We start from the raw sequence: 144,179 nt of genomic DNA, 5'->3' as shown, positions 1-144,179 counted from the left end.
TAGAGATGGACAGAGTTAGCGACGGAGCTAACTCTGGTTATAAATGGCCCTCAGAGTGCAGTAATGGGTTTTCAAAAAGGATATTGGAAGAATCGTTGGCCTCCATCACCCCATACTTCAGACAGGCTTCGATGAAGAGGGCGGCACGATCAAAGTGCCTCATACTGCCCAGGAGACAGAAGGAGGAAGAGAAAGGCACAGACAGAAGGAGGAGGTGAGAGCTATTGTCAGAAACCAGCACCATCCCTGCCTCGATGTTAAAGCATACATCAACCCTGTCGTCCTGATGCCACTCTTATTCTCTGCGAGAGCATTTGTCGCCCGAGGTGTCTCATAACACGAGCTGTCAAGGAGGAGGAGAAGGAGACCAACAGCCGATCGATGCTGCCGTTAAAAATACAGGGTCAGACCATACACTGTGAAGTGTCCTTCGGCGTGCTTGGGGGGAAAAGGAGACGAGGGGACTGAGACTTAAGTGCTGATGAGTGTGGATGAAACAACACTGGAGTAAAGGAGATGAAGGTCAGGCAGTATAAAGTCGCAGGGTAAATAAATGGAATTTGAAGAAGCTGTGTTTGTGTTTCTCATTCTAAAACTCAATACTTTTAAAGACCTCAGTCTAACTCTTGCACATTTTTTACAGTCTGAATCTATACAGTTGGCATCAGTCCTGCTTCATACCTGTGGAGCATCTCTCCCACTTTGTAAAAGCAGCCCAGGGAGAGCAGCACCAGGATGGCTTTGGACTTGTGGTTGACCTGCGTGGAGCACAGGTGCTCCGCCCAGCGCTTCAGCACATCTGAGCTCTCTGCTGGGCTCAGCCGCACCTGGAAACACACGCAGCAGAAACTCAAGCGTACGCATATACAGTATGTACACCCACCCGCCACTCACATGCCCACACAATCACAAACTAACATTACACAGTATCCGATGTTTCCCGTTGATGGACGGCGTCATGCTGAGTTACCTTAGCCAGCCAGGCGGCGCGGTTCCACTCCCCGTAGGTCTGCAAGTAGCGGCAAGCATCCGCCGCCTTGTCAATCAAACACAGCAGCTGTACTCCCTCTGACGGACAGCATAAGGGGAGAATGTACAAAGATGTGAGACTAAGAAATGAGGGCGATCACAGTGCAAGGGTGATGATTTCATAATAGACTGTAAATCTGCTGCCAGTAGCCACACTTACTCTATAATACATGGATCAAGTCCAGTCTAAAATGCTAATCTTAAATAAAAATAGCTAAAAAAAATAGCTACAAACATTTTAAAACCTTTATTAAACATATCTTATTTGAAGTTCATTTAAAAGCCTATTTAAAGATATTTTCAGGCACTTCCAAGGCTGCAGACACCCACATGATGAATGCTCGTTGCTAACTGCTATCACACACACAGTAGCACTACCTGCTAGCTTGCCGTTGGCAATCATGTTGGTGGCCACTAGTTTGATGGTTGATTGTGAGGGTCCCGAGGAGGTGATGGTGGTCACGAGGCAGGCCTTGAGCGAATCGCAGTAGTAGCTGGGGTTGTCTGCGCTCGTCTCCAACAGCAACTGCACTGCCCGGTCCGTCTGAGAGCGACAACAAAGAGATGAGAATGTAATTACAGAGGTAGCAGAGAGAGAGACATGGCATTAGCAGCTCAGGCAGGTAACCACTGTGTGAGCTGAACAACACAGAATAACGGGGGAAATTATGTTTATTATCGTGCTTTTTATCTGCTGGAGATGAAGGCTCGCGCCGGGGTCGGCCCAGACTGTTTGTTGGAGGTCTGCACCTGTAACTAACAGCCGGCTGATTGCAGCCTATGATTAGAAGGAGAGTGGTGACATTGGGAAGGGAGAGGTGACTCCGGTCCCCACAGGCTGACACACCAGGGAGGACAGAGGCAGCACTTATCGTCCATCTTGCTTCATTAGGCTCCACAGCACCAATGACCCATTTGCCATGATGACAATTTGCCCATATGCACAGCTAAGGAGTGTGAAGGTGTTAGTGTGCATTTGTGTGAGAGAGGAGGGTAGCACATAGTCTGGAAGATGTAAGTTTGAAACAGGGAGGTCTGTTTAAGCCAAGAGTTCATCCATTCACGTGTGAGATAAGATTAGCGCGTGCTAACCACGGTGATGTCGACCATAAAAGACTCTGCGCTGATCTGAAAACTGGAACATCTGAGCAGGAGCTCATCTCATTTCACCCCCATATGATACAAATGCAAACATGTGTGTGTCGCCCCCCTAGCAGTGTGGGTAGTGTAATACTTACTTGACCCAGCAGGAGGAGCTGGTCAGCACATTTCTTAGTGTGTTCATAACTGGAGCGCTTCACCTCCTGCAGGTGAACCCGATCCAACTGGAACTTCTGTGGAGCCGTAAAGGTGGAGTCACATGTTAGTGTACTGTCTTTTTACACACATTGCTTCCAAAGATCCATAGTTCAACCTTGTATATGTATGTGTGTGTGTAAGAGAGAGACTGAGATGCAATGAGTTGGCACACATGGACTCTACACTAAGGACATTAAAAGAATAGTGATGAACAAAAAGGATACAGAGGACAATTATAGAAATACAGAGTCAAGAGATGGAGAGTGTAATTATAACATCTTTAAAATATTCAGGAGATTTCAGTGGTGCCAGAGACTCCCATACTGCCTTTCATTACTGGTGGCTTTTTCCACATGAATTTATTACATGTTCCCAGATGGGAGATCAGATTTCTTTTCAGCGGGCAAATGATAGGCATGAAACATGAAAACAGCAATAGCTATTTCAAAGTGTGAGAGCTCATCAGCTTTATAAGAGGACTAGAGGGGGGAAAGACACAATGAGGGGAGAGATAACAGCATAGGAGAAAATTAGTTACATAGGCTGCATGTGTGTCAGTGTGTGTGCACACCTGCGTGTCTATATATAACACAGAAACTTTGCTTTCTTGGCACTTTAATATGATGAATTCTTTTGTGAGTCACAGCCGTGGGCATAAAATCCTTGCAGAGATACCAAGCGAGTTTTGCAACTGTGTGCTCTGTACCGGAGTCTTGGATATTAGTAATTACAATCAGACTTCTGCCACTGGAGCTGCTTTATGACAACAGGAGCCGAATGTAGCTGCACACTGGCTGGGTAGCTCTTTGACAATCTTAACTTTGTGATCACTGCATGGTCCCTCATTAACAGGGAGTAGAACTTTCTCAAAAACAGAACGGTGCATAATCCGTTAAAAAGAAAAAAAATTACAGGCTCATTTGAGACTATCGACTGAACTTCGACAGTCCATTTAAACTCTGCTACTTCAAACTTCAATGCTAGCTAAAAGCTACTTGACATTTTTCAAAACTGACTAATCATCTGTCATCCAAAAAGGTGAATGTTCCCTCCGTCTCTTCTCCTCTGCTTTCTTGGGTATATTGATGTAGCCTTGTGGGGAAAAAGACCAAACCTGCTAAAAGCCAGAGAACGTCTGTCTTCACTTGCACAGTGTGCCAACTTTTTAATTACTATCCACACTATTCCTCTAAACTGAAGTCCACAGATGTACTTTCTAAAGCCTGGGGACAAAAACAACGTGTGGTACATCACAGCCACAAAACGGAAAACATAAAGCTTTAACGAAAAACTTTCACATTCACAACGGCAACATGAAGGTGGATGACTTTGTTCAACGGGCTTTGTGGCTGCCATGCCGACGAGCGGAGTGATGCGGCAGACACAGCAGACCAATCAATGAGCGTCTTCTGAAGAAACTTTTCTAACACCAACTATGTCGATAATTGAAGTTGGGGGGGGGGGGGGGGGGGGGGGATCCGAGCATCCCGGCGCGGGCTAGAATCGCTGTGAGGAAATGTTGGGGGAATTAAATGTAGTGAAGGCGAAGTGAAAGATAGGTTTGACCTCAAAGACTTGAACGTGTGAGCTGTGAGGCTGAGACTAAGTGAGAAAACAGAGGAGATACAAAATGTCATTAATAATGGAATGAACTGTGTGACTGGGGCGATGCTGCTGACACTGTGGATGACAAGGGACAGGATGCTGTTTGTTTGTGCGTGGTCTGACTTGAAGAAGGTCTCTGGATGAGTCGTAAAGGAAGGTTTAAATGTTGACTGCTGGGATTATTGTCTCTGTTTACCAAAGAGAAAAAAAGCAACAAACAAAACACACTTTGCCTTCTCCTCTTGTTTCACTGACCTGGAAGTACGAACTCTCACACAGGACATCGTGGCAGATGTCCAGGTGGTTCTGAGGAGTCGGCTGGGTTCCTTCACTTTGGGCCTGTCCCTCCGCAGTTGACACACTCAGCTGACGGGCCTGGGCAAACGACTGGAGGTAGTGGGACGCCACTGTCCAGAAATGAAGATCCGACTCATCCCCGAACAGCCTGCGGTTTACCACAACAACTGATCAGCTGGGCCCACGGCGGATAATGCTCTCTCTGGAGCATTCAGTCAAATTCTTCAGCCCGAATCAACGTGCTGCTTGGTTCTTCTAGTAGTTTGCTCACTAATGCGCTAATGGACCATAGTTCCTGCATCTTCCAGCCCACGCCTTGCTCTTTCAGCAGGCCCCCCCACCTCCCTCTCACCATCCTTCTGCCTTTTCTTTCCAGCCTCCTTTTAACACATCTGCACAAGCACACAGCTGTTGCTAGGCTACATTGCCACATTATCAGTGGCATGAAAACTTGGACAGACAGATGCAGAGACATAATCGTGAGCTCTCCATGAGAACGCGGTCATAACATTCGCCTTACAAATATGGTCCTCGGGACTTTCCAGGTAAATCATGACTTTAATACCAGGATGTAAAAAGGGGAGGGGGAGGTTGAGATATTGCATTTCCGCTCAGACTGGCTGTTCTAGATTTGTCAGATGCTCGAGGGAAATGAGAACTGGAGCAGAGACGAGATCAGAGTTGCTGACACCAGCTCTCATGTCTTTTTTGGCGGAGGTACAGAATCGTGGCTGTACAGTTACGGCAAACGTAAACCCAGTCATCTCGGCAGATAATTTGACAGTTTTAAAACCGAAATGATTCGACTCACAATATGACATCACCTTGTTTATCATTTACAGTTAAATCACATATGCAGAATTAAGCAAAGTAAAAAAATAAATAATGGCTGTGAAAGATATTGAAGAAAACCATTGAGCACGGATTTCTGTAGCGAGATCACTCACGATCACCTAATCACATCCTGCTCGGCTGAATTATATCCTGAGCAATCAGTGAACAACAAGGTTAACAAGCAGCTTGATTGCAAACCCTGTTCAGCTTAGTCATTGTTACAAATAGACCCAATCTACTGTCGACATTAACATTCATACTGACAGGAAGTCAGTAGCAGAAGTTAACATGTTGAGTCAAAGACAGGTTTAACATGTGTTCAGTGATATGCAGTGATTCTTCTACATTGGAGGGATAGCAGCTTGTTATATATTCTTTTACAGCTTATAGATATTATGCTTTTGTCAGCACTAAGTATCTACAGACTTGGATGTACTGCAGGTGTACTGTATGAATGTTACCAAATCAGCCCTGCTGTAGCACCAGTGAACCATCATTAACACAGTACAGTCTGTGCAGACAACAAACTGGCGACTCCATGCTGAGTTTTAACTCACCGTGAGACCAGGAGGCAGCGCTGAAGCAGGCCGAGCTCCGGGTCCTGTAACACACTCTTCATATCACTGGGGAGCCAATCAGACACAGACAATCAGAACACAGTGAGAGCCAATTACACTTCTCAAACACAGCAGGCCCAGTGTGGCTGTTAGGGGAGATTCCTCTTATCTGTCAACCCGCAGACAACATGCTCTTTGGGCCTGCTGTCTAAACAAAAAGGAAACTGGGACACGACTGCAAGCCAAAAGTACATAAACAAAAACTGATACTTGGCACAGACACACACATGCATCAACATCTGATCGGTGGTATTTGCATCATGACAATAATGTTACATTTTCTAATAATGTGAGCTACAGTACAGTGTGTAATCATTACCATTAGACAGTGCAAAAACTCACTTTGACAAGGAGTTGAGCTGCTCCTGGATCAGGCCTTTTATCTCATCTTTCTCATTGTAGTCTCTGAAAGAGAGGGATCAAACTCAGTCAAATGGCTCCGCTCACGTCTCCCCAAAATAAAACCTTACATGATATTAAATGGGAAACTGAGAACCTGCGGAAGTTGATCTGTGCTGTCAGGCAATAACAGATAAGTCTACTCTTACATTTCTGCTGGGGCCAGGTAGCACCCTGCGAGCTGTTAATATAGCTGCCTGACTTACGATTAGACAGCTGTGTGCGTTTAATGGAAGAAAGAAAGTGTCGCACTGAGGGCTCTGTTTATTGGGGGCATAATTACATCAGGCTATAGTTAAATACAGATGTAACCGTCAGAAAAAACAAAAATTCAACTCCTCTCTCAGGGTAGCCTCTATCGGCTCCATGTTGACTTGTTTACAAAGGTGACTTGCTTGCAAATTGGATACTTGTTTTTATGAAGGCAATAAAGAGGGTGTTTGGGTGGTTGGCAGATGGTATGGTGGTATAAGAGAGCACATCAAGTCTTACACCTTGATGGTTGGTAATTCATTCAATATTTCATTGATGCTGATCCTAGAGGACAATTCAGTCTTTCAAATCTGCTTTACTTACAAACAAGTTTGTAACGTAAAACTGCACTAAAATCAGCCTCACTGTGACTAAATAGCCTATAACCAGGTCTACAGCAAAATTAATAAAGCAAAACAGATAACATTCAGTCTGTTTGGAAGCTTACCACTTCTTACTGATGCATCAGAGTTTTGAATGACATACTGTCTGCAACTGTTGTTAACGTCGACACAAGATTGACAGCCTGTCTTCATCAAAGAGTTCAACAATGTGTGGTACGTAAGTTAATATGCAGTTTAACCTAAAGCAGCTCTGCTCAATCACTTCACTGATGCATGCTGTGTGCATATCAATAATTGAAGCCCCTGGCCACTATCAATGTGCTGCTCTGCTCTGCTGGCTCGCAGCAGCCTCTCTTTCAGGATACAGGCAGGCACCAGTATTTGGTCTTTATCTTACAGCTGGTAAGATCGCCCCAATAAATACAGGTTTGGAACTGGTTCAGTCTTTACATAGCTGATACAAATAATTAAAAAAATGCAGCGGTCAGCCCTGATGCTGATTTTGCAGACTGGCTCAGGGCATGTCGAGCAGCACCAAAAAGTCTGCTCATGCAGTGCTGTTTTATTCTTCTACAATTTTCACTGATCAGGTTGCTTACAAACTGGTTTTAGCAGAGGGCATACAGTACAAGAAAACAAGAAACAGGCTTATAAAAGATCTTAACAAGGTCATGCCATGCATTTTCCACTTTGGCCCCAGTGTGGCCTTCATGTCAGACATCTTCTGGGAGCTCTTGAGTTCATCACACAGTCCAAAGACACGCAGGTCAGCTTAGGACACGCTGAGGTTGAAGTAGAGTGGACACACTCGCGGTGACGCAGGCAGAGCTGAGACTTACACTTGAGTGATGTCCATGGTGAAGGTTCCTGACCAGGGCTGCAGCAGGAGGAAAGCCTTGAGCGTGAGGGCAGCTCGGGGCAGCAGCAGGTAAGGACACCACACTGGATCTGAACATATCCCCCACAGATCGGAAAGAAGACGACATTAGGCCATGGCTGTTGATGCCATCATGAGGCGTGTTACATCATGTGCTCTTACGTAATGTGTTATTGGACAGATATCTAAAAACCAAATCATTTCTTACGAATGAATCCTTCATCCAATCCACTTCGTCAAACCTCTATATGCAATTTCTCTTTCATTCCTTCACACTCATTGTTCCCCGGCTCACCGGTCAGGTCTTGTTCATCCATGCGGTAGCTGGCGGACTTCATGGCCATCTCCAGCACTCGGATACAGCCGTCGTCGGAGGCCAGCACAACCTTGTCTGAGGTGCACCAGTCAATATCCAGGATGCGGTAGTTCACGTTGCGACCGATGCGCATGCTGCTCACCATTTGAACCTGCAAGAGAGGAGATATATTAACCTTGGTAGTTCATCCCAAAGTGTCACCTAAAAACCTGTTTTCAAGCATCTGCAGCAACTCTAGTGGGATGGTGGGAAAAAGAACATTTCTCTACACACTCGAAAAGGGAGAAAAACACAATACAGGACGATTTTTTGATTCAACAAAAGCCTGTTGTATCAACAATGAGGCAGCAACTGTAAGCTAATTTATGTTGAGTACAGCAGGATACAGAACGGAAAGCTCAGTGGACAAACATCCTTTTCAAAAGGTGTTCTCCAAAACCTCTCTCCCTCTGGCTTTTTATGTGGCTGAAAGGGAGTCAGTGCAACGGAGCTGTCAGGAGAGCACTGAAGCATTTCGGAGATCCTCTCCTCTCTCACTCTCTCTTGCTCCTCCCTCTCTCTCTAGCCCTGTTTTCCCCAAATCTATGGCTGTTGCTTGCTTCCCTCTGCAGCTTGATCCATCTGTTGTCTGGCTTTCACAATTGGGGACTGAAACTGTGCCTTATCTCGTTTCCCCTAAAGAAAACACATTCAGACAATGGTGCTCCGGTGGGAGCCTCTTACTCCCCCGACGCTGCTTAATACTCCAGAGCATCTATCTGTGTCCCCATTTATCTGCTTTTCAATTTTTTAACACTTTTCTTTTAACAATTGCTAATAGGTAAGCTAACAAATTGTGGCATTGGTATGGACAACAGCATAACCCCCCACCCAGAAAACATAGTCCAGTCTGTGACACTGGATCAAATGATGAACTGGAGCTCAAACTAGCTGCAAGGTTCCTTAAATGAGGTAAAATGAAGACGGTGCAGTGAGAAAACTTTCTGGATGATCACGACTTCGGTAAATAAAGTTAGAGAGGAAGCGAGGATGCACGCCGCTTACAGGAATCAGGACCATCCATCCTGCTACGGCAGAGCTTATATATGTCAGCGGAAAGCTTTTAAGGCTTGTGTATGTGTACTTATACAGTGCACTGTAATGATTCTTTAATAAAACAGAACAATTACAGCGGATATGCTATTACCACAGCGTTAGTTCGAGAGAGGACATTAAATATACCCCACCGCAATATTGCGGTGCTTCAGTGATTACAGTGCAAGAGAAACACATTAATTCTGCCACAGTAAATCAGTTAGAATGCAAACCGCCGCTACAGTAGGAACCTGCAGACCGTTGCAGATTCTTTCCCTTTATTTGAGTTATGCTGAGCAGTCCAGTGATGCATGCTGGGAATTTAGAATGTGTTACAACAAACCAGGGAAAGAATCGTTTGTCACGGTGACATGTCACCAGCAAGAGTTGGTGTGTGGAGGCTCACCTCTTTGGTGTCCCAGACCTCTGCTCCATCTGTGTACATGACCAGCAGCTTCTGGTTGCCCTTCCCCGGGGCGAAGCGAATCTTCTTCACCCAGCCACGGTGTGTCGGTATTCCCCTGGAAACATCCACAGCATTGGTAGTTTTGGGACAATTTATTCCTTCCATCGACATTTCTTTCCCATTTATTTAACCATTCTAATCATTATTTTGGCTAACTTTGTTTACCATGCATATGTGCAGTTCCAAACATAGATCTTTTCCTGCACGGCACAAAATCTTTAGGTTTAGCTTATTACATTTTAAAAAATCTAAACTAAATGAATATATAAAAACCAAAACAAAGCACAAATAGATGCACAGCATCTATAGGTACGGTACCGTGCAGCAAGTGGCCTGAAACTTTTAGCTGTTACCTGGACAAACGAGCCTTGAGGTCCCAGAAGTTGAGATTGCCGTCCACGTCCCCAAGCACCAGGGTGTCGCCTTTCCAGGCAATGCAGGCGATACTGCCCATACTGCCCTGCAACACAAGAAGAACGCACGTATTCAGTGAGAGGAGCGAGAAAATAACCACGCATTTGTCCTCTGCTGAAAAATGGCTCATTAAGTAGTATATTTGTTTGGGTTTTTTTTGCATGCATGGATTATAAGCATCTGGCCTTTAGGGATTATTTTTCTTTACAGACACAAAATTCTAAGAATTACACTACTTTCTACTCATGTCACTACTGAGTTACTGTAGCTGTATCCTTCAAGTACTGAGATAAGCTGTGTCAATCTTGAAAAATCTTCAGAATTCCATGATCTTCCTCCATATAATTATAGGACAGACATAAAAACAGTGATGTCGTGGTGCTAATAAATCACGTCTTTAATACAGCCACCCGATGGGTAGCTAAAAAGTGCAATCCCAACAGCATAAAACACATTTTTCTTTAAAAACATCATACTGACTGGCACAGGAAAATAAATTAAAAATATATATGTGGCATCCGAGCGGCGCACAAGCACGACATCAGAGTTTAAATAAGGCTGCGCCACAAGACAGAGCGCTGATGTGAAGACATTTAGTGTCAGCTCACCTCCGCTGGTGTGTACGCAGTAGATGATAGGACAAAAGTTTTTAGGAGAGTTTCTGTCAGTTTCCTGACAAAGATGTGAAGATCTTCTATCATCCTTAAAGGACTGTAAAACCTTTTGGGGTATGCAAATCTGTGAGCAATGAATCTGCAGCCGTCACGAAGATAAGGCTTTAGAATCCCCAGGTGAACCTCTAGTGAATAGATGCAGGTAGTGAGGGAGCAAAACAGAGTCTGTCTAACAATCCAATCTGCTGTTTAGAAATAGACTTGAGAATCTGATAAACTATGGCGGTTTTCCTTTAGAAATGCTGTATGATGCAAGATTTTGCCATCTTGCATGAAAAGATGAAATAAAAATGGATGCATGTTAGTGAGTAGGTATGAAAATGTGCTGCGTTTGTTGATAGAAGTGGGCAGTCAACAACAATCAACAGAAGGCGCTACTCTGTAACATGATTCAGTCTGACACAATTACAAGTAATTACTAGACGATGAGAGGGAGAAAGTTCCTGAAGCCAAAGTCTTCCAAAGCACTTCTCCAATAATAGCTTCAATTTTATGGTACTTATAAGAGAAATGGATGCTTGTGCAGCTAAACACATGACTTTAATCAACAATCAAATGGTTATTTGTTACTTGTAAAGTAATGAAAACATGCTGCTGCTATGATGTTACCACCGCATACTGTAGTCATCCAGGGGAAAAGAAATGCTGTCTTCTGTAACAGCTTGTTTCTGTTTACCAGCCTGGTCATTTTGCTGTCAGAGCAAATTCATAGCTAGATTACCATTACAGGTAAACACAGTTTGCTTTTTCCCCTGAGCCTGAGTCAGGCCCTGAGAGAACACGTGCAAAACCTTATCTGGGACAAACTAAACTGTAGAATCTGTAGAATTTGGTTGAAAAGCCTTCACCTTGACTGCATGCAGTTCATTACTAATGAGTGTGGCATATTAGCTCGGCCTCTTTCTGTTGCAGAGCCAACGTCTGTATCATCCCCCACACAACTGCCCCCAAAAAACCTAAAGGACGCACTATAACAGAGGCTGCACAATGATGGATGTGGAGCGATGAGTGAAGGTGAAGTACAGCGTAGGTTACAATACTGACGGAAAGTATTGACTGATAGATTTGACAGATGACAAATAGGTGTATATAAGTATACATTTACAGACAGAGGAAAGGAGAGAGTCAGAGGTTGCAGTAGTGATAGGAGACATAGCTACGTCTGCAGAAAGTAAACAGGGAAGAGAGATTTCGATCTCCGTGTACAGAAAGGATTAAGGCAACATGAAATCGAATGGAGAGGGAGAGCTATCAAATGGGTAGGAATAACTTTGTGGAAGGAGCAGTGTGGATGACCTTGAAGTGGTTCAGGATGATATGAAGCAAAAAGAGACATAAAAATGACACATAGTCTCTGGACTCACATCAGGGGGAATTCGTGCTCCATCTTTGACTGTGTTGCCCTCCACGGTGATGTGGTAGACCTGCCCGTCTGTGTCAGTGAATACAAAATGCTCCCTGGCTGAGATGGCCTGGCTCGTCTCCGACTTGCTCTCTGCATCTTGCAGGAGACTGTAGTGGAGAAGCAGGTCAGGTTTTTTTGCACTTTTTCCAGTGTGAAATATTCTGGCTGGACTTCTTGGTATTCTGCTGCTGACAGTGGCAAAGCCAACCTGGGGTAGTTGCACCCCAGGGAGATTGAGGTTGAAATTGATATAGTTAACTAAAAGTAAGAGATAAAAGTTTGTAATAGATTGCTCAAAGTATCCTCGTAGATACATTACTAGAATAGATAGCTAAAAGTAACAGTTTGATGGCTAAAATAGCTAAAAGTTATGAATAAACGGCTGAAAAATCCAGCCTCTGCCACTGCTACAACTGTAAGCTTGACCAACCTGATCTTAACAGTGAGTAATCAACTGTTATATAAATGAACAAGCTTGGAACATGATATTCCACTGACATGTGTGGAGCTACATTAGGTAAAAAGGCACTCATCCAGCCCGTGTTATCCATTTTTGGGGCCGATACTGATAAACACACACGCTCACATGCCTGCACAGAACATTTGAGGGATCATTTTTGTAATGAACTCTCAGAGGATTTTACATTTACTGTCCAAAAAGACATCAGTGCATTCAAATAGTCAATTTCACTGGGAGCTGAATTAGATAATTATCTTTTTCTTCATTATCTTCTGTAATTAAAAAAAACAAAAACAAAACAAAACACTATGAATCTACAATAGGCCAACAATCAGCAAATAAATTCGGCCACAATATAGCAGGACATTGGATTACCTGACTGTTGATGTTTGCGAACAGATGATGAATCGATAAAACATAATATGGGGAATAGGTATGATTAACTGTTAAATAAAAAAAAAAAACATTTCAGATGTAAGTGTCACCAGTTGCTGTCTACCACAGTGTCTTTTTTTCTATCCTTAAATAGTAGCTTTGAGCCACTTATCTACTGGGTCAGTTTCAAAAAAGTGCACTAAAATTGGCTTAAATAATATATTGTTTTTACGCTACGACAAAGGATGTCTACTAGCCTTTTGCCAACATGTGAACAAACCAGTATATAAGGTAACCATTTCTACTACTAGTTTCCACTTTACTACATGACTTTACCAAAAGATTGGATTTGAAAATACAAGTTATCGTGGTGGTGGTAGTGGTGTTGGAGGATTTTACTGAAAAGTCTGTCTGAAAGACTTGGCACTCTGCCTTCAGGCTTTCTGTCCTGCCAAAAAGCTTCACAGAGCAACATTTTTCTCTTTCTAACGCTGACCTGATGACTGAGGATTCAACGCTACTCTGCTCAGCGTCCGACACCGTCTGCCGAGCCATGGCCTCCCTCGCCGCCATCTGCTTCTTCTTTAGGCTCTTCAGGTTGTGGGACGGCGACCACTCCTGTTCACACACACACACACAAAGAGGGTTGCCGTTACAGCGACGGACTGAGACAAAGATCCAGACACAAACACATTAGCTGACTTAACCGCAGACCATTACAAAAAGCAGACGCATAGAGACAGAGGGAACGGGGAAGTGATTTGCATGTACAGTGGATGCTCACATAAATGAAGCTAAGGCCCACAGGAGAGCTGTTTTCCCCCGCCCTCCTGTCTAACTTCGGGAGCACCACGGCTGTAGCCTGGCTGACTCGAGGTTGTAATCAATATGGAAATGAGACAGCAATATGGGGCTGGGGGAGGCCAGCATGTATTATTAAGGTTACTGGCATTTTTATTTGCACTGTGGAGGATTTTACAACCCCACTGTAAAGTTTGTCCAGCATAACTCTTCTTTTATGAGCATTTCTCTGGTCTAATGAAGCCACTGTTCTTTGCTGAGCTTGGGGAAAATTTCCAGACTAATCTTTCAAATGGCCCACACAAACACAAGAAGGGAATGGGGTCAAAAAGTGTAAGAGACTATTAACAAAGGGAAGAGTCAACAAAGGGTGCTACTACAGCACTGACTGTGTGTCTTCTTACAGCAAATATGGAAACTGGAGATGCTCAGATATGTCTATATCTAAACACCTGTAATTTCTACAGTATTCTTTGTATTTTTTTCATTGTGTTTCACTAGCACCTCAGATGTAAAGATTGGTAAAGGCCCCGGCTTTTATTAGTGGGTAGATTTGTCAGTACCAGTGCAGTAACAGTCGGGAAGTTCTTTGCCATCTCCCGGAGAAGCGTCCCCGTCCTGATGTCCCACAGCTCCAGAGGTTTGTCTCTGAACACCACCACCAGGTACTGTCTGAAGACATACATCACAAACACACGCATTCAATCACAACATAATCCTGCCCACTATCCCACTATAAGGTTTGTGGTTTTTACATCCAAAAAGTGTCAAACTCTGGTTGCCATGCGGCTTGGAAGCCTAAAATTAGCAGTTAATGTGTCCGATTACCAATTCATCTCATCATGTTTCAGAAAGAGCCTAAAAGCAACAAGGATGAGCTTTGTGTTTAACTCATTACTCATGTTCCTTGTTTACAGCAAGGAACAAATGAGCAGCATGAACAAGAATTTTCTTGCACACACAGTATTAAATTATTCAATATTACATCTTGCAGCCTGAAGTTTGCCACTCTGTATGCCCCAATGAAACTAAATCTGGCCAAGTAACAGGCTCCCCTTCTTAAAAACTACCATGCAATTGCTCAACAGTAAATATCTAACCTTCAGCTGCTGTAGAGGAGCAACACAGAACTGAACAGTGCAGAAACACTACAGCGCTGGGCAGCTCCTCAGTGAGCTGCAGCATATGAAAGCAAGCTACACTCTCTCTCTCTGGAACTACATCCCCCCAGGCATTTGTTATTATAAGACTGGAATCTGTGGCACCCTAGATAATGCAGATAAAAAAGATTGATATGATACACTGCCGAGAAATTACAGATTTGTTCACCTCCTGTTGCCTCATGGTGTGAGGTGCAGAGTGGAGCACTTCAGCTGCACATCATACATTCTACTGTTTATCTTACAAGACTGCCTGGATTTAAGCTTTTAAAGTAAGACTACGCAACTGTTGCCGAATAGCAGTCAATGTGGCCATAGCGAGTTATGGAATAATACTAAATGTTAAACTATTAAAACTATGATTTAACACTGAGTCGCTCAACTGGAGATGAGTCATAAAGTCAGCAAATGAAGCTAACGGACACACCAGACCCAGCACGGCTTTAGCAGCAAAACCCCTGAGTGTACTGAGCGGAGCAACAGCGCATTCCATCACTTCTGAACCGTGGAGGTACTCACATCTTTTACTTCTGTTAAAGTGGCAAAACCACAGTGTAAAAATACAAGTAAAGTAAGTGCACTCAAAATGTTATTCAAGTAAAATTACAAAAGCATTAGCATCAAACTATACTTGAAGTACCAAAAGTTAAAGTGCCAAATGGCCCATTTCAGAATAATACAGTATATACATCATATTAATGGATTAGAATTATTGATGCACTGACGTGAGCAGCTGGTAAAAGTGGGCCTGATTTTAATTACTTTATATACTGTTGGGCAGCTAAATCTATTGTAATAAATCAAGTTAATAGCTGACTTTTAGTTGACACTAATAATTTTAATGCACAAAGTCACTAGTCATAACGAAAGTTATCTCATAAATGTAGTAAAAATGTATTGCAGTAGAAGTATAAAGTATAGTTTAAGCATATGGCTTGTACGCTGACCCTTTATTACTGTATTGTATTGTGTTGTATTGTATGTATTCATTTCCTGCAGCACAGCCCACATATTTTTTAGTCTAGAGAAAGGGACACTTGTTGCTATTAGCGATCAGAGGTGTCACTTTGCAGGAGAGCACATTGAAGAGAAACTTTGCTGATTTCTAACCACCTTTGCATCATCACAATGTGGGCAGTATATGTAAATGAACAGTGAGCTCCCTGCTCAATTGACACTGACTTTCGCCGTCTATAGGGCTGTTTTTCAAACTATAGATTGTACGTCCACATTTGTGTATACCCGCCTCCACGGACACAAAGAGTAGAGAAGTCAGACTGAGAGAGAAAGCCACCCCTTTCTCTCCTTTCAGATCGAAAGAGGGGCGGCTGAACACAAAACTCAAACCAAAATGTGAAACTAAGCAGTGTTGATCAAATATGAATTCAGATTCTGATACTGCATTGCCTGTTTGTCGTCTCAAATGCTTTCAGAAACATATTTTAGTGGACTGTTTAGCTGTGATAGGAGAGAGTGTGTAACCAGGCTACCCTGGCTGGAAACCGAGCCAAAACCAGCAAAAGATAACACCACAATCCTTTCTCTGTTTTCTCTGATCATGTTACAGCAACTTAACAAAAATATTTGCATCTTTCTACTGCATAGACACCCCACTTTTATGAAAGGAACATCTTTCCAGCAGCGAAATACCCCCTTTAACCACCTAATCATATTCTAAATGTATACACAAGGGGAGGACTTGACAAGAGCTCTTAGCAAAATGTGGTGCTTTCAGCATGTCAAACACACTGACAGCAACTGAGAATACAAAAGACAGCTGCTATCTGATAACCTTCGGAGTCGTATAATTTAGCAAAAAAATGTGTGATGACTGTAAATAAATGCTCTTTCATTTTTCTGAATATCACAGTTCCATTAAGAGATGCAGCAATGATAAATACGTCAATAGAAAATTGCTGAACCAAAGCCGCACAGCATGAATGTGTGAAGGCTGTTGGGCACAATAATAAATACGCAACATAATTAATGCCAGATCGGTGCTTTACAGGACTTCGTGCAGACTATTCATTGGGTTCTAGTCAGATTATTACAAGCAACAGCAAACAGCCCTTGAAAACAATGTGGGGTTAAAAGTTCAGAGACGGACGGACAGAGAGACAAAGGTGCAATGGCTCCAGGCAGGTACGGTGAAGGGACGTGTGACGGTGCAAACGGTGTATGTAAATGTGCAGTTTGTGTTTAAGTGTGTGTGTGTGTGTGTCTGCGTGACGTTGATGGTATTTGGTTTTGTTGGTGGCAGAAAACTCACTTTAGATGAGACACTTTAATCATCTCAATGGGTGGCTCATCGTTTCCTCGCTCGCCTCGAAATGCAAAGCATCTGCCTGCAAAACACAACAGACAGAGAGAGAGAGAGAAAGAACGTGAGGAAGAGATGATGGAAGGCAGGAGACGGTGTCTTTCCTTACGCCTGTGATTCATCTAGTCTCACGTAAGTGCCAGGGCGTCCCGTTTCATCTGTTTTCGCCGGAGAGGGACAACCAAACTGCAGACAACTTGTTCCCACCACCTGCTCGAATCCCTGCTTTTCATTCGCAACTACCGAAGTCGACATTATGCAGAGCATCAAGGTGCCCCTTTAATCAAAACAAGAATACCCTTCAGGTGTATGCTATCACATTTGCCTAAGGAAGTGCTGATCTGATTTTGAGGAGGACACAGAAGAAGGTGGCCTGTTTAAATGCACAAGTGACAGATCTGCTGGTGGGTCGGGGGAGTGATGGGGGTGACCTCAAACAGTTGTGTTGAGACTGCAGTTGTTGTGTACCAGAGGGGACATAATAGCAAAGCATATGGTGGAGAGAAAACTTGGAAGACCTGTGGTTCACTCAAGGCACACGCAGCCCTCTTCACCATTTCCTCTTTTGTTTCCTCAGTCATACACAGCGGGAGGAGTCGCATGATTGCTGAGTGTCAATTATGGCGCCTCACTCGACAGATCATCAGCCTACAGGCTCTAATAACGTGAGGCATGTCTGTCTTCACAAAAACAACAGAGGTGATGTGATTACTGGAAATACACTACGAGTGTACGAGACACCTGCCATGATTATGCGTGGATAAATAATAACGTTATTCGAAGGTGTAATTACCATCTGCACACATACTAAATATTTATACTGTGTGTGAGCAATGCAAAACCGAGTTCACTATAAATTCTCAACACTAGCATCCCACAGTCACTGCTACACATAACAAATCCTCTCATAGATAAAGAATACATCCATCAGAGCAGCTGCTATCGTTGCTGCAGAAACCAGGTATCAGTTCTCCACATCCTATGCTTCAGCTGTAAAGGCCACAAGGTGTCTGCCTTAGTGGATTAGTCCTACAGGTGAAATAGAGAATCCTTAAGTACAGAACTTACTTCTCTGCTCTTCTATTTGAGAACTAGTACATGCTAACTTTCCTGGAATAAATAAGAAACTCACAAATGCCCGTCACAGAAAAACAAAATTGTGCAAATGCGCCTGCTGTCTCACTGAGTCTGGTCCAGGATGTCGAGGTGTGGCAGAAATTGAAATGCTGGATAGTATAACTGTCATTTAAACATGTAAGTAGGCAGAAAAGCAGTATCCCACAACTGTAAAAAAAAACAAAAGTCTCATCATTACGTGCTTATAAAAATACAACGTCTTGTTTGTTTTTTTATTTCTACGAGTGTAGTACAAGTAACCTGTAAACAAGACATCTTGAGAGTTGTTGAAAGCCGCATTTTTCTGTTTTGATGGAGCTTAGCGACTTGTTTCCCCCCGCTTCCCTTGTCATCTTGGTGCTATGCTAGGCTAAACACGTCCCAGACCTATTGTATGTCTGTATTGAATACACACAGATTAAATTGATATTGATCTCTCCATGTAGCTCTTGGTAAGACAGACAAAAAAAAAATGTATTTCCCAAAAATGCTGTGACTGTAGCATACACACAATGACACACACCTGCGTGCGTGCGTGCATCAGAGATGCAAGGCACGACACTGAGATCCCCAGGGCCTTTGTGACGCTGCCGACAGCTACATTTGCAGTCAGGGCACCTTGGAGGATCTCAGTCACATAAACTCGCAAAAAAAAAAATAAATAAAAATAAATAAATAAAAAAATAAGTATATGTGTGTTGGAAAATGTGTGGCCCTGTAACAACAGCTAATGTGATGGACTGTTAACTTTGATGACCGTGGTGCTTTAGAGAGAGTCATTAAAGAAGTGCCTTACCCTCCACATTGTCCTGACAAAGGCTCTGTGACCTGTGACCTCTGTGTATACCTTTCAGTGTGCCCATGTACATCTCTCAATCCAAACACATTATGTTTTACATTTATGAAGTAGACATGACACATGACAAAAACAGGAAGATTTCTGAAAATGATAGAAGTGCTAATTATTAATTAATATTCAAAATTGCCTATATATTAATTCTCATCAAGATGATGTCATGTAAGTCTCATATATTCTAACAAAAAGAAATCATTTCTCCTCCTGACCTCTTATTACTGCACCTTCAGGTTACTTTCCAATTCTGCTCTGTCTTGAAAATGTAGCACTGTATACTTCTCACTCCCCGGAGGAGGTAGAAACACACAGTGGCCACCGCTGGTGCAGTAATTCTATAGACTGATGGGTCGATGGGCTCAGGCAGGGATATAAGTCGCTCTGCAGGAAGTCATGATAGGATCTCATTTTCAGAGCTAGGCAGCCCTTGGTGGTACCCTAACACTGTTTAGTTTGGACCTAATTTGGAGGAGTGTGTAAGTATCCCTTGGAGGAGAACAAGAAGAGTCTATTCGAGAACCACATAGACACAAAGAGAAAAAAAAGAGAAAGTCGGAGAGACTGAAGAGTCTATTTTCTTTGTTGTTAAGGCTGCAGGAACCCAAAGCAAAACAGACACCTCAAGAACAAAGGTCAATGTAAAAGTACTGGCTGACACCCTCAGGTACAGGTGATCAAGTATGTGTGTGTGTGTGTAGTTGTAGTATGTATCTGTATGAGAACCCATTTGAGTTTTAGACCTTTCAGACTTGGCTTTAATGGTTAGGTTAGAACTAAGTTTAGGTTAGGGTCAATGTGTGTGTTTGTGTGTGTGCAAGACTCTTACCAGTGGGCAGATCAACATACTGCAGCTCATTGCGCACCAGGCCCATGTTGTTGGGAGCAGAAGTGGCAAAAGAGAGGAAACTGCTCAGACTCACCCATTCAATCCCCCTGTGGAATAAGAAAGCACACACACATACACACAAACACAAACACACACACATATATATATATATATATATACACATATACATACATACGCACATAAGTTATATTAATCTATATTTGCAGTGTAGCTGTAAAATATTCCTCCAAATAGACACCTAAAACTTTAGAAAGTGAAAAAAAAGCACAACGAATCAAGCCAGCAAGTGTCAGATATGAATATTTTTGAGAAGTAGGCCCAGCTCAGGGAGCACAAACTCTACCATAATGAGATGGTAAATAGCCACATGATTAATTAGTCAATTTCCCCACTAAATGTAAATGAGATGCTAAGCAGCCAGGCCTCCTTTGGCTTGGCTGTGCTGGGGCAAGGGCTGGTGGGCTCATTTCCATAAAGCACCTCTGCTCCCACCACCACAGAAAACACACAGCTTTGAACTTAATGTTGCGCGTCACGGCAGTGCTTCGCACGCGCCTAAGCAGGAAGATGTAAAATCCAGCGGACGCGTTTTCAAGAGGAAGCCCTGATCTAACGACACGACTTTAATGTGAATGCCTGGTCGAATGCGCTCGCACATGAGTGTCTTATTCACTTATTCCTATATATTTGTCCTTTTCATGCTCTGCTTTTGATAAGGCCGTTTAAGGAACACACGGCAAATACACCAAGGCAGTGTGCTGCATCAAGCAACTAGACAGTGTGTAAGTGCTTACATATGCTAAATATTACATGCAGTGTGTCAGGATAAGGTAGAATGGTGTTGGGTGAGAGATGATGAGCAGATGAAGAGACGGCTGCCGAGTGTCATGACAGTAGAGCAAACTCACAGTGACAGAAAGCAGGGAGAGAAAACCATTGGCTGCTCACTTCACTCCACACATGCACACAGGCAGAGGGAGCTACAGACATTTCAAGTAACTAGTGCTTGTGTTGCATTGCTCATTAAAGTTTGTTGGAGTTCTGCATTTGTGGATACCAACTTCTCTCATTAAAGGAAGCCTGGCGCTGCTTGAACGGATGGTGTTTGCTCCCAATCAATCTCTTAACAGCCTTAATTGATTCAATCTCGTGCTTAATTAATCCTGGTGAAATAGTATTGCCGCTCATTAGAGAATACTAACTAATGAAGCACAGCCTGCTCTTTGCTGATGTTTGGGCTGTTGCACTGTGGGACGCTCGGAAGGTGCTGCGGCGTTCTGAAATCACCCCTTTTCAGTGCGGTCCGCCGCGGACCATAATTAACCAATTCATTGTGTAGAAGCACAGCAGGACAACAGTTTGTACAAAATAAATGCACTGGAACAAAGGCAGATTTAAGGCAAGCACATTAGAAAAATTGATCCTGAATGGACTCATTTTGTCCTAATTAGAGTAAATAACTTAAATACTTGATATTAATTTTGTATGCTAAATGCTTTTTTTTTTTTTTTTTTTTTTACTTGATATGTGATGTTGGGCAAGGCCAAGTTTTATGAGTAATGTGGACGTTCTGAAGCTCCCGGCTTTGTAATATCATTTTCTGGGCTACACAGAGAAAGATATGGTTTAAATTTTTAATTTCGGGATCAAATGCCTGGCTAAAAGGAGGAAGCCTCCTAACATAGACCACTGCTTTCCCTGAGCGGCCCCTTTGAAGCGTTATTGACAGATTCATTAATTAGCCACGTAGACCTGAGGGAATGATGGAGCGTTCAGAGGTTATAAGAACATTACAGGAGAAGCCTGAGCATTTGGTTCGATTTCCACCATAAGGAAAGTAGGTAATTTATTCCAAGTGACAATGGAAAATGATATTTATATGCAGCATGAATTTCACCCAGAAATCAATAGTCCGTTCAGTCCCAGCAGGTATTCAGACTCGTCATAGCAAGAAAAATGCTTTTGAAACTAATAACATTAACAATGGCTCTGCTCTACTCAGTCTTTCCAGTGAGCCAGCATGCACAACACCACAGCCCTACATCAATGTTATTAGTTTCACCTGTGTTTTTCCTGCTATGAGAAGTCCAAATGTCTGCTGAGAGAAAGGTAGAAAATGGGCTTCTGTACTTTTGCAAAGGTAACAAGTGATTTTTTTTTACTTATTCTACCATATTCCTCACCTTTCACAACCTACAGATATCTGCAATTTTGTCATCAGAACACATAGGATGCTGCCCTCATCTGCTGCTCTTCCTGAGGTTTCTGCCATCTTTTCCTTATTATAGGCCTTTTTGAGGGTTTTTTCCTCATCCAAACTGAAGGTCTGAGGACAGAGTGTGTCTGACACTGTAGAGACTGCGAGGCACCCTGAGGCAAATTTTGATATGTGAAATTGGGCTATATAAATAAAGTCGACTTTACTTCCAAATTACCAGAATTGGCAGATAGTATTTTTTTTACTATTGACTGAGCAAATAAATCACTACATTTAATCTATAGAGGTTTCATCTGCTGCTTTGGGTAGATACTGCATCTAACATTGGACATCACTAATCTGACACATCGTCCTCGCTTTGCCACAAAAAGAAAGAAAAAAAAAACGCACGCAGAGTAAATATAGGCCTACTAATGCCATTTATTGGGTTGTTGTGATGAATTGATTTGGAGGGTACGCAAAGCTGGCCCTGTTTTTTCATGTGAATCTAAGCTCCCTCTGTGTTCACCCACACTTCAGGAAACAAACTCACAATTCAGTTACTTGTTGGGATAAATGAACGAAAGCAGCTCTGCGGTATTTTCGGCAGCTCCTGCAGACTGTGTCGTGTTTTTTAAATATGCTCTGGCATGATCACATAGTTTGTGTTGCCAGGATTTCTCTGTCACCTTCCCCACTGTACATCATTGGTAACCAGATTGACACTAAAGCTGCATTTCCACGGCATGGTGCGGCTCGCCTCGACCCGCTTTTGTTTCCCGGTACTTTTCTCTACTTCATTTTCCACTGCAGATGGTAGTCCCGCAAGGTAGGCAGGATTCTTAGCTGATCGTCATAGCAACGCCGTGCCCCCTTCACTTTTCCAGTGGTTGGGAAACCACACGGAAGCTCTACTTTGTCAGTGAATAAAGGCTGCAGCCCCTCAAGACCAAACTGTATTCACTGCTGAACTGATAACTTCACTGCTAACCTTTTCCTCTGCTCGCATTCACTGTCACTCTCCGTCAACCACACAATCACTATGCACATAACGGCGCTACACTACTCTCATAAGGAGGATATCAAAGGCATGGTGCACATCGCCTTTAAGTATCAGCTCAGCTTGTTTTTATTTTATTTTACTCTATTATCTTTATTTTATTTTATTATCTTTCTTATTACCTTGTTTCAAACACGAGGGTTGCAATGCAAATTTCGTTGACATGTCCATGCTCAATGACAGTAAAGGCTATCTTGAATCCTGAATCTTGACTCTTATCTGGGTCGAGTGGCGGTCGCTGTTGCTGGTAGCTTGGCTATTTAAAAATGCTGTGTTTGTGCAGAGTGTCCCATGGTCCCAGGTCACACGAGTGACGAGTCCCCCTGTCCAATCGGTGTTTTTGTTAATTTGAGTCAAGCTGAGCATTACCATGCAGTGGAAAAGACCTATGACCTGTATGATTTAATTAGCCTACACTTACTTACTACCATCTTGATGTCTGGCCTTAAGCTAAACTAAAATATGGTGATCTGGATGTTTTTGGTAAGGTTTGGTGTCCAAACCTCGGGTTTCCTTTGCAGGATGCATTATTCAGTATGCAAACCTTGTAAAAATCTAGATTGTAATACCTTTAACCACTATCTCCATGTCCATTTGGAGTCTTTTCATTTTGCTTGTTGTGCTTTTGCCTTATTTCTTTGAGCCAAGAGTTCTCAACTCAGCTCTAAGAAGATATTCAGATAAAGCCCCCATAAAGCAAGCTAAGGAATTCATTCTCTCACACACAAGCTGACGTGGCTCTCTAAATCTCTGATTGCCCCTGCAAACTCTAATGGGCCTGAAAACAATCAACAGAAAATCAATCCCCCTCGAGCTGACTACCAGCAACAGGAGTTCATCTAACGAGTCATTTTACAGATACTTCATCCAGAGGGTACCATGAGTGAATACTCTTGCTCAGCAGTGGGAAATGAACTGCTGATGGTGGAAATGCTTTGTTGCACAGATGTAAGTATACAGAAGTAGAGATCTTACCTGACTTCGCAAGAGTGGACACTGAGTTCTTTGTGGAGAAGACCACTGGTCAGGTTATAGACCAATACAGAGCCATTACTGGTGCCTGAGAAGCGGAGACAGAGACAGAGAGCAGTGCACAAGATATATGAGATAGACTGACGCAGAGAGACGAGAGGTCACAAGCCATACAGTTACTTATCTTAGCAGCATCTACCCTCCAGCGGGATCAGAGAGACGCTGTGTCAGTGTGACACCTCTGTCTGTTCCCTGTCACCGCAGTAGGTGTGGATAGAGGCAGCACATCAAACCCTGTGTCACTCAGCCTGAAAACACTGCACTGTTTCATCTGCTGCTGGGGAAACAGCACAACAGCTCCATCCCTCCCCAAACTCCCCCTGATTAAATACTGCTGGTGACATCTGACACTGTGATCAGAAGCTCTGAGGCGCTCTGACAGAGTGGTGTGTTTTCCACATTTGTTCATACCGAACTGTAATTTTTTTCTGATGTTTTCCAGTTTCTCACTACAAAAAGTTAAAATCAACTTAAAATCTACTTACAACGTTTTTTAGCCTGTGCAGGGAACACTGATGCTGTGAATTGATGGCCGGGTTCACATTCAGAGCTGAAACACTTTTATCTCTGTGCCTTGCTCAAGCGTATCCTGGCAGTGATGATTTATTGATGTATGCTATCCATAAGCCAATACCTTACTCAAATGCGCAATTAAAATGATTAGAATAGCTTTTTCATGGTTTTACAGAATGCCGTGTGCTAATTTTACATTAGTGGGAAGACAAGCAGTTGTAGAAAGCACCAAACAATTGAGGTTATAACCTCAGAAAGTAAGCTAAAAGACATACCAATTAAAATATAATTGCTCAATTCAAGATCATGGAAAACAAAACTTTGTAGCAGATGTGAAAAGCAAATTAAAAGTCTATTCTTGTAATGTCTGGAAAGTGTTAAGCAAGGATTGGGGGATTTATTTTTATTTTTGTTGTGAATATGGACAGGAGCACATTTATTTCTGGAATTATCCTGAGTGTGATGGAGTTGGGCGGATGTGTCCGGTCCCTCTGCAAAGGAATGATCAGTCTGCACTGGGCTCCAGCGAGACGACCACATGCTGACACAACATCTGGAGGTGGCGATAGGCAGTGCCGCAGAGGCATCTGTGTGTGTGTGTGTAGCATCCCCTCCTGTTCTCTCTGTAGCTGTTAGATGGCATGTAGTGTGAGACTGTAGGATGTTTCAGCAGGAAGTTGGGTGATCAGGAAGTGGGTGGATGGAGATAAACATACGTACTCCTATCCCCGAGTTGCCTCACAGCCATGGTTTGCTTACTTTGATCAAGATGATCAAAAAGATGCTGCCCCACCATATGGCCTGATGAGGCGGGAGATGAAAATCACTGAAAAGACTTAATACTCATTCTGGGAAAGACACTATAAATATGAAAAGAAATACACAATGGCCTCTTTACCCACAACCAAGGACATCAGAATCAAAAGCACCAATTCAGGTCAGCCAGTCCTCAGACAGATCAATCAAAAATATGAATTTGTGAGGGGCACTGTGGAAGCTACCAGTGTTTGGCAGTTGTTAAGTTGTTCCTCCATGGTTTACTCCAAAATATTAAAGGTATTTTTGCAGTTTCGAGTCAGTAGAAAAGATTTAACAATAAATCAGTTTCTACAAAACTGCATTTTAGCACTCACTTACTATATTGAATCTTGAAGATTGACACGACTCTCATGTCTGTGTGGTAAATATGAAGCTACAGCCAGAAGCCTATTAGCGTAGCTTAGATCAGCACCAAGAGTGGAAACAGAGGGAAAAAAAGCTAGCCTGCCTCTGACAAATGTTAGAAAATGTCCTGCCAGCTACTCTTAGGGGCTGTGTCCACCAAAGCTCTTTCCCAGCTGAAACTGCCAGCTGTCCGAAAACACCCAGCTGAGACGTTTTGGTTGCTGTGATACGGCATATCCTCAAAAGTGTTATTAGCAAAGGGGAAACGGGAGTTCATCATTATACACTGAGGTAATGATTTAGTTATCTCCATCTAATAAATTCAACAAACCACTTAAGGTGTTGCTCACCTGCGGGGCACCATACGTCTGTCCTGTATCTGTGGTACATATTCCATGATAATAAAAACACATACAAGTCTGAAACCGATGACATTATTTTTGTTTATTCCTGATACTTGCAGTCTGACTTCATTGAATATTCTCAATTGAAGGACTGACTGATGAATTCCTTTAGAATAGCAGAAATCCTTCTCCCAATGATAGGGATGCTTTTCTTGCATCATTTGGCGTTTTAAAATTACATTTGGCACCAATCTAAAATCAAACACATTTCAACAGACCGGTACTGCTGTCAGTTGAACCCAGCTCTACAAATAAGCACGAGGTGGAAGAAGATAATGCGTCCTCTAAAGTGGAGGCTTTGAAAAGCTCATCTGTGGACTCTAAACGTAACTGAACATCAGTCCATCTGATAATTGTTTTGCTTTTTGAGGTGCATGCCTGAGTAGCTGCCTTCACATCAGTATGTGTTTATTCCCCACATATTGCAAGTGACAAATTTATATTTTTGCTGTGCTGATACTTTATTCTACTTTTAATGCGGTTTCACTTTGCAGATCCAAACAATGCAGCAAAGAATAGCTGTCGGGCAGGCACGGATAAATAAATTAGGCATGCCACCATCAGATGATTAGGAATGGATGTCAGCTTGTCAGTGTTTGTCTACATGTCACCAAAAAGGAAGGCTCTGGGCCTTATACCTATCTGTAATGGAGCTGTCAGCTCTCACACAGATTACAGCTTTTTAGACAGGACACCAGGAAGCATTGCTTCTGGGTATCTAGGCTGGCTGCACAGCTTTCCTGCGGAGGCAAGGAGCAGGGAAGGCTGGCAGAGGGGAACAGTGAGCGATGGAAATAGAGAATACAGAGACGGGAATCCCTGCCTTCTGTCTAATTGTAATGAAACTGTGGATGGCAATTTCAACCCCCAGTGCTTTCACACCATCAGCAGTGAGCTCATGTCTTGCTCTATTTGCACCTAGTGGAAGGTGTAAAAACTTGGCTTTTCCTGTGACGGGTGTCGCATCACTGAGACTCAGTGAGTCCTCCTTCTGACTCAGCCACACATTAGAGAGAAATCTAATGCAGACTGGAACACAGGCCAAGAAAGAGACTGTGCTGCATGTGCCAAGCACTCAGGGATTGCTCTGGATTTAGTGATCAGGCATATTCTCTGGCCCTTTGTAAACGCGAGAGGTGACAGATGCCAACACCTGCCAGAACACCTGTCACAGCACCAATCTTCATCATTACTGAAGGAGTGACAATTGCAATCGCAACCCAGGAATGTTTTCATTTTCTAAAGCATGACAGTGAGGTCAAGTACCAGATTTCTACGATTACTGTAACTTCTACCTAGTTACAGCAAAACATTTTTTTTTTTTTTTTTGGGGGGGGGGGGATTTCTTTGTTATTTATTTTTCTTCTTTCTTCTTCTTTATTTTTCAGAGTAACTTTGCACATTCAACTTTAATTTGAACTGTGAGAGCAGTTCTGAACTTACCTCTATCTTACCTTGATTCTAGTTTATATTTTTATTCTATTGTATTGTTCTATCTAGTACAGTAGTTTCAAGTATGCACGTGTATACATTTGTATAATTGGTTTTTTCTTACCTACCTAATGTCTGCTTAGTGTTAGCATCATGTGTTTTTGTTATATGTGAATTGCTGCTGCAACACTGCATTTTCTCTTTGGGGATCGATAAAATACTCTATCTGTCTAACTGTGCTAATATGAGAAACTGGCTATAAATGGGATATGCCACCCTCAAGATACCATTTTAATTAAACATACGTCAGCTTTTGAATCACCTGGACATCGGCTCCACCTTTCAGCAGAGGCGTGTCCTCCATCTAAATCCCCAATATATATCCAGTGCCCCAAACTTACTATTCACAAGCCAGCCCACAGGAAGTGGAACAAAAGGCACATTTCAATAATGCAGCTAGAGACTGTTTAACAACTTGACTCTGCAAGATGACTATGGGGACCAGACAAATGATGTGCACAGAAAACTCAATCGGCTTATTCTACTTTTAGATTCAGAACGCCACTGGGTACCAGCTGTGCCGAGTCAACCCCACACCATCTGCGGTGTGATGGGCTCCTCCTGCACCGGCTCCAGAATTCACAAACTGATTGGAGAAGAAAAAAAAAAAAAAAGATAGGTCTCTGCCTGGAAAGTGATGTTGAAATCAATGCTTTGGAGGGAATGGTGGTTGTTGTTCTTTAGGTACACCTGAGATAAAACTGTAAATAACAGATGGGCGCCAGCAGTGCGTGTCCCTTTAGGCCTTTTAGAGCTATTGCACTCATTAAGAAATAATGTGCAGTGAACTTAAGAGATCCCTGCGTCCCACCATGGTGGATGTGATGCACATATCAGAGAGACAAAGAGAGCCAGTGAGAACGGCTGTAGGACGCGTAGGTTAAAAGTGTTATTATTCATCTGCTTGTCTGTGGGTCTGACTGAGGCAATGGATCTTTGAGGTGTGATTAATTCATGTGGGCCATGTCAGGGGACTGAGCATAGCCTATTTTTCAGCTTGACAACTAAACTGAAGGTTTGCCACGTTGGGGGGGAGAACAGCAGTCTAAGCCTATGCCTTAAATGGAATTTGGTGCACAGGCAGGTGGGTGCACATACGCAGTCATATACACACACACACACACACACACACACACACACACACACACACACACACACACACACACACACACAATGCAACAAACAGACATATTAAAACAGGGACACAGTACGTACACGAGTCTGCTCTTAATTTCCCATTCAAATTGAGGCTTTCATAATTTTATGCATCATTACTGTGGGGGAGATATGGGAACAGCTTTTGAAGAAAATTGCTATGCTGATCTAAAACAAATAAATCCAAACTTTCCCTGCCTCTCTCTGTCTCTCGCCTAGCAGCTGTCTCGGGGGAGTAATAACAGAGGCTGATATTTCAGATTAACTCTATGCCTTTTGCACCGTTTGCTGAGACTGCACAGTCAGATTCGATGGACTGCCGCTTACTTTCTGCCTCAAAGAGTCAAATTCACAGCAATCATTTGTATATTCAGACGTACTGATGTGTGCATTTCATTTTTCAGCTCAAAGATGAGAATTTGCAATGCGTCCAGAGGGTTCAACGAAAGTGTCAGCAAGTTTAAGAACACTTTGCAACTGCAAAATTGCTTTGCTGCAACCTTAATAGTTCACATTAATTGGACTACAAAGAGAACAATAAAAGACAACATTTAAAGCCAAATATTCATTCACACTGACAGATCCCTTAGGCAGAGCATATGAATGAGTATATCTGATAATTGCATCGCTGTTCTGGGTAAAGACCTGCTTGATGTAATGCTTGCCTTTATATCAGTATCTTTTAATTTCCTGTTTTGTGATGACATGATGTTTGAGGTCTTGCTCTGCTGCTATTCATACCAGTGCTTATTATGTCTTATTTTTTAGACTCAAAAAAAAAAAAAAATCCACATTAATAAAGGACCTGGACGTGCAGGCAATAAAAATGTGTAGATGCAGCTGTATGATCATTCAGCCCTGTGACCCTGCAAAGCTCTCCTCTCTTGCTGCATGTTTTGCTCACTGGGCAGCAACATATCATGAATCAAACCAGACAAGCTTCTTTCCTTCAATGCACAAATCTGTGGTTGTTACAGTGATGACATGATGAATGACAACCACTGAGAGAGAGCACATTTGGACAACCACGGTTTAGAAAAAAGACACAGTTGAACCGTGACAGATGACAGATATAGACCACACACTCAGACCCAGTTCTGGCCAAAGAACATCTCAAAATATCCATACAGAAAAGCTATTTTTATGCTTCAACTATTCAAATATTAAACATGGATGCATTTTATTTTCATCAGTGGGGGGAAGCAAACAAGTTTACTCAAGTGTACTCAACTGAATTACAATTTGAGGGTTTTGCACTTTACTTGGGTTTTCCCATTTAACTTACTTTACACTTCTAACTCTAGTACAATTCAGAGGACACTATTGTACTTGGACTCCACTACATTGTAATATCTAACACTTCAAACATCATATATACATTATATACATATAAAAAATTATGTTTATATATATATATATATATATATATATATATATATATATATAAACAGTATTTTTGATTTTTTTATACTTTTTTTATGTAATGTGCATAGCCTTCTACATATTTTGTTTATTGGTATTTTTATTGTCTATTTTAAATACTTTTCTCTAACCTGCTGTTGTAACAAGAGCATTTCCCACAAATGGGATTAATGAAGTCTTATCTTATCTTAACCCACAGAGAAATGAAAAAGCTCTGATTGGTCAGGTGGTAGCCTCTGGATTTTTAGCCACGCTAGTGGATGGATGTTGGTCGACCAGTGCATTTAGATAACTTCATCTAGTGCATCTAGCAAATTTCAGTGTGTCCAATACTTTGGTTTGTGACCAAATAACTGCAATTTCCCATCAGCCTCATCTGAACTTTGTGTTTAGTGCTAATGTTAGCATGGTAATATGCTAAATCAAAAAGGTGAAAATCATCATGCTTGCTAAAGATTAGCCGTTTAACATTGTAACTGCGAGCATTATAGCAGACTGATATGAGCATTTCCCTGAAAGCACTGCTGTTACTGAGTATAGCCTGACAGTGTGCATGCAGACTCATAGTTTTAGTTTGGTCCTGTAATGCTATATTAAGGCAGTGCCTTGCTCACTGCTATTTGACAACTTATGATACATGTACTGTATATGAATACCATTGAGACAATTTCATGACAACTTTTCCGAACCTCATCCTGCCAATTGTTTCATAGGGGGCCGTTCAAATACACATTCTAAACTGATTAACCTTCCAACTCGATGACTGCTTGAAATGCTGGTCACAGACGCGAGACTTTTCTCCAATGCAGATAAACTGATGAGTCTTCAAATGTGATGACTGATGAAAACGAGGGCCACACTGGTCACACAGGTATAGATTTTTTCCAGCGTGGATATGCTGATGTTGATCCTCCAGTTATACTCTCCTCTACCTCATCATGAGGTCTGTCTGGGTTTGGGCAGTTCTGTTTGTATGAAGCAACAAAAAAGCAAAAAACAAAGAAAGAGACAGTCACAAGAGTGCAAGAGTATAATAAACGGTAAATTCCTCCTAATAACACAGGTAGAGCTGTCTTGGTACAGGAAAAACTGGACATGGCAGAGGTGAAAAATGGAGTGGGGATTCTTTTGTCAAGTCTACTTTTGTCCCTCTGAAACCTGAAGATGCATTCTGGCTCCTACACAATGGTAGCCTAATAACCACACTGAGGGATCGTCAGGATCAGTTTCCTCAGCTTTCAGCTGGAAATGAGTTATTTTGAAATCCAGCACACAGTGGCTTTAAAGAACAGACACATCATTTTAATGATGCTGGCAGAAACCGAGGACTTGGGGATCATCATGAAGTAGGTAGTAGCTGGTAGTTACTGAGAACAGCTAGCCAGGAAGCTGGAGGTAGTTTCTGGAGCCGTCATCAGTCAGAGAGTGGAGAACTATTTAACAGTTGATGCAACCAGGAGCTGGTTGCTGTTAATAAATTCAAAATGCCCTAGTTACAACAATATCATTCACTATATACATAAATAATCAAGCAGGTATCACCAACTATGACAAGGACCATCACATTAAGTTTCACAAAAAAACAAAAAATCTCTGCCACCTCAAAAGACAATTTGAGATTAAATAAGTATTAAATACTAATTACATTAATAAAAATTACACAAATCCACTGACTGTAAAGGAAATACTATTTCTGAAACACATATATTTTTCCATGTGCCACAAATGATTGGCAGTTAGGTTAAATATATCACTTAAACTGGATGTTATACTGCAGTTAGTGATGCCTTAGTGACTTCCTGTTTACATCTTTGATTGGAAGGTGCTCCAGCTGTTTCATGGTAAGTGATTTACACATTACTACTACCATGAAGGGGTGCCAAACTAATACATTTTCCAATTTTACACACGGTGGCTTTAAAGTCCAAGTGACTTACCTCTGCAGATGAACTCATTTTATTGCTGGTATTACTCTTCTTTTCTCTTCTCCTCTCTCAACACTGACAAAATCAAATAAAGAGAGTAAGTCTTTGGAAAACCCCTCAAGAAACTGCAATAATGACAGCAATTACAACCAGACACATGAATAAATAAACACTTCTTTTCTTGACTAGTCTGGACAAAAAAAATCCCTTCTAGCATTAAGCAGGCATAAGAGAAAAAACTTTCTTCCAGTTAGACACTTGCAACTCTAAAAAATAACACGCGGGCATTGTGTGTCCATTTTTTTTTCTTTTTTGGAAAATACAAACTAAGAGGAATAAAAACAATTTAAGTGTGGCTATTACAGTCAGTCTTTACTTTCATTGATGATTTCACTAAATACCAAAATAAGTTTTACAGTTCAAAATTAACAACCAATCATCCAGTAAACTAACAATGGTTGGTTCCTGAGTTCTCTATCTGCCAGTCAAACAAAGCGTGTTTGTCTGGATTGAAGATTTCCTGATTATACAATACTCTAAACCTCAACTATTGACCATTAACTACAAAGTAAACATCTGACGAAAGCGTGTTCTTTCTTACCGTTAAAGTGTGAATGTAGTTCTGCAGTTAATGGAGGTCTTCATGTGGCCAGAGAGCTTTGCGAGATATGTTGAGGTTCTCCACGGTAACCACGGGCGAATCCAATTCACGAGGTTTCCATTCAAAAAAGAAAGTAGCCGGAATCCTGGAGCAGTCCATGTACTAAACAAATATAAGTCCTGACAGTGTGGCAAAATTGCACACCGAGCAAAGCTTCAAGTCACAATAATTGACACACTCCAAAATAAAGGGGAAGCAATTTGTGGATCACAAACAGGATCATTATGGGTATTTGTCACTTTATGAATTATGTAAATGCATGTACGCGTTGATTGACAATTCCCCTATTTTTGATTATAGTACGTTATTCAAATCACCTGAAGTACATTAACATAGCAAGTCACAGCGTGCAAATAGTGCTGATATGCTAACGCTAGCAGCAAACTAAGGCAGAATGTGAGTCAAAAATACAAACAGCCTTTTCACTCCTCACACGGACCAACGAGAACTTTATCTACCAGAGCTGGATCAACCGCATGCTGTCCTTGTTCAACAGTAATTGTCTGGAACCGCAGACAACAGAACATGATATCCAAGTGTTTAACAACGCATTTCTGTCAGACTTAACTCAGCATTATACTAAGTGATAGAGTGCACAATCCATTAAGCAGTTTTAGATGTAATATCCATTAATCTAGATGAGAAGGACACAGCATTCATGCAACATTTACCAATGTTCAGTAAAACTATTTGTTGCCAAGGCTGTGACAGCAGCCACAAAAACACAAAAGCAGTTCATTTATTATTGATTTTCTCTATGAACTGCAGCACTGATGCAACTGCTTTTACTCTGAAAGAGTGACACATCATGATGAAACAAAACAACATATTGGACACGAGTGCAAAAATTACCTCCAGAGTTTTGGGGGTTTTGTTTTGTGGTGGTGCCTTGCTCTTTTTGTGTGCGAGAACGTGTGTCGGCGGTGCACTGTTACCTACCTACAGCCAGCAGGGGTTGGTAGTGGTTGATGTTTTTGGTGGTAAGGGGTGGACACATGCGGATGGCAAATGGTGGCAGCGGCAGACCAGACAGCAGGCCGGTCAGCAGGAACTTCAACTGGACCTCTTGCTGATTGGATGACGGAGGAGGAGCCTCACCAGCTATCAAGGTCTGACCTAGAGAAGAAACCACACCATTCACTACTTAATTGATGGAGCAATTTAAAAGGTTTAAACACAGTAAATACAGGATGATTAACATGCTGTACGAGAAGGGTCTATTAAATGTCATTTTTTTTTACATTTTTTGCAATTTCCCTCATCTTAACCCAGGGCAAACAATCTGCAATAAATCAGTATTACAACATGACATCTGTTTACTAAATGACATAGGAACAATTAGGACCAATTAGGAATGTCTGATGAGGTTGTCTCCCCGATCCACGTCCTTTAACATTGTGCAAGTGTTGATATAACTGTGTCCAATATAAAATTGTGGTGTGTATATAAATTAGTCAAGCTGATCCAATTAAAATGGGATTTTCTGGCATCTGAAATAGTCTACATTAAGAAAATATGTCCTGCTTCATACTTTACTTTAATCGTTCTCCATAAGTTTTTATACCACGTTCTACAGCATTTTGTATAATATCTGTGGAGGGACTATTTTCAGTGTGTAAATGTTTGGGGAGGATGGTCTGGACAGGATTTAGACAGCTACGCTGGTGCAACCATCCGTTTGGATATTTCATTAAAACTGCTGGCAGCAGTTTATTTGTCTGTGCCAGTACTTCACTTGCTTGCAAAAATGTGCATTAGGAATAGGTTACACTGTTTCAATGAAGCAGAGACATTTTTTTGAGTGTTGGCCTATCAGAAGCACCGTGCCTTACAATAAACAAAGATATTAGACAAATTTCAACATAAGCAAATGGAGCAAAACACACACACTGTCAATAAACGACCGACTGAAGCTTCCCAACGTACCGACAGCAACAACATCAACTAACGGACAGCATCCCACAGTCGCTCTCTCCACAACTCCAGATGAGGCTGCATATACATGAGACAGACATGGTGTCCTAATTTTGTGCAGGTGTGAGTCGTCCTACATTGAGTCCTGTGCCACTGTGTCATCAGTACCCTGATAAAGGCATGAGTCAAAACATGCTGGAATACAGCATGAGGAGAAGTGTGTGATTACCTTTCCCTCCTCTTTTTTAGGATTCTAGACATCTATTTGTCACAGAGCTCATTAACAAATAGAACTTTCAACTTGGCCCTACTGATCTAATCCAAAGCTGTTCTTTGGCTGGAGCAGAAAAGCTCACACAATTTGAGTGCAACTGGAGCCAGAAGAAAACAACCTATACTGTTGGTTCCATTAAGCTGTGGCCCAAGTTAACAAGGTGGGCAGTTTTAATGATCTGAAGGATTGAGTACAGACAATTAAGCCACAGACTCATGTTTTACATGGGAGTATCTTTATGCTTCATCCAGTTAAAATCAGTTTGCTGATTTCAGTACATTTATAATAACGGCCAGTATATAAATGAATATAAAATCCAGGTACACACAGTTTCTACTGAGGCATGGATTTTGATGGCAATGCCACAATTAGACAGTTAATGGCTGCATTTTATACGTTCTAAATGAGCGATCATCTCCTTTTGTGTATTTGCTGCAGGGCTATAGGACATCCTCTGAGGGTGCAACAACCTTGAAGTTATAATTGCCGCTGGTTGAAAAATCCATTTGGGTTTCATTTCATGCACTACAATAACCTTCTGTGCATTGGAACATTGGACATTTAATGTCTCTCTAAATGAGCATCATTGCATTGCACTGAAGACAGAATAAAATGAGATGAGCACATAATTCTATGCAAACCAATATATCGCTAAAAACAAGCCACAAACAAATATGTTTTTCTAGGCCTACAGCGATGACCAGTTGTTTGCCTGACTGATGCCCTTCTTGTGTCAGACAATCAGATTTTAACAACAAGTTAACTTTTCACAGAATTTTAGTAACCTGCAGGCCAGTGACATTCCCTCATAAACAAGAGCTTTAGTAAGCAACTTTCAGATGGAGCTTTTGCTGCCTGCAGCAGCTTGCTCCAATCTGTGTGTGTGTGTATGTGTGTGTATGTGTGTGTGTGGGGAGTGACAGCAAAATCCCCCCCTCTTATGCAAGCATAACTACTACTGCTCCAACTCCCCAAGGCCTTCCGCTCACTGGCAGTTCAACTCTCGCTGAATACAACTGTGAAAATGTTAAAAAAAAATAATAATAAAATAGGAACAAAAAAAACCCATCCTGTGTCTCATTACTATTCTATACCCACATTCATCTTTTGATAGGCAGCTCTGTTCTAAATCACCAGGGAGGAGAGAGAGGGTGAGTGGACGAGAGAGAGAGAGAGGGAGATGGAGACACATCATAAGCAAAAGGATGAGACAAAAGTGAAAGAGAGGAAGGGCCAAGCACCCATGGGAGTCTTTGTGCAGAGCTGCTCAGACTGGGGAATAACGCTGGGCTGTGTAGTGTGCAGAGGAGTCACACATGAAAGCAGAAAGTGAAGGGGTGCCCCGAGGCCCACACAACTAACTGAGGTACGACAAGAGAGAAAGAGGGACTGCACTCAAAAAACACATATGTATATGCAACCACACTCACACACACACACGATTTCTCCTTCATTCTTTTTAGTTTTCACATGTTCTTTCAAAAATGAAAATCATCCTGTGGAGAGAGAGAGAGACACTTTGCCTTGGAAACGGCTAACATGGTGGTGCTGCAGACACCGACATGTCTGGTGCTTGCTATATGGTGTCGATAGTGCTGTGTAAGGTCGTACCGATCATGCTGTTGAGCGACAGATCCTGAATCCTTTTCTGGTTTGGACCCAGCGGAGCTCCACAAAACGACACGGGCGAGTAGAGCGGCGAAAGACCCGAACTGACACAGAGGAGGAGAGGGGATGTGCATTAAATACAGCCTGAAAGCATGGGCGCACATCTGTCATTGAAACGTGATAAATGAATATTGCTTGTGCCAATGATGAATGTGATCTGCTTTTAAAGACACCAGAGGGAGACATGTATACTGATTCCTTGTATTGATTAGATCCTGCTCCATAAAAAAACAGAGATGATTACTAGAAATGTTTTTTCATGGCTGCTGCAAAGTGTGATGGAGTTTCTACGATCGAGGCTTGACCCTATAATCGAACAGCTACAGCAAAGTGAAACATCCCGCTCCGACTAACTCATCTTAATTCATCTCTACATGCTCAGCACACTGTGACAACACCATCTCACAGAGAGGATGAATGCAACTGGAATCATAATTCATGTCAGTGTATCAAACAATCTCTTCAGGATTTGTTTTGGCTTTCAGATAGAAACACCACAATGTAACAACAATCACAAGGAAGCATGTGATGATTAATTTAGTGGAGTGTGAAAGACAATCGGCATCATCTGAACAGTCCTGAAATAGAAAGCCCACCTGTCTGACACTTCAGGTGAAAATCTTCAAACAAGTCTATACTAAGACAATTCATCACAAAGTGGCTACGAGCACAAGCATGTCACCACTCTTTAATTCACCGCTGTAGATTTCTCTCCTTCGCCCCAAAAATAAATTTGAGTTTGCTTACAGGCAAAGCCTCTCTCTGCCTCACGCAGGAAGCGAACTTGAGAGAGAAATACAGAACTGTCTCCTCGACAGCAGCAAGGGAGCGCTCCATCAAAGGGAAGCAGGGCTCATCAACGACTGCTAAACTCCGTGCAACCCCCACCTGCTCTAGTCACTAAGAAGACTAAATATAGCTCAGAGGATTATGTAGTTTAAAGTCAGTTTAAGTCACCTGAGAAAGTATTCAAACTTTTAACCATTACCCTCTCCCTGCCATTTGAGCCACCACCTAAAAAAATGTAATGTAGCTTTGCAGAATTATTTCTGTGTGTGTGTGTGTGTGTGTGTGTCTATACCTAGGATTGGCAGCAGCCTTAGCAGCGTGGGCTTTGAGCTCCCACAGCATGACTCTGCCGTCGCTGACCATTAGCGCAGCGTTGTTTTCGTTGACAGGGCAGATAACCATGCGGTACGGCCGGACCGTCTTGGTGACTCGGATGGCATCGCACTGAGAACGCAGGTCGTACACAAGCTCGTGGACACTCTGCTCTGGATCTGAGGGAGAGAAGGAGGGGTGGAGACAGAAAGCAGGGAGACAGAGGGAGATAAGAGTGGTAAAAAGGTAGAGGGAGACAGTGTGAGAGTGTGGGGGAGTGGATGGCGGGAGATTAACAAACGTATGAGATGGAATCAGAGCAAATTGGTGAAGACAGGAATGGAAGGGGACATAAACAAGGAGAAAAAAAGAGAAAACGTGGGAGAAGATATTCAGTAGATGTTAAAAATAAAGGGAATAGAGACAGAAACCAATTGGGAGACCGGTTAAGACAAGTGTGAGAGGAGGAGGAAGAGGAACAGAGTAGAGAGATGCAGGGAAGGATTTAAAGAGATAAGAAAGAAGCAAGCAAATAAATAATCGCGTGAGAGTCTCGCAAAAGGAAATGGCAAGAAAAAAGAAAAATGAGTAGCATGGACGAGATAGCAAGGAGGGTAAATGAGGGAGCTTCAGCGAGACAATGGACTCTCATTGGCCTATAAGCCAATGATAAATGAGACAGTAAGAGGCTAAATGTCCAGTGGAGCAGCGACAGGCTGCAGGCTCCAACTGCAGTGCAGGTCGACACAGGTGTGAGAGCGGTTTGTGTGAGTAATGTGCTGTGTGTGTGTGTGTATGTATCTACAAAGAGGATTCATACCTGCTGCTTCCTCTGGAGTGGTAGTGGAGCGGCACACTCGGAGGGTGATACACCCGTTCTCATGGAGGCAGTAGAGGGCGTCCCGCTGAGCGCAGGGAATCACCTGAACGCAGAGAGTCGGGGAAACAGGTGACGACGTGTGAGTGTGTTCATCATCAAGTTTGCCAACAGTCTTTTGAAGACATTGTTGAACAGGTGGTACTTAAGTTTGCTCTTAGCACGGCATCAATGTGTCAATCTGGCTGCTCCGCAGACTGAGAAATCTGTAGCATATTCACCAATATGTGTCATTCTGTTTTATTTAGTGCGAACAACAAAAGCTAAGCCGAATCGAGCTACAAGCCCTTATGTTGGTCTGTTTTTAGATGTCCATCTAAAAAAAGATGGGTTTTTAACTTGTAGCTGTTACTGAACAAGGATAGACAGTAAATAATGAAAATGCCCATCATAATTTCCCAATGCCCAAGGCGACGACTTCACATCACTTCCTTCGTCCAACCAACAGTCCAAAACCCAAAGATATTCAATTCACAATAAGGAAATAGCAATGCAGCAGACACATTCTCCGTCGATCACCCATCAAAGTGTTTCCACATAGAATAAAAACATTATTGGTCCTCACGTTAATAACTGAGCTACTTTAAAGATATCTGGCTCAATGAAGAAGCGATGCATTCTGAGATGCTTGTGTGTAGAGGATCGATTGTACCGAACAAATCCATTAAGGTGAAAAGCGGCACAATGTTCGGTATATTTCCAACTTTCAAACAGAGGTACCGATTTGGAGTGGAACTGCGGCTTAAAGCCTTCGGTTTTAGTAATTAAATGCCATTTTCCATTTATCATTTTTCAATTTTGAGCATCTTTTTGAGCAATCGCTTTTGCTGCTCTTCCTCAATCAATCATTTTCGACCCAGATCCCCACCCCATGCATTACAGTGATAGATTCTGTCTTTGATTGTGTTAGATGTACAGCTACCGCGCTGCACGCGTGCCTGATAAACTGACGACTGTGTACATTGTTTTTGTGCCAAATCTGACAGTGTGTCGTATAGATGCGCTTGTGTCTATGTTATCCTGTTTTTTCTTGGCCCTTCTACACTCCAGCCTGGACTTTCACTGAAGCTGTGTCATCAGTCATGCAAATTGGCTGCGTGACAAGCACTTTATAACACTTAGAGAAGGGAGGCGTTGGCCGGGCAGAGCCTGGACGGCTGAGTAATACTCCTCTACACCTGCTCTGTGATTTTAGACTTACTCTGTGAATACAAAGGCTCGTTCTCCACCTTTGTTCTGTTGAACCATGGATGCACTTATTAAACAAAGTTCACTGGCAACTCCAAAAAAATCTGATGTACAAAAGTAAAATAAAATGACAGAACACGATTTCTCAAACAGAAAATGTCAATTGGCCACAGTGATAAACTGATGAACAGAAAACTGCACATGCTCTTTCATGGTTTTACATTTGAAAGGGCATATTGTGCCTTAAATAGAGTAGAACCACTGCAGTGAAGACCGTGAGTTGTACTCAGTGAAATGATAAGCCACCACAACGGTCATTTCCTCACAGACAGACACAGAGCTGGGAGTGAGAGCAGAGTGAATAGAGCGACATTAAGAGACAGTTTCTGTTCCATTACTGGCTCTGCAGCCGTGACAAATCCTTTATCTAACACCCCCACAGCATTCATCAATTTTCAATTAGAAATCCAGACTCCAAAAGATGGGAACTGGCACCTAAAGGTCACCAGTGCTGCTGAAAGCGGCCACAGAACGGAGCAAGAAGTTAGACAACGTGGAGTGCTGGTGGGACTTTTTTTTGCTGTAGCTAAGGAGTGCGTGGCCCTGCTGTGCAGTCGTCAGACCTTGATGAGGTGAGCAGTGAGAGGGAGGAAGGAAAAGTAGAGAACTTTATCATTCATGGCAGGGGGAATTGGTTTCCTGGAAGAATCATCCATAAAAAAAAGGACAGATTTTGGTAAAGCCCTTCGAGTAATGCAATAAAAGTAGAAACTCTGCATCGGGTTCATTTGAGGGGAGGGAAAGACGGTGAAGTGGGAAGTGTTAGAATGAAGAAGCACAGCTATCCTTTCACTTATCTCACCTAGACCAACTGAGACATCAGTGCAAACATTGTGCATGTTGTCTTTGCTTGTGACTTCCAAATGCACAGCAGGAATGTCCCTCCATCACATTCAGACCCATTAGACAAAAGGCTGAGAGCTGACAGATTTCTGACCTTGAAAAATTCATGCCGTCAACAAATTAATCACCTCATTTCCATCACAAATTGAGTTAACTTTTTAGTTTTGACAGCGAAAGTGAAAAATTATTAGCGTATCCTCCCTGTGATTCAAGAGCTTTACTGGGATCCTAATTACACAGAATTTGCTGTACATGTAGGCAGCGCCTCACCTGAGTGAAGGGCACACCGGAGCGCTCAATGGCCACCACGCCCACCGTCTGGCTGAGCTCCAGGTCCAGGATGAGGATCTCTCGGGGATAAAGCAGCAGCATGTGGTTCCTCTTGGATGGCAGGTAGGACAGCTGGAGGCAGTCGTTCAACGTCACTGCCTCCGCACTGAGAGCGCCGCAAAGCAGCCGAAGGATGGGAGCGCACACAAGGCAGGAAAAGAAAATGAGTTTAGGTTATTCTTATTGGGTTAAGGTTACTTTCTTAAGTAGGAAAAATCTACTTGGAAAAGCTTAAAATACGTTTATTAATTCATTGATAAATTAACTGATTCCTGCAGCGGCCAGTGTTGTTGATACTTCTAAACACACGACATTTCTGAAGAGGTGAACATTTTAATGAGTTGAAATGAAGGTCGAGATAACAGGATGCATTGCCAGTCTTATTCTGCAGACACAACACCAAAGATATAATGAGACTCTACTGTAACAACAAAGGCAAATGAAATATGCAAATATGATGTGCACCAACATGATGATGGATAAGAAAGTCTTAAAACCAGTTTAATAAGAACTGTCTCATTTCTAACATCAACGTGATCTTTATTCATGTATTCCCATACAAAAGGCTGAATAAATTAGTTATTGCTGCTGTGATCTCTGTGAGTCACAGATAAATGAGGGAGAACTTAAAAGTGAATTTGGTCTAATGATGGGAGGCTGATGAATTAAGCAGCGTCAGACAAAAACCCTTCCATTATTTTCAGTCCTAAAAATGTTAAACTAAGTCTGTGTGCTGTAACTTCTTTCATGTGTGTTTAAATTAAATACAAATACTATTATCGTGGCGGCAGCCAGGTGCGATCTCTCCGTATGAAAACAAAAGGAGTCACAAACACTTAGCAGTCCAGTCAAGAAAGAACAGAGGGGCTGATTTTCAGAGAATCTATGAGCAGGGCCGTGGCCATAACTCATTCCCACAGCTTCATTCCTTCAGGTCACCATGAGATCAAATAAAGGCGAGACAAACTATAGCACAATGGAGATCATTATCACCTTGGGGAACGCGTGACAGATAAAAAGGACTCAATAGGGGAACCTTCAGGAGCTGCTGGGCTAAATCACACTGTTACCAGCCTGCTGAAGTCAGGAGATGCCGAGATAGGGGCTGAAATGACTGAGCCACCAAAGGCAAGCATCAGAAAGAAACAGCAAGAATTCTGTGTGTTAGATGCAAAAAAGAAGGCAACAGATCTTCAGAGAGAAAGAGGAAAAACAGAAAAGAGAAGAAAAAGTAACCTCAAACCCTCCCAAAATATTCAGCTGTCCGATTTCCAAAACATCACACACTCCTCACATCTCTCTCTCTCTCTCTCTACTGTGAACAAGAATGGAGGCTACCGCAGTCAGTGGATCATACATAGTTATACACATGCATTCATGTGCGCACACACACACACACAGAGTGTGAGTTGTGCAAGGTGTGTTTGATAGCACTGTAGGCTACCTCAGAAGACGTTTTATAACTGAGGCCTTGTAGTCCAAGACCAGCAGCAACTGGAAGTGGAAGTAGGTAAAAACAACAACAACAACAACAACAACAAAACTTCCACCTCTCATAAATCACCAACTGTTAAAAAGAGACAAAAAGATATTTCTACAAAATGAAACTCACCCACTTGAGTTGGTCATGCCCTTCTTGAACTTTAGATTTCTGATCTTTTGGTATTTTCACTTCTGCCAAGGAGGTCATTTTTCAGTTTGGTTTGTCTGTTTGTCAGCAGGGTTACAGAAAAATACTGTTGGCCCGATTTTCATGAAACTTGTAGGAGGATACACTAATTAAATTTAACTTTTTTTAACCTTGTGAGAAGCAGTGAGGGTATTCGGCCGTGGCGGAATAAATGCCATAAAACTAAAAACCCAGTAGATGGTAGTAAAGTTCAATAGGGTTTGAATAGAATAATACCCACAGCACCAGTAATACACACACAGTCCCTCAAACTTCACACAGAAAGCAGTCATTATAGAGAGAACTCAGAGACAGTGGGTTCATCAGACTTGAGGAAGAAGAAGAAGAAGCACAAGAAGAAGAAGAAGAGAAAAAGCTGAGAGGGATTAAAAAAAGGCTACAGGTTTGTCTCACCTAATGGGAGGAGGCTTCCCCGTACGTACGTCGGTCAAAGTCATGCTTTTTTGTGATCACACAGAGGGAAAAGCAACTAATCTGTCAAGCATAAGAGCGCCCAAAAGGCACAGAGACATGCTCTGCCTATAAATGCCTGGATGATGACAGCATTTCACTTTCAACCAGGTATCTGATTCTGACCTGAACTGCAGTCACCTTATGTAGGAGCAAGTTAACCCCAACCTCGTTGCGCTGATATTTTGAAGCAACTGGTTTCCTCATGGTAACTATGTGGAAGAGGAAAGGGTGGTGAGATGACAGAAATCTTCCCTTGTTTTCAAATCCTAATGTTGACAGGTGTGGCGTTCACGGGATAACCGGGACAACTGCACCAGTCGCCAGAATGCTTTCTCTCAAAGGAAGGTGTGGCTATGGAAACGTATATACACACAAATTATACTCTTACTCACATCCAAATTGTAATTTCTAATGAGATAAAGACTGACAATTATAGTGGTTGCGCTTGCAGATCCATGTGTGTTTCTGTGTGTTTGTGTATGAACAGACATGCTCGATTGTCAGCATGAAGCCCATTTCTGTTATCTTGATAAACGGACCAAATCTGTAATGGCCAACAACCAAATTAACGGCTGCCTGATGAGACACTAATGTGCATGATGTAGTACTGTATTCAACGAGTTTCTGATAACAGTCTGGGTGAGCAGAATCGTGTTTAAACTCCCATCTATCAAAGCAGGCAGACGCAGCCAGAGGGAAGAGATAGTGAAACACCCAAAATGATAAATACCCAAAATCAACACCCAGACAAAGGTAGACTGACGGAATGCAGCAATTACACACTGCGGGAAAGGTGAGGGAAGACGGTGTCAATTACCAACAGAAGACACGAAGACTGAAATGGGAAGTGAGATACAGAATAAAGACAAGTAAGATTAATGGAGTGTTTGCTATTACAGCTGGTTGGGTGGGTGGACAGAGAGGCCGGGGTGCTGTAGCTATAAATAAGCCTGTTTGACAGTCACAACCGCTCAGGCAGGAAGCTGCCAGCACATCAAACAAGCCTTTGGTTCTCAGACCGTCTCAACTTTTGGAAAGTAACGCCTCATGCAATTTTACAGGTTTGTCGCTTAATGGCATAAAAATTAGGTTAGCCGCTACTTCTTAGGTGCTTCAGCATTAAAAAGCAATGTAGTAAATCTGCCAAATGATCGTCTTTCCCTGCTCTTCAGGGAAATGCAGGCTCTTAATTTCCTGACACAACACCAATCCAAGCCTAACTGAAATTACACTTCTGATTTGAACACGGTCGAATCAATCAGTGTCAAACCATGGTGGGGAAAAAAGAAAACCTGAACCTGAGCAGAACAAAACAAACAAAATCAAAAATTCATTAAATCCCACGAATCGAAGCCTGTTACTTAATCTGTAACAGAAACATAATTTCTATCAAATGCCCTCGGTGTGATAAATAGCTTTTCTTGTGCCATCAGTCATTCCTCCAAACCAGACCAGCTGTCACAAGTCACTTTCAACGGGTCAGTTAAATAAAAACTTTATAAAAGGGCGAAGAGCAGCACTTACTGCAGAGAGAGAGAAAAAATGAATGAAACAGACAGGAGGACTCAGCACGGCATTAATGTGCTCCCTAGACTGCATCTTTGTACTTTGCATTTAATACTCATATCTTATGGGCTGGATCAAACAAGACTTATTCAGTGCCTGAATATGCTGTCCGGCAGCAGAGGACATACTGTAAGATAATTAACACATGCTGACAGGTGCCGATTCCCTACAGGTCAAGGTCACATACGTACACTTTGTAGAGGAGGATGCCCTGAGACTAATAAATTGTCTGTGTGAAAAAATTATCTCTTGGAGCTCCAATGAGTTGACCCTGAGCAACGCCCTTCAGTCCCAGTTGCTTGAGTAGCACTGCAAGGGATCTCACTTGATATGCAGAGCAGGTTATGGGAGATTTCTACAGCTCATCTATGGGCCAGACTCTGACAGATTTTTAATATGGTTTAAAATATGCAACAGATGCATTTATAGATTCTAAAATACAGTTCTGGAAGTAAAAGTTCAGTGGCTCTTACGTGGGTTTTTCATTGGTGATGAGCACTTTGACCTTGTTGAGGGCCTTCTTGGCGCCAGTAGGCACCGGGGCGGCAGCGGGCGCAGGCTTGCTGTGGGCAGGGCTTGCATGGGGGCTGGCAATGTAGACTTTTTTGCCGGCGCTGCCCGGTGGCTTGGAGTGGCTAAAGTCTGTGATAAAAACTATTCCTTCGCTGGTCAGCACTGCCAAGAAACGTTGAAGAAAAACACATTACGAAGATGCATTACTTGTCACCGCTTTCCCGTAACTCTGTCACTTGACAAAATGTCTGTTTTCCTTACGTCTGCTTTTGTTGAAAATGTTACTAGCAGTTCAGTGGTTAGCTTAATTGAATGGCAAGCAACTCTCAAAAGGTGACACAGTGTATCTGACACACGTTAAAATATATTCAGGCATAGCACTGAATTTCATTCCACACTGAGCTTGTTGAATTGTAAACATAAGAGCTACAATATAGAAACAGGATGTGTATATGTGGGCGAGAAAGGTGAAACGTGAAACGGTGGAGAAACTAAGGCTGAGTCAGATGTTGTTCACCTACACGCCATGTTGAAGGGGTCAAAGGGGTCAAAAGAAAAGGAGAGGATGTTCTCAGCGTAGCTCTTCTTCCACAGCTTGGTGCCTGTGTCTCCGTTCCACAGAACGATGTAGTTGGGAGGGTGGATGGCTAACAGCAAATCGCGAGATGCATCCTGATTCCACAACCACTCCAGGTCTGGCAGAGAAAGAAAGCAAGACAGAGAGGAGAATGCAGGGATGGGAGGGCGGAGGCGTAGTGCTCGCCAGGAGGAAAGAGAGAATGACGGTAAGAGCATCTTAATGAAAACAAATGGCCAACAACAGCTCAATGTTTCTCCTTGGCAGTGCTGCCGGGGAAATGTCCCCTTTCTGTACAGAGCTGAGGGACAAAGAATCAATCCAAGGCTACATGAGGGTGGTATTGTGCAGCGGTTCCTGGAAGATCTCTTACCCTGGATCGGTTTGGAGTGCTCCTGGATCTCGCAGTGGGCGGTGCCGCTGACCACATCCCACACTATGATCTTCCCCGAGGCGTCTCCCGAAGCCAGCCGCAGACAGTAGGGAGAGCTCAGGTTGTGGTAGTAGTTTTCCCTGGACCATTTCACCTACCAACACAGAGCACATGCTGAGTATCTGGCAGTCACTATGGAAACACTGCAAGACTTCCACATTTTTCCATCTGTGTAAAGAAAGTAAACAACAGACGCCAGCGGTAACAACATTTTTCTGACAGGGAAGGTCATGAATTTCACTAATTACACGACCGAAATAAAGATCTCGATAACAGTAGACCTACCCCCAGGTCTTGTTCTGCTAGTGCTTTTACAGATTTTAAGTAATAACCACTGCCCATAAATGGGGGCAGCCAGATGCACAAAATTGAAGAAAAAGGACACAGACCATACAGGAAGCACAAATAATTGAAATGCAGCCAATGCAAGCTCTGCATTTAAAAAGACAAATGACTCTATGGACAAGTTGGTGTTTAAATAATTGATTCTTGTCTGTGTATTTGTTCTGAATGAGTGTGCTCTTTACCATGGCTGCTTCTTCTTTTTCTTTTTTCGCTCTGTAAGTTTTCTTATGGCAGGCTAGGTGGTGAGGAATGGCCCAATGCTGTGGCTGCGGTGCTTTACAAGATTAAAGTGTGCTTTGGTGTGAGGAATGAGAGCCTTGGATTGAGCCCAGGCAGTGATAATCACTGTAGAATTTATTGCCCATTATTTACCTTTCTACAAAACACACAAACATATATACACCCATACCCACACACACACGCGCCCACACACACACACACACACACACACACACACACACCGAGTAGGACACTCCATCAGTGCAGAAGCAACCTTTATCAGCGTTCTGGTGTGAGCTTACACAGTGAAGCAGAGCTGAAACCGTCCGCCGGAGAGGGACGAAAACAACATAGCTCAAGGTCACACAATGCTAACATTAAAACTGGGTGAAAAAACATTACTCCATCAGCAGGTGTGTGTATGTGTTTCATCTGGAAGCATATATGTAAAGGACATACAGTGAAGACATTTAAAGCTTCCAAACATCACTCCATATACACATATGCTAACTTACAGTGCAACAGGTAGGATTAATGTTTTTGCTTCCAGTAATCAGATATTCAGAAAGCACTTTTTGTGATTTCTGATTTGGGAAAGAGCAAATATAAAAAAAAAAGAAGTGAAACAAATGTCCCAAAACAGAACTTATTCATTCAATGAATTCTTTTCACACTAATCAGACCAAACTGTAACTTCTCAGTTATTTCTATGGCCTTTATATGTTTGTTTTTTTCTCCAACTTATTGACATACACCACATTCTATGTTGCAGCCTATGGAGCAGAGCTGCAGCTATTAGTCAATTATTTGATTCATCAGTTGAAAAAAGTTGATTGGCAACAATTCCTATAATCAATAAATTGGTTCACTCATGTTTTCCAGCAAAGATGCCAAATATTTGCCAGTCCCACCTTCTCAAACCACATTTTAAAGACTGAACAATGAATCTTCTAATTGAGAAAATAACCATGAGAGTGATTGAAAATGAAAATAATCATTAGTTGCAACCATACTAAGGAGATAAACAATGAAACTGATGAAAAAACATATCCTTAAACTCACCTTGACCACGTTAGCTTTGTGCCTCTCCAACACCTGAATGGTCTGGGCCGTCTTTGGATCGATGATGAGAATACTGGAGTGACATCCCTGAGCTATCAGCCCCTGCCAACCCCTACAGTAAATGAAAGCCAGGGAGAATGATTGGAAGCGGAGAGTAACACACAAAGAAGAAGGTGAATGACAAGGCCAGCGAGGGGGAACTGAAAGTTCTTCCTGCCGCAGAATAAAAGCAGGAGATAGAGCCAAGTGATGCACAAGACCACATGAAGCTAATTTGGAGGTGTGAACTTAAATGTTTAATTTCATGAGACAACATCAATGACTGTGTCTATTTGGACTAACACTGGTTTGCAAAACCTCTTCTATGGATATAGGAGAGATGTTACAAACTAGTTATATCTCTCCTATGAATATCGGATCACTTAGAAGCATTGTCTGCATTACTGCTGTGCACTCCATGCCTATACCTTCATCTTTCAGTATGCAACTGTGCATGCAGACTGCAGAAAAATCAGGACTCAATTGTGCATCAAATTTTAAAATTCAAATATAATACAGGTTTTCAAGTCCTGGTGCAGTAGGCTGATATAATTCATAACTGAAAGAAATGTGTGACTGTAAATCAAAACGGGGGGGTGGGAAGACAACACATGCTGTCTACCTGCATGAGCCAAACAAGATTGTGAACATTTACACTTCGGGTTGAACGATATGCTAAAAAATTGATTGATCAGATTGCAATCATTTTGATAGATATTCCGATTGCAATATGAACCACGATTTTAATGGGAATGGTAATGTTTATATTGCATTTTCACTAGCATAAAACAAACTTGATGTCATATGTGATCTGTACCATAAACATGTTCCCTTACATCTGGAGAATGTGATTTGTAAGCCCTGGCATCTCTGTAGCACCACAATTTCATTTATAATGGTATGTCCTGACACTTTTTATTTTTAGAAAGAAAAAAAAAAACCTGCTGCACCTGCAATTTGGATATTGCACTTGACCAAACTGCATTTTTTGCTACAGCATTTCGTTGTGTGTTCAGCTCTATTGACATTGAAAGTATTTCTTTGAAGTTGGTTAATGCAAAGGGAGAGGTCTCAGTTGTAAATACTGCAAAATTGAATGTATAAGTCGTTCTCAGCTCCATGTATGTCGAACAAAACTTGCGACCCCTGTCTAAAATCTCAATATATTTGGTCGCCTTAAGCACTGCGATAACTTCAGTGAAATGACACTGCAGTTATAGTGTCTGTGAGGTAACTACGGGAAGATCTGACTTCAATACACAGGGCCCAGCACAATGTCACATCACATCACATGACACAAGACACCCTTCATGCTTCTCTGTTTTGACAGGAAAAATATACATCATCGGCATCAATTATCACTGTAATCTTTATAGGCAGCAAAAAGGAAATAATACAATGAAACGTAGCGTAATTAACAGTTCGTAAACACCATCTGTCAGTCGTGCATCTTGAATAAATAGACCAGCTACAAAATAATGCTAACGGCAGAGAGGCAGTGCTCACCAATCGACGGCGGTTTTATTCTGCAAGTTGAGAGTGCCAGTCAACGTCCGAGCCGCGAGTTTGATGTTGACAGTGTACGGAATCATTGTAGTTGATCAGTATCTAGGATACATAAACATTTGTTGACTATAAGCGGCTACAGTTGAATAGCTCATACGGTACAGCTCTGTTGAGAATTCAAACAGGAAGTGACACGGTGTAGCCCAATAGGAGACTGTGTGGAAACAAATCCCAGCGCAAAAAGGTTCCACAACGGACGTCTCCCGTTTGTCAATGCGGAAACCAAATGTTAAAATTAATAAATTCTCTCAAAATGTCAAACGTTTCACCGGTAAAAAAAAATAATAATAATTGTAATAATAGCCTTTTATGGTGTTTCATTCTTTATTTAACATCCAACAGTGCTGTAGCAGAAAAAAACACTGTTAAAGTTGAAGTAAAATAGGATTTTGACACTATTGCTCTGATTGTTTTGTGACTATAAATTTTGTCAGGGGTACAAATGTGTTCTTATCTAATGGTTGGAGTGCTGTTATTGTTCTAGTGTTTGATCAGATAAACTAAATTGTCAGTGATGACATACTGTTCTTGCGGTTGCATTGGTGGACTGAAAATTTAATTATAATCAAGTAGACAAGTTGGCAGCACTTGCCTTTGTAAATCAAATATTTAAAATCGCATTTTGTCAACACAGAAGTTGCATTTTAATTTAAACTGGATATCACAAGATTAATCCAAAGTATGATTACATAGAATCAGCCAAATATGCCTTCCTTTTTAAAAAATACTGTATGAGCAATTTCATTTTTAAAGGATCTGTTTAATGTACTAAAATCTAGGACCTCAATAATTAATTAAGATCCATAAATGATTTAATTAGTCAAATAGTGTCGCTTATTTCATCATTTGTAATTGTATAATTGCTGATTAAATGTTTAACAACATCCCATGATAAACAATTGTCCCAGCAGCCTTCTTTATAATCTGTCCCCATGTGACTGATGATCTTATGCCCACTAAGCATCTGAAATACTGGAGAGACCCCACGCAGTTCAGAGGGGGTATGCTGCTCGGAGCAGTGTCCCACAGGAAGCTGGTGGCATCATAGTCTAGTCTGATGGGCTTGGAAGCAACACAGAAGGAGAGCAGTGAACGGCTTTTGGCCACCACAGCTGTGCAAATTAAATCTAAACTACCTCAAATAACTGTTGGCAGTTCAAACCGTCAAAATCTTTCTGCCTTTTATTTGGTGGCACTTCCTCCCTGCAGTGATCCAAGCTGGTACATAAGTTGATGCGGAACGCAGAGCCATGAGCCCAGGGAAAGAACACCTGTCCTGGATAATTCTTATGGTGGGAATATACCCTGAACTCACAGGTTTGACTGACAACCAACACAGTTTGCTCCGAGTTTTTTAACAGCTCTGACATGCACAACAAATCTGTAATTCTCGGCATGTTCTCCTGTCCAACTCTGGAACATCTGATTTGTTGAACAGCAGGAGCTTGTGCCGGCCGCCACAATGAAATGTCACCTGCTACACAGCCTATATCACACCACTTAAAACATACAGTTGCAGTCAAATCCTTCCTTAAGTCATGCCACTGTCATGCTACTTACTTGTGTATAAAATGTCCTCAGCTCAGGGATCGGAAAAGCAAATCGCAAACAACAATAGGCCAAATCTCACCAGACAAAGGCAGACTTTCCAGCAAGATTCTCTGTGGGAAAGGTAAATAGAGGCAAAGCTTACTGTGCAACACAAAGAAGAATATATAGAGTCAAATGACACGTTATAATGAGGAACTGAAAGTGCAGAAACATATAGATAAATTGAAACATTTTATGGACAGTTTATCTGTTACAGTTTGGTTTTCCATTAACTGGTAGATGGCAGCATGTGACTGATTCTCATGAAACCTAGAGATAACCTTTGAGATAGATCTTTTTCCCCCACTGACTGTGGCATATTCAATAGGAGTTTCTACAATGGGCTACTAACAATGATGTAGAGGCCTTGCAGAGACACTGACATGAAATGTGAACAATGCACTTTATATAGTCACAAGCTTATAAAACCAGAAAACGTTCAGGGTTACAGTTCCTTCACTCTTGGTTCATTGGTTGTAAAAGCAGCATTTATTGTGTTTTCATAATGTAACAGAAGCACAGTTTTATTTTGGGCTATTTCCTTCAGAGGGCTGTGAGAAAACCTTCACGTGCACGTGTTTCGATCGTACTGCATTTACGCACTCTGTTATGTGGTCGCCTACAATCACAACAACAAGCTTAAAGGTGAGGTCAGCCATTCTAATCCGACACACTTCTTGTAAAATTCGGCAAGTATCTCCTCACGGTGCACCAGCTGTCCGTTCTGTGTGTGAGTGCTGAAAGAAGTCTGTTTTTGTACACAGCCCTGGTTCAAACATCAACAATCTCTCTCCAGAATGGCTCACAGCAGCTGTAATTGTTAATTCCAACATATCTAACTTTTCAAAATGACTCTCATTCTGTAGATATATTGTGAACTAAGTCCAATATATCCAGAAATAGGGAGAAATAATTGTAATCTTCTTATATTCTTCTTTTGTGGGATACAGACTAAATGAACATGTTCCATCACTGTCTTTGTCACATGGTTATTAGATTTTGTTCGCAGCCCTGCAGATATTTTCTGATTTGCATGTTAATTATCAGCTGGCTGACTCAAGATTTCATCTCCCTTTAGATCCTGGATGTTGGACCGTCTGTCAAACTCATCTTGTTGTCATGGTTTTCTGCGCATCTAGTGTACACTCCCTGAATCTGTCACCCAGAACCTCAGGCCTGACATACCATTATGTTAATAGGTAGTTAAATTCAGTATGTTAACACAGTTTGACAAGAGTGTCAAATCAGAGTTGTTTTCTGGCCCAATAAGTCTGCAAACTTGACAACAAAATGCATTGTTAGTAATTGCCCTCCACAATATCACATACAGGCACCCTTATAGGCAGAATGACATTACTTGTCAGTGCCTTCCAAAATCGTTGCAAATTGCAGCTGCAAAAAGAGAATCGCTCTCTGATACCTCCGTGGTTCAGGTGTGGTTAGATTTAGGATCTTAAAGGACTTGGTTAGGGTTAGCGAAACAATGAGGTTTGGGTTTAAAAACTGTTAAAGGAATAAAAGAAGTTTGACATGTCAGTAATATATGTTTATTCACTCTCTAACTGAGAGATAGATGAAAAGACAAATGACTCATGCTGAAGGCTCAACATGAGGCTGCAGCCAGTAGCCAATTAGCTTAGCATAAGGACTAGCAGCAAGGGGAAAACAGCCGTCCTGGCTCGATCCAAAGGTAAAACAGCACATGCATTAATAGCCCAGTGTGAAGGATTCAGTGTCGTCTAGCAGCAAGGTTGCCATTCACAACCAAGTGAAAATCCCTTGCGTCACCTTGCCCTTTTGAAGTGTGCAGTAGAACCTGCGATGGCTGCTAAAAATGTGACGGGCCCTTTACAGAGCCAGTGTTAGATGTGGCCGTTTTGGGCTACTGTAGAAACATGAAGGACTCAATGGAAGAGGACCCACTCTGTAGATATAAAAAGCTCATTCTAAGGTACCACGATGCTTAGTTTCAGGTAATGAGTCTATAATCTAATGGAAACATAATTATGAACAACTTTCTGCAGCAGTCATTCACCTCAGCCTCCCGTGTTTCACGGCAGAAAGGCAACATTCAGTCAGGTTACCCTCTCAGGACAGGCATTATTTGACAGAGTGAGAGCTAATAAATCAATCCTTTATCGCTCCCTCTTGTTTTTCTTCCTAAAGCCTTTAAGTTTCCGTGGCGGTGTTGGCCGAGGGGCCTGGGCAGCGATGTGAAATGAAGGTTCTGTAATGAAAATGGAGAGCACGGATAATCACACTTTGGGTCACGTAAAAACCCGATTAGAGCTCGAGCACTCTGAGCGCGCTTGACTGCTGGCCGTCAGCCGAGTGAAATGTCCCCATTATTTCCACCGCCCATCTGTATATCCAGCCTCAAAATCCACCCTTAGTTTACATGCGTTTATGAGCATGCTGAAAAATGTTACTGATGTTTATTCACTCAAACTCTATTGACCCACACCTCCGGACTCTGTGAAGTTCCTCACAGTGAATAATATACACTTGTTTGCTCATGACAAGGATGAGATAATCAAGTAAATGTCATCACTTTTGGGGATTTCCATACTTCACTTAAAGAGACACGCACAGCAACAAAACTAGACCAAGACAGGACACACAGTACAAAATTACACACAGCAGTACATCACACGCACACACCATGCCTGTAACCAATGTGAGACAATTGTGGTACTGCTACACTGAGCGTAGCTTGTTCCCATCAGTCTTTGTTGTTAGTGTCAGGCATGAAGCACTTAGGTTCTCTTTAAGGGCTGAGATATTTCAAGACAACATGATGGTCTGTAACCATTTCAACAGCCATCAGATCCAACACATAAACTTAAACATGCATTAGTGTCATGTTGAAAACAAGCCGACTTTAATAAATATTTCTGAATTTGAACTTGGCGATATGTGTCCAAGCTGCACGATGTGTAATATATGTTGCACAATTTAAAAAGAAAAAGGAAAAACAAAATAAATACAGTTATGCAGTCAGAGCCCAACAAAGTCAAGGGGTTTATCATGTGGCCGTCCTTCTGATCTTCATCTGTCCTCCAAACTTTTAATTGACACACAACAAAATCCAGCTCCATCATGTCTGTTTGTATTTTCCTCAGAGCAGAAGCTCCTCCCCAGAGTCTGTAAGCTCTCATTTCTGCCATCCTGTCTGCATCCTGTTGATCCTCTTGTCAGCAGAATCCCCTCTGCGAGCCCAGTGGGCATGAACCAGAGGCAGCAGGGCCGTAAGATTCTCACTGATTTCTCTAAAAGCACAGCAGTCGGTGTGGGAAGTTGGTGTTCTGTCTGTTTCCTGTATGTTTATGTCACATCTTAGTTCACTTGAAAAGTCTGAGGTAGCTGAAAAAGCCAAAATGTTGTCTCTTTCAGCATTCTCATCACCTTCTGTTGCTCAAGAAGCGTGTCAGATCCACATGAATGGACCAGCCCTTTGAATCGTGCCCACAGAATGTGTTAACAGCTCTCTTCCACATTTCAAACAGCCTCGCTTGACGGTTACAGCACTACATGTCAGAATGAGTTATGATGTCACACTTTGAGAAGATATCCCTGATTTACTTTCACCATCAGGCAATTGAACATCTGCCATATGTATATTAATGAAAGCCTGAATGAGTCGTATAGTGAAGGCACTGTCAACTGTGTAATTGGCAGCACTGTTTCTATTACTTCTGCTGGCATGAAATTGATTCTAAATTGCTGGCTTGTAACAGCAAAATGAGTCATCGTTTTACGCTCAGGGTGCATAATTTCTTCACGCTGGGAAAATGACACACAACGGACACATTTTTTTAATCATAAATACAGCAGAATCAGGAGTGACAGGGAGGACGTAAATGACATAATGACATAACCATAAGGTTTATGATACATATAATGACCAAGAGGGGACAGGGACCGCAGGGTATTGCCATTTGATTGCATGTGGATAACAACATCCGTTTCTCCCTCACTGCAGAGAAACAGGCTTGAGCATTTTTGGCCGACAATATACATGTTTAATGATCTTCACTGTGGAGCGTCATCACTTCATTAAAGCCAAAAGAGAGTGCTGCCCCCATATCGGCATGCATAGACATTTTCCGCCCTCTGAATTGTCCAAAATGAAAGGGAATGTTCATCAGCTGAGTGCAAATGCAGGCCATGCATGCATTTGCACAATATCTCTGCAGAGTAATAAAAGTGCCACATCTGAGTGCAAAGTAGTAGTAGGTGAAAATGAGAGGGCTTTTTTGCAGGACAGCAGCAATGGATCGAGGTTATGGTGTTTTTTACTCAGGAAAATAAAAACTTGAATACACAGCTGAATGTTGAGTTCATTCAAGTTCATTCTTGACCTCAAGAAACAGCAAGCTGACAAGGCAGTCACTCTTAAAGATCATTTAGATTAGTTCTTCAGCATTCAATCAAGCCTCTTGACCTTCATCAGTATGCCCAGTTGTCATGGAAATATATCGTAGATGTTCCAGTTTTTTCTAGGAGTTTTCATTTTCAAGCCATTACGGAGGAGAAGTCTGTAAAGTACATAGAGTAGAAAAAATGAACATTTGAACATCAGCATTTCCATGAGAAACAAGCAGACTCCATCTGCTCGTGAAGATCAAATGATATGATCAGAAGCACAGGGTTCTGTCAACATTTGGATGTGACAGATGACTGATTAAAGTAAAAACTTTTTAAAAAACGATTCCGAATGGTTTGGAGAGTCTGAAAATTGCATAAATCACATGCTATGGCTTTCACAATCACCAGATATCAACCCAAATGTACACCTATGAGCGATCCCGGGCCAGCCTATGAGACGGGGTATTTTAACAGTGTCATCAAAATGCCAAATGAGGGAGCATCATTCGTAAGAATGATGTTCATCCCTGCAGAGGCTAAAATTTCTCCTGTGTGATTCCCTGCAAAGCTGCAACGTGCCTTTGGTCCCGGTTGGCTTTTCCTTTGATTTTCCACCCATCTGTATCTGTATCTTGAAAGTGTGTGTTAGTGAACAGGCATGCTGGCAATTGAGGAATACCATCAATAGAAGCTCATTGGAGAAGTTACTCTGTATGCACACGTTCTCTGTCCTATTAGTGGAGGTATGAGTGGGACGGAGCTTTGTTAAACTATGCATAATTCTGGTCATTAAGCCCTTTCTGAAGCATTATCTACAGGCTCAGACCATTTAGACATTAGAGGGAATGAGTCAATAAACCACTAAGCAGTCTGCAAAGTCTGCACTGAGAAACTATATGATGAAAATGAATTCACATAAATTGACCAAAGTGCCAGGAAAAACAGACAAATAATGACTATGTATTGCTCTTATATTTACCGTAAAACCAATACCAGTGCTTTTGATCTCCTGGCCACACTTGATGCCTCATTAACACAGACCACATATGCTGATGTGGCTGTCAGCACAGACTATTGCTTAGCGTTGCTGTGGCCTCCTTCTTGATGTTTTATTAACATCTAATAAATGACAAGGTGACGGACGGTCAGACATGAAATGCCTTTAGAGGAAACGAGCCTCTCCCAAGAGGAGCATAAACAAAATGAATTAAACCTCGGGTGTGTGATGTTTCAATAAAACAGTAAGAATGTACTCACCATGCGGGGCAGACGAGGCTTCACAGCCTATTAGTTACACCAAGGAAGAGCAGCGTGGGGATGGCATAAAGGCCGTGAGAGCAGTCCTGAAAGTATTTCACCATCTTAAAGCGATGACGAAGCCTATAAATCTCAAGCAGCATGATAAGCTGTGGAAGTCTTACAGTCATGCAAATCAGTTTTGTTAATCACTGACATATGTTCCTATGAACCAAACCTTGCATACTCGGTTTCCGAAGGCAGAGTGTACAGCTGTGCTACATTCAGTTACAGCCTTGGGCGCACACACATTCTTGATTAATATACTGACACTAATATGAGTTTATCTAACAATGTTATTTGCCTCCATGATCTGAACTTCTCAGTAAGTGACATTTCATAGAGTTAGTTTCTCTTACACGCCTAAAAAGAAAGTGGATGCAAGTTGTTGCAACAATAAAGACCCAGTTGCCAGGGATACACTTAAATCATGGCCAGATACGCTCGAAAAGAAAGACAGAGAGCAAAGAGAAAGAGAGAGATGCAAAAGAAAAAGAAAGAAATTATGTTTTTCATTATCTCAGTGACATCTCGCTGCATTCCGACACTTTGGCAGTATTGATCATCTAGGCTTTATCATAACAAAGAATATCGATTTGACGCAAAATTGAATGGAGAGTGAATATAATGGAGGGAGTGAAAGCAACGTGGAAGGGAGAAAGTCAAGGAGAAGCATACAGAGAATGAAGCAAACTCAAGGTTGATGCCTGCAAAGGAGGAAAAAATGAAAGAAATACGCAGTAAGCTCAGACACTCATTATCACAACTTAGCTGCACAGCAAGACACTACTGCACTCTCTACACTCCTTCCTTATCCTGTTCCAATGTAAATTTACCCAACCTACAGACCATAATTACAGAATTACCGCAGAGCTTACCTGAACACCTCTTGATTGTGTGTATATCTGTGCAAATGTGCAAAGTGGTGCATGTGTGGGCTTGAATTGGAAGCACTCCATCTTGGACCAGGGACGAGTTATGTGCTAATCACCCCAGTTTCAATTAAGCTGGATTACGTTCCAAAAGCAAGGATGCATGACAGCTCAATATTAATTGACCACTGCCTTGGCGCAAGCATGATGTGAGTGTGTGCCAGTGACTGAATGAGTAAGAGGAGAGAAGAGTTTGTTCGGCGAAGAGGGGCAAAGGCCGCCGGAAATGAATAAAGATTAACAGAGAAAAAACTGAAAAAAGAGTTTGTTTGCAGCCTCTTAAGTGAAAGTAAACCTTCACCTCCGGCTGTTCATGTAGCTCCTCTGTCTTGTGCTCTGTCCCGTCAGAGCAGAAGTCTTGTTTTTGCCAGGTCAAATCCAGATGAAAAGAGCAGGAAGGCTGAACTGAACGCATTGCAGTATGGACAGATAGAAAACAGAATATGTTTTGAACTGTTCTATTGACCATTGTATTATTGTGAACCCTGACCAAATGCGAAGCTCAATGCTCAATACAGTCTGGCAAACTCTATATGCTGATGATACAGTGATTTCTTTGTGTGACTCAAATGTTGATGTTGTTGATATCTCTTTGCTCTGCATGACTGGCAGCAATCGAATTCTTGAAATGTTCGTGAAACCAAACGAAAGAAAATGTGCAGAAGAAGCAAAAGTCAATATAATGTCACAAACATTTCCAAGGAGATCTGTGTCATACCATTGCTAATTTCTCCCTCCCACACAACAGTAATACACATAAACAACTACAGCTTCAAGGACATATTACAACCACTCACTGAAGTAATTCATTTAACACCACCTGTCACACACATGCCCGCCCCCTCCTGATGCTGATCTGTTATTGGTCATCCTGTTTGCTGCTGTCATAGTTCCTTTGTCTTGATATCCTGGAGAACAAGGAAATCTGATGGAAAACATTTTTAACAGGATTTGGTATGAAACTGCTATAGCTATCATGATGGAGTAAGTACTGTCAAAAGAAACTGAATACTTGATTAGAAGAAAGAGAGTCAGAACAGAGGTGAAATTTCAATGGCATAAGAAAATGTGATGCAGTCATGACTAAAAGATGACTTACTTGCCTGTTGTGGAAGATGAGGAGTGACTCTGATCTGTCAAACTGGAGCGTGAAGGTCATTCAACTCTTGGGGAGCCAAGATCTTAAATTGGTCTGAGTAATGACCAAGATTGGTGGATTTTTAGAAGACTGGAATGAAATCAAACTCTGTCACACGCTTGTTTTTGGCTCTGACCAACGCTGGCCCTTAAAAACGACGAGCGACGGCGCGGCAGTGATGGTGAGAGTAGATGAGTCTGGGTGCTGATAGGTAATCAATCACCGTCACCGCTGAGATGAGAGCAGGTTCCACTGCAGTGATCCTCAGGCAGTGATGGGGAGGGAGAAGAGGGGAAGAGACACCAGGGTGGCAGGAGAGGGGAGGTTAGTGAGATAAAGTGCAATAGAGTGGAAAAGACAAAGTTTGATCACGTCCCTTCCAGCAGCAGAACCGTAACCTGACCCACAGACTGGGAGCACTGGGGAGGGCTTAGCAGTGCAAGATCTTAGTTTAAACTCCGACCTCAAACTTTTAACTTCAACAATGTCTCAGATCTCAATAGAAAATAAAACATAGTGCCTCCCTACAAGGTTTGAGAGTTGTGGGGATCCCCAAATGAGTTGCAGGCAGCCCAGCAGTATTAAAACACCACGCCATTCTTTCTGTTCGCCAAAGCTGCGTTTTCATCAGATGTGAGGGAAATGGGATCGTGTGCTATTCTCTGAACAGGTGATGGCTTTATTTAGCAAACAGTTTGATTACGCCTTTTTGTCAGTTATAGCCCTTTAGGAAGTGTTTTGTGCCCTGCAGCCATTCATCACCTGCCACACTTTGAGAGCTTGATGACTTTGTGATAACGTGGTAGTTAAAATGACAGATGAATGCAAACTTATAAATATGGGGGAAGTGGCCGTTAATTGTGTAGTCGATTTGGAGTTTGCGTGAAAGCTACTCATGTCCAATAAATCTACAAATGCATAGCGCATGCACTCTCAAATAAATTGGTGCCCAGGCAGCTCCATAGTGACCATTTGGAACAACTATAAATGCTTCTGATAACACATCGTACAAACTACCTTACCCAATATAATATAGTGAAACCTGGAAATGTGCAAAATATCAGAGGGAAAACTCTGAAGGGAAGAGGTCAAAGCAGAATGGGAAATAGCTCAGTTTGAGGCCAAGAGCAACAATCTTGTAGAAAATGAACAGACTGTCAATTCATCATATTTGCTGCCCTAAAGAAGTATATTGGACAACAAAGGCAGTTCAACCGGAATGCTTTCAGCTTGAACTCTGTGCTGTCAAAAAGAGGCAAATTTCTGCTGACTCCTCCTCCTCCTCCTTCCTCACATCTTCCCTCCGACAAAAATGTTTTTATTTCAAGGTCTTTTTTTTTTAGGAGAGTGTTGAATAAAACATGACACCCAACTCAGCTGTGTTGCTGCTGATGTACTTTCTATACAGGTTGCTGTATGCTGATGGTGAAGCACATTCAAATTTGGCCTTGTGTGAGCCTCAAGAGGTCAGCACCGTCCAGTCTGTCAGAAGTTGACTTTTAGAGAAATTTCACTGAAATGAATAATGAGTTCTTCAAAGAAAAACTTCCAGTAAATCAGAACACAGTCGTAACAGATTTGATTGGATTGTTTGTTCCTTACGCTGAATTTGTGTTGTTTGTATAGTTGGTTTCTTAAAAATCAAGGGTGAATAGCATTCCAAACGTGGTGAATGTATGAAAACACATTAAGACAGGGTGTGGGCTGAAGCTGTCAGTAGAAATTAAAACAAACAAGCCTTATTTTCCCCCCAGAATGCTGTGCTGCTGGTAGCGCCAACAGCCATGTCCTAAAATATGGCAAAATAGCATTTTTATATGAATAATTTATTGCAAAACCACTGTCATTCAAGAGTGTTTGCAATTTTAAGTAGCTGTCACGGCGAGATGAATAGATTGAACATTTAGATGGACAAACGTGGAGCAGTGCTGTTTACATGTGCACGCTTGCCAGCACTGATGATAACCTCTTAAGCTGAAGAAAACATTTTCCCCTACACTGTGCCGTACACATCAGCAAATGCATGTTGGTCTTTCATCTCAGCGGAGCGCTTATTAAGGTGAACTTGGGAACTTATTAAAAACCAGGTTGCAGCAGGAAAACATTTTACAGCAGCATGCTTCCACTGTGACCCCAGAGTTGGATGCCTAACTAGTGTCGATGGGAGAAGCAGCGCTGATCTTTTAGCCGCTCAGTGGGCGGATTTGTTAAAGTTCAGACAAGACATGGACCTCCTCACTGCAGCTGGTGAAAAAGAGTCATTTTTAAGAAATTTAAAACAAAATAAAATGCTACAACCAATATAATGTGTTTTTAGCCTTGATAGCCACAGGGCTAGACTGCCATGAAGTTCTATACATACATTCATGTTGCCCAGAGGATGAATCCTAATGACTTTTCCTCCAGCACCACTATGACGTCTGTATTTCTGAGTGAAATGTCTCTAGAACTGTTGGATGGATTGTCATGAAATTTGCTGCACACATTCCAGCCCCCCCTCAGGATGAACTGTAATCAGTTTGGTGGTCCTCTGACTTTTCATCTAGAACCACCATCAGGCTGTCAAGCTGTCCAGCGCTTTGGTCTATGGCCAAATAACTGCAAAAATAATGACATTCCCACCAGCCTCGGCTGTACAGCTGCACAAACTTGATGCATGGTACGCACATTACACATGCCTACCATCAGCATGCTAGCATCGCCATTTAGCTCAAAACACAGACTTACAGTGCTGCTGGCATGCCTTTAAACTCTTGCCTTGTTTATTAGCCAGTGTCATATTAAAAAGCTTCCTTTTGTCATCAATGGGCACCATTACTCTACACTAGTCGAATATGTCAGTGTCATGGGGTGTAATAATAAAAAAAAAAAACTGCCAGCTCAATTTTGCTGTTGCTCTAATTGCTGCTTTAAAAAAACACATTTATTTGCCGTCACTTATGCATATGGGTGAAGTCCTTACTTTTGAGTACCAATGCCAGAGCTTTGTGTTTGTGATACAGCTGGTGTCCACCAGTGGAAAAAACGTCCATTATCCAGATGCTCAAGGAATTAATGTAATGCTGAAACTCTGTCTCTCTCTCTCTCTTTCTCTCTCTCTCTCTCTCTCTCTCTGCCAGAATGTGTGGTGCTAGTTTGCTTTTTATGTGTCTCCACTGTAGGCTCACTAATGGCCATTCTTAATGCTTTTCCTCTTAATAGCGGAGTCGTTTCCCATACATAGGGGAACAGTATGAACCTAGGACACTCCGTGGCTGCGTCTCTCCTAATGAGCAGCAATTTTCGCCACTGCACCAACTAGAGCAGAAAGAAGAAAATTAACAAAAACACCCACTTTGTTTTACAGTTGCTGGGTTCAATGCCAAACCTCTGTATTTTCAGTGCTGACACGAGGCGCGGAGGGAGATGAAAGAGCAAAGCCAGCAGGTTTTTTTGTGCATATGTGTAAGTTGTTGCATGGACATTTGCGTTTATATAAGTATTTGTGTGAAAGCCAGAAGAGCAAAAAAAAAAACGAGAGGAAGACTGGAAGAGATGCATCCCAGGGTCACTGACTGTGGCTACTGATGAAGGGCTAAATGTGTCCTCACAGTATACAACACACTCTGAGACCTGTGTTCTCCAGTCAGCTACTGGCAGCTCACCAAGCAGACACAAAGACAGGCCCTACAAAGCAGCTATAAGCAAATAGTACTCAAGAAGTCTGACAATAAACACTGCAAGGTTGCCATCACCAGAAATTATGCAACCATTTCAAAATATGCAGGCATGCTCAGTTTAAAGAACAAACAAACACATCGCTGTATGATGAAGGAGATTATCCAACCCTACTAAATATGTATAATTGTTGTGCATTATCAGTTTCTGCAGGAATGCTTCACTCAATAGATGGACAAACAAAGCTTTTAGCAGACAAGAGAATGAGCGGAGCATGTCTGTGAATGTCTTCAGATAGTATTCATGGCGGGTATAAGATGGAATCCCTGGTTATGGTGCAATTTGCGCTGCCAGCTGCAACTAAATGATTACTGACTGCATCTCCTGCCTGGACACACTCACGAGATGAGAGAGCTTGAGGGAAGGAGGAGAGGGAAAACACACGACGGTTTCAACATATCAGCAGTCAGGTAATCCGACCGGCAGTGGAATAAGAAGATTAACAAATACACACTGATGAGTGTGAACTCGCAAGAAATATTGCTGAGGTGTCTGTGCAGAGTTTAGCTGTGATCCTGCACAGGTTCTGCACTATGGATTTACCTTTCTGTCTGGGACTTGACATTACAGGATGGAGAGTTGGCAGCCAGAGACCTTGGTTTCACAAAAACCTTATTAATTTATGTGTCCTTACATGTTTTAGCATGTCGTTAAGGCGTATGTAAAAACATGCATCAATAAGGCCTTTGCTGTTAGTCTAACCTTTAAGCGCTTTTACTGGATAGCTTCTTTTCATTGTTTACTGAATGCCCTTCAATCAAATGCATGTCACAGTGTGTCTGCAGCTGCAGCTGCACTGTCATAACACTGTATTAGCCATGTTTGCCGTGAGTCTCCCTTTTGTTTACTTGTGCTTGGATGCTTGGACGTGTTTACATCTGGGCACCCATACAGCCTCTACCTGGTTTCAATTTGTGATAATGAAACTGATGAGTTGGAGTAACTTTAGTGGATCTTTAATTGCCAAATAAATACAGATGTTGCATTCACACATCTTTTGAAAGTTAGACTGGTGACTGAAAGACGTAAAAAGGAAACCTTAATGTGACATCTGAGCTTGCAAAAATATCCGGTACATTCTTAAACAGGCACCTTGGAGGATGCATATGTGAGATGTGACAAGGAAGACAGTGGGGCCACGGCAGGCTGAAAAAAGTAACATGTTTTTCATGCTGATTAGCAGGGGAGTTGAATCACTTGCCAGATGACATAGAACAAAGCATTAAAGATTCATATACAGGAAATCATCTGTAAATCACTATAATGATTCATGCATATTTAATGAAATCTCATAAGCAGTAAAAACCCTGAGCCAGAATGTAGAGCCAATACATCTTCTGCTTTATTTGATAATGAACATAGGTGCTCTCAGCAGCCAGCACCCCATCAACCAGCCTGAAGGCATCATCTTTCACCCGTTCTTCACAAAGGCCCTCAGATGGATGAGAGGCCTGCCAGCATCAATGGAAATGACTGGATAAACAAACCTATCTCTTCATGTGTGCATCCTGCTGGGTCCTTCGCCAGCTGACAAAGCCATCTCCATTCGGAAATGGACTGAGGCAAGCAAATTAAAAGAAATTCATTCAGAACAGGTCTGACGTCTCATAGCCTATTACTCTACGGTAACAGTTTTAAATGTTAAGCACAGTGGAAATGGGTTTTTTTTTTTAACACTATTTTAGGGAATGCCATTATAGCAGAGCAACACTATAGGGAAGCTGATGGAGTCAAACTGCATCTCATTACCAGTGATACAGTAATAAGCAAGGTGACATGTAGACATGCACATCCCACAATTAATGCACAAATAATCAATAACAACAACACTGCGCTCTATCTCTTGTAAGTGTGTTTAATCTATCGTTTAAAACCTGGAAATAAAATATCCAGTGTTGTGTACATCGCTGCTCTCTGAGGCAAATTTGTTGAGTGAGTTGAGCCTGTTACGAGCACCAGGTTTCATGGCAATTGACCTTGCTGCGTGGGAGGCTTGTTAAGCTTTTTTATTTTGACTTAATGTGTGATTGTAGGAGCTAAGGTTTCCTGTCTTTGTAAATCTACAGCATTACAATATGTTTTAATCCCCCAGGGACATAGAGAGAGAAGAGAGAGAAAGAATGATTTTCTAACTTTCTAACCTTTCCAAGAAAACATAGTTTTGTGTTTGTCTGCCATTTCAACTCAAAAGGTGATAACATCTCAGTGTTATGTTTATATTTTGTACCGCTGCCCCCAAATGGGCAACAAATCTGCAGAGGTTTAAGATGAAAACCTGCCATTTCATGAGCTCTTGTAAACAGCCAGGCAGGTGGTGTGAGGTGATGCATTGTCCCAGAATTTTAATCTCTTACCCTCCAAGTGAGGGTCTGGAAGGGCAACGGCTCTGCGAGAACCTTTGAGTGCACTTCAACAACAAACAGGACAGGAATGACAGCACCGAACAGGAAAGAAAAGAAGAGACTCACAACAGATGAATCCTATTGTGGCAGCCAGCATATTGCTTTAACAGATGGTATATAGGCAGTACAAGGAGTTGGGGGAGTACAGGGCAAGAATACCCACCTCAAACGCAACATCCTGAATGCTGGGGCAGGTGATGGGACATTTGAAGGCCTCACTGATTTTGAAAAAACACCTCTTTACACATTAAATTGTCTTTCAGGCATACATCTGTTCAAGTGGGCAACATAACATAAGTTTTTATGATAACTGAGTAAATCCTTCTGATACATTCACGTTCTGAAATCCTTTACACTGTGCAAAACTGAGACAAACAGCCAGATTCACCTCACTGCGAACTCATCCCTCATTAGCGTTTTTCCATTCTTGGCATGCGTCTGTGATCCCCACACACCATTTGAGTTGTTCTCAGATGTTTAATCAATATCAGACAGTGTCAGATTGGCTCAGATGTCTGCTGGGGAGGTTAGGTTTGAATCTGTAAACCTCCTTGCAGTACCCCAGTCTTTGCTGATCTCTGATCTTTGTAGTTTTTCAAAAGTAGAACCTTTTTATTATTATTTTCTCTTATTCCTACTTAACTTACAGCGGGAATTCCTTCACTTCATGTCCCAGTGTAGAAGACAACAGCAGCATCAGCACAGAAATGTCCCTGGGTGGCCCATGTGTTCCTACTCCCTCTACAGCCAGGTCGCTGTCGCTCGTGATGGCGAATCTTATCCAGGCCAGCTGTAGCCCCTCTCCTCTGCCGGGCACCTCATGGGTTTGGCAGAGTGCCGGTGCCAATGCCCATCAGTGCTGAACATCAGTCACTGCATGTCCCAGATTCACACATCATCTCCACTTCAGAGGGCTGGCCGACTGCTTGCATGTCTGTGTGTGAGTGAGCGTCTGCGTGTGTCTGCGTGCATGAAATTAACAAACCGGGGCAATTAGAGATTTCGCGAAGACATTTTTGCGTGGAAAAGGCCCGACGAAGACAAACGCCTGTTCATACTGCTGCTGGTCCATAAACACCCACTTCCTGTTTGTCTCAAAGATACAGACTACACAGAAATGCCAGTAAATTAGACCTCTGCCAGTTCTGCAATCTCCAAGACGCTGTTTCTATCACACAGATAGAAATGAAGGAAAATAGTTTGATTTAAGTTTAAGTTATTTAAAAGAATCACAGTTGTTAAGTGATTGAAATCACAGACTGAGACCGACAGTGTCTGCACATGAAAGGACATGAAAATCTTACAAACAATTGTAATAAGTGGCAGAAAATACTGTAAATTCTCTGGCAAGCTTACCTTCAATAGCTCTTCAGAGGAAAAAAATACGAGCTGCGATTCGTCTGTGATTCATCAAGTGGAACCCGGCAAAAGGATTGAAAGCCAATTAAATAGATAAAATGAATAAATAAGGAAAGAGGGGAGACAGTTTAAATATTTATCCTGTCTGCACTGTTTTGAACTGATGTAGCTTCCATCCATGAGCTTAAAATGTGTTTCTTGAAGAGCATCTTTGCTTCTCTCTTCTGCTGCTTTGTTTTGAAAGGCACCCATCAGCAGTAGCAGCAAATGGAAAAAACTAACACCGCGTATCTATAATTCATTGCTGTAATACTTCATGTGTAGTAAATGCATAGGCGCATTCCTCAGTGTGATATTTACCTTAACCTTCCTGAGAGAGAGAGAGCTCCAGGGTGCCTTGGGGCAGTGGGGCTGCCAGGCTGAAGCGATGAGGCATTTTTCTTTCAGGGACAGATATTTTCGAGACAATTTTTGTGCCTCGAGCAAGATGAGCCTTTGTAGTAAGCAAAAAGACTTTTTGGTGAATTATAATCCAGCACAAATCAAAAGTAATGTCTTTAAATGCTCTTTCTAGTCATGCTTCGTCAGCGTGGACCATCAAATGCACAGTAGATTCTCCATCATGGTGGAGTTTTTTTGACCTCTTAGCTCGATTGTGTCTTGCGGGAATTGAGTGAATTTATGACCAGCACCTTGGTATCCTTGAAGAAGCTACCTGAGAATGACTTTGATGTGAGAAGCTGCAGCAGTGATCATAATGTTAAAGATACATTTGTTTCTGCCGCCGGGTCCTGGGAGTTTAACAGCTTTCGACACAGAAATCTTACCTATCAAAGCAGCACGGTATGAGTCAGTGCATGACTTATTGTATTCATTGAGAACTGTCAGATCTCCATGCAGGGTGTTTGTTTGGCTGCGAGCTCAGTGTGACAGTGGAAGACACAGAGGCAGGATGTTGTAAAGCAGAGATATAACCAGACACAAGTTTGTAACCCGCGATGAGCTATTGTATGCGTTAAATTATTGATGCTTCTCTGCTTTTAAGAGGCAGGTAGTGCTACTCACGACACACTGGTTATTCTTTACAGCTTCATCTTCTCATTCTTTGCAGGTCTCTCCTACTCGCAGGCCGGCAGGTGGACGGAAAGACGCGCAGGCATGCACGAGTCCACACTTGTCCATATCAGTATATGCATATGCGTGAGCACGCACTGAGACGAGCACGCTGCATCCCCAGAGTCACCGCGTCTGTAAATAGGTTGACAGGTAATCCTGCGGTTTCTAATGTTCCCCGAGTCAGTCAGCTGGAACGGATTGAATTTCAGGGCTTTTGCCAAACAGTTTCCCACAGACGGGCACTTGTAATTTCACTTACTGTGATTGTCTTAGAGGGATGAATGAAAACCTCAGAGGGGCTCCAAATCTTTCATGAATATAGAAGTTGATGTGTGACAATAGCTAATGCTGTACCTGGGGAGCACAGGAATCTTCTGTTGGTACAATGCTGGTAGCGATGTTCACCTCTTGTTAGATTTACATTTTAAACTCATTGTACACTATGTGCTGTATGATCAAGTTATTGGTTGCTGTAATTGCTGTTCATCTGGCCTTCCTAACATGAACTCAGTGTAAGAGATGCCAGAGAAAATCCACAGCCCTCATTCTGTGTAAAAAATGCATTCCTCCACTGTTTGTTCCAACAGATGGTGATAGCGGCAGCACAACTGCACACACAAGTCAATGGAAAGATGAAACTGGGTGGGAATGAATTTGTCCTCAGCAGCACAAATGCTCACAGCACAGATTTGTCCATGCGCTGGGAAAATGTTTGAACTTGGGCAAAAAGCTTGGTCTGTATGCTTCCAGCTTGCATACAGCTAACATCTGTGCAGTCAGTGTATTGGTCTTCTGGGGTGAATCAACATGGACTGCACAAACAGTCCATCGCTCAAATTCGGGTGTATGGCACAAGGCGGAAATTTGCTCCACACCTTTAGGTCAGCCAAAGGTAATGTGAAGCTTCAGCAGCCTGGAAAATCAACTAATTACCTTCTGAAGATAGCTGAGCTGCAGTGGAGGGATAGTAACACAGAGAGGGAACTTTAAGCTAAAACACTGTGTGCCCACTTGGTTTGTGCTGAATCATATAAGTTCAGCTGAACTTAAGAAAGCATTTTTGCACAGAACAAGGACTGTGGGTTTTGCCCCCCCATCACTTACATCTGAATCATGTTATGGGTCTTATTTAGAGCTAGTCCAAGCATGAACAACATTAACAGCAACCATTAACTCCTGCCATGCACTGTACATGTTGAAATGTGAGTATATTGTTTCAAGACAGACTTGCAAAACTGTGCTCCCCCTCTGATGTGAACATCAAATCAAATTAGCACAAACATTTTACAGCAGTAACTTGTGTCGCATAGAAAATCCAGTTCTTTCATTCTGAGCTGAGATTGGAAAGGTAATTTTTCCCCACAGTGCATTCAACAAATATGGATGACTGCAGATGCTGTCTCAGCAGGTGTAGTGAATGCAAAAGAGACACGTCTGACAGCCGGCTCTGCTATCTTGTGCTTGATGATTTGACTTTTAATGCAACAAACAGTATCGGCATGATCAATGGGCGTTTAGGACTGAATTGCATGCACGAGTTTGTATGGACTCCACCACAGCATTAACAGTCAGGTCTGCCATCCTGCTTCCTGTTGGGCCATCGCACTTGGCTATCATGAAATATTTATTAATTCCACACTGGGCTTTTCTCCTGCTCACTTCAGCTCTTTTTGTTCTCTGAAGCTCACAGGTGTATGAACACACATGTTGGAGATCAGGGCGTAGGAAGGGGACTGAGCATACAGGACCCTCACGTGAGGAGGGCCCACGCAGCTACAGTGCTAGAGTGAATAGCTGGGGATGCTGGGAGGAGCTCATAGAGAATGCATGTGTGCAGGGTGCAGACTTTGGTGAATTTACATTAAAGCACACAGCACAAACACACACACACACGACTCAACAGTCATCAGTCATGGTGTTTGGGTGGCTGGGGTTGGAGAAGCTGAGATAAACCCCTCCACCTCTCTGTGGCACCTTCATCTCACAGGTCTGCGGATAGCAGATAAATCAATACAGAATTTCAGTGGGTTTTTTTTAGCCCCAACACAGATTTAAAGAAGCTGATCTGGGAGAGATCATGTCCATAAAAATGACTCTTCTCACATCTATTCTGAAAATAACTTACCTGATGTGTATCACTCAGTATCTCAGAAATATACACCAGGTGGTCCAGCCTGTGAAAGTGCCACCCATGTGTCAACTGCCGATAGAAATTACCTCCTATCATCTTCTCTCGCTTGACTCATAATTTCCAATTTTGCGCTGTCGGCTGAGTTGGTATCACATTGGCAGGTACGTCATTTCCAAATGTGGTTCCTGAAATAAAATGAACAGTTATAAAAACGAAGATTGATTTACAGCAAAATGTTGTTGATTGGCGTACAAGGAGCAGAACAGGAGTAAAATGTACCACTCAAAACATGTTGAGGTTTTAAGGATCTCAGTGTGATTTAGTAATACGCACATTTGTTTGGCTGGAACACTCAACAAACATAACCTTCCATGACTTTTCCAACATTTCCAACGTTTTGCTGCTCCTGAGAAAAAAAATGCAGCTTCAGATCATTACGAGTGCCTTGCGTTGAGAGTCTCCCACTTCTTAAAAGTGCTCACAACTAGGTCAGCGGCTGTTAGCATAATGCAGCTCACCTGTGGCCGCTGTACCTGCAGAGCAGATAATTTGGGTAATCCTTTAGCTCTCCTCCAGGAGAGCTCCCAGTCGCCTCAGCTGTGGGAGGGGACGCTGTCTGTGGTGTTCACTGCAGCAGTGCATCGGAGCGCTGCCACGGAGGATATGTTTATTGATTTTCACTATTTTTAATGAGTGACTCCTCTTCTGGAACAGCCCCCTGCACGCTGACCTCTTTCTAGAAGCCTTCCTGTTTATTGGCTGAGCTGTTTTACGCTGTGTTAAAACTCACCTAACACCAGCTTATGAAAAAGATATTTCCAGCAAGTTTACACTGCCGCGGATGAGTTATCTTTCCATTATATCACTGGTTACCGACCACATTACAGCATTTCCTGCATGATGGAAAAGCTAAACTTTAAAGTTGTTGGAAATTGCAAGTTGTACACTTTGGAAAGTTTTGTGACAGGTTAGAAGTGGCAAACATTAAAGTTCAGCCGTGCTGACAGGGCAGGTTTGTTGTCTGAGTGTGTCACTCAGCTCTCCTCACACCTCAGCCATCAATAACAGCCATGAAACAGCAGCAGCAAAGAAGAGGATATAACAGTGTCCTCCTGAGTGAGCCTAAGCCTGCCAATTCAACAGGGAATACCAGCTCTGTACCAAACTACTAGAGCTGAGATTTAAACTTCTGAACCTCAGCAGCACTGTTTATATTGTGCTGCTTTTTATATTCCACCTCAAAAGATTACAGAACAACGTATGTGACCGGTCAGGTGTCACAGTGCAAGGAAAACACAGTACGTCCTAATAGAGTAGTTATTTATTGCTATTTCAGTTTCATGTTTCCACATGAACACAGATACAGGTCTGTGTTCCCTCTGAAGGAAATCTGTGGGAGTAAAGTCAACAACAGATGCGATCCAGTGGGAGGAAAACAGACAGCGGGGAATGTGAAGGCAAGAGAATTAAATGGAATACAAGTGCGTCTCGTCTGGTGATAGTTTAGGCAGATTAGGCAACGAATCGCAGTGTCAGAGGGGAAAGCAGAGATGAAAGGATTGCAATTTTAAGTAGGAGTTGTACAAGCTTTTTGCTCACGTTATAAAGTAATGCACTAGAATACTCAGATTACTTTTTTGTTGTCACAAGAAATGCAACCTGTTAGTTTTAAACTACAAGTAATTAGTTATTTAAATGCATTTCAGTGGAAGATATCCAACGTCGCGGTTGCGTCAGTGCACATGTGCAGCTCAGCTAGCGAGATGGCGGAGAGGAGAGCCTTTATGTCGTGGAAGTGTTCCAGTTATTTTGAATTTGTTGGTGAAAGGACGAGAACATCACAGCAGAAAGCAAACTGTGCCTGGGTGTAAGTGTGTGTCAGCTGCAAAGAGATCTGCTTGTAATTTGAAGAAGCAGCTGCAAGCGAAGCACAGCTCCACGACACTGAGGTACCCTCCGTTTCTCACTTTATGGGCCGTAGACTGGGCTGTGCAATGACGGCAGAGTCCGTAAATTCACAGGCTGACAAACAGTAGGCTTAAGAATTTCAAAGGGGATTCATTTTTTGTAACGCAATAAGTTTTTAGTGGCAGGTCACTTTTAAAAGTTACATCACCCAACACTGGTAACCAGGCTAAACATCTCTTCAGCTCATACCAGTCCAGATGATAATTATAAGTGCCTGTGTTTTGTTTTGTTTTTTCTCAGTGGCTCTGCAGTCCTCTCGCTGACACCACAAGCAAAAGAGCAACAATTTTGACCTTCAAGACTGAAAACGTATCTTGACTGACATTTACGAGATTCGTGTTGATATTTCTCAGGTCAAGTATCGACCAATCAAGCCACACAGCACACGCCACACAGCAGACGTTAAGGAATCTATCTTTAGACAGCAGAGTGCAAGAAAGCCTTTCATTAGTGCGCAAAGTTAAAGTTGACGAGCAAAGAGTAGTTCAGGAAGTTTCTCATAATTATTTGACAAGCTTCCCTTGTGAGAACGCATCCATTCTTCCCTGTTTGTCCTGCGCCATGCGCCTGAACGCCGTGGATCAGTTTCACCCTCTGAGTGAGCCAAACAAGAGTGCAATCAGTACTTAGCATTTAAGAAACAAGAGAGCGAGCCTGCCACTCAGTTTGCAGACTATTCCCCCGACCCTTCCTTATGGGTTTATACTGAATGTTGCACTTTGACAGAATTGTGGTTTGTGTATTAATGAGGCAGACATGACAGAATATCACTGAGTTCTGCGATATAGCACAGTACCCCGAGGAATTTACAGGAGCATGAAAGGTACATCTACAGCTGTCTGCTCATTGCTATTGATCTATTATGAATGTCAGGTTCCACTTTGTTTGTGATTCAAGCTGAGTTGGAGGTTTATTGTGCATGCTATCTTGCATATACACAGTTTTTTCTATGATAATATAAGATATTAAACATAAGGAACTTTTCAACCCAGATAACATTGAATACAATACATATTGGTTTCTTATTGCTGTCAGTTAACCTGCAGACTTGGTGGACATCTACTGCATGTTTGATGAAGATCTGGATCTGACGTTTTATAAAGTCAGACCAAGTCGTAGATTCATGAACACAAAAGCTCTCCACACTTCAAAAGAATCATTAATATGCCTTGAGTAATCAATATATGTCAATGGCGTATCCACTTCACAAGAAACTTTATTATGCCTTTTGACTTCTGGCCCAGCGAGCTCAGCAGAAACACACTTCTTTTTCCAGTTTCCCCGATATCGGATGCAACTCCACAGACGAGGCTTTTAACTGATGAGCCTCACATTGGCTGATCCATTAGTTATGAACCAATCTGATGACTCCTTTGTTTGCCACAAGCTTCAGAATCCAGATCCATGCATTATTCAGAAATGTCGCGAATGATACCAAATTAGATGAGTAAGGGAGAAAAAAAAAAGCATTCATTATTTAAAGCTTAGGCTGTGATGAAACAATCCCTTACAGTGGCTACGTTGTCTATATCTACTATTAAATGAGTCTGTGGTTGGCGGTGACAAACTTTTAAATGCCATTTAAAAGTGTGGCTTTGTTAACTGAGTTTAGCTGAAACCAAAACACGTTGCAGGGAAACTTTGTCAGCATAAATCATTACACAAACAAACACTCGCAGACACACAGAGAGAAGAAAAGGTTTCCTCCACTGTTTTGTGAGAGCTGCTCCAGCACTGGGAAAATAAATGAGACTCTTTCATGCAAAACGTAAAGGCGCGCTCATTTTACACATCATGATCTGTTTACTCATCATGGGGCAGCAGCAGTACAGTGGAAAGTCCTCTCAGAAAGTCTGATTCTGCGCCCGAAGTCGCTCCCTGTTTCACTGATTCCCTGCTCCCTATATAACAGGCACTCTGCAGCTCACTCAGTAATGAGCAATAAATTGAGATTTCAGACACTCATGAATCATCATCAGTTTGCGTCATCGCATCTCTTGTGAGTCCCCAAACTTTATGGAACCGCAACACTAGATTCAATTTACCGACAAAACATTTGTAAGCACAGATAAGCAATTGCAGCAACTGACAAAGCACGTCTAGCTCCGTTCAGCTCCAAAGCTTCTGCTAGCCTGGTCTCTCTCTTAATGAATAATACTGTGACATAAGAGAGGCACTTTGCTTCTTTGCACGTATTTGATCCAGTCTTATTGGTTTGCTTCATGCTACCTCTTCTACGTGAACACATTCGTCCTGTCCTGCAGTTTCCAGGTAAAGACTGAACGGAGTTTTGCACATTGTGTGACTGACAGGATGGTTGCATAACAGGAGTTTTATTTGAAAGCAGATGCGCCTGATGAATGTCACTATCAGTCTGAATTATATTCCTTTTTACGCAATAACACTTATTAGGTCTAGTAAGCATTATTTTTATACCCCGTGGAAAGATGTATGTAGGGTGAAGGGTGTGTCATGGAATGATTTTCTGATATGATCTGTTCAAATTTGGTCTGATGCTCAGTATTTTGTCAATATCTAATTACCATGTCAACGATTTCCTCATGTTGTGATTTAATGTAACCACAGCTTCATGAAATCTCTATCTAAATACCCCTTTCAAAACACTGAGTGTGACAGAGTATTATCTGCAGCGTCTTGAAGGGTATTGCAATGTTAAGTGATATTAGACGCCGGCTGGCTGTTGATGCATTAGATTCGGGTTGATTTGACTGCCAGAATGGCGCCGCTCATCCAGATGCAGGGAGATGCCCTTGATAGGTAAACAATATGGATGTTATCAGGGATGACACACCTGTCTTTGAGAGAGCACTGTAATCGCTCACGTGCTGAAAGGATATCCATCTCTTCTATTTCCAAGGCAAACAAATGTGTAACTGACAGGCTGCTCTCTGCAGCTGTATCAAATGTTAATCTCCTGCAATGCTAAATGAAAGCTGTTCTCTGTGCATAATTCACCTCAGCAGCACACATATCTCATCTCATCACACATCTCACAGCACGTGGCTTCTCATAAGGTTTCAGTGTGAGAGTGGCTCATCGCTGCTGCGATGTGGGTGTTTCACTGTTGCATGAATACTCCATGTGCCTTGAAGCTACAATAACTACAATACCAGGAGCGCAAATAGTTGGAAACACAGACAAAATTGAAATAAAAGAGCAGTTCCAAAATAATATCATACTGTACTGTAATTTAGAAACTAGAAAATTCCCCCTGGGAAATTTTGAAAGGGACACGGGGTGTGTTCGAGCCGACAAAATTATCTACGTTTTAAAGTTTGAATGAAGTCTCTAGGAGAAACTATGGCGAAGCAGCGGACAATTGAAAAAGGCTGCAATGTGAGAAAACTGCAGATATCAGAGGTAGTCAGTCCCTGATTAATGAATTGCTCTCAGCTGTGTTTCTGTGGCTTTCTCCTTGTCTGTCTCTGTTGATCACCTCAGCTGTCTGTGTCTGCTTCTCTCCTCTGCTTCATGTCTCTGTTGACATGAATTCATGAACTGAATCAATAAACATGAATGGAGCTAATGCTAACAGAGCTAACACTAACTGAGCTAACAGCTAAAGGTGCGAATATAGCGAACGGCGCTAGCGCTAACAGAGCTAACTGTGCTAACAGAGCTAACAGAGCTAACGGCGTCAACAAGGGGGCGGGGGGATGGGGTTTTCATTATGCATTTGTCTGTGTGTGTGTGTTTATGTATCTGTCGTTGTGTGTGACTGCGTATGTGTGTGTCTTCGTCTGTTTCTGTGGCTTTCTACTTGTCTGTCTCTGTTGATCACCTCAGCTGTCTGTGTCTGCTTCTCTCCTCTGCTTCATGTCTCTGTTAACATGAATTAATGAACTGAATCAATAAACATGAATGGAGCTAATGCTGACGGAGCTAACAGAGCTAACACTAACGGAGCTAACAGCTAGCGGTGCGAATAGTGCTAACGGCGCTAACGCTAACAGAGCTAACTGTGCTAACAGAGCTAATAACGGCGTTAACAAGGGGGCGGGGGGATGGGGTTTTCATTATGCATTTGTCTGTGTGTGTGTGTTTATGTATCTGTCATTGTGTGTGACTGCGTATGTGTGTGTCTTCGTCTGTTTGTGTGTGTGTGTCTGCTTGAACTACACAAGCAGCCCAACCTGCTCCTACATGGAGATGTGTATAGTATATATGTGTCTGAATGTGTGTGTGTGTGTGTGTGTGTGTGCGTGTGTGCCTGTGTAACTTCTGCCCCACCTGCTGATAATTACCTCTCTACCTCTCCCACTTTTTACCTGTTCCTGTTCAGTTTTGACGTGCTGTTTTTAATCACTTTTTAGCTGTTGGTTAGCCCTTTTTGTGTGTGCATTTGTGTGACTACTGTCTCAACCTCTTTGGCAAAGAGCTTTGTGAAGCTGAGTTTAACTGCTTGTTGGACGGAGATTGTTTTCAAACAATGCCCTTGTTTTGACTGAGCTCGTTAAGATAATCATTCTCAGGCTTGTTGTCCTGCAGATGTGTGTGCGTGGGTTATTGACCGGTGTGTGTGTAAATGACAGTTAATGACACACCTGTTAACTGAAAAGCGGCTTTTTCGCTGTCGGTTTCTTCCGAACAACTTGCGATTGTGTCAAAACCGTAGCTGCTATCAAAAAACCGATTACACTGTGAGATGCGGACAAGTCTGGGCCAGATGTACGTGTGTTTTATGTCCAGATATTCTTTAGAAAAATGACAAAATGGTCGACTTAAAAAGACTCTGCGACTCAGAGAACAGGAGTTTGTATTGTATGCAGTGAGATTTGGGTTCGGCGAACCTCCTGAACTAAATCCTCTGGTGAGAGAACCGTACCTCGTATCAGAGTGTACTATAGATCATCGGACTCCCGAGAACTTCCTGAGTCCGAATATCATCTCGTTTTATTCCTGAGACAACAACTTTTCGTTTTATGGCGATGTAAAGACAGGAGGCATTTATGCTTTTCTCACAAAACAGCTCTGAATTTTTACATTGGAGTCAATGGGAGAGCTAGAGGGAGGTGGCTACACAAAAAGCCTCACTATTTAAATTCAGTAAGTCTCTCGGCTTTTTCGAGGACATCACATGAAAGAGGACAAGTTTGTCTACAAAAGATCCCAAAATTATGTGTCTCCTATTCACCGTTTGTATTTTACGGCAATTTTAGAAACACATTTCAGGCGATTTTTCACCGGCTGTCTCACTCTAACTTATGACATCACCCACTGTAGAGGGAGAGATTCTGAGCATTTTTGTGAGAAACTTGATGGTCTTCAGATGGTCATAGCTCGAAAACCGTAAGAGATATCAAAAAATGTGCCGGTATTAATTTTGAGCTGACAAATTTATCTACGTTTTAAACTTTGAATGAAGTCTCTAGGACAAAGTATGGCCGAGCTGCGGACAATTGAAAAAGGCTGAAATTTGAGGAAATTTCCCCATTCATTTCTTATGGGAAAGTCTTCGCAGTTGTTCGCGTCTTACGTCGGCCTTCGATGGTCATAGTTCGAAAACCGTAAGAGATATCAAAATGTGCCGAGGGTCATTTGGAGCCGACAAAATTATCTACGTTTTAAAGTTCAAATGAAGTCTCTCGGTGAATGTATGCCTGAGCTACAGACGTTTGAAAAACTCCAATTTCCATCTTTTTTTTTCCGCCCGTCCCATTCATTCTTATGGGAAATTTATCGCAGTTTTTCGCGTCTTACGACGCGAAAAACTGCGATAAATTTGAGAAAAGTAATAGCACACCGATCCTGATCAAACCGCACGTTTTGATATATAATTTGCAAGGGTTTTCTCAAAGCTGCGGGGCGAGTTCAGGGACAAAAATTTGGAGGATGATGAAAAATAATAACTAGAAAATTCCCCCTGGGAAATTTTGAAAGGGACACGGGGTGCGTTCGAGCCGACAAAATTATCTACGTTTTAAAGTTTGAATGAAGTCTCTAGGAGAAACTATGGCGAAGCAGCGGACAATTGAAAAAGGCTGCAATTTGAGAAAACTGCAGATATCAGAGGCAGTCAGTCCCTGATTAATGAATTGCTCCCAGCTGTGTTTCTGTGGCTTTCTCCTTGTCTGTCTCTGTTGATCACCTCAGCTGTCTGTGTCTGCTTCTCTCCTCTGCTTCATGTCTCTGTTAACATGAATTAATGAACTGAATCAATAAACATGAATGGAGCTAATGCTAACAGAGCTAACACTAACTGAGCTAACAGCTAACGGTGCAAATATCGCTAACGGCGGTAGCGCTAACAGAGCTAACTGTGCTAGCAGAGCTAATAGAGCTAACAGCGTTAACAAGGGGGCGGGGGGATGGGGTTTTCATTATGCATTTGTCTGTGTGTGTGTGTTTATGTATCTGTCGTTGTGTGTGACTGCGTATGTGTGTGTCTTCGTCTGTTTCTGTGGCTTTCTACTTGTCTGTCTCTGTTGATCACCTCAGCTGTCTGTGTCTGCTTCTCTCCTCTGCTTCATGTCTCTGTTAACATGAATTAATGAACTGAATCAATAAACATGAATGGAGCTAATGCTGACGGAGCTAACAGAGCTAACACTAACGGAGCTAACAGCTAGCGGTGCGAATAGAGCTAACGGCGCTAACGCTAACAGAGCTAACTGTGCTAACAGAGCGAATAACGGCGTTAACAAGGGGGCGGGGGGATGGGGTTTTCATTATGCATTTGTCTGTGTGTGTGTGTTTATGTATCTGTCATTGTGTGTGACTGCGTATGTGTGTGTCTTCGTCTGTTTGTGTGTGTGTGTCTGCTTGAACTACACAAGCAGCCCAACCTGCTCCTACATGGAGATGTGTCTGGTATATGTGTGTCTGAATGTGTGTGTGTGTGTGTGTTTGTTTGTGTGCGTGTGTAACTTCTGCCCCACCTGCTGATAATTACCTCTCTACCTCTCCCACTTTTTACCTGTTCCTGTTCAGTTTTGACGTGCTTGTTTTTAATCACTTTTTAGCTGTTGGTTAGCCCTGCTTGTGTGTGTGTTTGTGTGACTACTTTCTCAACCTTTTTGGCAAAGCGCTTGGTGAAGCTGAGTTTAACTGTTTGTTGGATGGAGATTGTTTTCAAACAATGCCCTTGTTTTGACTGAGCTCGTTAAGATAATCATTCTCAGGCTTGTTGTCCTGCAGATGTGTGTGCGTGGGTTATTGACCGGTGTGTGTGTAAATGACAGTTGCACCTGTTAAACTCCTCCCTTGAAAAGCGGCTTTTTCGCTGTCGGTTTCTTCCGAACAACTTGCGATTGTGTCAAAACCGTAGCTGCTATCAAAAAACCGATTACACTGTGAGATGCGGACAAGTCTGGGCCAGATGTACGTGTGTTTTATGTCCAGATATTCTTTAGAAAAATGACAAAATGGTCGACTTAAAAAGACTCTGCGACTCAGAGAACAGGAGTTTGTATTGTATGCAGTGAGATTTGGGTTCGGCGAACCTCCTGAACTAAATCCTCTGGTGAGAGAACCGTACCTCGTATCAGAGTGTACTATAGATCATCGGACTCCCGAGAACTTCCTGAGTCCGGCCATCTCCTCGTTTTATTCCTGACACAACAACTTTTCGTTTTATGGCGATCTAAAGACAGGAGGCATTTCTGCTTTGCTCACAAAACAGCTCTGAATTTTAACATGGGACTTAATGGGAGAACAGGAGGGCGCTGGCTGCACAAAACGTCTCACTATTTAAATTCAGTAAGTCTCTCGGCTTTTTCAAGGACATCACACGAAAGAGGACAAGTTTGTCTACAAAATGAGCCCAAAATTATGCGTGTAGAGTGTAATTTGTGGCCGTAGCGACGAGAAAAAGAGAAGATTTTCAGATCGTTTTTAGACTCTGTGCCACTCTAGCACGCACTCTAGCACGAACATTCCGCGCAATACACACCCATTATAATCTCAAAATTTCCCGCCAAACGATCACTGTCATTGAACAGTGACTGATCAAAAACTATAGGACCAATCAAAATGTGGATGAACACACCAATAGACCAGACTTGGGTCTACATTTTAAAGTTGAAATGAAGTCTCTCGGTGAATGTATGCCTGAGCTACAGATGTTTGAAAAACTCCAATTTCAATCTTGTTTTTTTCGCCCGTCCCATTCATTTCTTATGGGAAATTTATCGCAGTTTTTCGCGTCTTAAGACGCGAAAAACTGCGATAAATTTGAGAAAAGTAATAGCACACCGATCCCGAACAATACGCACGTTTTGATATATAATTTGCGAGGGTTTTCTCAAAGCTGTGGGACGAGTTTGAGGACGAAAACTTGGAGGAAGATGAAAAATAACTAGAAAATTCCCCCTGGGAAATTTTGAAAGGGACACGGGGTGTGTTCGAGCCGACAAAATTATCTACGTTTTAAAGTTTGAATGAAGTCTCTAGGACAAAGTATGGCCGAGCAGCGGACAATTGAAAAAGGCTGAAATTTGAGGAAATTTCCCCATTCATTTCTTATGGGAAATTTATCGCAGTTGTTCGCGTCTTACGTCGGCCTTCGATGGTCATAGCTCGAAAACCGTAAGAGATATCAAAATGTGCCGAGGGTCATTTGGAGCCGACAAAATTATCTACGTTTTAAAGTTTGAATGAAGTCTCTAGGAGAAACTATGGCGAAGCAGCGGACAATTGAAAAAGGCTGCAATGTGAGAAAACGGCAGATATCAGAGGCAGTCAGTCCCTGATTAATGAATTGCTCTCAGCTGTGTTTCTGTGGCTTTCTCCTTGTCTGTCTCTGTTGATCACCTCAGCTGTCTGTGTCTGCTTCTCTCCTCTGCTTCATGTCTCTGTTAACATGAATTAATGAACTGAATCAATAAACATGAATGGAGCTAATGCTAACAGAGCTAACAGAGCTAACACTAACTGAGCTAACAGCTAAAGGTGCGAATATAGCTAACGGCGCTAGCGCTAACAGAGCTAACAGAGCTAACGGCGTTAACAAGGGGGCGGGGGGATGGGGTTTTCATTATGCATTTGTCTGTGTGTGTGTGTTTATGTATCTGTCGTTGTGTGTGACTGCGTATGTGTGTGTCTTCGTCTGTTTGTGTGTGTGTGTCTGCTTGAACTACACAAGCAGCCCAACCAGCTCCTACATGGAGATGTGTCTGGTATATGTGTGTCTGAATGTGTGTGTGTGTGTGTGTGTGTTTGTTTGTGTGCGTGTGTAACTTCTGCCCCACCTGCTGATAATTACCTCTCTACCTCTCCCACTTTTTACCTGTTCCTGTTCAGTTTTGACGTGCTTGTTTTTAATCACTTTTTAGCTGTTGGTTAGCCCTGCTTGTGTGTGTGTTTGTGTGACTACTGTCTCAACCTTTTTGGCAAAGCGCTTGGTGAAGCTGAGTTTAACTGTTTGTTGGATGGAGATTGTTTTCAAACAATGCCCTTGTTTTGACTGAGCTCGTTAAGATAATCATTCTCAGGCTTGTTGTCCTGCAGATGTGTGTGCGTGGGTTATTGACCGGTGTGTGTGTAAATGACAGTTAATGACACACCTGTTAACTGAAAAGCGGCTTTTTCGCTGTCGGTTTCTTCCGAACAACTTGCGATTGTGTCAAAACCGTAGCTGCTATCAAAAAACCGATTACACTGTGAGATGCGGACAAGTCTGGGCCAGATGTACGTGTGTTTTATGTCCAGATATTCTTTAGAAAAATGACAAAATGGTCGACTTAAAAAGACTCTGCGACTCAGAGAACAGGAGTTTGTATTGTATGCAGTGAGATTTGGGTTCGGCGAACCTCCTGAACTAAATCCTCTGGTGAGAGAACCGTACCTCGTATCAGAGTGTACTATAGATCATCGGACTCCCGAGAACTTCCTGAGTCCGAATATCATCTCGTTTTATTCCTGAGACAACAACTTTTCGTTTTATGGCGATGTAAAGACAGGAGGCATTTATGCTTTTCTCACAAAACAGCTCTGAATTTTTACATTGGAGTCAATGGGAGAGCTAGAGGGAGGTGGCTACACAAAAAGCCTCACTATTTAAATTCAGTAAGTCTCTCGGCTTTTTCGAGGACATCACATGAAAGAGGACAAGTTTGTCTACAAAAGATCCCAAAATTATGTGTCTCCTATTCACCGTTTGTATTTTACGGCAATTTTAGAAACACATTTCAAGCGATTTTTCACCGGCTGTCTCACTCTAACTTATGACATCACCCACTGTAGAGGGAGAGATTCTGAGCATTTTTGTGAGAAACTTGATGGTCTTCAGATGGTCATAGCTCGAAAACCGTAAGAGATATCAAAAAATGTGCCGGTATTAATTTTGAGCTGACAAATTTATCTACGTTTTAAACTTTGAATGAAGTCTCTAGGACAAAGTATGGCCGAGCTGCGGACAATTGAAAAAGGCTGAAATTTGAGGAAATTTCCCCATTCATTTCTTATGGGAAAGTCTTCGCAGTTGTTCGCGTCTTACGTCGGCCTTCGATGGTCATAGTTCGAAAACCGTAAGAGATATCAAAATGTGCCGAGGGTCATTTGGAGCCGACAAAATTATCTACGTTTTAAAGTTCAAATGAAGTCTCTCGGTGAATGTATGCCTGAGCTACAGACGTTTGAAAAACTCCAATTTCCATCTTTTTTTTTTCGCCCGTCCCATTCATTCTTATGGGAAATTTATCGCAGTTTTTCGCGTCTTACGACGCGAAAAACTGCGATAAATTTGAGAAAAGTAATAGCACACCGATCCTGATCAAACCGCACGTTTTGATATATAATTTGCAAGGGTTTTCTCAAAGCTGCGGGGCGAGTTCAGGGACAAAAATTTGGAGGATGATGAAAAATAATAATAATAAGAAGAAACACGCGGGATAGTAATAAGTGACTCGGGGCTACGCCCCGAGTCACTGGCTCCTGCAGCAGAGCTGCAGGAGCCAGTGCCTCGGAGCGTGCCCCGTGTCCCTAATAAGAAGAAGAAGAAGAAGAAACGCGCGGGATAGTAATAAGTGACTCGGGGCTACGCCCCGAGTCACTGGCTCCTGCAGCTATTTCATAGCTGTAGGAGCCAGTGACTCGGGACGTTGCCCCGTGTCCCTAATAATAAGAAGAAACACGCGGGATAGTAATAAGTGACTCGGGGCTATGCCCCGAGTCACTGGCTCCTGCAGCAGAGCTGCAGGAGCCAGTGCCTCGGAGCGTGCCCCGTGTCCCTAATTATACCACCTAATGGTTCAGATCATTGGAGCCATGTATTCTCAAGTGCGAGGTGAAACGAGGATATTTCAGGTTGCACAAGGCTCTCTCGGCAGGGAAACTTGCTACAAGTGGCTGCTGCAGCACTCCTGGGTCTGATTGGATGGCTTGTTACCACACATCACACATCAATCAGAAGTTTTCTATCAGCTGAAGTGGGCAGATGTCTGAAGCAACAACCTTATTGATCTGTGGTGCCTTTGTCTTGTTATTCAGCGGGAACCATTTCTGTGAATAACAAGGCCATGGTGGCTGAGAGGCTGCATGAAAGCGTCCAGATATCACACTGTCAGCCTTTCAAAATGACTGAATTACTCAATGCATTCAAGCTACATTATTTGCGGTTTTGAAAGTACAACACTGTTTCCAAAGAAGTCGGGACACTGTGAAATGGAAATGGAAACAGAATGTGATGATTGCAAAACTCTGAAACCCCATGTTTAATTGAAAATAGCACAAAGACATGTTATATATGTCCTCATTTAGAATTTGATGCCAGCAACATGTTTCAAAAGGTTGAGACAAGGTCATGTTTACCAATCTGTTGCATCACCGCTCATCTCCCCTAACAACACTCTGTAAGTGTTTGGGAACTAGACCAACTGTCATCATTTTCAAAGTGGAATGTTTTCCGGTTTGTGCCTGATGTACAATTTCAGCTGCTCAACAGTTCATGTCTCCTTTGTCGTATTTTACGCTTCATAATGCAGCAAACATTTTCAATGAGTGACAAGTCTGGACTGCAGGCAGGCCAGTTTAGCAGCCAGACTCTTTTAGTATGGAGCCGTGCTGTTGGAATACGAGCAGAATGTAGTTTGGCATCATCTTGCTGAAATAAGTAAGGCCTTTTCTGAAGAAAGGCGTTGTGTACTTGGCAGCATATGTACTCCAGAACATGTATATGTGGTTCAGCATTAATGGAGCCTTCACAAGTGTGCAGGTTACCGATGTGTCATGTGCACTAATGCCCCCTCATACCATCACAGGTGCTGGCTTTTGAACTGTGTGCTGACAACCAGCCGGATGGTCCCTCTCCTCTTTAGCCACGAGGACACGGCCTCTGTGATTTCCAAAAAGAATTTCAAATGTCGACTCGTCGGACCAGAGGACGGTTTTCCACGTCACCTCAGTCCATCTTAAAAGAGCTCAGGACCAGAGAAGGCGGCTGCGTTTCTGGATCTGGTTTATATTCGGTTATGTACACAATTAAATCCCCTTATTCTCTGCAGTTTTAAGTTGAGAAACATTATTCTGAAACTGTTTCACTATTTGCCAACGCAGTCTGTCACAAAGTGATGAACCCCTCTGCATCTTTACTGACTCAGCCTCTCTGGGAGGCTCTTTTTATACCCGATCATGTGACTCACCTGTTGCCAGTTAACCTAATTATCAGTGAGATGTTCCACCAGCTGTTTTCTTTTACAACTTTCCAGCCTTTTGTGGCCACTGTCCCAACTTTTTTGAAATGTGTTGCTGGCATCAAATTCGAAATGAGGATATCACCTAGAATGAGAGAATGAACAACATGTGATATGTTGTCTTAGTGCTATTTTCAATTAAAATGGGATTTCAGTGTTTTGCATATCATCACAATCTGTTCCTATTTGCGTTTTACACAGCGTCCCAACTTATTTGGAAATGGGGTTGTAGGCAATTTTCTGCCAACTGGAGTGTAGCTATTGTTACTCGTTAAAATTCAATGGTAGAAAACATGTTGGCAACTGACAATTTAAAGTCAAACCACAATTTTAAGCTTGATGTAGTTGAGACTGACTTTGAGCAAGAGCAATAATCTTCAATTATGTTAAAAACAACAAATCTCTTCAATCCCTGAATGCTTTTCCAACCATCTGTAAGACCCAAATGTAGGGTTTCCTTTACTCCAGATTTTTTATTTTTTCTTGATCCTGCTTACATTCCCATATTGGAAAAACACTACCAAAGTCAAATGAACTGGTTAACCAAGTTAATGGAAATATGTTGAAGTGCATTTCTGTGCTACTTTGTTGAAGTTGTTTTCTAAAAATTCTTGAAGTGCATAACAGCAAAGAGTCAAGAGTCTGCAGCCACGCTCACGGCTCTGTGGTGCACGTGATGCTCTGCGATGTATTGGCTAAATGCTAACGTCAGCTTGCTGAAATGTTTCTGATGACAATGCTAACATGCTGATGGTTAGCAAGTACCATGTTCAACCTCTTAGTTTAGTGTTTTAGCATGCTAACATTTAGCACAATGTGTAGCCCTTAACCCAAAGTACACCTGAGGCTATTGGGGGTGTCTTTAGTTTTGCAAGTATTTGGTCATAACTAGTCATCAAAAGTCTTTGTAAATTGAAGTTTTGACCAGAAGATGGTGCTAGGTGAAAAGTCTGGGGACCACTGGTGTTGAATTTATTCTCCAGGGACATTGAATATGCTACCTGTAGCAAATCCATCCAAGTGTTGTTAAGATTGGCATTGCTAGCATGACTTAAAAAAAAAAAAAACACTCTAAAAAGCATGTATAACAGCTATCAAGCTAACATGATAAATGAAATCCTCCTGATATGAAAAGAAACAGGCAGTCTTTAGCATACACACATTTATTTGAAAGTGCAACACAACTGATGCAGAAAAGCACAACACACACTTTGAACAGAGTTACATTCACACACATACACTCAACTCAGCAGCACTGTGCGGTCTGAAGCATGAACTCGTTGAACTGAACTTGGAGTATAGCTCATACAAACGTCTGCTGCTGCATAATGTAAGATCGTTCTTTTGCATATAAAGAATAATTTTGTAATACTTCAGTTCTGAGTACAGGGAGGACATTTTCCATATGATCATCCTCAAACCTTCATTGGTTTCCATTCATGTGTTGGATCCCAGTGAAGCGGCGAGTTCCCTCCAATGGTACATTTGGCTCCTTCGTTTTCTTAATGGACAAATTTCACACAGCTGCAGTCCTTTATTGTACATAAAGTATATAAACAGCAAAACACAGCTCACAGACTTCTCAAGGCCAGACATGCTTATTCAAAGGAATCGTTTCTCACGAATGGAACTGGCATGCCATGAACAAAAGTTCTTACACTCGTTTTTTCTTCAGACATCTATTCATTATAGTTGATAATTTCATTTTTCTTTAATATTTTCTGTGTACTTTTATCCCATCAGTCCTTGGGAAAGCGAAATGATTGAAAAAAAACAAAAACACAGAGTATCCAGCACTGGTCGACCTTGTGCATCTGATAAAGACGTATGTATTCTAGTCATTTTTTTTCTTTCTCTGTAGAAAATTATTGAACTTTCATTTCAAAATGACACATCCACCGTTTGAAAAAAGTGACACCTACTGCTACAAAACTATCTATAGCACCAAATGAAAACTAATCAGGGAATGGTTTGAAGGAAAGTGGGAAAATAATCCTTTGTTGATCAAAGCGAAAATACTTTTACAGACATAACTTCTGAACAACTTCTTTTTTCCAATATACACTGAACCGTCGAATGAAGAAAAACGAAATGACAAAGTATAAACATCAGGCTGCCAAGTCAGGCCAATGCAGGTCTATAGAACATAATGAATTAGTGTCACAATCACTTAATCTTCAAATCTGCCTCAAGATGTCAAAATCTTGCAGTCACAGATGTCCAGGCTCTCAGAGTCTCGTTCAGTCCGCCACAGAGTCTGACATGCAGCGTCGAGCACCTCCTCCCCTCTGGTGAAAGACTCGTCCTTCGCAAAGTTTCATTTTGTATTGCATCAGAGTGGGATAGGCCTTGTCAAAACCTGCACGCACGCACACAGTTTTAAGAAGCTGCCAATGTGTTGCATTAGTGATAGAGGCTTAATTGTGGCTGATTTGGGGAAATTATGTTCAAGAGAATTTTGAAGAAGCCGTCCGTTTGTAAGAAACCTAATGGTGTCCATAATCAGGCAAACAGCAGCTGAGGGTGCGGCTGTGTCAACCGTTGCTTTCTGCCCAAAAACATGTGGTCTTTTTGTCAGTGGAGACGGACGAATGCACAAACAGGCTCGACTAACATACCGACAAGATAATAAAAATACAAAATAACCTTCTGCATTTGGCTTGCTGCTCATTTCACATCACGCTGCATGATGTGTTTTTCACCTGTCATTTTTCTGCACAAATAAGGTAAAGTGAGATTGCACCTTCCCATTAATGTCACAGCAATGGCAAAAAAGAAAGATACAGTAACCAAGGCAACAGAATTATCCACAATTTCTAATGAAACTTGTAAGAGGCTACAAATTGCTTTGTTGATGATAGGGACCCAGTGATCTGGCTGTGGGTCATCCCTGTTTATAAAGCATAACACGGCACATGCAACCCAAGCTGAAAAAAAAAGCTACAAATCTTTGGTGCATTCCTTGTTTAAAATAATGGAACATTAATGGATTTATAATACATCAAAATCGCTACCCCGAGTTCAGGCCTGTTGTCTCCTGACTGTTAGATTGTCTATTTGTGGGGCTACAGTGCGGCTGAAAGCCATTTGCAATGCTCGGGCAGTCCGTGGGGCACCTCATATCGCCCTAATGTGCTCATAAGCAGCGGTGGCTGACCTTCCTTAATGAGGATTAATGCAGGATCAGATTAGAGTTTGTGCCTGTCCAGACACACTTCCGCCACGACATTCCCACCTGCCTGTTATTGATTGCACACACTGAGCTACAATTTGGGTTCCTGTCCCTGTGCGGTTAAATGCAGGGCTTGTGGGGGAGAAAAAGTAAGATGGTAACAAGGAGAGGAAGAGGAATAGGGGAAGCGTGATATATGCAGGATTGCACTGGAAAATGATATAAACCCAAGAAAGTGGGGAGAGATTGAATACAAAAAACATGAGTGAATGTAAAAGAGTGGGGTAGGGGAACATTTAATATTATCATTGGCACGGACCAGTGCTTTTCTCAAGAGTGCATTGGCTCTAAATGCATCATTTTGTCGCCATGGACAACCAAACATTAGAAACGAGCAGATGTGAATCTAGAGCAGTGCCCCAAGTCCTTGAGTTTTAAAGCAACACATTAGTGCATCTGAAAGCCTAACTCAAACACACATAATGTTGCTGTGTGTCTGGCACTAGTTGTTGTCCAATCCCAGTCCGAAATATACAGTGTTCTAGTAGTTTAACTGGTTTGATTTCATGGTTTAATTGCTGTGACATTTCATGGGATTTCTCGGGGTCTCCCCCAACTTGCTGTCCCAATCCTTTAGCAGCCAAACGTTAAATACACCACTAAGTTCACTACTTAAATACACACCAGCATTAAACAACCTGCCAACCACATTTCTCATTAAGCAGAAAAATGCAGCAAAAACTGGCAATATTTTCATCTTCCTTCACACCCATTAGTAAGCCTTGTTTCCTCAGGTTTTCAGCATGTTTTTCTCTCTTCCCTCTCAGCGGCGATGTCCCATATTCGTAGGTTCCTCTCATACATCACATCTAAATATAGACTTTCACGTCTGCTGAGCAAGAACCAGATATAAAAAAAATAAACACAAAAGAATGTAGGTGTCACCGAGACAGGGGTCTGACAGCATGGAGACGGAGAAGGTGCGTCACCGTCCGCTGGAATGTATACAAGTGCCAGTCAGTCACTGGGAATGGGGCGGTGGGCTCGGGGGCTTGGTCAGGGTGTTGGCGGAAGTCTCGGTGGTGGCCACTAGTCATACTGGCCCTTCAGTCAAGCCCTCCAGGGGAAGGGTGGTGGCATTGTCAGTGGGCTGTGGGTCGTCCTGGGGATGCGGGGGCGTGTGGGCGGCAGCAGTCAGACTGGCATAAGGCAGGTGGCAGTCCATGTGCAGAAAGGGTGGGTAGTGCTGGCGATAGCAGATGTACGCAAACAGCAACCCGATCACTCCTCCAACAAAGGCGTCTGTAAAATCACAAAAACAAATATATTTTAAGGTTTGCATCTTAGATAATTTTAGCCTACGCGCAGGAAGGAAAATAACACCTGCTCTTAAAACGAGCGCGATCAATTAGGCACTGCTTCATGTGTGAGAGCGTCTCTGTGATCAGTCATCGTGCCTGGCTAGTTTACAGAGTGATGAAAGTAAAGTGAAAAGCAAAGCGATGGATCTGTTCTATTGAGCACTGGGCTCACTTGCCTCTGGACAGGCTGTCTCCGTCACTTTGTCATCTCTGCTGAACAGTTTTGTATTAGACTTGGTCCCCTTGGAGATATAATACATCAGCTAATATCACACTGCTGTGGTGAATATAAAGCCTATGTTGCAGGGTATAGATCAAAATGACATGGCTGGTTTCTGAAGCAGCTGAAGGAGAGGTTTCCATAACATCAAAATGATATTTCTCCAAAGGTCCCACCAAACTCCCTTTATTTTCTCCTTCTGGGTGGAATGAAATATAATACAACATCGATTTCCACCATTCAGAAAGCATACAATGCGTGAGCTTGCTCTGTGAATGTTTCATCGACTCCTGTCAACTGAATTTAATAGCCTGTGACTTAATGGGATATATTAGTTTGGTGTCTCATTGAGAAAGCGATTGGAAGGCCAACCTTTCCCTCGAGAACAGAGCGCACCTCCAAAGTGCAAAAGGATGGTGAGAATATTAGTATCCATCAAGCACGGCTCAGCAGCCAGGCTAATGGGGGCTCCCAGCTTGTGTTTACACTGAGTGCAGAGTGGGGCCCCTCAAGTTTAATGGGCTGCACCACTGCTGCTTATGTACAGTCTGCCGGGGAGAGAGGGGGGCAGAATGTTATGTGTCGAGCTAAGAATTACTAAGAGGACGCAGGAAGTGGTCGGCTTGCATGTTGCTATGTAACTACTGCGATGTGTTGTACTTTTGATGTAAATAAATCCTGCTTGTTAAAAGACTTGTCTGTTGTGTAGTCCTGCTCACCAGGAACATATGGCTGTACTAAACCTAATTAACACCATATGATAGAGCAGTCATCATATTACCACATTTTCTCTCCTGCACCCCACCCACATGCATTCCCTTCCCTCTGTCCCTCCAAGTCTCTCCAGCTCTGTCAGAACAGATATGAAAAACTGAAGCTTGTAATTCCATTTTTTTTCCCAGGCTGCTGAATTAAATGCCTCCTCATTATCATATGAGGCATTATGCTATAGCTGACAGAAAACAGCCTTATAAAACACAATTTTCAGTCTGTTGGACAAATAACAAGCTGCCCAGTGTTATTTTTTAAGCCTTTCCTTGATTTGTCAGCCATGCTGATTCAGATAAAAATGTGATTACAGCAGTGCAGCTGTTTGAAATGAGCAGCACCCCCAGTTTGCCTTATAAATGATCTGTATAATGATTATAAAAGTGCCTAGAGCCAGGTGCGAATGAAACAGTCTTCTGCACAGCAATCCTTCTCAGGCTGATAAAACACGACGTAATTTCAGACGACACAGCATTTAGTTGAAAGTAATTTGGACTGATGCAGGAAAATCATATTCACATGTGCTGCGTCTGAGCTGTTAGGCGGACCTTGCCAGTGGTGCTTGTAGTCGCAGGTCCGGGACAATGCAATCATCATAGCGCTGTAGAGAGGCAGCACCATGGCGCAGAGACGCCAGCTACGCCCTCGACCCTGATCTGTAAAACACTGCAGCTTGCCCGCCAGGTAGAAGGATGTGAAGCCAAGACCGGAGAATGCAACTAGCAGGCGGAGAAGTGGACAGACAAAGAGAAAGAAGCGAAGGTGGTCAAGATTGATAATTATATACAGCATTCAGATTAAAAATTCTCATCCTCTCTGTGGCTGTGGAATCAGACTGGGACCATGTCTCAAGGGAGTGTCTCTAAAATGTGCAACAGGTGACATGTGCAAAATGATAAAAGCAACATACCTGCAACAACCTGGATAACTATAGCGTGACAATAAAGCCTTTTAAAACATAATGAAGAATACACATGGGAGATTTGCAGCTTGTCCACTCTCATCCCCTTGCAGGTAAGCTCACTGCCTTCATACTAAATCACTGTGTGTGACAGGTGCCTGAGAGCAGGCGAAGGCAAACACACCACCAGATCTATACAGCTGTGCTAAGCACAACCCACACACTGCAGGAGTCGTATTTAGGAATGTGCACACTCCTGCATACTGTTGAATGTGGCATCATTGTGCATCCTTGAGCCAATACGCAGCACAAAATTAGATTCTTAAAGACTGGTTGTGTGCAATCACTGCCTAACTGAGATAAGAGAGAGACTATGCCAGTCCCAAATTATACCACATGTCAAGATTAGTATAGAGCTGATACATTATACATACAGTAGTTAATGAAAAATATTCACAGAACCACCTGTGACCTGAGAGCCTGAGGTCACAGTGAAGCCAAAACCTTGTATGAGAAACAAATGACTTAGCTTCTGGCCATGCTGTGCTCAAGGAGGTCTGTGTCTTAGCTGATGGTGGATAGTGACAGAAAAACAGTGGTGGTCTAATTGTATGAATTAAAGGTTGTGTGATGGAGCTGTAAAAGGTGCCACTGAGACAGGGTCATTAGTTTACTGCTGCAGCGGGCCAAACAGCACCCATCAGCACCCATCAGCACCCATCAGCTGCCCATTTGTCCCTCAACCCGCGAACTGGCCCAGAATACTAAGGACGAGGACACGTGTGCAGCCTGTAGAGAGAGAGGAAGGATGATGGGAGAAAAGTCAGAGGTAGAAAGTCCAGCTGTCTCAGTGGCTGTCCTGCTGTCGGGGAGAAGGAGTTGACTCCATTAAGAACTTAAGAACATTTTCCATGAGGCAATTTAGACCAATATATTGGACGGCTGGTATAGGCTGATATTACATTTTTATTATAATATGGTTATGGAAATAACCGGATATGATGGACATAGTTCACTTGATTGCATTTCTACTTTAAAACTGACTGAATCTAACATGTGGTTTTGGCTGGTTTCCACAAAAATAAGTATGGGGCACTGGTTTTCTGGTTGTTGCTACCCAGCTGACATATTGGTGTGAGCTTGTGTGGGTTAAATGTCGGCAACATGGACAACAAGTGGACATAAGATAAACTGTGTTGGCCCCATAAATGCAGGAATCAGGAATCAACAGTAACTGGACAGTGTAGGCTGTAGAGGCTTGCTTTCAATGTGGTGGAGCTCTGCACCTCCAACAAGCTGCCTGGTGGAAATGAACACTGAAGTGAAGCTGACACACTGCCATTAGGTGGTGCAACATGATAAAAAAAAGCCTTAACTAATTTTAGAGTTAATGCTGTTTGAATAAAATTTAATTAGAAATATCAGTGAACAAAACCAAGCAGGGGTCCTATGATTACACCCAGTGTGAGTGCTGAGTAGACATGTGGTGGCCAATCGGCTCTGGCCATGCAGGGAGGCCCATTAACATAGATGCTTCTGGCACTGCAGGTCGCGCTTTGGCACAGTGGTGCTTTGAGCTAAATGCTTTCAGCATGCTGACAATGATATGACGGTGATATTTAGCAGGTATCATGCTTATCATCTTAGTTAACAATTGCTCATTAGCACTAGATTCAAAAAGCAGCTGAGATTGATGGCAATTTCATTGGTATTGCAGGTATTTCATCAAGGGGCTGAAATATTGATCTGAAGACAGTGCTTGGTTAAAAGGTAGGGAATCTTTTTAATTTATCCTACTGGGACCTTAAATATCTGTGGCAAATTTCAAGGAAATCCATCCAATAGTTGTTAAGACATTCATTCAAATGTCAACCTGATGGTGATGCTAGATGAAAAGTGACTGGTAAAGTCCACAGGGGTCATCCTCTGGTGACCACGAGTGTCTGATCACATTTTCAAGTCAATTTATCCAATAGTTGGTGAGACATTTTTATTCTGGACCAAAATGGTGGACCGCCCAGCCAAAACAGTACAGTTAACACGGCCTAGAACAGACGGTAATCAAGTGGAACCAATATGGGAAGCTCATACCGCTGACTGTATGGACCGCTTCACAACCTCACCTGCTAGAGACCATATGGTGGTTTAAGTTGTGAGAATAAATTTGGCCAGTGGGTCCAATTTAATAGCTTAAGCTTTTAAAGTGGGCCAGTAGTTGATAGCCTTTGGAAGCTGAATTCACAGAGGGCTAGATTAATCAAGTTAATGGATTCAGTCGGTAAAATTCACCCATATGGAGAGCAGGGAAAATATGGAATATGCTAAAGAATTAATTGACACCCTGTGGTATATAAAATCCAACACATCATCATCCCCACCCACAAAGTTTACCTCACTGGCTGAACAGAAAACAGCATTCATCTCTGGCTCAGTTCATCAGTCCGGTCCTTCTGTTCGGAGGCTATGAAGAAGCCATCTGAGATCCTCAGTCTCAGCATCCTCGCCCTCACCGCCCATTCATCTCACTTCTGGATGACCTCTCCACATATCCATTCCCACAGCAGCTCGCACCATTCATTTTAATGGCTTTAACCAAAGCTCAGACGATTGCATTACTCATTTGGATAGACAGAGCTAAATTATCCATGAACCAGTGACTCAGTCTGCTGACTGAACACTTTAAGTTGGGAGAACTCACAGCAGCTTTACATAACGAAATCACACATTTCCCAAACACCTCACCTCCGATTGTGCAGTTTCTCTTGAGCTGATCCACCGATGAACTGCAACTTTCTAACACGCAGATAAATACATATTAGTACAGCGTTTATTGTGGCTTTCTTTGTTTTTTTATCTTGTTCTGTATGAAAATCAAATTCAGCTCCCAAAATTCCATTTCTTCGTGACGACAGGGCACAAAACTCGGTTTGGGATCCCACAGGGACGCAGTTTGTCATGATTCCTTGTTATCATTATTCATTCAGAGTGACGAGGGCTGGATCTTATCCAAGCATGCTTTGAGAATAAGGCAGGGAAACCCCATGGACAGGTCACCAATCCCTCAGAGGATGAACACATTTATTCACCCGTGGTTTCAAAGCAAAAAATGTCAAGTTCAATACTAATTTATGCGTGTCTGGACTGAAGGAAACTACTGAAACAGAAAAGACTAAATTTTTAAAATGGGCTTAGGTATATCTCTCAGTTTTTCTTCATTTTTGAGTTTGGGGCTTTTATGAAATTATATGTGGTAATAAAGACAGAAAAAACATGAAGTAACTGTAAATGGAAACATATATGTATGTATGTATTGTATATATATATATATATATATATATACATAGATATGTATACAGTATTATGTAGATTTATAGATTTGTAACACTGATATGAAGAGATTGCATTCTAATTACCAATTGTATCATAAGTAGCAGTAAATGTGTGTGCTTTATTTCCATAATGCATACAAACAATATGTTTGCAGACACAGTGAGTCAACATCTTGAGGATTACACTAATAAAAATGCTTTGGTGTTATGCATTATACATGAGTGGGGGTAGCAAGTACGCGTCGCTCTCACACAGAGACACACACAAACACATTTCTACATGTAAATTTAGCATAATTAACTAAGCCAATATATGTGCAGCGGCAGGGCGAATACTAGGTGTACTCAAGACCCATTGAAGGATGCTCCCCAAGAGGCAGCAGGAGTCCCGGAAAGGCCAGAGGACAGAGAGGAGGTCAACAAAGGGAAAGACATCTTAGCAATGAAGCTGCCTCATGCATTTAAAAAGCCTATAACAGTAATTCCTCTGAGACAAAACAAAGATTCCTAATGAGACTGATGAATGCAGGGCGATTGTTTTTTTTTTTCATCTTGGAACGAGCACAAGGTTTGTTCAGAGGTTGCGAGTGAATAAGAAGTGAGAGTGGATGCACTTTTCAGAAGCAAATGGGGGTGATTTCTGCAAACATGGAAGAACTGAGAAAGAGCGGTGAAAAAAATGTGGAAAGATGGAAAAAAAAGTATGATTGATGTCAATTTGACTTGGGCAGAGCAGCATCATAAATTGAACATAACTTAGTCTGAGTCTTACATACTTTTTCACATCCACTCTTATACCCAACTTACATCCCTGCACCCATTTGGTGCGAACATGTGTTCTCCCTTCAGCATAAATTACCATAACTTTGGTCATCCTCTGAATTTTCATTTAGTGCCATCATCAGGTCAAAATTTAAATGTGTCCAATACTCTGGTTTATGTAGAAATTCTAACAAAACTAACGACATTCCCATCAGCTGCAGCTATTTTCTGCTTGCTGCTAATTAGCAACTGTTTTTACTGAAACCTAGAGACAATTTTCATTATTTTTAAGTCATTGGTAGCTTCAAAATGATCACGGTGTGTTACTTTGTGGGACAATAGTCTCACCCCGCTCCAGGATAGAGGAAGTGCAGGATGCATATTTTCATTCTCAGTACACTCCATTGAGCCATTTTTCCACTGTGAAAGTATCCAAAGCACCGTGTGATCTAATTTCGTCTGTGAGCATGTGGGAGTGGCAGGGGTCAGCGGTGAGGGAGGTTGGCCCGGCAACGACTGGGCAGATCTAAGAGCTCTAAATGAGATGAGGTACGAGGCATGAAGGAACGGGCGATAAGAGGAGAAGCACCGCAGACTGCATGGCAGAAAAGGAAGCCACGGTGAATTAGGATTGTTCTGTTGAGCCTGTTTTTGACAAGTGGTAGATAAGTGCTCTATCAAACTACAGGGTTTGGCTTCAAAGACTGGTGTCATGCTCCGGTCAAAGCCTCTGTCGTCTAATGATTTTGGTCTCTTTACCTTTCTCCACTTTATTTCTGTTGGAACGTCTGTCATTGAACTGTGGCCGCACACACATATGACCCGTTGAGCGGATCACTGACAGTAACAGCTCCGCTTTCTATCTCTGACCTTCGACCCTTGCAGGGACAAGCGAGGCACCCCTCTGCCTCTCGTCAGAAGCGGCTGATGCAGATTCCACCATTAACATCCAAATTCCGACAGGAACTCATTGTTAGGTCCGCGTAATCGCTGCTGCACTCCAACACAAGATGTTCGTCGACCTCTCCAGACACAGATTGAGAGAGTTACAGTAAAAACATCAGGGCACATTTGGCAAAGGTGCAATTCTCTCTGAATGAGGCAATACGATGGACATTCAAAGCTAAGGCTGATTTAATATAGATGGTTGTGCATAAGTGAAAGAAGCTATGCGGAGACTCAAAACATGATTAGGTCCCTCACAGGATTCATTATTTTTTGAAAGTGCATTTTAATTGATCATATCTAATGGCTTAATAGGCACAAGGAGAGACACTGAGATGAATATGAATAAGAAGGAGACGATTTGCAGCTCATGCTTCAGGGCCGGCTTGCTTTACTGCTCTATATATTGGTGCAGTGGGTTCAGGGGAGTTGGTATTTATCTGTTTGTTTTTGTCTTTCTGGGACCTGTCTCCTCCAATTTCCAATTTTACCATGTTACTTTGCTTTGAGGTGAAGAAAATAAATCAAAACACAGAGAACCCTGAGCGGCTTTAAAAAACTTTGAAATGCAATAATAGTTTGTGTACTTTTAAAAAATAGCTGTCATCAAACACTGAAGCCTAGTGTATATTTATATTTTTGTCCTGGCTGTTTCTGATGGATTAGTTTTGGTTTTATTTTTACTATGTATCAAGGAGATTATGTTGCATCCTTTTGGGAGAGACAAGAGTGTCTGGATGCAAAATGGTTTCTTTTACCTACAGTCTGAGCCTCGGGCTTCATACCAGCCAGAAGCGATGTTGCGTTATGTCCAGATGCCACCTTGAATACGGCTACGTTCACTCTTGCCATTTGCTTTGCCCGACACGCTGTCCATTGTCACATTTGTCTGCGTAAAAACTTCTACGCTGCTGTGGTGAAAAGGGACACAGACAGGAAATTGAATTCCTTCCGCTCTCTGGACGTGCCGGCACATGGGTGCTCCCTGTGTCCCTGTCGCACGGTTCGCTCAATCACTTTCTCACTCGCAGTGCAACAACATAAGGCCATTAGAGCTGTTGCGCAGATGAATGTAATCCATACACAGTGCTGCAGTGAATCACGGAGCAATGTCCCTCTCTGCCATTTCTTGTGGGATGCAGCCAGCACTTCAAAGCATTTCTTCCTTACAGCAGGTGTCTGAGAAGCTGTGAGAAAGTGCTGTAATATTATACTAAAACATCAATTTGAAATCAGACTGGGCCATGAAATTACAGCCGTCTTTATCGTTAAGAAAAAGACTATCTGCTATCTTTCACTATCTAATTAAGAGCAATTAATCCCACGTTTGATTTGAAGCCTTTTATAGAGCGGTTTAAGACAGTCGCCCTCACAGCAGGATGGCAATTAAACACATTCGCAAACCATTTGAGAGGCATTTTGTTTGAGCGCACACACACACGTTCTCATTCTCAAGAACACATCTTCCTGAGCTCACATTTAACGTTTTCAGATAGAATATGAAATACAAATAAATAAATATATATGAGTTCAAGGATTTTGCTGTCACGTTAAATGCTTCAGCTGGTGCAACCATTTACACATCCCTGCAGTATTTTTTGCAATTACCTTGCGCATATGTACATCTAGAGTGGAAATGTAACACAAATTTGAGGAAAAACAAGCAATATAACTATCAAGCATGCCGCAGTTGGGGTTCTCTTTCATAGCATTCGTTTCGTGTCTCACTATGGGGAACGCCTCCTGCGTGACCTCATCAGAAGCACAATAACACTACGCCAGCCTCCGATTGGCTGGCATGAGTGACGCCTATGTCAGGAGGAGGGGAACCCTCCCCCTATATATTAGGCTGACATAGCGGCAGTCGTCATTCAAAAACCTCTTCTCGCTTCTCACAGAAGCCTGTCGACAACTGTGCTGTTTTGGGCGCTAAGCTAAACTGTCCACAGACCGGAGTGCACAACTCGGTCACCGGGCGCTTCGTTCCCAGCTGTACAGTTGCACGCTAGTTAAGGAACAGTAGCAATACTCTTTCACAGCTAGCTCTTGGTATAAAGTAGCAATACTTTTGCCTGGGAAATAGCAATATTTTCCGAATCAAAGTAGCAATACTTTGGACATCGTGGGTAGTGTTAATAATACCAACTGGTAGCAATACCGTGTCACAGGTGTATTAACGGTACCACACAATAGGTAGCGATACCTCTAGAGGAGTAGCAATACTTCTGCCCCTACGCCAAGTAGCTGCACAAGCTATAAAGCGACCTTAAAACGCTGCTAGTGTTAATAGCAAGTTAGCTAACCATGGCTACCGCTATCAACCCCAGTGAAGTAGAGAAAAGCCCAAAGCTATGTCCCTGTGGCAACAAAATATCGAACTGGGACACTCACCCTGTGTGTGCTGCATGTCTGGGCTTACCCCACGCTCAGGCTGCCTTAAGCTCCACCGACGAGTGTATCCACTGCGCTGCCTTTCCACGTAAGCTGCTTCGCCGCCGACTAGCCCGCCAGGCTAGTCTGTCAGGGGGAGACCCGCTGATGTGCGAGACAGCTGCGCCGCAGGTAGACACGGACATGTCCGAGGGCTTGACCGCTACACCTGGACCGAGCTGGGCGGATGTAGATCCCCAGCTGCAGGACCCCGCTTTCCCGTCTCCGGAGATGGACGAGGTTTGCGAAAGCCTCGCCACCGCTCGGGCAATCCTGGGTGGAGATGCGGAGGGTGACGGAGATGAGTCGGCCGACTCGGAGCTCCTGTTGTCCGACGACGAAGAGGAGGACTCCATCCTCCTTGCTAGCGACCGCGGGGCTGCAAAGCCCCCCGTCGCAGAGGGAAGCGTCCAGCTCCCACCGTCGTCTCCCACCGACCTTGACATGCAGGACATGTGTAAGCGCGCGGCTAACAGGCTCAGCATCCCGTGGCCCGTCGCCCAAGCGGAGGTGGTGAAATCACGGTTTGACGGCAAAAAACTGCCCAAAGCAAAGAAGACGGGAAAGCAAATGTTGCCAATTTTCCCGGAGCTTCTGGACGAGATAGCCGTGACCTGGAAGGAGAGACCATACAGCGAGAAACACCCGATTGCGGGTAGCTCTCTGTTGGATTGTGAGGGAATGGAAGCCCATGGTGTCCGCCAGATGCCACCCATAGAGCCGCTGGTTGCGACCCACCTCCACCCAAAGGCCTCCATGTCTTCTTCGGCCCCCTCTCTTCCTTCCAAGATGGACCGCTTCCAGTCTAGCCTCACCGATAAGGGCTACAAGGCGGCGGCTCTGTCAGTGAGAGCCCTAAATGCCTCCTCCATGCTAATGGCTTATCAAGCTGAGCTGGAAGAGGACATGACGGCCAAACCAGATTCCACCTTGTGGGAAGAAATCTGCGTCATAACGGACCACGTCCTTCGTCTCCACAAAGTGGCCATACAAGCTACGGGGAGAGCCATGGGTCTCATGGTTCTCCAGGAGAGGGCACGCTGGCTCGGGCTCACGAATTTGACGACCAAGGAGAAGGAGGAGCTCCTCGACACTCCGGTCGTCCCTCAGGGTCTCTTCGGTGCAGCCGTCACCTCCATGCAGAAGAGATGTGAGGAGAAAAAGAGGGAGGATGAGGCGCTGAGACTTTGCCTGCCACGGAGGGCTCAACCCGCTGTCCCTGCGGCTCCACGCCAGACGTACGCGCAGGCCGTCTCCCACCCGGCCCCCGCTTTCAGGATCCCTAAAGTACCGAAAGCGCAGGCAGCCCCCCAGGCCCCTAGAGGTCCCAAGAACCCATGGTCTAGGAAGCAATCTCCCCAGGCCAGACCTCAACCTCAACCACCGCCACCTCCTCCAGCCACCGTGACTGGCAGGAAGAAGAAGCGGCCGGCCTGATAGCGTCTCCTCCGGAGGAGAGCGAGCCCAGTTCCCCCCGTTCGCGGGCCGCTCCACCTCCTCCCAGCTCCGTTCCAGGGCAAGTTCGACGGGACATGTTCCAGACAGAGTGCAGAAATCGGGCGGATGTTTGTGTTCTAGTGCCCGCGCATGTGAATCGAAAACGATGTTTTCAGTGTTGTCACACAAGCACTCACATGCATTCTGTAATAAAAGTGTCCCAACACGCGTATCCAGGCAGACTGCCGAGGGCGCTGTCAAATATGAAAAAATATTTCAAAAAAGATATGTTGATAAACAAGTCGAACTGCGCCATAACACAGCCAGTGGGGTCCAACAGCCCCACGGCCGTGACAACGCAGACGGTCCACGCGCCTCCATGCTGCCGGTTGAAGGCGTCGGAGCGCACGGACGGTGTGTGTTGCGCACAGGAGCCACAAGAGGGCGCCAGCACACCAATTTTGACAGAGTGGCCGGTCAGCCCACTCTCTTTACACAGGGAGAGCTGGGCTGCCTGCACTCAGTCAGCATGGGTGTTGAGAACGATAGAGAAGGGCTACAGGCTTCAGTTCAATATCGCTCCACCACAGTTCAAAGAGGTGTGTTACTCTCATGCTCAGGGCGAGTCTGCCAATATTCTCTGGGAAGAAATTTCAAATCTGAGAGAGAAAAGAGCCATCAGAGTTGTCCCTCCAGGCGAAGCTCAGAGCGGCTTCTACTCGAGGTATTTCCTAGTCCCAAAGAAAGGGGGGAGGGGGATGAGAGCCATTTTGGACCTCCGTGCCCTGAATCGTTATCTAAGGAAATACAAATTCAGGATGTTGACACATGCTTCTCTGCTGCGTTTCGTGCGCGCAGGCGACTGGTTCACGTCAATCGACCTGAGGGATGCTTATTTCCACATTCCCATATATCCCCCACACAGAAAATATCTTAAGGTTATGGATATAACCCCGGTTCTCTGATTAGCATGAGTGAGTGTCTCACTATGGGGAACGCCTCCTGCGTGACCTCATCAGAAGCACAATAACACTACGCCAGCCTCCGATTGGCTGGCATGAGTGACGCCTATGTCAGGAGGAGGGGAACCCTCCCCCTATATATTAGGCTGACATAGCGGCAGTCGTCATTCAAAACAAGCTCACCTCTTCCTCGCTTCACAGCAAGGAGGGTGGTCTGGTGAGACACTCACTCATGCTAATCAGAGAACCGGGGTTATATCCATAACCTTAAGTTCTCTTTCATAGCATTCGTTTCGTGTCTCACTATGGGGAAAATACTGACTCCCGGATTGCCAGACGAGCCTGTAAAGAAGACAACTGTCCCTAGTAAAACCTCACTGGGTAGGAGCCATGCTCTGAGAAGAACCCGTGCTCAGGACCATTTGTCCTAGAGTTGGCGCTGTGACATCCAACCTATAGAATCTAGCAAAAGTGTGGGTCGAGGCCCAGCATGCGGCTGCACACACCTCCTGAATGGAAACTCCCTTAAAAAGAGCCCAAGAGGTCGCTAGACCCCTGGTGGAATGTGCACGTAAGCCCGCAGGGGGTTGGAGACCTTTGCTACTGTAAGCAAGGGCAATAGCCCCTACTATCCAGTGAGAAAGACGCTGTTTGGACACTGGCATTCCCACATGTGGCTTTGCCCAGGACACAAACAACTGGCTGCCCTGTCTAAAACTCTGGGTCCTGTCAATGTAAATTCGTAGTGCACGAACCGGACACAGGTTATGCAAGCGCCGATGCTCCTCAGAGGAGAAAGGCGGAGGATAGAAAGCAACCAAATTTATGGGGGAGCATGAGCCCAACACCTTTGGGATAAAGGCTGGGTTAGGCTGCATACTGACACTAGTATTCCCAGGGGAAAACTGCATACATGCCCGATGCACAGAGAGGGCATGAATTTCGCCTATACGCTTAGCCGAGGCTAAGGCAAGCAACAACACTGTCTTCAAAGACAACATTTTTAACTCCGCTTGCTCTAAGGGTTCAAAAGGGGAACAGGAGAGAGCGGCTAGAACTGTGGGAAGATCCCACGATGGAACCAGTGGCCTAGACGTAGGCAATTTACGGCGTGCCCCCTTCATGAATCGACACACCAAGGGGTGCTGACCCACCGTCTTTCCATCAAGACCAACATGGCAGGCTGAAATGGCTGCCAAGTACACCTTGACAGTAGAAAAAGCCTTGCCCTTCTCAATGAGGTCCTGTAAAAATGACAGAATCACTGCTACAGAACACTGAAAAGGGATAGCTTGTGATTCCAAGCACCAGCTCTCAAACACGCGCCACTTATGCTCATACAGTGTCCTAGTTGATGAGGCTCTGGCACACTGAATAGTGTCAATAACATTGGAGGGAAGTTCCACCGCATTCAGGTTGAACCACTCACGGGCCAAGCCCATAGCGCTAGCCTCTCTGGGTGGGGATGGAAAATCTCCCCCTGCGCCTGAGACAACAGGTCCCGGCGAAGTGGCAGCGGCCACGGAGGGACAGACAGGAGCTGAAAAATCTCCGCCAGCCAGTGCTTCCCTGGCCAACGCGGGGCTACCAGGATCATGGACAGACCCCTCTCCCTCACTCTGGCCAGAGTTGGGGAAATGAGAGCCACTGGGGGAAAAGCATACAGGAGGGTTCTCGGCCACTCCTGAGACAGGGCATCTATCCCCAGAGGGGCTCCCTGGTCGCGCAGAGAGAAGAACAGGGGGCACTGTGTGTTCTCCGCTGACGCATAAACGTCCACGGTTGCCTGACCGAACCGTGACCAGATCTGCTTCACCACTTCGGGGTGAAGTTTCCAGTCTGCATAGAGTGGGTCGCGCCTGGATAACAGATCCGCCCCATAATTCAGAACTCCTGGTACATGAGTTGCTCTGAGTGACTGTAGGTGCACACTGCTCCAAACTATCAGTCTGTGTGCCAACGTGTGTAACTGGGGGGACCTCAGCCCCCCCTGTCTGTTGATATAAGCCACTACGGTGGAATTGTCCGTCCTCACCAGAACATGGTGACCTCTTAGCCACGGGAGGAAATGCCTTAGGGCTAGATGAACAGCTAGCAGCTCCAGACAATTTATGTGGGTAGAACGCATGTGAGGGTTCCACCTCCCGTTCACTGTTCTGCCCTCGTGGGTGGCACCCCAGCCAATCAGAGAAGCATCTGTGGTGATCACCTTCCTGGCTAGGACGGGTCCTATAGTCACCCCCTGAGTCAGAAAGCCCGGACTTCTCCACTGACGCAGGGCTAGCGAGCAGTCTGGGGAAACCCTCACTAGACGGCGGCCATCGCGATGAGGGTCCAGACCTTGAGAGGCTACCCAGCGCTGAAAGCCTCTCATATACAGGCGCCCCAGTGGTATGGCCACCACAGAGGAGGCCATCATGCCCAGCAGCCTCTGGCATTGTTTGAGTGTAACCATGTTGCCCCTTCGAAACATTGACAGGGTTGTCTGCATATTCTCCACTCTTTCCGGAGATATAACTACCTTGGCCTGGAGAGAGTCCAGGGTGAGCCCTATGAAGGTGATGTGTTGCACGGGCGTCATCATGCTCTTTTCTGCATTTATCTGAAAGCCCAGACCCACCAGGTGCTGCGTGAGAGCACCTGTGTGACACGCCACCTCCTGGCGAGTGGGAGCTGCCACTAGCCAATCGTCTATGTATGTGGCCACTCGAATCCCCCTTTCTCTGAGTGGGGCTACTGCCGCCTCGGTGCATTTTACAAACACCCTTGGGCTCAGTGACAGACCGAATGGCAGAACCATAAACTCGTAGGCTATCCCCTGGAAAGCAAACCGCAGATATTTTCTGTGTGGGGGATATATGGGAATGTGGAAATAAGCATCCCTCAGGTCGATTGACGTGAACCAGTCGCCTGCGCGCACGAAACGCAGCAGAGAAGCATGTGTCAACATCCTGAATTTGTATTTCCTTAGATAACGATTCAGGGCACGGAGGTCCAAAATGGCTCTCATCCCCCTCCCCCCTTTCTTTGGGACTAGGAAATACCTCGAGTAGAAGCCGCTCTGAGCTTCGCCTGGAGGGACAACTCTGATGGCTCTTTTCTCTCTCAGATTTGAAATTTCTTCCCAGAGAATATTGGCAGACTCGCCCTGAGCATGAGAGTAACACACCTCTTTGAACTGTGGTGGAGCGATATTGAACTGAAGCCTGTAGCCCTTCTCTATCGTTCTCAACACCCATGCTGACTGAGTGCAGGCAGCCCAGCTCTCCCTGTGTAAAGAGAGTGGGCTGACCGGCCACTCTGTCAAAATTGGTGTGCTGGCGCCCTCTTGTGGCTCCTGTGCGCAACACACACCGTCCGTGCGCTCCGACGCCTTCAACCGGCAGCATGGAGGCGCGTGGACCGTCTGCGTTGTCACGGCCGTGGGGCTGTTGGACCCCACTGGCTGTGTTATGGCGCAGTTCGACTTGTTTATCAACATATCTTTTTTGAAATATTTTTTCATATTTGACAGCGCCCTCGGCAGTCTGCCTGGATGCGCGTGTTGGGACACTTTTATTACAGAATGCATGTGAGTGCTTGTGTGACAACACTGAAAACATCGTTTTCGATTCACATGCGCGGGCACTAGAACACAAACATCCGCCCGATTTCTGCACTCTGTCTGGAACATGTCCCGTCGAACTTGCCCTGGAACGGAGCTGGGAGGAGGTGGAGCGGCCCGCGAACGGGGGGAACTGGGCTCGCTCTCCTCCGGAGGAGACGCTATCAGGCCGGCCGCTTCTTCTTCCTGCCAGTCACGGTGGCTGGAGGAGGTGGCGGTGGTTGAGGTTGAGGTCTGGCCTGGGGAGATTGCTTCCTAGACCATGGGTTCTTGGGACCTCTAGGGGCCTGGGGGGCTGCCTGCGCTTTCGGTACTTTAGGGATCCTGAAAGCGGGGGCCGGGTGGGAGACGGCCTGCGCGTACGTCTGGCGTGGAGCCGCAGGGACAGCGGGTTGAGCCCTCCGTGGCAGGCAAAGTCTCAGCGCCTCATCCTCCCTCTTTTTCTCCTCACATCTCTTCTGCATGGAGGTGACGGCTGCACCGAAGAGACCCTGAGGGACGACCGGAGTGTCGAGGAGCTCCTCCTTCTCCTTGGTCGTCAAATTCGTGAGCCCGAGCCAGCGTGCCCTCTCCTGGAGAACCATGAGACCCATGGCTCTCCCCGTAGCTTGTATGGCCACTTTGTGGAGACGAAGGACGTGGTCCGTTATGACGCAGATTTCTTCCCACAAGGTGGAATCTGGTTTGGCCGTCATGTCCTCTTCCAGCTCAGCTTGATAAGCCATTAGCATGGAGGAGGCATTTAGGGCTCTCACTGACAGAGCCGCCGCCTTGTAGCCCTTATCGGTGAGGCTAGACTGGAAGCGGTCCATCTTGGAAGGAAGAGAGGGGGCCGAAGAAGACATGGAGGCCTTTGGGTGGAGGTGGGTCGCAACCAGCGGCTCTATGGGTGGCATCTGGCGGACACCATGGGCTTCCATTCCCTCACAATCCAACAGAGAGCTACCCGCAATCGGGTGTTTCTCGCTGTATGGTCTCTCCTTCCAGGTCACGGCTATCTCGTCCAGAAGCTCCGGGAAAATTGGCAACATTTGCTTTCCCGTCTTCTTTGCTTTGGGCAGTTTTTTGCCGTCAAACCGTGATTTCACCACCTCCGCTTGGGCGACGGGCCACGGGATGCTGAGCCTGTTAGCCGCGCGCTTACACATGTCCTGCATGTCAAGGTCGGTGGGAGACGACGGTGGGAGCTGGACGCTTCCCTCTGCGACGGGGGGCTTTGCAGCCCCGCGGTCGCTAGCAAGGAGGATGGAGTCCTCCTCTTCGTCGTCGGACAACAGGAGCTCCGAGTCGGCCGACTCATCTCCGTCACCCTCCGCATCTCCACCCAGGATTGCCCGAGCGGTGGCGAGGCTTTCGCAAACCTCGTCCATCTCCGGAGACGGGAAAGCGGGGTCCTGCAGCTGGGGATCTACATCCGCCCAGCTCGGTCCAGGTGTAGCGGTCAAGCCCTCGGACATGTCCGTGTCTACCTGCGGCGCAGCTGTCTCGCACATCAGCGGGTCTCCCCCTGACAGACTAGCCTGGCGGGCTAGTCGGCGGCGAAGCAGCTTACGTGGAAAGGCAGCGCAGTGGATACACTCGTCGGTGGAGCTTAAGGCAGCCTGAGCGTGGGGTAAGCCCAGACATGCAGCACACACAGGGTGAGTGTCCCAGTTCGATATTTTGTTGCCACAGGGACATAGCTTTGGGCTTTTCTCTACTTCACTGGGGTTGATAGCGGTAGCCATGGTTAGCTAACTTGCTATTAACACTAGCAGCGTTTTAAGGTCGCTTTATAGCTTGTGCAGCTACTTGGCGTAGGGGCAGAAGTATTGCTACTCCTCTAGAGGTATCGCTACCTATTGTGTGGTACCGTTAATACACCTGTGACACGGTATTGCTACCAGTTGGTATTATTAACACTACCCACGATGTCCAAAGTATTGCTACTTTGATTCGGAAAATATTGCTATTTCCCAGGCAAAAGTATTGCTACTTTATACCAAGAGCTAGCTGTGAAAGAGTATTGCTACTGTTCCTTAACTAGCGTGCAACTGTACAGCTGGGAACGAAGCGCCCGGTGACCGAGTTGTGCACTCCGGTCTGTGGACAGTTTAGCTTAGCGCCCAAAACAGCACAGTTGTCGACAGGCTTCTGTGAGAAGCGAGAAGAGGTTTTTGAATGACGACTGCCGCTATGTCAGCCTAATATATAGGGGGAGGGTTCCCCTCCTCCTGACATAGGCGTCACTCATGCCAGCCAATCGGAGGCTGGCGTAGTGTTATTGTGCTTCTGATGAGGTCACGCAGGAGGCGTTCCCCATAGTGAGACACGAAACGAATGCTATGAAAGAGAACTGCGGTTTGCTTTCCAGGGGATAGCCTACGAGTTTATGGTTCTGCCATTCGGTCTGTCACTGAGCCCAAGGGTGTTTGTAAAATGCACCGAGGCGGCAGTAGCCCCACTCAGAGAAAGGGGGATTCGAGTGGCCACATACATAGACGATTGGCTAGTGGCAGCTCCCACTCGCCAGGAGGTGGCGTGTCACACAGGTGCTCTCACGCAGCACCTGGTGGGTCTGGGCTTTCAGATAAATGCAGAAAAGAGCATGATGACGCCCGTGCAACACATCACCTTCATAGGGCTCACCCTGGACTCTCTCCAGGCCAAGGTAGTTATATCTCCGGAAAGAGTGGAGAATATGCAGACAACCCTGTCAATGTTTCGAAGGGGCAACATGGTTACACTCAAACAATGCCAGAGGCTGCTGGGCATGATGGCCTCCTCTGTGGTGGCCATACCACTGGGGCGCCTGTATATGAGAGGCTTTCAGCGCTGGGTAGCCTCTCAAGGTCTGGACCCTCATCGCGATGGCCGCCGTCTAGTGAGGGTTTCCCCAGACTGCTCGCTAGCCCTGCGTCAGTGGAGAAGTCCGGGCTTTCTGACTCAGGGGGTGACTATAGGACCCGTCCTAGCCAGGAAGGTGATCACCACAGATGCTTCTCTGATTGGCTGGGGTGCCACCCACGAGGGCAGAACAGTGAACGGGAGGTGGAACCCTCACATGCGTTCTACCCACATAAATTGTCTGGAGCTGCTAGCTGTTCATCTAGCCCTAAGGCATTTCCTCCCGTGGCTAAGAGGTCACCATGTTCTGGTGAGGACGGACAATTCCACCGTAGTGGCTTATATCAACAGACAGGGGGGGCTGAGGTCCCCCCAGTTACACACGTTGGCACACAGACTGATAGTTTGGAGCAGTGTGCACCTACAGTCACTCAGAGCAACTCATGTACCAGGAGTTCTGAATTATGGGGCGGATCTGTTATCCAGGCGCGACCCACTCTATGCAGACTGGAAACTTCACCCCGAAGTGGTGAAGCAGATCTGGTCACGGTTCGGTCAGGCAACCGTGGACGTTTATGCGTCAGCGGAGAACACACAGTGCCCCCTGTTCTTCTCTCTGCGCGACCAGGGAGCCCCTCTGGGGATAGATGCCCTGTCTCAGGAGTGGCCGAGAACCCTCCTGTATGCTTTTCCCCCAGTGGCTCTCATTTCCCCAACTCTGGCCAGAGTGAGGGAGAGGGGTCTGTCCATGATCCTGGTAGCCCCGCGTTGGCCAGGGAAGCACTGGCTGGCGGAGATTTTTCAGCTCCTGTCTGTCCCTCCGTGGCCGCTGCCACTTCGCCGGGACCTGTTGTCTCAGGCGCAGGGGGAGATTTTCCATCCCCACCCAGAGAGGCTAGCGCTATGGGCTTGGCCCGTGAGTGGTTCAACCTGAATGCGGTGGAACTTCCCTCCAATGTTATTGACACTATTCAGTGTGCCAGAGCCTCATCAACTAGGACACTGTATGAGCATAAGTGGCGCGTGTTTGAGAGCTGGTGCTTGGAATCACAAGCTATCCCTTTTCAGTGTTCTGTAGCAGTGATTCTGTCATTTTTACAGGACCTCATTGAGAAGGGCAAGGCTTTTTCTACTGTCAAGGTGTACTTGGCAGCCATTTCAGCCTGCCATGTTGGTCTTGATGGAAAGACGGTGGGTCAGCACCCCTTGGTGTGTCGATTCATGAAGGGGGCACGCCGTAAATTGCCTACGTCTAGGCCACTGGTTCCATCGTGGGATCTTCCCACAGTTCTAGCCGCTCTCTCCTGTTCCCCTTTTGAACCCTTAGAGCAAGCGGAGTTAAAAATGTTGTCTTTGAAGACAGTGTTGTTGCTTGCCTTAGCCTCGGCTAAGCGTATAGGCGAAATTCATGCCCTCTCTGTGCATCGGGCATGTATGCAGTTTTCCCCTGGGAATACTAGTGTCAGTATGCAGCCTAACCCAGCCTTTATCCCAAAGGTGTTGGGCTCATGCTCCCCCATAAATTTGGTTGCTTTCTATCCTCCGCCTTTCTCCTCTGAGGAGCATCGGCGCTTGCATAACCTGTGTCCGGTTCGTGCACTACGAATTTACATTGACAGGACCCAGAGTTTTAGACAGGGCAGCCAGTTGTTTGTGTCCTGGGCAAAGCCACATGTGGGAATGCCAGTGTCCAAACAGCGTCTTTCTCACTGGATAGTAGGGGCTATTGCCCTTGCTTACAGTAGCAAAGGTCTCCAACCCCCTGCGGGCTTACGTGCACATTCCACCAGGGGTCTAGCGACCTCTTGGGCTCTTTTTAAGGGAGTTTCCATTCAGGAGGTGTGTGCAGCCGCATGCTGGGCCTCGACCCACACTTTTGCTAGATTCTATAGGTTGGATGTCACAGCGCCAACTCTAGGACAAATGGTCCTGAGCACGGGTTCTTCTCAGAGCATGGCTCCTACCCAGTGAGGTTTTACTAGGGACAGTTGTCTTCTTTACAGGCTCGTCTGGCAATCCGGGAGTCAGTATTTTCCCCATAGTGAGACACGAAACGAATGCTATGAAAGAGAACTTAAGGTTATGGATATAACCCCGGTTCTCTGATTAGCATGAGTGAGTGTCTCACCAGACCACCCTCCTTGCTGTGAAGCGAGGAAGAGGTGAGCTTGTTTTGAATGACGACTGCCGCTATGTCAGCCTAATATATAGGGGGAGGGTTCCCCTCCTCCTGACATAGGCGTCACTCATGCCAGCCAATCGGAGGCTGGCGTAGTGTTATTGTGCTTCTGATGAGGTCACGCAGGAGGCGTTCCCCATAGTGAGACACTCACTCATGCTAATCAGAGAACCGGGGTTATATCCATAACCTTAAGTTACAGTTCACTGGAAGATATAGAGATATATTTTTCATTCTGCAACACAGAGAGCAGGAGGTTTGCTGTAATTACAAAGCCAGAATTTTCCAGCTGGTTTTCTGAGGCTGGCAGTTGCAGGAGCATGAAAGAAAAGAAACTTTAAAAAGCCATAAAGGAAAAAGTATGTTTTGTGCTCAGTGGTGACAAGACAATTAAGTGAGGTTCTCTGAGACACATCTTTTTAAATGCAGTCTTTACATGCCTGATGCACCATATCAAGCCGAGGATTTAGTCAACATCTTTGTGGCCCACGGCAAACACTCCTCGCATACCACTGAACATTCATCTGCTGGACAACAGAAAAACATGTGAATTATTTAACACTCCTCTGAAGTGAAAACAGCTTGGAAAGCAATATGGGCGAGAATATGTCCAGTGTCCCGCATGGGTCTGCACAGCTGAACGCAGCAGGAAGTCAGATGAAGCCGAAACAGTGGGCGTGCATTCAGAAATCATTTGTACGCCAGGTGAAGTAGACTGAATATGCTCGACTCAATCAGCAGAACCCCTGCGCATCTCCACAAGCTGCATCGCTTTGTGCAAACTGAAAGACAACTCATTGCTACATGTTGTAATTACCTTTGAAGGGAGGCAGCAACAAAAACATCACCTTGCTCAGCACACACACACAATCAGCACACATGGACATTTTCCGCTTGGCAAAATGTTTCTCAGAGCACCAAGATCAAACTGAGTAAAAAGCTACAGTTGTATGCAGTTTGAATGAGTCCCTGTTTGAGTTCTGATTTCTTTTGGCATTGTGTTGCAAGTGCTGGCAGTGATCTGCATGGACTGATAGCTGGCACTCACAGGAGGAATGACTGCTGGGGAAGCTCTTGCGTCCCTCGGAGACCAGATCCGGCTCCCCGGTGCACAGCATCTTCGCATTTATTTGTCCATCGGGGAAACAGCGCTGGAAATAATCGGGTCTGGGTCTGAAAATCACACACAACCCAAAAGATCCCATTCACTTGTCAAACAACTCACTGGCCATAGATCTGGTAAGTCAGCGCTGGAAAAATGTGATCTTCAGAGCCTGCAGCTTAACATTTAGCATCACTAATTGAGCCTGTAAAATGCTTGTTTATTTGGCGTACCTGCCAACAATCAGCTTGATAGTATTTGTGAAGACTCCATTCAGGGCGAGAGCCAGGGACACAGCTGAAGAGGGAAGATTGACACACACAGTCAAACCAGCATCTTGCAGAGGTTTTTGTTGAAAGGTGATGCACACGAGGTTGACACAGCATTTTCACTGAAAGTAATGGTCATAGAAAGCAGCGATGCTGTGGCAAAATAATTAATTCTACAATCAGTGCAACACAGGTTCTGGCAGGTGGCCCACCCTTCTGACATAATGTACAAATAAAACAGCCAATTAGGTTCATGGGAATTTCCCTGGCAGCTGGACAGATGGCTTTCAGAACAGCAGCAAGCAGGTTTTAAACACAGAGCGAGCTTCAAACACACAGAGAGAGAGGGAGAGAGAGAGAGAGAGAGAGAGAGAGAGAGATGGGAAGTCCTTTGTGTAGCCAAATGAAATGAAGCTCTGATTGTGCATTACTGCTGCTATGGTGCACACTCTATTCCTTCCCAGCAATAGATCCAGTTTAATGTGAATGATAATTCAACAAGGTTGAGACTCTGAGGCCACTTGGGCACAGTGGTGCTTTGAGCTAAATGCTATCATCAGCATGCTAACATACTCATAATGACAAATGCTATTCACGCTGTTTATGCATGTCAATGCATGCTGTACAAGGTTATTTCCAACATCACAGGTTGGTGCATTACTATGACATTTGCTCAGTTCAACACTAAGTAAAGCTGAGGCTGATGGAAACTGTTTTTCGGTCATTAATGATTATCATAATATATCGTATAGTACTGAACAAATTGACATATGGATCTGCATGACTTAGAAGAAATGTCAGGGGATCACCAGAGTTATTACAATTCATCCTGAGGGGTGCATGTCTGCACCACATTTCATGGCAATCCATCCAATAGTTATTGAGACATTTCACTCAAAGCCTCAAATGCAAATCTCACTAGAGGAAAAGTCAGGACATCACCGAAGTCGTTGTGTGATTTATGTGATAAATGGACTGTTAGGCGTACTGACACTGCCATGCTACCAAAAAAAAAAAAAAAAAAAAGAGTAGAATGCAGAAAAAGCTATGCACAGTGTCGAGATTAATGCTGGCAAGCATCAACCAATGGGGAGAAAAAAGTATTCCTACAGTGGTGGAGACAAAATGATCGCACCTACTTACAGCCTATCCGGTGAAGCCAATTACCGCTCCAGTTCTACTTTGCTAATAGGAAACAGGAGGCCTGCCATCAGCTGACAGGTAGGCATTGCACTGTAACTGTGCAATCATTTGATTAGCCATGAAGCAAACCACTGGGGCTCATCATTAGCCAGAGCTCCTGCCCGCATAGGTTAATCCCAGTAGTCTGCAGGTCAATTGAATTCACCCCATGCCGCCGGAGCTCAAATGTATTATCTCCCCGGGCTGCTGAGAGGAGGACAGTGTCAATGTTATTCAAACAGCTTGTTAATTTGGGCAAACTCTGCGCAGATCACATGAAAGCTCAAAATGAAACATGATCTGTTTGACCAGTTGAAAAAGGAGACAGTGCAAAGTGTTACCTTTGTCAGATCCCTCTCGATATGAGGAGGGCGAGCGCTTGCTGTATAGAACAAATTAATTCTCTTATATATAGTCTAGCCTTGGGACGTTTGCTGATGGTTATTTGAGTATTAATTAGTTTTTGCACCGGCCCAAAGCTGACAGCAGCGCTGACACGGTGTTGGCAGTCTATTTATTTGCTCTCACGGCTGTTTGTGAGACTCCTGGCAGCGGATAAGCCGGTTTCTGCCATTTAGCTGAAGCAGCACAGCTGATCATAGTAGCTCATAGAAGACACATCCTCTGACACTTGTAGCATATTTGGGTGCTATATAGACAACGTCACTTCCAAAAATGTTGCGACACTGCATTAAAACAGAACTGAACTGAAAATAGTACGAAGACAACATATTTAATGTTTTGCTTCACCCACTTCATTGATTTTTGTAAATAGAAGCTTACTCTGAATTTAATGGCTGCAACACGTTTCAAACAATTTGGGACAAGAGCAACGAGAGACTGGGGAAGTGTCACGGTGCTTTCAGCCTCTTACCTGCTGCCGCTCCACTCATCTGTTCACAGCTCAGCCACTACTTTTCATCTCACACTCTCCTCGCCAGCCACGCCCACCTGTCCACTCACCTGATCCTCATTCCCAGTCAGCCCAGTGTTCAAGCTGCTCTCACACACTCGCTCATGGACAGATTGTTTCTTCTCATCCAAGGCAAACTCTCTGGCTTTCGCTACTGGACTGATCTCTTGTTACCGATCCTGGTAACAGCTGATAGTAACATGAGCGGGTATAAAAAGAGCAACCTCTAAAAAGGCTCAATCGCTCACGAGGTGAAGGTGAGGCTCACCACTTTGTGAAACACATGATTGTATAAAGGATGTTACTACATGGGCTCTGGAACACTTTGTAAACTGTTCATTTGCAAATGATTGTTTTTATATTTCACACAGCATCCAGTTGTATATTCGTGTCTTGCGACTTTGCTGGTCCAGTTTAGCCTGGACTTCCCTCTGCTGCCTCTTTTAAGGGCTATGGGTGCACCTTCATAGTCAACCTGCATCTGTTTGGTTGTGCTTGGTCTGCGCTCCATTAGAGCTGCACTTGTGTGCCTCGGATAACCAAAATTGGCCACTTGCATGAGTGATGGATGAGTTTCAGGAAGAATGAGAGACCCATTGAGTAAAGACAGTGTTACAGCCATCACTTCACCAAAGCCCCTCTCATTCAGTGGCAGGATGGCCCAGTATTGTAGTGATGATCATACTGGGAAGGCTAAAGTTAAACTCAGAGGCCAAATTAGGAGGTACCACACAAACTCCTATTAGTGATGTCTCACTAACTGGAAGATTACTCCCTCTACAGTAACCAAACAATAATGCCTCTGCATGCTACAAGATCACACAATCAGATGATGAATAACATCCTTCATGCTTTGTAATCCAAATTAAAAATTAGCTCTGCAGAATCATCTGTGTCGTCTTCTGGAAAATATAATCAAACTTGCAAAATCGCTGCATCATATCTTGACTAATAGATAATCACACAATTAAGCTGCAGGGGTTTGGGAATGACATCAGTTATTGGACTCTACAAAGGGAACAGTTCTTTAGAAGAAAAATAAAGAGGCGGTGTGCAGAACATACCGGATCAAACACAAAATGCTCAGCATTAGCAAAACCAAGTCCCATTGGTATTCCGAGGGTGAAAATCTCGCACCCTTAATTTATGCCGGCTCAATTATATCTGTTTGAAATTTTGATTCATGAATTGAGAATTAGAGGACCTTCAGGGACAACTTTGAACTCCACAAATTAGGAACACAGGGACAGCTGCCTTTCTCTGATTTGCAGCTTGGGATGAAAAATAAATAGGTCTGTAGATAGTTAAAAAGAAGCTACTTTTAGACTGCACACCCAACAAAAAAACACTTTTATGATCTTTCTTTCTCATTAGGTCTAAAGGTAGCACTGGTTCAAAGTCGTGTTCAGACCTATGATCATGTAGAAACTTGTCAGGATCATGGACTCTTTGTTCTTCTGACTGATGTTGTTTTCCTGTACAGATTTAATCCTTGTAGAAGTGCTTTGGTAACGGACCTGTTAAATTCTACACAGCAGTGTAATCTCTACACTGATGGACTGAGCCACCCTCTATTTGGCATTGTCTTGCTGGAATAAATAGAGATGTCTCTGAAAAATACATTGTCTGGATGGCAGCACATGTTGCTCCAAAAAGCAGAGGTTTTTCCAAAGCGTAGCCTGTGTGGTAAGATCCTTTATACAATCATGTCAGTTTTGAATTCAGTGTCCCCCGCAGGATCGAAGGTCACAGGCATTCAGAGTTGGATTTCAGCCTTTTGCCCCTTACGTGCTGATGTTTCTCCTGGATTCTCTGACTCTTTTGATGATATCATGGATTGCAGATGGTGAAATCCTAACTACTTTGCCATTGTGCATTGAGAAATGTTGTTCTTAAACTTCTGGACTATTTGCCCAAGCGGTGAAGCTCGCTCCATCCTCGCTTGCGAACACTGAGCCTTGTCAGGATGCTCCTTATATTTAATATATTGCCTTATTTTCTGTTTTCAATTGAGTCTCTGTCAAAAAGCATTCCCAAGTTATGACATTGTGTTTTATTGGTGTTTTACACAGCTTTCCAGCTTTTTTGGAATCAGGGTTGTACTTGTGGCTTCTGTAATAAAGATTAGTGCTTTGCTGACAGTTACACTCGGTCACAGAGTTCAAATGTTTGCAACACTGAGCCAGTGAGGAACGTCTAGGTTAGACCAGGCTTCCAGGTAGAGCAGGTAGAGGCTATTAATAAACTTCAACAAATGCATTATATCTGCAGCAAGTATAATATATATGCTGTCATTTCAACACCTCTCATGGGCTATATTGTGACTAACCGCAACACTTCAAGTAATTGCCTCCACGTACCTAAACATGCCTCTTTGATCTCTGTCTTGTCCGTCCTTTGAATGATCTTCACCACAAATATCACCGCCAACGGTGTAAGGAATGAAATCGCCTGTGAGAAAATAAAGACAAAAAGCGCACAGTTATTGTTAGAGATGCACTGCGGAGTTCCACAGGGCCCGTTTTGCAGGTTAATCGTAAAATGACTTTTGCCTCGGGGAATGACATGAACGTATCCATTATTCAGAGTTCATTTTAACAAGGCAAACGGAGGAGCCAAACAAGCTTCTTTATTGTTCAGTGGGGTTTCTTGCCTGCACAGAGAAGAGTTTTGCTCCTCACTTGATAAGAGATTTGGGCCTTCTCAGCAAGTAGGTAATTATTCATGCCTCAGACTGTATTCATTACTTTCTGGCCAAATTCAATATATTTTCTTTGCAACAGAGGTAGTGAAAACAGTTTCAGTTCCATTATTATAACACGAATACTGGATTCCCCCTTGAGTGCTGCTCATCAGTTCAGCTGTGTGTACATCTGTGTAACTCTGCCAATTATGAACTAATTTTGTGCCTCACTATCCCCTTTGAAGTAGGTAGATTCAAACTTGTAATCGCACTTTGATTCATGCCCTTAAGTGCACTAACAGTTGCTGCCTGAACTAAAACTGACATCGTCAAAACGTTGCTTTACAACTTCCATCTATCCTACGGCTCATACTGTAGCTATGAGCAACATAGTGCTAAAACTGGGCTTTACATTCAGTGTAATCAACACAAAATATACTGTATACATGGACAGTATCATATTATATGCTTTTAATGTCAGATGGAAACATATTTAATAATGTCTTGTTCCAATGAGGTGGCAGTAGGAGAAGAATGAGTAGCTTGTGCAAATCACACTGGCTAAATAGGTGTTCAAGAAAAAAAAAAAGAGACAGAGACAGATTCGATCACTGTTTCCCGTCAAAAATGAATTAAAGCAACAAAGCTGTGGCAACTCAGCAGCTGGTGGCATCCATCACGTCTGCCCAAAGCGCACCCTGCGTATCAGCGCCCTTTCTGTCACAGCGGCTCCCATCACTTTATCACTGAGGTTGTGAGGGAATATGAGGGAAAAAGGGAAAAAAATGGAAACACATATTTCTCTGTTCGGTGGAGACAGTCACATTAATGCAGGGTGAGACAGCCATCCTGAAAAGCACCAGTGGCAAAGGTGACCCGACTTTGGTGGCTGATTTGGCAGCTTTTGACATTTTCTCTTACGATTCCTGACAGTGTTTTACTTACAGTAGCTCATCATAACCTAAACTCATACACTGGCTATCCTGGGAGTCTAATACAGTTGTCAGAGATGTGAGGAGTCATATGCTGATGAGTATTTATGACGATTTAAGTTGCTATGGAGATGTACTGAAGTGTCCAAAAACATCTTAAAGGCTTGACAATCTCTTCACATGTCTTTATGCTCTTGCATGTTCAGTGGACGCACCCCTATGAAGACTAAACTGTGTGTGCATCACATGTCTCTTGGTATGTGAATAGCTGTTCCATCTCTTTCACATGGGTGAATAAACTAAACAGACACCTCGTGTAAATCTCATTAAACTATTGATCTGTAGCTTTCGCTAAGCGCCTGCCTGGAGGGTAGACTCACACATGCAGCTCTCTGGGATTCCCACTGTCAATAATGCACAGTTAAGGACAAATTATTCTCAATCAATGTTAAGTTGTTTGAATACTTGGATTCTGTGTATTGCTTTCCTCGTCAGGCACTGATCTGACGGCTGTATTTTACAGCAGCAGCCTTTTTATACATTCTACAGACAGAAATGTGGACTTGGCTGATCAGGAGATTTGTGTTCTCAGATCATTGGGCCAACAATAAATAACATGCACTGAGAAAATTCCGACCCCTCCCGTGATCCCAGGGGAGACTCTTGAGGCCGCACGTTGGCTATCTTAACGAAGGTCGCAGTGAGTCGTCATGTGTCTTTATGTAAATCCCCTCCGTGGACTATTTTTAATGGCCAGATAAACTCTCCGCGCCTTCAGGGCTGCTGTCAGCGCAATGACATTGAAGAAGCCTGACTGTTGGGTTTCAGCATTGGGTGTACTTTCCCACAGAGGCACGTGGGTGGGGGGGGGGCTTTCTCTTCCACTCATTATTTAGTGGCCTGCCTTAAGCAAAGATCTGCGGACTCTGAAGTTGATATAAACTGTCAACATTTTTTTAGAAAGGATGTGGAAAAGGGAAATAGAAATAATAAAGTGCAGATAAGTTGTAGAGAAGCCTAAAGGTTTATCTGTTGCTTTGTGCTGTGTGTGTGTTTGTGTGTGTGTTTTCTGTTTTTCTGATTGGTGGAGGCTTTCTATGACTAATGCACTTTTTAAGTGCTTATAATAGATACCCCACGAATGATTTGTTGATGAGTAATTTGAAGTTCAGTTTTTTATTCATGAGCCAAACCACTTATGTTAATGTGTTAACCCTTTTATGTTAACCATTGGTTAAATCACTCTGGGACAAAAATCTGTCAATTTTCAATCTATTCGGCCATTTTTTTTTTTTTTTTTTTTTGATGGGGCTGGGGTATAATGAAGTATGACAGAAAGTTTACTGCCTTTATTTTAAGCTTGAAGTGACTCACAATTAGCCCTCTCTGCCTACTCCGCAGCTGTTTTTGCACATAATGAGATGATTGATGTGTGTGGAGGTGCATAAGACAGAGTGGACCGCCAGTCAGTCAAGCCCTGTCGGTTCACGGAGAGGTGAGCTAAACAAGCAACGGGCTGGCAAGTCTTTGCCTGTTAGGCTGATTTGATATTTTGATCAAACAGTGATTACCTGCTAGACGAGGTAGCATGCAGACAAAGGTATCCCGCCGTACAGGATTAAACACGTCAGCCTGTTGTAGAAATTCACTTAAACTGCGGCCAGCTTATTCACAAAATATTTCACAGATATTTCAATAAATCACATAGATTGCAATGTTCTGGGGTTTTTTCTGATACAATTACGCAGCTACATTTGTCACAAAAACGGCCACTGCTGCAGCAAATTAGTGCAAATCCTGCTACATCAGGGCAGCAGCCCTGATCATTTCCCACATAACAAATCGGTATTAAAACCTGCAAGAGATGTCTCGATCCCTGTTGGATGTGGTGGAAAAAGAGTTTATTATACAAGAGAATAGGGTGCAAAACGCAATCAAAAAGAGGACCAAATTTCTGGCCGTGAGCATCAGTCTGGAAAACACATTTAGAAGGTGTTCATATTATAGCAGCTCTAAAAGCCACTCCGCTTTAAAAAGCTCATTTTGCTGAGAGTTCATGTTTTTCCTCTTTAAACTTACAGAACCGTTGCAGCTGTTCTGTATATTTTCTTTGTCTGGGTGCTGTGACCTCCTGGAGTCTCTGCTGGTTGCACGGCGAACCTCACGCTGACAACATATTTTTTTCATGACTCAACTGTCTCCCAAACATTTCATATTATTAGAAGGTCTATGTTGGCGGCAGATGGAAATAATGGAAGTATAGCGTTGTCAGGTTTAACAACAGCTTGTTTGTTTTGGCATCACTGTTGTCATATTCCACCATAATCACTCTCTGAAAATAGGACCATCTAGTCTCTGCCATCTGAGCCTGGAAGCAATGTATGACTCACAACTGCTTGAGAATGAGGTCTATAATGACCAGTGTGATGTATTCTAAATGTATTGAAGCCAGTGATTGTCAGTGAGAACTGCACTGAGAACAAAATCAGCTCCGATATGTGCTGGGTAGAAGTGTTTGGCCCGAGATTCGTTGGGTTATTTGCTCAGTGTTTACGGCATGAGCCACAGGAAAAAAAAATATGCTCAGCCCTCGCTGTATTAGAAGGTTAGAAATGCATCTCAATCCTGCACCACCCACTTCTGTCCAAGAGGAGATGATATTTACAATGGAAGTGTTAATCACCACAGGTGTGTCAACACAATTCAGGCCGCACTTCAACACTGGAAAGAAGAGGCTTTGTGGCATTGATAGTCTTAAATGAAGGATTTCTGCAACACTAAGATTCCTATTAAGCAGAGGATGTCGTTCATGTAGACCACATTAATGACCACGTATTTAGTGGCACTTGAGTCTGTAATAAGAGGAATGCATAATCAGATGGCAGCTACTTACGAGCATGACTCTCTTGGGAATGTGGTCTGACTCAACGAGGGGATTCTTGTAGAGCCACAGCTCCTCCGGTTGAATTACTCTCTCGAAGGGCTCCAGAAACTCTGTGAATCTGTGGCAAAGAACAAATGAACACAGATCAATGACTCATTGCATGTCTTTTTAGTGTGTGCACAGTCTGATTGGGCTTACATTTCTGCATTTCTGGAAGGACCTGTTGGTTCTTCCACAAGGAGAAGTATAACTGAGGCCATGTCAGCAGAGCGACTTCACCCAGGATCACCTACAGTGAAGAGCGCCGCTGTTTTATGCTGAACAAATTAGCATGCTCCTGCTTCCTCCAGCCCTGCCCGGCCGCCCAGTGATCTGTCAGACACGACCTTGTTCTCTGTCATCTCAACAAAGTCTTTTTGTCACTGCACTCTAAAACAATTCAATAGGCTGCTCTGTTCCACAGTTGGGTTGTGAGATACTGTACCTCCCAGGGCCACAGACGGCTCCAAATATTTAAAACCCTAACCACAACAGAGAGAGATTTTTTGAACGGTGTTGCTGGGGCATTGTCTTCTGACAAAAAAGCAAAAATGATTACAGAAATTCTGTCAGAGAGGGAATTTGGTGTTAAAATAGAGGAAGGCATTACTTGTCTTCTCATGCCGCTCTGTGTGTGTGCCTCACAGTGACCGATTGAAGAACTGGCCCACGTAAGATAAAGAATAAATCAAAAGTATCACTGCATGCTCAGGCGTGCCACTTAAAACATCCAAAGATCCTTACGCAAGACCCCAGAATGGCAAATATCTGCAATCCCCAGCACGTTCCAGGGCCTGTGTGCTCCAGACCTCCAGGTCCCATGAATCATCTTGACTTTTTCCCACCATTCAGCACCTCTGCCCACGGCACATTCATTATAACAACATATACGCCTAATATTTTGTCTACAACAGTGATTCCATTCATTGAGACTAATGGAACTGTTGAAATAGGTTGCTAATGGACAAATGGTTGACGCAGACTTGACCAAATCAACCTAGATACTGACAATTAAACTGTTTGAAAAATAATGTAAGTATATCCTCTTTCATATTAAAGGTGTTCAGTCACATCCACTGTAAAATCCACTCAAATGAACCTATTTGGAACAGGATGTGTGGTGAGGATGAAAAGGTACTTGAGCTCAACTGATGTTTGGTTTATTAGTGTAAATTAAGGAACCGCTGATGTTGATGAGTAGCATATATTCTATAAATGCAGGACAATTAGGCTGCTTGGCTTGCTATTCCAGGTTAGCAGCTTGAATAGCAGCTCATATATATGTACTTAGAAGTAAAAAAAACAAACAATAGATATAATGTAAGATATTAAACATGCCGTAACTTAAAATAATAGCAGATGAGAAAGCTGCCTAAAGTTTGTGGAAAGATTCTTGGGTCCAGCACGTCGTTCTCCAGATGTCTTCACTCTAATTGGAAATAGTGATTGAGTAACGCTCTCCCAAACAGCTACATGCCCTTCAGCAAGGCATCTTTATCACGCATCTGCTCCACTGGAGCTGCTCGCTGGCCGGCGGCTCCAGTGTGAGGATCACCTGGATCCTGAGCAGCCCCTCAGTGTGGATCTAACTGTGGAAACGTTAAACCTTTCCGAGATAAAAACTGATTCACGTGCGGCAAATTGTCTTATTTTCCCTCTCTCCAGGCTAGAGGGAAATCAATTACATGTTTTTAATCTCTCAGAAAGACATGCAGCGTAGCACACACTGTGGAAAGTGAATGTGTGGGTCCGCTGATAGCAGCGTGTCGAGATGTTTTTGCAAGGGAGAAGCCTAATCAGTACTACCTCATTTTACACCTTGCTGAGCCAGCGTGCATGATTCACTTCAGCTGCATCACATTTACGCTATGTGGTCCGCAATAAATTACGCCGTGCTAATGATGCACAATATGCTTCATGAATTACTCTACTTCGCCAGCTTGTCCTCTTTTCAGCTCTCTTGTTCAGTTATCACTGACGGGGAATGTTATTTTAGTCCCCAGGGATTAAAAGCAGGAGATAGAGCATACACAGATAGAGTCACTCAAGGCAGACCCCCACCTCCACTCTTTCCACACACACACACACACAGGTCTCAGGTCATTAAATACCGCAGTGGTCTACCCTTCACTCTGCAAGGCTTATCTTGCATCCAACCCCTAATGTCTTAATGATTTTGAGCCCCCCCAAGGTAACTACATAGATGAAATTCATCCTCATCTTCATCACCGTCATTTGCTTGCATGGGTTCACATCAGGATGCACATAGCATGCACAGACATGATGATTATTATCAAAAAATGGGCCATTGTATCAGGTTTTAAGGTTAATGATCTTCATGAAATCAAACCCTTGTTTTAATGCTGTTTATGAACAGTTCTTTCTATAATAAACCTCAACTCATACAGTCATAGATGTTATGAAATAGTTTGTTCAAGTTCATCATAGTAAAATCTGTATCTACACACAAAATAATTTGGGCTGACATGAGTAATTTAATAAAAGGATGCAGCTACGGATGGCAATGAATACCTCAGATTTCATATGGCACTGTATTTTCAACTTCACCTTGTTTGCTGGGGATGATCACTTTAATAAGCTGAGAATTAAAATGCCTTTTGGACATGTAGTTATATTCCTTCTTCCTTTGGAGAATTTGTATCCAATCTCCTCCACGAATCAATACTGCCCTCAAAGGATTTCCCTTGGCTCAGGATTCAGATTGAGTTTCTGGCCTCATCTTCTCTTTTCCAACAATAAACTTTATTAAAAGAAAGGCGCCACTACGGTTTGGGCGCACTTTTAGGGCTCCGGGCTCCAAACGTCAAACACAGTTGGAATTAATCAAGACTTCATCCCTGATTCCATGGGCAGAAGAGCCGAGCCTTTGTGGAAATTAATTTCACTTTTATTGTAATTTAGAGGCTCAGATGAAAGCAGCAGGAAGTGCATCATTTACAAACTGGTGACAGAGGATGCATTTGTCTGTGCGAGGAAGGAAGGACAATGTGGATTACGGTCACATAAGTAGAGCTAATGTCAGCGCTTGGAGAGGTAATGACTTCCACAGCAGGCACCCCGGTTATTCCTGCTGGGACGTAATTGTAATCACAGTGATTCAAAGAGAAAGACAGAAAGGGTGGAGGGTGATGGTGGGCTGCATTATAGAAAGTCAGAGTCAGCACATTCACACAGGCAAAATGTCTAGTTAACAGCCAGAAGAGTTCACTTAAAATATCATGTTATTTATGGCTTTTGTTTGTGACTCATTTCCTGTTATGTTTGCTCCTCTTTCTGCTCATTTCCAGGCTTAAAGACCTGAGAGAAGACCATCTGAGCAGGAGCTACAGAGGATATAGAGAAATAGTTGGAAAAACCAACCATGTAGAAAAGTCACCCAAGATGCACACAAAGCAGTGTTTAAGAAATCTAAACCGTTTTTCCACAATTGCAGACTCTCATCAGTGCTCCAGTGACACCTAAGCCCCCCTGACATGATCTACGGCCCGAATAGATGAGCCCTCTAAGTGCCCATAAACACGAGGCACACAAAAGGCCCTGAACTCAGCACCGCCTGCTGGCTGCCTGGGGAGCACCTCATTCTGTTTTATCAGCCTCTGTTTGCTCTGTGTAGAGACATGATTGAGCAAAGGCATAATGGCATCTGTCGGGGCCAAACTACAGCATGACAGATTAACTGACAACCTGGGAAGCCTTACGGAGAATATGTGAAGTTCTTAGGATAACTGGTGTTGGCATCGAACTTTTGAAAATCTGGAGATTCGTCGTGGTGGGAGGATTCGTTTCTCTGCAGGTAGTTTAATCGTACGTTCATGCTCAGTGGACACAGGGAAGCCACTTACATCCACGTTAAGTGCAGACCATAAGTACACTGCAGCTTTGGTGTTAAATCTTTACATCTGACCTTATCTAACTCAGGAAGTTTTTAGCCATTTGCCTCCCCCCTGTTCCTCTTCAATAAAGCTCTGCAATTGGGACAATTTATCATCACCAATTCCTATCCATCTCTGTTAGATGCATATTCTAAATCTGACAAGCCACAGCCAAGGAAATAAAACTGAATTATTTCTCAAGCTCTCCTCTCGCTTTCTTCCCCTGCCGAAGCGCCTTGGAGATTTAGCGCACAACAGCATCAAGAACAATATGAGCAGCTCATTTGAAAGCTCTTGATTTACAATGCACTGTGGGCAGAATCTGTGGCTATGGCCTTGGGAATACATATCTTCTGTGCCACCTTGACAGAAAGTTTAAAAAAAAAAAAAGTCATGAAGTTCCTCCTTAATTAGTTGGATATGCTGTCAAGCAATGAGGCACACAGAAGAGAGGAATAGCTTGCTTGTATTAACTTCGGGCAAGCTATCGCTTTCACACAGTTAAGTCTGAAAGTAGTTTTTTGGCTGAGTGTTTGTGTGTGTGTGCTGCTGTCTATCTGTTTTCGTGCATCAGCCTATCACAGATGTATCCAAACGGAGGATTTCATCAATATTGATGATATTATACCTGCTTGCAGGGGTTGGCTAAGCAGGAGCCATCAACACGCTGAAAGCCATCATTAAACGACAGTCACACAACATTTATCTACAGGTGCAGAGCAGCTCTGCGCAGCTCGCTCAGCAGACAGAGCGTGTGACCTTCCCCTCTCTAGAGGAATGGAAAGTATCAGGGAGCCTTACAATGTCCACGACACAAAGGGCGCAAAGCCCCACGCAGAGGTCTGTTCAGATGTCTCAGAGTCCGCTCGGGGCAAGTCTTGTCCTTAAGTGGCGAGGGTTGAGCCACTTTCCGAACTTTGTCGCACTTCGCACCAGCGCCGTTCACAGGTTTGACTGCTCGAGTACCTGATGCAACCCAGAGACACATTCAAAAGGATGCAGGGCATTGTGTCCGCTCACATTTGATTGCATTTTCACTCGCAAGGTGCACATTTGGCAATCAGCTGAGCTGGGAGCGAGCCGTGTCTGTGTAGTGAAGGGACCGAGGGGGGGGGGGGACTGAAGCTGACCATCTGCCAGGTCTGGGACGGAATTTAAAATGACTGTTCAGACCAAATCAGAGGTGGGCAATCATCACTGCGCTTCTCTCAGTGTGATGGCACCCTCATGTCACCCCCTACTTATGATTCCAATCATTTAATCATATAGCAGGGAGCTGTAGAAAAGTGAGTTATGAGATCTACATGCTATTAGGATCAGAGGTTGTGTAAGAGCCCTGAGGGAAATTCCCATGCTTTCCTGTTGAGTGCGTCTTCTGGTTCATTTACTACTGGTAAATTCCCATTCCTCTTCTTACACGCCATCAAATCCAACTGGAGCATTGAGCTATTCAATAAAGTTAAATGGTCAGAGGTGGAATGTTGAGAGCTTTGGCCTCTATATCGTTTACACCTAAAAATATGTGCTGGCAGAAATGACAGGGAGGCAGAGACATTCAAGGAGAAATAATAAGAGACACAGTTTGAAGTGAGAGAATGTTGGAGCGGACTATGTGCTGGCTTCTGATTCCTGGCCGGGATTTGTCCCAGTGGTGGCTGGCACACAGACAGGCTGTTCTGGAGTGGACAAATCACCAACATACTGCTTGGACGGCCACTTAACACCTCTAAGCTCTCTGAGTTGTTGCACTGACCAGTTTCAAATTAAAAGGCCGATCATGCTCAGACTGCAAAATAAAACCCTTGTAGAACAAAAAGCACTTTTTCTTTTGGGCCTTTCAGACGTGATTCATCAAAGTTTTTCCTCTCAGTCTGTCAAGTTTGGTCTCTGTCTATTGTTGATTTGGTGAAGAGCACTGTAGGAAATATTAAATGGTAAGGGGGCTGTATTCTAAAGCTGATGACTTGACTTCACACACGCTGCATATATTAATGTTTAAATTTGTGTGAAGGACCAGAGAGGCAGGATGCGCATTAGCAGAAGGACTAAGATGCAGTAAGCTGCTAACCAGCTGCTGACTGTAGCTTCAAATTTCCTGTATAGGCATGAGTGTGGGTTTTGATCTTCTTAACTAACTCTCAGCAAGAGAACAAATAAAAATAACCTCCAAACTGCTGAATTATTCCTTTGAATAAGCTTCCTGGCGTGTGCTACGTTGTGCTATTCAACAACTATTACAGTGTAATAGTTGACCATTATAAGCATCACAAAGGCAATATTAAGATTACTGTATCGGGGTCTATTACAATGTGCAAGTGTATCTGATAAAGTGGGTCAGGAACACATTTTTTACTCTATTAGGCTCATACTAAATGGATATTTTCAGTTCACATCAGCTTTTCTAGAGATGTGCATCTATGAAATGTGCTGTCACAATGTTTCAGCCAACAAAGAGAAATGTGTAATGACTGCATGCGAGTCACAGCAGGTAAGCCTCGGTTTCTCACAAATCCACAACAACACCAAACGCTGCTGGGAGGAAAAAGTACAGCGCTAGTTTTGCTTAAGTCTCCATTTCTTACTCCATGCAAAAAAAAAAAAAAAAAAAAAAAAAAATCCTCCGTTTGCTATTCCAGCAAAATCAAATCTAACTCCTCTGGCACGGATGGATTAAAATAAAGACAACTGGGTATATGCGATTTAATAAAACCCAGCCGCTGCAATTCAATTAGGGGTGGGTCACAGTGGAGAAAGAAGGAAGACTGTCAGACTTGGGATACGTTCTTGATTTAATTATCATGCTTTATTTAATTCATTATTGGACTCATAGACCAGAACACAGTGCTGCTGCCTTGACAAATAATGTGTGCTTAACGTGTGGTGCCGATCACAGAGGGCCAGGGATAACTACGCTTTTCAGGAACAAGACTTTGAAATACTTGTAGGCTAGTGACAATCTACCTGGTAGATTTCCACTGGAAACCTTACAGCAAGACATTTGAGGCTGCATTTTTTGGGCCGGCGAGGGACCAGAGTGCAGGGAAACGTGTGGAAACTGAAGCTATTGTGGTTGTGTGGCTGGTTGTGGCAAAGGGTTTAAAGGCTGAAGTTTGGAGACAGAACTGAGGCCTGGAGACGGGCTTTGAGCTGACATCACAGTCACAACCTGACTTTAAAAAGAAACAGATGGATAAATTCTGCTGATTACAAATGAAATCATACACCTGCTCTGGGGAGCACTGCACTCACAATATTAACAACCACATCTGAATTCCCCATACAGCAAACTGCATAGCTAATATAATCATATTCAAATCAACATGATTACTCAGATGTGTTAAAAGCATAGATTAGGTATTTTCCTACAGGCTTCATATACTATGCTCTGCTATGCAAGTCAGATTTCTGCCAGTGCAATAAATGTCACATCCCGTCTCCCTCTGTCTCTGCTCGCGTTAGCGGTTACAGTCAGGGCCTTGGCTGAACGTGTCAGGAATGCACAGCACTGGTCCTGTCAGAGGCAGGGGAGAGAGGAGCAGAGCGGGATGGATGCTGAGTGACACTCAGCTAGCTCTGGCTTCCCCAGAGATATGCATGCCTTCTCAAGTTGGCTAAAGGGGAGGGGAAGAAAAAAAAGATAACGCCATCCTTGCTTGTCACGCAAAAAAACCCTGCAGAAGATGCAGTACAAAATGCAGGGTCATTCTTTTCATTTTAATCACCCGTGCACACTTGCCAATTCAAGAGGGTGCATTAAAGAGGATGCGATATAATGGGAAGCAAAAGGAGGGCCGGCTACAGGTGCCTGTCCACGATAAAAGCCCCGGAGACACTTTGAGAAAGGTCAGAGGCCTGTATTTCAGGCAGGCATTAGGAGAAGCAATGGTCTGAAGCTGGCAAGACACGGCAAAAGGGACACAGAGGGATTGGGGAATCCAGTAAGCATGGTGAGATAAGTTTTCAACCCACAGCAGGAAAGAAAGGAGCTAGGCTGCTACGCACAGATGATTTGCCAGCAGGCCTTACAAATGCGCCACAGGTCCAAGGCTTAAATTCATTGAGCTTGCTGAGTAAATGCAAGGACTTTACCAGCCCATTGGAGTCGGCTCATCAGATTTGTTGAGCCTTCTTTTTCTCATTTGCACTGTATAGAGGAAACTGTCACCTTCCACTGCTCCTATGCAATACCGTAGTGCAAAGAGTTATAGTGTAATGAAGTGTAGTAGTTTCCTTCTCTGATATACCCGACATTGCTTCTCATCTGCATGAACTTCAATTTCTGCATTTAAGGGACAAAGTAAAACACACCGGGAAATGTGCTTATTTGCTTTCTGTCACAGTTATGCAAGACGATCATACCGATCTCATGCCTGTGCACATTAACTACAGAGTTTAATTAGCTCTTAATTATTATTATTAGCAATTAGCTCTGCTTGGCATAAGCATTAGCTCTCTCCAAAGTTCAAAAATACACCTGCTAACAACTCTAAACCTCGCTAACCAACTCATTGTACATTTGTTTAACTCATAAAAACACAGGAATGGAAAAACATGTGGGTTCAGGAAAGTTTTGTGTTTTAACTGGACTATTTCTTGACAAACAACAATCCATCCACCCTGTGCAGCGTCTCTCCAGTTAGAGACAACACACCAAGGAGCTGCTACGCCCGGCTGTGGTTCTCAAAGGCACACAAATTGTTCTTCCATTCCTGAGTGTACAGATTAAACAAACAAGATACAATATGTTTACCTCTAATTAGTCTTTAGAGGTGTTGTTAGGCATATTTTAACCAGGCTAGCCAGACAAGCTGTCTCTCCCTGATTACAGCCCTTCTGAAGCTTTTTACTGACTGTTTCGTGTGGGTAATTCTCCATGACAGCACACAAACTACTGCTGTAACACAAACTAAAGCCAACATAGGCTAGCAAAGCTGGTAACTTGACTAAATTTGACATTAGACAATAGGGCTGTCAAAGCTCTAAATTCAAATTTATACTCAGATTTTTAAAAAAAAATCATACATTTTCACTTGTGAAAATTATTTGTGTTGCCACCACAGCTGCATTGAAGCACTGCATGACAGACAGGAGTCACAAAACTAGTTTATTCAATCCAATCCTACATTTGGAAGTAATGTTAAGCTAGTTGTTGATGGTAATGGCTGCTTGTTAAAACACAGCATTGCCTTTTATATTTCTACACATACAGGTTAAATACAGGTGTGACACACGTGTGAGAGTGCATGTGTTTGTGCATGTGTTTGTGTGTGTGTGTGTGTGTGTGAGCATTAGAGCTGTTTTAAGACACCTTTGGTCTAGCAATCTTATCATCTAGTTCTCTCAAAGAAAGCCAGTAACTTCTTCTAAATTCTGAACTGCTGCCTTAACTGTGAACTGCAGTGCAGGCAGGAAAAAGTGATTTCCACAGCATTCTTACTTCTGAGGATACCACTTATTTAAAAATTGGCTAAAGAGAGTAAAAGGCTGCTCTTGAAAGAACACTAATTCTGAGTGACTGTTTCAGATGGACACTCAAACTCCACTGTTGCCCACACGGGAGTAACAGTTCATTAACAGTGCCGATTTGTTTTCTGGTGTAAACTTAAACTATTTGTGCCTCCTTTACGTTTAGGACAAGAATTTATTCGAGCTACACTCAGTGCCAGTATTCTGTAATTGTCCTTAAGTTAAACCACAGAAGGATGAATGCACATGGGGCTCTATTTATCAGTTAACCTTGAAATATTTTCATCTATAGTACGAAGGTTAAATCCGAGTTTCACTGCATTCCCCTGCTTTGAAACAGATGTTGTCAAAGAAAAAAAACCCGCTCCGGCACAGATAATGAATTCTACAGGCTGAATAACTGACATCTATGGTCACCCCAGAGGTTAGGTTTCAGATTAAAAGAAGCACCCAGTGTTTGAAATCTCCAGAGAACGTATATATGTAAAGACACTCAGGTGGGTGAGTGCGTGTGATGTTGCCTGCATGTGGAGTGTATTAAATTAGGCATCAAGGTAAAGCATGCTTAGAGAGAAAAAGACAGGAGGGAGGGAGGCGGAAGGAATTAGACAGAGGCATCCTGATCACTCAGGCCGGCTGTGATGTTGGACACAGATATGCGACTGGGACACAAGGCTGACATTTATCAGCGTTGTCATGCTCGCTGTTCATCCTGGCAAATGTCAGAGTCGACGGCAACAGCAGAGGGATTCCGGCCTTGCACCACTTTGGCCATTCAAAGGATGGGTGAACATGCGCGCCATCAGCAACACCCACAGAGCGTTAAAGCCGGTCATTAGCCACATCAGAAGGCAAGGTACTCTAATAGATGCCCACAAACATATACACACTTAACCTTGTATGCTGGTTCACACACACACACACACACACACACACATACAGATTCTGATGCACAAACACAAACACACAGTGTTGTTATGCTTTCATGCATCTATAATCATTTATAGACCATCTCCTGATCTGTAAAGAGTCTATACTGAACGTTCTCTCACTGTCGAACTCTCTCTCCTCGCCTCAAGCTATTCAAGCTTCACAGCTACAGCTTGAATTTGTTTTATTTCCCTTCCTGGTTATTGTTTTGTTTCCACCACTCTTCTCTGGGATAAGATTCGATATCACTTGGATTTCCTTTCCAGAAAATCATACTTTGTCCTTTTTTCTAATTTCCTTGAGGAGGGACAGTGATGTTGTCTCAGATGTCTTAAGGGATTTGGTTGTTTCATCCGCGAGAAAATTAAATGACCTCCCCTTTTTTCCTTTTTAGTTTCCACAATCCGCATGTGCAAATAAATAATATCTGTGGATAGTAGAACACCCACTGCACCTGCAACTAACGTACAGGGATGTAAGTCTAAATCCCAGTTAAAGCCCTGCACACTCGAACTGGTGTTTTATTTGATTCTGTCTGATTAAGATCTTTTAGGGAAAAGCTGGAGGAGCTGTGCTGCCAGCTCAGGTGCCCCCTATTCTTATGTCAATCATAGGGTGCAGAATATTGTCTCCTAATCAAACATGCAACAGACAGAAACGTGCCGGAAATGACCGATGGGGAGATCAGCTCTCAGGGAGAACATGAGACAAAGGGCACAGTGTCGGCCAGATTTTCAGATATTCTGTCTGACTTGACACCCGCTGAGGCTGAAGGTGAGTGAAGCTGTGCTGGAATTACGTGAGGTCGCCAAACTCCATGCACTATACTGAGGATGATAAAGGCAACAAAGCTAACAGGAGAAGGGAGAAGTCAATCAAGCCCACACAGTCTTGAGAGGAGCTCTAATCAGCCAAAATAATTAAAATCACCTGTGTGGGTTCACTTGGGCGCCCAGGGCTTTTAATTGCTCACAGTGAAGTGAAACCATTAAGTGAACTACGAAAGGCTCCACATGCTTGGTCAACAAATTTGTCTTGTAAATGAAAATTTCTCAAAACGCCTCATAAATGAACGTCTTCAGCTCCAACGGTCGTCCCTGACATGTTGTCGCACTCGAGGTACATGCTTGAAGTACAGACGTTATTACGCTAATAGCATAAATGGTGGATCTCTTTCATTTATGTGAGGTCACCCGACTCCGTAAAGAATCAGAGAGAGCTAATTTCTGCACTGCCTTACATGTAACTAACCTGAGTCAAGGACAGTTCAATTAAGCAGTCCTGAAACAAACAGTCCTGAGAAGAGATCTAATTGGCCTGATTTACGTGAACGCATCAGCGTGAGTGCAGCACTACAGTGTGTTAGGGCTTTCAACTGTATATGTGCATCTGCAGAATAAAAAGTGAAGTTACACTGAGTCCACGTCAGTCTGGACCAGCGTCTTAAAGTGTGTGGTGTATAAGGATTCTGTCTGTAAACCGGATCCAGTCGCTGTCAGTCGGTCCCATTACAGTTACTGTTTGTTCAGTCCTTTCAACTGAAATGCGGCCCGTTGACACCACAAGTGTAGGTTGGTGAAATAATAATTAGAGAGACTGTCTGATAAGTAGCATCGTCTGCCCTGAGTGAGAGAGTATTATTTCATAATCATCGGAGGATCAGATTTCAGCAGAGAGCTGAAGTTTAACTCGCTCTCACAAACTTCATGCACCTCCAACTTTTTGAATATATTACAGTTCATGTTCCTTCCTCAATAATGTCATCCAACTTTGGCTTTTTCATGTGTTTTCACTTGCAGCTTAAATAAGAAAGCCAAATAGTTTTTACTGTATTTTTATTTTTCGGCGTGCTGTCCAATGTACGATGTGTGCTTCTTCCTGCCGTCAAGACTGAACCGTGCATGTGGGCGGAAATATAACGAGCTGCTGCATGCGGAGGGTCTCGTCTTTTTCAATAATACCCACGACTCTTCCCAGCTTTAGTAAACTTGTAAAGCTGATGTACATTTACTGTCAGTCAAAAAAAAAAGTTTTCTTCTTTTTGGCAGTATTTTATTTTTGGTTGGGTTAGGGTTAGAGGCGTCTCTGCCTTTTCCTTCCCTTCGACTGGAAGCTGCATGTGATTCACCTTGCTGTGGCATAAAGTGAGCTATCAATCTGCGGCGCATTGTCTAAAGGAAACCATGGAGGAGTCATCAAGGAAAGAGTCTGGTCTGACAGCGAAACCTGAGGGCCTGAGAGGGACCCACACACACACACACACACACACACACACACACAGACGTGATGAAAGCTTCTCCAGAAGGAGAGGGGCTTGCTTGTTATATATTTGGAGATTTGAGCCAGGAGACTGGTGCGTGTGTGTGTGTATTGGAGGGAGGCGCTTTCATCTCCTCAGCCCCTCATCTGTCTTTGCACAGATAAGAACATGAAGCTGGAAATGACAGTAATGGAGCAGATCTAAGAAAATACCTGAGAAAGGTTCAATGCAGGGAGGAAGTGACAGAGAGGGAAGGTGAGAGACGGAGAGTGTATAAGAATAGAAATACAGCGATGGGAGGAAGTGTAAGGCGGTGCCGGGAACTTTCTCTGTGCTCCACCAGAAGCTGTCACTTCCACACTCCGTCCACACCTCTGAGGTCTGCAGATCAGCCTCCACCTACTGAGCACCAGTCACAGCTCACATATTTCTTCATCTCCTAGACTAATGGGGATATTTCTTACAGTACATTTCCAAACAGGTTGAATGACTACAGCCCATACGACGCATACTGTATGTCATACAGTATGTCTAATATCATATATAGTGACATAATATATAATTGTTGTGGTTTTATTTCATACTTAAGCATTTCTTTCTTTTAAATTAATTGAGCTTTGACGATGGATTTCCTTACACTTTTGATAAAATGACAAATCTCCTCATCTTAGTTCACTTTATTGTATAATTTCAAGCTTGTCTAAAACGTCTAAAACAGACAATCAAAGTATCATTTAGTTTATGCACTGCTTGTAATCATGTAGTAGATTGAACCTCTAACATAATTTCATTTTCAAAATCAGGATTTTGTACTCATTTATGTAGGGGTAAAAGAAATGGGTTTGCTGTCGTCAGTGTCATTAGTGTGTTAATGATGAGACGCTGAGTCATGAAGGTTGTCCAAACACTGAATAATCCTTTAACTGAATACAGAAAGAACTTCCTCATTAGGATCAGCAATGTCAAAATTAATTGTATTATAATAGCAGTTAAATTCCAGAATACAAGTTTCCAGCTGAAAATGCCATTTATGAAAAGCCCACCAGCATTAGCACAATCCTAACGGTGACTGCGGCCTTTGATTAAACGTCCCCTGTAAACATGGCGGCGTCTGATTCATTTCCTTATTTTCACTTTGTAATAAGAGCTACGGGCTGGGCTGGAAATTAAAACAGATCCGGGATGAAGCAACTACAACTGCTCAACAAATGAAAAAATGACTAGTTTTGCATGTTTTTAAATACATATTACTAATGACTACACCATTAAGTAAAGAAAAGTGTCTTTATGACACAAGTGCAGACTGGATGTAAGAGAAGAGACGACACTTAAGTCTTCTTCAGATATGATGTAATGAATCCACGGCAAAATTATGCAAAAATGTCTCCTTTGATTAACTTCATGTTGACCTGAATCTGTCTAGCAAGCAAATGGCTTATTTATCTGTGCCTCTTTGCACTCAGTTGCCAGTTTATTTTGTAGACTCAGGTAAAACTAATGCAGCCTGCTGCAACAGCTTCAGGTTGTAAAGTTCATCAGTTAAAACATTTGAAAAGAGGTGTTTATTCAAATTTACAGTCATTTCAGAAGCTTAACTTTGTTGTGGCATCAAAATTTAGCATGTTAACATGCTAACATTTGCTAAATAGCACTGAACACAAGGTGCACAGCACAGCCTGAGGGGAACGTCGCAGGTTTTGCAGGTATTTAGTTCTGAACAAAAACACAAATGTCAACCTCACGGTGGCGCTAGAGGAAGGGTCAGGAAATGAGATACATGAATGCCTGTACAGAATTTCATAGCAATCCATCCAATCGGTATTGCGATATTTCTTTCTTTTTTCTTTTTTGCTTTGCTGTCCTATCATTTTTCTGCCTACAGTACATTTCCATCATCTAATGGATAAGTTAACCCACAGGGCGTATTCCTTTAAGAAGAAATGGTGAAAAGGACACACGGGCAGTAAGTGAGGGATCTGATACTCATGGAGGGATAAAGAGATGAGGTTGGGTAGATGACAGCAGGGACGGCAGGCATAATGAGCTGATCAAACGATTGTGGAGAATGAAATGCCAGAGTAGCTTAGAGCGGTGACAGACTGAGCTGTCAGGGGATTCCTGGTCTTGGTGTAACAGTCAGCTGCCTCTGCTCTCATTGGAATTATTTCTGCCACGGCACCTGCAGAATCTGCTGATCCACACTTGTCTACCTTCTCTTCCCCCTCCTCTGTCCCTCTGCTGAACACAAGAAGCCCCATTCTGTCCATTCTCCGTCCCTCCCTTTCATTACATAAATCGTCTTCTGTCTGCCAAGGTCTTTTCTGTTTTGTCCATTTTTCCACCCATCTATCCACCATCATTCCATCTTCCCCCCGTGGCGCGTAATCAAATTTGGCATACAACACACACAAATCTTTCATAAAACCTTGTGCCTCCGGCATTGTGTCCCATCTTTGCGTTTTCACTCAGGCTTTCACCTGTGCTTGTCGAATTATCTTCCTTTTGTTTGCCTTAATTGGATGTCCCTGAATAGACCGCCACTTTTCAAAAGTTACCCCTTTAAGAACTAAGTAATTAATCAGGTAGATTTTTACATAATCAACTACAACAATGGATGTTCTCTCTGAGCTGTTTCAGACAAAGATCAATGAATGAAATCTCAGAGAGGTCACGCTCGTTTCGGTCATTGTTTCCCCCCCCGTCTCTGGTCAATTTGTGTCACCAGCATCAAGTGTGAATGGAAAGCGTTTCCACGTCCTTCCAGCCACAGTTGTCAAGCCCGCGATCTCAATTTTTTTCCTTCTTGTCCAAGATAATGAGGGTTACAGATTGGATGACCCGTGATTCAGTGCCTCAGATGTTGCTGCCAAAAATAAGAAATGCAGCAAGAGAATACACTGCAATAATGATGCAGATAGTGAGACGCAGTAGTAGCAGCAGATTAGTCTTGCTAGAGATGTGTCACATTCTTGAAGAGTGATTTCTGACCGCATTCGAACTGAAGACCTGAAACAAACTATGCAAAGCAACAAAGGCGCGTATATATGTGCAAACAATTGCCTCGACACATGTCAGAAACAAAGCAACACAGATATCTCATTAGCGAGGCTTATTCTCGCCACCTGATGAATATCATTCCAGCGCTCGCGGGCCTTTCAAAGCCAACCGGCTTCTGAGAAAAGTGGCCCGTTCTAAATGCTAGATGATGAAATTTCTTCGTCAGCAGATCTTTTACTTCAGCTCTCTGCCATTACCCGCCGTGCAGGTATCGTAAAATCAGCTTGAGTGAGCTTGTTTGCTTGGAGATTTTGCCCATGGGAAGAGCCGTTTGGACTGAACCACACAGACCGGCGATATAAAACAAAGAGCTGAAAACTTCAAAGCTGCAGAGTGGAGTGCTTAAACCTTTTCAGTGTATAGGATTCATATTAAACACCATTTAATGGAGCTTTAAAGTGGCACTCACACCTATGGCCTTTGCCTGAACATTTTCTATCAGGAAAACTACATTCTATATTAAAATTTTACTATTTTTACAGATTTTATAATTAATATTTTAGTGCCTGTACATTACCACAAGATTGTCCCTTTTAAAGTTATAATCCTTAAGATTTTCATGAAATAAAGCCAATTTTTGATTCTATTTATGATCTACATTTTGTCTGCAATAGCCATTGAATGTGCATTTACATTCTGTAGTTTCTTCTTGTTATATTGTAGTTTTTTATCGAGTCTGCCATTCCTGCGCTGAAGTCAGACTGCCTACCTTAGCACTCGGGATTTACTTGTACAGGAAAACCATGCATAGTTGCACTGCAACCCTGAACTTAGACACAACCCGGAGGATCTGTATGTGAGCACACAAATGTCAGTCCAATTAGCTGTGCAACGGACATTACATGGACTTTACCCTGACAGCTTCTATGTAAAAAGTCTGTTTTATGCCTGATTGAGCCTGTGTGTAAATAGAGCAGGTCATTGTCCAGAGAATTCAGAGCGAACAAGTCAGCCAGCTTGAATGTGCTGTAAACAAAACATTGATTTCCACAGTATACTTTTTGCATTACGTCCTGCCTTCTGCACGCTCTACTCAGGCAACACTCCTTGTCTAAACCAAAAGAAGTCGGACAGTCTCCTGATGTGTGCTAGATGCGTGAAAGGACGATTCTGGATAATGTCCTGACCTGATTCTCCAGACATTGTCTGGAGTTCATGTAAAAAAACAGCTCATGCAATCCAGCACAATTTATCTCATTCATAACAGCCTCTCTGGTTTCTGTTTGCTCTCTTCACACTGAATCAGAGCTGTATGAAGGTCCTGTTAGTGCAAACACAACATCCTGCTGTGGCTTCACATTGAAAGCATTCAACTGACAAAACACAGGGTGGCAGTCACAGAAATCAGGATCCATTTTCAAAAATGCATCTATTAAACCAGACAACTGTCGTTTTTGGCATCTATTCATCAACAGATCATTTTTTATTCTTGCTGCTAATGGAGCAAGAAGGTGCAGCCACAGTGAACTGCTGCACACCTCCAACTCCTCAGGTAACCAAGTCGCCCCCCCCCCCCTTGCAGGTCTCCAAATGTTGGTTATCAACCAGTCTATACACTACAACAGCATAACAGAATTCCTGAAATTCAGTTATTGCATTTTGGTTCTGGTGTGCCATCCCACTGAAAAATATCTGGGGACATGAACATGAGTTTGTTTGGCTGCACTGTGAACTGATACACCAAGCATCAGTTGCTCTTTTGGTGTATTTCTGACAAAGTAGCAGCACAACAGGTATTTGCTGTGTTTTTCCTCATTAATCCAATAACCAAAACAGACATAACCGTAACACTCTCCCAGATTAAAAATACTTTTTTGTTTACATCAGCTACTCTGAGATAATATATGCTCTGATGACACTGCAGCAAATCTTCTACAAAGGGATTTCCTCCTAAAACCAGAGCGCAAGAGCCTCCATCCTTAACATGCAAGCTAAACAATCCGCTTATTCTTAAACGGTCTAAGGCCTGACACTCTACTCTTTCCGATCTCACAAGGCTTTCTGAGACTTGCCAAGGCTCTGGGCTGGATCCCAGGGCTGCTCCTAAGCCTCCCCCTGAGAGGGGAGGATGATATGCAGTGCCGAACACTGTTTTGATGGATGACTGGTGTTGTTTTGGGGCACACACTGCTAACCTAATATGACAACAACTATGGTACAATCCCTAAAATTCCAGGATCACATCAGTGTCAGAGGGGATTTAACGCCCATCCTACTGGAAAGTCTGGCATGCTTTCGATGCAAATACGTGTTATAAACAAAATTCCTCCTCGGTCACCAGAATTCTCTGAAGCAAAAGTTCAATTCATCCTAAATCCAAATGACTCCTCATAGCACAAACAAATCTATTCAATTTGTTGCATACATTAGCCCAAAAAACTGCCCTCTTCTTTGGCAAATCGCTCCATCACCAAGCTTTTAGATTGCACTGATAAGAGAGTGGTTTTGGTACCTCTCTAACTGCCGTAGTAAAATCTCCAAACAATCCTGATCTTCCCCCCTATCTCCTCCATCTACCATCAACCTCTGTCTCTTTCTTTTGGTCATCCCGCCTTTCCTCATGCGTATTCTGATATTTGCTGGAATTTATCTGCTTATTCAAGTGTCCAGCTATGAGCGGCGGAACAAACACAGAAACTTAAACTCGGAGCTGGTGGTGATTGATTGAGGACATGAGCTCCACCACAAGCCACTCAAGGAAGAAATCACTTGTTGGTATTTGTCTAAGCCCTTGCTTGTTTTGCTCTAGATTACAAGGAAAGTGAAATAGCATCAATCTCATTTTCCTCTCTTTCTATGTCGTGTGTGTGGCCGCAAAAAAAATATCTTTTTCAGATTCAGTTTTCAGCTTTTGTTTTTTTTTCCACTTTGTTAAATGTCAAAGATCCATTTCCATTTAGATTGAACTTTTTGCTTCACACTCAGGAGATGTGTGACTCCTGGGCTGCCTGCTAAGCTATGGTAACAGCGTGGCATTAGCAGTTTGATAGCACAGGGTCAACCTAACATCACACACTTGGCACGTGGCTAAGGTCAGTGCACCTCCCGAGGCCTGGAACACACGGGCAGCTTGGCAAGCAAGGGCAAAAAAAAGGCAATATTCCCTTAAAGGCAGGTCATCTTTGACCAAATGTGGATGTGAATAATGCAGGAAATTCAGGGCCCATAAGTTTAAAACCCCCCATAATACAGAAACGGTCCTCAGAGAGGGCAGAGATGTGGTTTACTGTGTGGTGGAGAGAAACTGGAACAAGTCTGTGTGGGTGACCAGCCAAGCACGGGGAAAAAGTTTTGGTGCTACAGTCAGTATTATTTAATTAGAATCGAAAACAAAATGACACAACTTGCATGTGTGATCTCTGATTAAAGACATCTCTCTGATGCATTCATATCTGCTTGTGAGCCCAAACTAAAGGATGAATTAATTCATTTTTCAGCATCCCTTGGCACATGTTCACACTTTTGAAGGAAAATGAACAGCAAATGAGAAAATCTGTTCTTTTTTTTCTTGCAGTGAGTCAAATGTAATACTGAGCTGCAGAGGTAGAAAATAATACAATTAAATTCTAATGGGAGAAGATTGTAAGTGAGCAATGACCCGAGGAAACACATAGCTGCTGAATCTTTTTGATAAATATACATGGATATGGCTTCCATTTTCTGCCAAAGATAAAACTACACCTAAACTGAGCAGTGGACACAAAAGGCAGAAGCTAAAAACCATTCTCTGCACCTGAAGTGAAGAAAAAAACACATTTCAGTTGACCCCAATTATCCTGCCGTCATATCGGGCTGCAGGGTGAAACTAGAACAGGGACCTGCTGCTCTGCAGGGCCAGAGGGCAGCTTTCTCTGATGTGCCAGGCCAGTTCAATACAACAATTACTGCTGCTGCTCCCACCAAAATGCATTAGATCAAACGCTATGATATATATTTATGGCTGAAACTTGTTCTTTTGCTATCAGATATAAAGCCTCTCAATCTTAAGCACAGAACACAATGTCTGCTATCCTGACTCCAATCACAACTGCCCGTGAGGTCGCGCTAAAATGTCACAAACCTCCCAAAGCTGCACAATACACAGCAGGTTTGAAGATGACGTGTTTGTTAAAGGATTCGATGTTGCATGTCTGTGCGTGTGCACAGTCACACAGAAGGCGCAAACTTGGCTGTGTAGCCAAATGAATGTTTTATACTCAGTTCAGAGGCACTGCTGTAAGCACAAAGCAGATCCAGTTTACTGACGGGGCCCCATTACGAGCTCAGTTTATTCGCCTTCGCTTGTTTTCTGTGTGGTGAAGAGGGAATATGGGGAGTAAAACTCAATTCATTACAGCGATCAAGGACTTTGTCACTGGAGCTTTTGCGGTAGAATACAGCGGCCAGTTGATGATTGTGGTGATGATATTGTGTGAAATAGTTTTCTTATGTGGCCTCGGGCTCTGACACACAATAACAAAGCAGCGAAGCCCTCAGACTCACACAAACAAAAGGCTCCATCAACAGGCTTCAGTGTTGGAGTCTGATGCCTCCACTCTGAAATGTTCCACACTCTTTGGAGCGACGCCTCCTGTTGAGACTCCCCATGACAAACGCTAGGAACAGTGCAGACTTGGCTGCAGCATCCTTTCCAGGGTGACGGCACACATACAGCTAGACCACTTAGCCCAAGGACAGATATTAATGGTAATGCACACAGCCTATGCAGGCGGTGCACTCCAAATCATGACAGCTGATTTTTGACTTTCCTCCCCCCTCAGATGGAATGAAAGCAAAGCCGCAGCATTTCATGTAGCAGGACCTGGGGCTTTTTTTTTTTTTTTTTTTTTTTTTTGAGATCATATCAAGCAGAAAATCAATAAATGACACAATCATGATGCAAACAAGGCGTAGTACCCACAGGCTAGACAAACACTTAATAATTCATATTGATGTTAGTTTTGAGGACTGCGCCTGGGAGACGCAACCTTCTTGCAAAGTGTCACAGACATCTCAGCAGGCTTCCCGGGGATCACCGTCTATTTCTTGCGAGGCGGTCAAAGAAGCTGCCTCTGCCTCTCTCTGAGGACCTCGGGTGAGAATTAATGCCACTAGTTTATTTCCCAGGTGTGATCAAAGACTGGAGACACACTGATCCACGACAGAAAGAAAAATGCTGATGTGATATTAAACTTGTTTTTGGTTGTTATTTTTTTTGCAACCTGTTAACGCAGCGTCTGTACTGGTTTAGCCGCGATGCGTTCATGAGCTGCGGCTCGGCACGGGGACCTGTCCGTCCAGCACCACGCCGCGGAAAGCGAGCCCGATCACATCAGCTCACTGTCTCACGCATGTGAGGACACATTGACACCGCCAGCCGCGAGGCTGAATGCCACCGCCGGCGCGCATAATGCCGGACTACATTTTATTTTATTTTTTTCAGACAACAGAAAAGTCGGCTGCTTTCACGCTTTACTTACACAAAAACTCCGAAAAGCAGAACTCGGATGCCGATCTCCAGAGCCAGTTCGCGCATGTTTTTCCTGCGGTCCGGAGGCGACACGTTCATGGTTCTGAGATAATCCGTCAAGTGAAGCGGACGAAGGCGGCCCCCGGTCAGTTCAGACGGCTGCTCACTTTGTAATCCAGCTCAACGCGCGCGGCGCTCACCAGCCCTCACACACGCCGCGCGCCTCCATCGCGGCTCGGTCACCTGAAGCAGCCTTCCCCGGTTCTCCTCTCCGTCGCCCGTCTCCGCCGGTCTCCGTCTGTTTCAGTCTCCCTCGGGCGTTTTTCTTTATTGCAACTCTGTTGCTGGCAGCTGCCCCCCACCCCCCTCTCTATCGAATGAAAGTCTCCTTCCTCCACTCCATCAATCACTTAAACTGGGCTGGAGTTTTTGGGAGCAGGGCAGGATAAGAGAGCAGATATGAGAAAACATTAGAGGTGTGGGTTAGTGCTGAGAGTGAAAGTGATGGGAGACAGCAAAGTAAAGAGAGAGACTGAGCATCGACTGAGAGTGGAGTCAGAGTGGGTCTCTCTCTCTCTCTCCCTCCCTCTCTTCCTCTCCCTCTCTCACCCCTTTGCTTCACTATGGAGAATCAGAGGTTTCTGGAGCCACTCAGGGTTTCACAGGAGGCCGGATGAATAAGTTCAGCCCTCCTGTCCAGTGAAGTTGTTGCGATGAGCTGAATTTGTCCTTGTCCAGTCTGACGCCAAGTGACATCCCTCCTGAGCGAGCATCTCCTCATGAATAATGAAGCACTCACAGCGAATGTGACAAAGCAGAGGACCACTGTGGTGGTGCAGGCGTTCACTATCAGAACATTGTCACAACAGTTGAACAGCTGTTCGAAGGCATTAGGCTCAGCGCTCAGCCTGACATATTACCTTACATTACTGTGTCGCAAGAAGGCCGGTTCAGCGGAGGCTTGGCTCTTCACGATATTTTCCAACCATACCACCAGGAAGAATGTAGCACCTCGGGGTCCATGCAGCCAGACAGTGATAAAGGAGCGCAGGCAGCAGCGTACCTTCAGGCCAGGAAACCTGGCCAGCACTTCGTAGGCACACATGAATATTTGATGCCTTCTAAAACTGGCCCTCCTGCATTACCTGCCAGTCCAAGATGTGGCTGTGTGTGCATGAATGTGTGTGTGTGTGTGTGTGTGTGTGTGTGTGCGAGAGAGAGGGAGAGACCATCGTGGAAAAAGCCCCTGACCCAAAAAACTTTTCATGCCGCCTTTCTAGGTCACGAGCTTCACAAGCTTGAAACTGACTCCGCAGATGCAATTAAGTAGTTCTGCATTCTCGCCAGTTAACAAGGCATCTCCGTTAGCTACATACGACTAAGATAAATGAACGTACTGTATGCACGCTCACACACACACACACGCTCACACACTCAGGTACACAGCTGAGGTTTTGATGTATTCCTTTCATTCCATTTCCTCTCACGCAGTGGAGTTTGAGGTGATGTGCCGGAAGCCTTTGCTAATAAGAACAAAAGAGGGAGACGTATAATGGTGGTAGGTTAGGAGGTGAGATCTAACATCAAAGCGCTCTGGCAGCCATCAGACTCCTCAGCTTTTAGAGAGCGCGGCATGTTTATTACAAGCCATCAACGTGATTTTACCTCACAGCACCGCAGCACCGGTGATTCAGATGATCCACTCTGGTCAGGAGGCCTTCCCCGACCTCTGCGAGACATCAGCACAGGACCACATAAACACTCATTTACAGGCCAAAAAAAAAATTATTACTTTGCTCTCTCTCGTTAAAACCATCCAGCCTTGTTCTTTGTTGTCAGGAAGAAAACCCGTAACAGCCATATGAAAAGGCACATCTTCCCTTTTCTTTTATTTCGTTCAGCTGCTATCAGCATTTTGAATTTTTCTGTTTCCTTGACCCACCTCTTGAGTTCCTTTGCTTTCTCTGCAGTGTAGACTGTGAGTCACACACCCCGAGGTTGTGGCTACACTGCGAGGTTCCACATATGGCAAACTCTAAAATAGGCCGTACTTCAATAAATCAACGTTGAATGCATCGTTACAACGTGCTCCTAATCGCCTCCGTGGTATGGGTGAATGTACTGTTCGCTCTTTGGGATAATCTCTGCGACAGCGTGACTCATCACGCTACACAGGGATTGGACCATCGCTCCCTAGGTTCTAAGCTTTATTGGACATCTCTGCTCATTACACTTGGGAAAGATTTTATTGGAAAACATCCCTCACTCGTGGTTTATGCAGAGTTATATGTGTATGTGAGCAGCATTTTTACTCGCTGATCCACCAAAGGGGGTGTAAAGTTTGATACTGTTGTGCAGTGCTTCTATGCGATAAAACACTTCTTCGCTGGGCGCTGTATCCGTGATTAAATCTGAAAAAAAGTGATGTGTTAGAACATGGACAATGAAGTTTTAGTACTTCAGGGTGGCATAAAGGGGAAAACAGGCCAGTTTTATTCTTGGGGTTCTATAATTATTCCCTAAAAATTTGAATCAGCTCTTGATCTTGAATTGCCAGCTGTGTCAGTCCATTCGACCAGTCCCCAAAGTGAATGGAGACATGTTTCACCACTCGGTGGCATGGCATCAGCATCCTTTAGAAACGACAGTGTGGAAATTCCCCAATAATGGAATTAGTCATCCAGAAGTTTTTTGTCAGTATCTAACCTTCATCAACTTGGTGTTTTGTGTTCTTGGCAACTTTAAATAAGCCTAATGAGGCAAAAACTGACTATTAAATGACTTCAAAAAGCAGCATAATACAAAGGTGTTAAAGCCAAGCAAATGCTACTGAGTTCATGAGTCATAGCTGCACCAGTATTTAGCTATTCTTTTTGAAAATGTCCCTACATATATTGGCACATTTTCATTATCCCCGTAGAATATGTGCTGTACAAGTTTCTATGTTGTATTTGGATTAATTATGAATATAAATTAATTTAATGTTGGGCAAACAACTGCAGATTTAACATTTATTTTCTCCAATTTGAAAGTCTGTTAAACTCTGTAACTTCTCATGAACAGCTGCCATTACAGCTACAACTGAAAACTATGAGATCATCATGAGAACATTTACCTAATGTCATGTCTCGTCGTGTCTGTTGATGTGTCTGTTCACAGCGTCATGTCTTATGCACTCCCTGTTTTATTGTGAAACCCTAACTCTCCTCTTGTTTCAGACCCTGGTGTCCTTCCCGCCTGTCTGATTGTCTGCCCCGCCCCGATTGTCTTCACCTGTTCATTGTTACCTCGTGTACATATAGCCTTCGTCTCCCTTTGTCCTGTGCCAGATTGTCTTGTACGTCATGTGCCTTTTTGTGATCGCTTATCCTAGTCCTAGTAATATCCCAGAGTCTTGTCTTGCCTTTTGTCTTTTGAACCTCAGCGCCTTTTGTTATTGCCTTTTACCTTAGTTGCCTTTTTGCCTAAGTGCCCTTATTTGCCTGTTTTTGGAAAACCTGTTTTTGTGATAATAAACCAGCCTGTTGAGCTCACCTTCTGTTCATCTGTGTCCTGCCTTTGAGTCCTGAAAGCCCTGAAAGCCCTACAGGCTTATCACCTAAAATGCTATATGCAATCGTATCAGAAGCACAAAAGTGGAAAAGAGTCATAAAGTCTGTGAACTAATTCAATAATGTCCTTTCAAACAGCAATTATTACCTAAAATGTGTTAACATGGCTCATAACATTGCTGACATTAGCCACCATAAGCTTAGTTTTAAAAACTAAGTAATACTGCTAAACAAAATTCTGTTTTTTTGTAGCCTCTCTTTTATATTTTCTTGTCTTTTTTGCTTAAATACGATATAGTTCTACCTCTTGAGGCCTCTAAAGGCTCTGCAAAAGAAACAGTAAGGGAGGGGAAATCACTCCTCAAATCAACCACTCTCAACCCACCATCATGCATTCTGAGATGAGGAGTCAGTAGATATTGCTTTATAA

The 144,179-nt window shown here is 43.5% G+C and overlaps 2 protein-coding genes and 1 long non-coding RNA gene across 4 annotated transcripts in view; all 3 read right to left on the bottom strand.

The window, feature by feature from the left end:
• Positions 1-49,692, bottom strand: part of wdr11 (WD repeat domain 11) — a 53,265-nt gene extending 3,573 nt beyond the window's left edge. The window contains exons 1-28 of the mRNA XM_041947377.1: positions 49,517-49,692; positions 47,972-48,083; positions 46,286-46,439; positions 45,857-46,030; positions 45,296-45,497; positions 41,054-41,219; positions 38,636-38,738; positions 37,796-37,994; positions 36,658-36,758; positions 33,798-33,974; positions 24,067-24,151; positions 19,814-19,920; positions 16,968-17,043; positions 14,102-14,210; positions 13,234-13,355; positions 11,862-12,009; positions 9,763-9,869; positions 9,350-9,464; positions 7,849-8,020; positions 7,516-7,624; positions 6,024-6,086; positions 5,622-5,687; positions 4,189-4,378; positions 2,268-2,363; positions 1,408-1,573; positions 971-1,068; positions 682-827; positions 85-164 (exon numbers count right to left, since the gene is read on the bottom strand). Coding sequence (XP_041803311.1) covers positions 85-164; positions 682-827; positions 971-1,068; positions 1,408-1,573; positions 2,268-2,363; positions 4,189-4,378; positions 5,622-5,687; positions 6,024-6,086; positions 7,516-7,624; positions 7,849-8,020; positions 9,350-9,464; positions 9,763-9,869; positions 11,862-12,009; positions 13,234-13,355; positions 14,102-14,210; positions 16,968-17,043; positions 19,814-19,920; positions 24,067-24,151; positions 33,798-33,974; positions 36,658-36,758; positions 37,796-37,994; positions 38,636-38,738; positions 41,054-41,219; positions 45,296-45,497; positions 45,857-46,030; positions 46,286-46,439; positions 47,972-48,083; positions 49,517-49,602 — 3,529 coding nt within the window. The 5' untranslated portion in view covers positions 49,603-49,692. The remainder of the gene's footprint in view (positions 1-84; positions 165-681; positions 828-970; positions 1,069-1,407; positions 1,574-2,267; positions 2,364-4,188; positions 4,379-5,621; positions 5,688-6,023; positions 6,087-7,515; positions 7,625-7,848; positions 8,021-9,349; positions 9,465-9,762; positions 9,870-11,861; positions 12,010-13,233; positions 13,356-14,101; positions 14,211-16,967; positions 17,044-19,813; positions 19,921-24,066; positions 24,152-33,797; positions 33,975-36,657; positions 36,759-37,795; positions 37,995-38,635; positions 38,739-41,053; positions 41,220-45,295; positions 45,498-45,856; positions 46,031-46,285; positions 46,440-47,971; positions 48,084-49,516) is intronic.
• Positions 30,769-32,924, bottom strand: LOC121613759. Its single transcript, XR_006007212.1, has 3 exons — positions 32,799-32,924; positions 32,210-32,272; positions 30,769-31,237 (listed from the first exon to the last, which is right to left on the bottom strand). It is a non-coding gene; the product is annotated as an uncharacterized LOC121613759 (long non-coding RNA).
• A 35,725-nt stretch (positions 49,693-85,417) lies between the features above and the next one.
• Positions 85,418-140,668, bottom strand: plpp4 (phospholipid phosphatase 4). Of its 2 annotated transcripts, XM_041947933.1 has the most exons (7): positions 140,209-140,668; positions 119,114-119,222; positions 114,966-115,056; positions 110,475-110,538; positions 110,188-110,312; positions 90,313-90,483; positions 85,418-88,717 (listed from the first exon to the last, which is right to left on the bottom strand). In XM_041947933.1, the coding sequence occupies exons 1-7, from the start codon at positions 140,295-140,297 to the stop codon at positions 88,509-88,511; spliced, it is 858 nt and encodes a 285-aa protein (XP_041803867.1). In that variant the 5' UTR covers positions 140,298-140,668; the 3' UTR covers positions 85,418-88,508. The 2 variants fall into 2 exon arrangements, with proteins under 2 accessions (XP_041803867.1, XP_041803868.1); XM_041947934.1 differs by lacking the exon at positions 90,313-90,483.
• Positions 140,669-144,179: the final 3,511 nt, after the last annotated feature.

This window comes from Chelmon rostratus, chromosome 11, assembly GCF_017976325.1.
Source record: "Chelmon rostratus isolate fCheRos1 chromosome 11, fCheRos1.pri, whole genome shotgun sequence".
In the NCBI taxonomy this organism is placed as follows: Eukaryota; Metazoa; Chordata; class Actinopteri; order Chaetodontiformes; family Chaetodontidae; genus Chelmon; species Chelmon rostratus.
The sequence above is the reverse complement of the archived record's forward strand: the minus strand, read 5'-3'. Positions and strand labels throughout refer to the sequence as shown.

Bases quoted from the DNA above. Each gene is read 5' to 3' on its own strand.
- plpp4 (XM_041947933.1), bottom strand. From the start codon at position 140,297: ATGAACGTGTCGCCTCCGGACCGCAGGAAAAACATGCGCGAACTGGCT. The intron at 115,057-119,113 runs GTAAGTAGCTGC...ATTTTCTCACAG, and splicing joins TTCCCAAGAGAGTCATGCTC to GCGATTTCATTCCTTACACC. The intron at 90,484-110,187 runs GTGAGTGCCAGC...TCCGCCTGCTAG, and splicing joins CCCCAGCAGTCATTCCTCCT to TTGCATTCTCCGGTCTTGGC.